Source organism: Camponotus vicinus, unplaced genomic scaffold, assembly GCF_025532165.1.
Source record: "Camponotus vicinus isolate PSW18456_S1 unplaced genomic scaffold, iyCamVici1.0 SCAF_8, whole genome shotgun sequence".
Classification (NCBI taxonomy): domain Eukaryota; kingdom Metazoa; phylum Arthropoda; class Insecta; order Hymenoptera; family Formicidae; genus Camponotus; species Camponotus vicinus.
Window position 1 is genome coordinate 6,422,822 of NW_028141980.1, and position 131,861 is coordinate 6,554,682.

At 34.8% G+C, this 131,861-nt stretch overlaps 2 protein-coding genes, 1 long non-coding RNA gene and 1 pseudogene across 4 annotated transcripts; 3 read left to right on the forward strand and 1 right to left on the reverse strand.

Annotated features, from left to right (window-relative positions):
• Positions 1-28,298: 28,298 nt before the first annotated feature.
• Positions 28,299-29,617, forward strand: LOC145976024 (uncharacterized; annotated as a pseudogene).
• A 17,627-nt stretch (positions 29,618-47,244) lies between these two features.
• LOC145975625 (SNAPIN protein homolog) lies at positions 47,245-48,633 on the forward strand. 2 transcript variants are annotated; one of them, XM_083106219.1, is made up of 3 exons: positions 47,245-47,652; positions 47,728-47,951; positions 48,324-48,633. In XM_083106219.1, exons 2-3 carry the CDS (start codon positions 47,800-47,802, stop codon positions 48,631-48,633), a joined length of 462 nt encoding a protein of 153 aa, XP_082962345.1. In that variant the 5' UTR covers positions 47,245-47,652; positions 47,728-47,799. The 2 variants fall into 2 exon arrangements, with proteins under 2 accessions (XP_082962345.1, XP_082962346.1); XM_083106220.1 differs by having other exon boundaries at positions 47,765-47,951.
• Positions 48,634-51,237: 2,604 nt separating this feature from the next.
• LOC145975627 (uncharacterized) lies at positions 51,238-51,740 on the reverse strand. The gene is made up of 2 exons (XR_014440026.1): positions 51,619-51,740; positions 51,238-51,349 (listed from the first exon to the last, which is right to left on the reverse strand). It is a non-coding gene; the product is annotated as an uncharacterized LOC145975627 (long non-coding RNA).
• An 8,901-nt stretch (positions 51,741-60,641) lies between these two features.
• On the forward strand, positions 60,642-66,138 carry LOC145975374 (uncharacterized). Its single transcript, XM_083105824.1, has one exon. It carries the CDS (start codon positions 60,694-60,696, stop codon positions 66,082-66,084), a length of 5,391 nt encoding a protein of 1,796 aa, XP_082961950.1. The 5' UTR covers positions 60,642-60,693; the 3' UTR covers positions 66,085-66,138.
• The last annotated feature ends 65,723 nt before the right edge of the window (positions 66,139-131,861 follow it).

A 131,861-nucleotide genomic window follows, 5' to 3' on the forward strand; every position in this document is an offset into this window, starting at 1 on the left:
TTCGTATCTTATATAATCTTCACTTGTAATTATATATAATCACTATAAATCCACTTTATATTATATGTAACCAATATATATAGATATTCACTCAATATTCATATTATTCAGTTATCACATATAATCAAAATATTAGCAAACTACCAGCACTAACCAGGCACGATGATATTTATATAAGGAACTGTTATTAATCAACTATATTCAAGATGGAAATAGATTTAAAATTTTATTTTCAAGGAAAAATCTTCAACAAATGACTCTGAATAACGCACTTGTGATAAAAGCAGTTTGCGATAAATTTAAGTATAAGTTATTATATGAATATCACAAAAATTTTACCTAACTAAGTATATTTAATCAATAACTAATCGGAATAATAAATATATATATATATCTCAAAATACTATAATAATGAAATTAAAATTTGTTAGAAATAGACTCATAACCTTATTAAAATTTTTTGAGATCAAGTAATTTACATCGTCAAAACCACGATACGCAACCAGGAGACACGTTATATAAGAATATATATATATTCCATACTATAAAGATCCATGAAATCCCCACAGCAACGAAACATGGAAACAGTCATGAACCAGCAGGTCATCCAATAAGACATCATTCTCCACCTGAAAATTATAAAGTAATAATAGAAACAATATTACTATAAAATTCTATGCTATTACATATATTCTATATATGATAACCCCCAATTAATTAATAAAATAAATATAAAGCATATAAGAAATAATACTATATTATACTAACAGTAATTGTACATTCAAAATAATTATATATTCTAAAGTAAAAGGTAATTATACCTGTTATATTAAAAATTACTATAGTTAACCCTTTCAGTTAAAGGAAAGACAAAATTAAATTCGTGTTAAACATTGGCAAATTTAAACAATTTACAACATCAAGGCAATAATATAACCAAGAAAGGATATCCCTATGCGTGTATATGCGCTTACTACAAAGGAAAAGGCATAAATCAAAATATTTTATCAAACGATACTCACCTAAATTCTATTAATAAATGATTTTGAGCCCATGCGTATAATAAATAGTATGTTCAGTTGTCATAAAAGAGATGCAGCGATTATAAATTTTGAAACCTGAAAATCATATAATTAATTAATATTTTGGGATAAATAACCTACAGTAAAAATGCTAACAAATGCTCCGAAAGTGAGCCACATAAAATATTAATACGAAAATTTATAAAGAATCATCAATAACAAAAGGAAAGTTATAAAGTTAACATTCTACGTACATATAAGAATATGAAACAATAAATAAATGTACCAAGTCAAACAAAAAATTAATGCCCATGAATAATAATTGTTACTAAAACAATACGCTTTAAAAATCAGTAATTATAATCCGTAATAAAATAATTAACAATATATATATATATTTTTTATATTCAAGAGAAACAAAATTAATAAATTTTCCTTGAATAAATATTTTTCTAAGCGTTATAATAAATCTTTATTAATACCATTGGCCAAATATGTCTGTATAAAACTCTAATTATTATTGAATAACATTTAACTTTGACTATTAAATTACAAAATGTAAATGGCCAATAATAACCAAATAATAATCTTTTATAAAGTAACGAGCTTCTTTCAGAAATTAATGGTTTAAACATTTCTTAATAAAATATAATTAATAAAATATATATATAAAATATAATTAATGAATAAAATATAATTAATCAAGCAAGAATTTCCTTTAAAAATCCTAGATTATTTTAATTTTTGGTCCTCGTTGAGTTCCCGTAAATATATATATGTTCACTATCAGGAAGTGATTTTCCTCAGAGTCTTGATACCTGAAAAATATAATAAATGTATGAGTAAATCTACTATAAAAATTATTAAACAAACCATATAAAATATAATACATACTTGCACACTTTTTATGATCCTATATATATAATATTTATCCTCTTCCTAATAACGTAAGACAGCTTGTTATAAATAAGTAGCAAGAATTCCAAGTCCCAGCAACTGAAAATAATAATCAAATAATATTTGGCCGTATGAAAAATTAACTTAACAAAAATATACTAAAAAATCAATCTATACAAAAATCTATTATCATTATAAAAGTTTGATTGATCAAAATTACTATATTAAAAAGGTTTAATATTTTATAAATGTATATAATTATATAGGAGTAAAAGAAATCAAATAGTAAAAGAAGTATAATAAATCAAATATTAATATATTAAATTTCAACAATAAATATATTAAATTAAATAATAACTACTAAACAATAACTAAATAATAAAGAAATGTCAAGAAATTATTATGAATAAAATTTTATACGTAACTCTTTGCTGCATACAGAATAATAAGTCACCCTATAAACATAGCCTCCACTTGGTTGTCCACCGGGTGTCCCAATATTTTCATCACCTAACGAAAACGCTATACGGAAAAATAAAAATATATTTATTAATAAAATTCCTTAGAAATATATTTCGATAACAAATCACAAATATGCCTCCTCAAATATATAATTAACCGACTACATCTATCGAAATTTATACACGAGACCTCAATAGGTAGTAGTACGTGAAAGTGAGAGAGACCGCACTATCGGGTGACTCGCGCGAGTGACAGAGACAGCGCTATACGTAATACCATATATAAAAATTAATAAGAATTAAATCGCGAAACAAGCTCGAATAGATTTGTCACTCTTGTTATTAGTATAAATACATATATAGTTATTAATAAAAACTTAAAAGACAATACATTGAAATAATAAAAATACATAAATATGTATATTACATATACATATATATATATATATATATATATATATATATATATATATATATGTTACAATTAAATAAAAATTTTAATTAATAAACTCACCAAATAAACTTCCGAAATAATTCACACAGATTCCTCAAAATCCTTTCAATACTGCATATTCTTATATGGTTTAAGCCTGTCTGTTGTCCGTGAATAATCCATTGGTCCATATCCCTTCCAACATATATATATATATATTATATATGTAAATGCAACCTAGACAAATAAGAAAAATTCAAATAATAACACGTTTAAACTCTAAACATAAGAACATAATAATTAATATGTTATAAAAATCTCTTTTCATATACGTATGTAGTTATTCAAATAAAACTTCACTACATAATAATAAATTATATAAAATCTAATTTCTTATCCAGCTATTATTGTCAAATAATACATATATTTTTTCATATTGATTACTTAATTGCAAAATTTTATATACAATTAAAATATAATAAGTAAGCAATGACAACCAAATAATAAACCATTTTCATTATGTGAAAAGCTCAACATTAATTAATGTATGTATATATTTAATAAATGACCGGAAGTTGTCAAGTCAAGCACATTCAAAATAATATTAAAATATTTCAAAATATCCAAAACTTATCCGCAATTAGAGGTGCATAGAGTTAATAAGTCATGGCCAGATGATCATATGTGAGTATTTTGATCCGCTCCGACAATAGTCTAATAAACGTTCTATATTGTCGATCAAAATACAGCCAAGCTATAAATGATATGCACCCTCGAATATCTTCTGTATAGAATGTCGTTTTACAAAATATCTGAAAAATATAATAACTATATAAGACAAATATATTAAATTATTTAAATTATTAATAATTATAAATAATAAAGATTCTGATTTAATAAAACCAATAATGCAAAATAAAGCTCATAACTCTTTACTGTGTGCAGAATTATAAATCTATATAGCTACTAAATAAATTTTGTTATAACGAAACTTTACACATATTTAACACACATGAAATATAAAGTTTAAATAATAATAATACAAGGTAATAAATATACATATTAATAATAATAATGAATATATGGTCTTATAAAATTCATTATGCATGATTTTATTATTGAGACGAATAAGTCTCCTTATAAGAGCACAAGGCTAAGTCCAGCGTACCGCGTTATCTCCCCTATTACTTTGTTATCTCCCCTAATGTTTTCGACGTCCGTGCCGAGTCTTAATGCGAAAGGGACTCGCGAATATATAATGTATGAATATTATAAGGAGCGCCTTCTTATTGCAAGAGTAATAAGTTATTACGAAATTATAAATTATAAAAGAATATATATATATTATATGTTAAATTAATCCATATCATTAACTAACAAAGATCCAACAGTAATGCAATTTCTTTAGCAAACTTTCAAGCCTTCAAAAGAGAAATAACAATATGTATAATACATATTTAATTAATAAATAATCACAAAATAAATTCAATAATGAAGTTAAAATTTTTAACAACTACATTTATTAACTTTTACAAACAATATATATAAGTATATATATATATATATATATTCTATACAATTAACAAGTAAGGAATATATGAATAAATTATAACGAATGAAATTATTAAATCGATTTATAAAGCGTTATAAATTCACTCACCAAAAGATAAGCGACCTTCCGAGCTTCATCCGGTGCAGCTGCACATGAGCTCACTCAGCGATAAGATAAGGCCTGGCGCGACTGCCTGGCGCGACTGCCTGGCACGGCGAACACCTGCATCCGGTGATAAAACAGCTCGCCACATCCTTTGTTCCAAGAGCTGAATAATAAAAAGAATATTTAATACACTTTTATATTATAATGTAACAATTATTATTAACAACTATCTAGACCATGCACCCATATGCACATACATATATACATATATCGTATAATTATTATATAGCAAATTGTAATTATAATGGTTTATAACACCAGAATTTGTTTATAACATTGTTAACTAAAACTATATAATTAATATAAAGAAAGTTAAAAATCAATTCTAAACGGAACATGCTAGAACGATCATTCACACTTCTATTGAAAGAGGTTGAGATTCTACATTAAAAAATATATGCATGCAAATTATTAAAATTCTGGTGACTAAAAACCTATTGTAAAAGCCTTACCTTTTGTAAAATGAATTAACGAGCTCGATGCATGGACAATACTGACAGCTCCGTCGTCCCCACTATCCCCACGCAAGAGCGCGGCCACCACGTCATAGCGCGCTCGAAGAAGAAGGACAGCTATAGCGGCAAGCGGCGGTCGAGCCGCCTACGCCCGGGAGCGCCGCATTCTCCTACCACTGCGGATAGCCGGCACGGAGTAGGGACCAGAGGGTACCTCAGGGAGCGCAGCTCAGTCTTCCGCGCATTTGACCAGGAGCTCTCTGAAGAACAAGAACAGTAGCAGTCACGAACCATTTAAAATCGAAATAAAGACTTAGTCTCAAAACATTATTCGACTTAAAAACTTAGTCGCGAGAGCTGTAAGACAGTAGTATACTTGAACAATAAAAGTGTTTTATTTGAACATCATCGCGGTCTTCTGCCATTTATTTACTACCGGCTCCTTCGACTCTCCTGCCAAGGCATCACTGAGGTCGACAGTCCACAGCGGAGGTTCGACGAGCACTTCCAACCGCAGTACTTTTGGGTAAGTATTCGTTTTAATTATTCAATATTTTCCTTTTTCATCTCTCGTGATCTGCAACCATCAACCGAATATTATTATTATTTTTGCATGACATATTGAAGAATTTTATTACACATAATAGTCAACAACTTACCTTCATACAATTCCAACGTCTCTTCCTTCTGATAACACGAGTACGTTGATTGCCTTTGAACGTTAAACGCTCAGTCTGTCTTTGGTTTTATCCACAAGAGTGAATCGTCGCCTTCGACTTGTCAATCGATGTGCATTGGGTAGCCTACCCTACCCCTCTGCCGTTTCCGCGAAGAATTTTCTTTAGAGGAATTTTCTTTACGGACTCTGTGCCGCTGTGACGTGACGTCTTGCACATCGAAACTTGTCGTAGAGCACGGGACGCGCTCTTTAAGGACCGACTGACACATAGTATGATAACTCTGGTTTAGTATAATATATTAGAGGAATTATTTTATAATAATAAAACTAAACCAGCAGGCACGGTATCCATCTTATATTCAAATATCCCTGCACACCCTTCTTTACCACGTCACTGCATGAGAAGTAACTAATTAATAATTTTCTCTTATAATAAGTGAGGAGTCGCGATTTCAGAATCTGTCCTGTCTCTTTCTCTAAACCGGTTACAAAACTTTAGATTTACGCGGTACATTCTTTTTTGACAGGTGACCCCTCGAAATTTCCATCGTAAGTATTAGATGCCGCGAATAATTTCAAATTATCCTTTCGATAAAACAAATTTTAAAACTTAAATTATTTCAATAATAGATGGTAAACGCATTACGCATCGATCCAGTTCTCCGTCGCGAGATCCCCTTCCATCGGGCAGGTATAAGGCGTCGCGAGTATTTCCGACAGCGTCTCTTGAGAGACCGACGTACTGTTCCTTACCATTTATACATAGACCGAGATGAAATTCCGAGCGAGATAATTCGAGCAGTCAATGATCGTGAAAACACCCCACACCCACGACCTTTCATTTGCCCCTTTGCTCCCCGAACTAAACCCCGAGAACAGCAGACAACTCCAAGCGATACCGGCTGGAGAAGAAACGGAAGAAGAACAGGAATCGTCAGATAGTTGCTCTGTCAGTTCAACAGCTTCCACAATTGTCCTCGACCCGGATAACCTTACTGCTGGAATACCACGGGGATTACTCCGAGCTTGGGAGGCCAACGCCGAAATAAGGCGGGACAGGCAGGTCCTGTTACGTCCTATTCGATCGTTTATTCAACGATTCTGCAGGGCGCACCGTGCAGGGACGAACAATATTATATCTCTCTATTTTGTTTTTTCAGGGCAACCTGCCACGCCGGCTATACCCTGGGTCGCCGAGAGATTAGGATCTATAGGAAGCTTATTCTGAGGTGTTCAGGTTGACAAATAAATACGAGTTGAATCCTTGTTATTATATTCCTTTATAAAATTTCCCTGTTTATTATGGTTATGTTGAGGATACAAAATTGCAGTGTATATATATATATATATTAGATTTTTCCTTTAGAAATATATTTGGTTAGCTTTAGAAATATATTAGGTGAACAGTTTATCGTTGAATTAAGTATGGTACATGTCGTCGACTGTATCTAAGAATTCTTCGCTGTTCAGATAGTCCAGAAAATGATTAACTGCTTGGTCCTCCAAGCCTTCTTCTGCTGGGGAGATATCCACGGGGTCAAACCCGAATTCTCCGGGTCTAACCGGGGAATAATCTGGGGTTGAATAATCTGAAAATGAGGCCGGGCTATCGGGGCGACGGGGAGACGTTTGGACCTGCCTGTCCCGTCTTATTTCGGCGTTGGCCTCCCAAGCTCGGAGTAATCCCCGTGGTATTCCAGCAGTAAGGTTATCCGGGTCGAGGACAATCGTGGAAGCAGTTGATGAACTGACAGAGCAACTGTCTGACGATTCCTGTTCTTCTTCCGGTTCTTCTCCAGCCGGTATCGCTTGGTGTTGTCTGCTGTTCTCGGGGTTTAGTTCGGAGGGCAAAGGGGCAAATGAAAGGTCGTGTGGGGTGTTTTCACGATCATTGACCGCTCGAATTATCTCGCTCGGAATTTCATCTCGGTCTACGTATAAATGGTAAGGAACAGTACGTCGGTCTCTCAACAGACGCTGTCGGAAATACTCGCGACGCCTTATACCCGCCCGATGGAAGGGGATCTCGCGACGGAGAACTGGATCGATGCGTAATGCGTTTACCATCTATTATTGAAATAATTCAAGTTTTAAAATTTATTTTATCGAAAGGATAATTTGAAATTATTTCGCGGCATCTAATACTTACGATGGAAATTTCGAGAGGTCACCTGTCAAAAAAGAATGTACCGCGTAAATCTAAAGATTCGTAACCGGTTTAGAGAAAGAGACAGGACAGATTCTGAAATCGCGACTCCTCATTTATTATAAGAGAAAATTATTAGTTAGTTACCTCTCATGCAATGACGTGGTAAGGAGGGGGGTGTAGGAATGTTTGAATATAAGATGGATACCGTACCTGCTGGTTTAGTTTTATTATTATAAAATAATTCCTCTAATATATTATACTAAACCAGAGTTATCATACTATGTGTCAGTCGGTCCTTAAAGAGCGCGTCCCGTGCTCTACGACAAGTTTCGATGTGCAAGACGTCACGTCACAGCGGCACAGAGTCCGTAAAGAAATTTCCCTGGAGAAAATTCTTCGCGGAAACGGCAGAGGGGTAGAGTAGACTACCCAATGCACATCGATTGACAAGTCGAAGGCGACGATTCACTCTTGTGGATAAAACCAAAGACAGACTGAGCGTTTAATGTTCAAAGGCAATCAACGTACTCGTGTTATCGGAAGGAGAAGACATTGGAATTGTATGAAGGTAAGTTGTTGACAAATATGTGTAATAAAATTCTTCAATATGTCATGCGAAAATAATTAATAATATTCGGTTGATGATTGCAGATCACGAGAGATGAAAAGGAAAATATTGAATAATTAAAACGAGTACTTACCCAAAAGTACTGCAGTTGGAAGTGCTCGTCGAACCTCCGCTGTGGACTGTCGACCTCAGTGATGCCCTGGCAGGAGAGTCGAAGGAGCCGGTAGTAAATAAATGGCAGAAGACCTCGATGATGTTCAAATAAAACACTTTTATTGTCCAAGTATACTACTATCTTACAGCTCTCGCGACTAAGTTTTAACTCAAATAATGTTTCGAGACTAAGTCTTTATTTCGATTTTAAATGGTTCGTGACTGCTACTGTTCTTGTTCTTCAGAGAGCTCCTGGTCAAATGCGCGGAAGACTGAGCTGCGCTGCCTGAGGTACCCTCTGGTCCCTACTCCGTGCCGGCTATCCGCAGTGGTAGGAGAATGCGGCGCTCCCGGGCGTAGGCGGCTCGACCGCCGCTCGCCGCTATAGCTGTCCTTTTTCTTCGAGCGCGCTATGACGTAGTGGCCGCGCTCTTGCGTGGGGATAGTGGGGACGACGGAGCTGTCAGTATTGTCCATGCATCGAGCTCGTTAATTCATTTTACAAAAGGTAAGGCTTTTACAATAGATTTTTAGTCACCAGAATTTTAATAATTTGCATGCATATATTTTTTAATGTAGAATTTCAACCTCTTTTAATAGAAGTGTGAATGATCGTTCTAGCATGTTCCGTTTAGAATTGATTTTTAACTTTCTTTATATTAATTATATAGTTCTAGTTAACAATGTTATAAACAAATTCTGGTGTTATAAACCATTATAATTACAATTTGCTATATAATAATTATATGATATATATATATATGTATGTGCATATAGGTGCATGGTCTAGATAGTTGTTAATAATAATTGTGTTACATTATAATATAAAAGTGTATTAATTATTCTTTCATTATTCAGCTCTTGGAACAAGGGATGTGGCGAGCTGTTTTATCACCGGATGCAGGTGTTCGCCGTGCCAGGCAGTCGCGCCAGGCAGTCGCGCCAGGCCTTATCTTATCGCTGAGTGAGCTCATGTGCAGCTGCACCGGATGAAGCTCGGAGGGTCGCTTATCTTTTGGTGAGTGAATTTATAACGCTTTATAAATCGATTTAATAATTTCATTCGTTATAATTTATTCATATATTCCTTACTTGTTAATTGTATAGAATATATATATATATATATACTTATATATATTGTTTGTAAAAGTTAATAAATGTAGTTGTTAAAAATTTTAACTTCATTATTGAATTTATTTTGTGATTATTTATTAATTAAATATGTATTATACATATTGTTATTTCTCTTTTGAAGGCTTGAAAGTTTGCTAAAAAAATTGCATTACTGTTGGATCTTTGTTAGTTAATGATATGGATTAATTTAACATATAATATATATATATTCTTTTATAATTTATAATTTCGTAGTGACTTATTACTCTTGCAATAAGAAGGCGCTCTTTATAATATTCATACATTATATATTCGCGAGTCCCTTTCGCATTAAGACTCGGCGCGGACGTCGAAAACATTAGGGGAGATAACAAAGTAATAGGGGAGATAACGCGGTACGCTGGACTTAGCCTTGTGCTCTTATAAGGAGACTTATTATTCGTCTCAATAATAAAATCATGCATAATGAATTTTATAAGACCATACATTCATTATTATTATTAATATGTATATTTATTACCTTGTATTATTATTATTTAAACTTTATATTTCATGTGTGTTATATATGTGTAAAGTTTTGTTATAACAAAATTTATTTAGTAGTTATATAGATTTATAATTCTGCACACAGTAAAGAGTTATGAGCTTTATTTTGCATTATTGGTTTTATTAAATCAGAATCTTTATTATTTGTAATTATTAATAATTTAAATAATTTAATATATTTGTCTTATATAGTTATTATATTTTTCAGATATTTTGTAAAACGTCATTCTATACAGAAGATATTCGAGGGTGCATATCATTTATAGCTTGGCTGTATTTTGATCGACAATATAGAACGTTTATTAGACTATTGTCGGAGCGGATCAAAATACTCACATATGATCATCTGGCCATGACTTATTAACTCTATGCACCTCTAATTGCGGATAAGTTTTGGATATTTTGAAATATTTTAATGTTATTTTGAATGTGCTTGACTTGACAACTTCGTCATTTATTAACTATATATGTACATTAAATAATGTTGAGCTTTTACATAATGAAAATGGTTTATTATTTGGTTATCATTGCTTACTCATTATATTTTAATTGTATATAAAATTTTGCAATTAATAATCAAAATGAAAAATATATGTATTATTTGGCAATAATGGGTGGATAAGAAATTAGATTTTATATAATTTATTATTATGTAGTGAAGTTTTATTTGAATAACTATATAGAATATACGTATATGAAAAGAGATTTTTATAATGTATTAATTATTATGTTCTTACGCTTAGAGTTTAAACGTGTTATTATTTGAATTTTTTCTTATTTGTCTAGGTTGCATATATAATATATATATATGTTGGAAAGGATATGGACCAATGGATTATTCACGGACAACAGACAGGCTTAAACCATATAAAAATATGCAGCATTGAAAGGATTTTGAGGAATCTGTGCGAATTATTTCGGAAGTTTATTTGGTAAGTTTATTATTTTGATAAGTTAATTAATGAATTAAAGGTTTTATTTAATTATATCATATATTTATAAAATATATATTATATATATATATATATATATAATATATGTATTCATGTATAATATTATGTACCTTTAGTATTTTAATGCATTATCTTTTAAATTTTTATTAATAACTACATATGTATTTATACTAATAATGAGGGTGACAAGTCTGTCCGAGTTTGTTTCGCGGTTTAATTCTTATTAATTTTTACATATGGTATTACGTATAGCGCTGTCTCTCTCACTCGCGCGAGTCACCCGATAGTGCGGTCTCTCTCACTTTCACGTACTACTACCTATTGAGGTCTCGTGTATAAATTTCGATAGATGTAGTCGGTTAATTATATATTTGAGGAGGCATATTTGTGATTTGTTATTGAAATATATTTCTAAGGAATTTTATTAATAAATGTATTTTTATTTTTCCGTATAGCGTTTTCGTTAGGTGATGAAAATATTGGGACACTCGGTGGACAACCAAGTGGAGGCTATGTTTATAGGGTGACTTATTATTCTGTATGCAGCTAAGAGTTAAGTATAAAATTTTATTCATAATAATTTCTTGACATTTCTTTATTATTTAGTTATTGTTCAGTAGTTATTATTTAATTTAATATATTTATTGTTGAAATTTAATATATTAATATTTGATTTATTATACTTCTTTTACTATTTGATTTCTTTTACTCCTATATAATTATATACATTTATAAAATATTAAACCTTTTTAATATAGTAATTTTGATCAATCAAACTTTTATAATGATAATAGATTTTTGTATAGATTGATTTTTTTAGTATATTTTTGTTAAGTTAATTTTTCATACGGCCAAATATTATTTGATTATTATTTTCAGTTGCTGGGACTTGGAATTCTTGCTACTTATTTATAACAAGCTGTCTTACATTATTAGGAGGAGGATAAATATTATATATATAGGATCATAAAAAGTGTGTAAGTATGTATTATATTTTGAATGGTTTATTTAATAATTTCTATAGTAGATTTTCTTATACATTTATTATATTTTTCAGGTATCAAGACTCTGAGGAAAATTACTTCCTGATAGTGAACATATATATATATTTACGGGAACTCAATGAGGACCAAAAATTAAAATAATCTAGGATTTTTAAAGGAAATTCTTGCTTGATTAATTATATTTTATTAATTAATTATATTATATATATATTTTATTAATTATATTTTATTAAGAAATGTTTAGATCATTAATTTCTAAAAGAAGCTCGTTACTTTATAAAAGATTATTATTTAGTTACTGGCCATTTACATTTTGTAATTAAATAGTCAAAGTTAAATGTTATTCAGTAATAATTAGAATTTTATACAGACATATTTGGCCAATGGTATTAATGTACAGTAAAGATTTATTATAACATTTAGAAAAATATTTATTCAAGGAAAATTTATTAATTTTGTTTCTCATGAATATAAAAAATATATATATATTGTTAATTATTTTATTACTAATTATTATTACTGATTTTTAGAGCGTATTGTTTTAGTAACAATTATTATTCATGGGCATTAATTTTTTGTTTGACTTGGTACATTTATTTATTGTTTCATATTCTTATATGTACGTAGAATGTTAACTTTATAACTTTCCTTTTGTTATTGATGATTCTTTATAAATTTTCGTATTAATATTTTATGTGGCTCACTTTCGGAGCATTTGTTAGCATTTTTACTGTAGGTTATTTATCCCAAAATATTAATTAATTATATGATTTTCAGGTTTCAAAATTTATAATCGCTGCATCTCTTTTATGACAACTGAACATACTATTTATTATACGCATGGGCTCAAAATCATTTATTAATAGAATTTAGGTGAGTATCGTTTGATAAAATATTTTGATTTATGCCTTTTCCTTTGTAGTAAGCGCATATACACGCATAGGGATATCCTTTCTTGGTTATATTACTGCCTTGATGTTGTAAATTGTCTAAATTTGCCGATGTCTAACACGAATTTAATTTTGTCTTTCCTTTAACTGAAAGGGTTAACTATAGTAATTTTTAATATAACAGGTATAATTACCTTTTACTTTAGAATATATAATTATTTTGAATGTACAATTACTGTTAGTATAATATAGTATTATTTCTCATATGCTTTATATTTATTTTATTAATTAATTGGGGGTTATCATATATAGAATATATGTAATAGCATAGATTTTTATAGTAATATTGTTTCTATTATTACTTTATAATTTTCAGGTGGAGAATGATGTTTTATTGGATGACCTGCTGGTTCATGACTGTTTCCATGTTTCGTTGCTGTGGGGATTTCATGGATCTTTATAATATGGAATATATATATATTCGTATCTCCTGGTTGCGCATCGTGGCTTTGACGATGTAAATTTCTTGAGTTCAAGAAATTTTAATAAGGTTATGAGTCTATTTCTAACAAATTTTAATTTCATTATTATAGTATTTTGAGATATATATATATTTATTATTCCGATTAGTTATTGATTAAATATACTTAGTTAGGTAAAATTTTGTGATTTCATATAATAACTTATACTTAAATTTATCGCAAACTGCTTTTATCACAAGTGCGTTATTCAGAGTCATTTGTTGAAGATTTTTCCTTGGAAATAAAATTTTAAATCTATTTCCATCTTGAATATAGTTGATTAATAACAATTCCTTATATAAATATCATCGTGCCTGGTTAGTGTTGGTAGTTTGCTAATATTTTGATTATATGTGATAACTGAATAATATGAATATTGAGTGAATATCTATATATATTGGTTACATATAATATAAAGTGGATTTATAGTGATTATATATATAATTACAAGTAAAGATTATATAAGATACGAAATTCTTTATACTATTCTTCGAAACAAATTATATTTTATTCGTTAAGAATTATTTAACTCATTTTCCTTTTTAAAAGAAGCTTGTTATTTTACAAAGGATTATTATTTAGTCGTTGCTGGTCATCTTGTTTTTACATTTTAATTTTATAATTAAATAATCAAAGTAAATATATTTATTATTTGATAATAATTAAACTTTTATATATATATATATATGTGTTTTTCATTGTTTATTGATTTATGTGTTTATTTATCTAAATACTAATTAGTTATATTATTTTCAGGTTTCGGGATTTATGGCTATAGAAATTTTCCCATGCCAATTTTACCAGAAGAATGTAAAGGAACGCACAAGAGGCTATAAGACCAGTTACTGACGGATTTGTTCGTATACCAATTTATACGAAGTCTTGTTGCAAATGATTTGCTAAGAGTTTTTCTTGATAATAAAATTTCGAATAAATTTCTTTTCTTAGTAAGGTTAGTTATTAAGATTAATATCATTATATACGACCAGTTCCAGTACTGCTAATTCATTGTAATATCTTTCTGGCTATATACCACATCAATCAATGTATTGTATTAATATGAGATTATGGCGAATATATATATAAATATATATATATATATATATATACAGTATTTTGCTATTGATTTATGAAATTTCATAAGCGATTTTAAGGTGATTGTGTGGGGCTTTTGCAGCTTTATTAAAATTGCATAAATAATAATTATATATATATTGAAATTCTTTTACGATTATTATAAATGACTGTTTCAAAGAGCCTATTACTTTTTCTTGATTGATAGATGTGTATAAGTCCAGCTTTCGGTTAGTACTGGTGGTTACTAGTATTTTGACTATATGAGAACTGAATATTATTAAATTGACGTGTATATATTGATTATATATAATATTATGACGCAAATATATAGTGATTATATATGGTATCGCGCAAAGATTATATAGGGTGAGAGAATAAGTAGGGATTATACTTTTATAAGTAAGATTTAAATTTTTCGTTGCGGGACGTAACAATAAATATATTATTCGCGAATGGATTAAACGAGACGAGAGTGGACGCGTTATTGCACAGGTTCGTTAATGAAATAAATTTAATGACTAATATGTGAAAGCGTAAATATCATATTTTCTTTCATTGAAGGTCCCATATAAATATCCACAGCTTAGTAAGCTTGCTGTACCAACAAGATTCTCAAACAATGAAACAAACAATGAAACCTCAACTGAATCGTCTTTAATGATCCCTGTTATCAATTCTGTACATCATGATGGAGCTATGCCCGTTGAGTCTCCCGTTAACCAGTCAACCGAAAGGACTATGATTACAGACACCCCTCACATGCAAGGTATGTGTTGCAGTATGGTTAAAGCAAGAAATATAATGAGATATAGTCATAGAATTATGTATTTTCTTTTTTTTAGATGTTGTATGCTTTACGAAGTATTGCTCTCGTTTCGATGTGTTTGACTTAACTGTCGATGAAGTACTTACTACACATAAATTTTCTTTTCCTTGTACACAACATGCCTCCGAAATTCTCTCATATGCAATAGTTTATTATATTAGGTTACGCATGAGACAATACACTCATCAACAAAATCAAAACATGGAAAAACAATTTGTACGTAAAAAAAAATTATCGAAATTGACAAATCAATAAAGCATCTCTTATATCAAGTAGACAAAATAATTTTTCTTACCACTCTGGTGGAAAACATTCTACAAAAAAAAATAAAAATAAATACGCAAAACTAAAAAGAATAAAAAAAATGTAGATTTTAGTATAGTATAGTATAAATGTAGTATTTAGTATATTATTTTATAGTATTTTGTATGAAATACTATTTACAACAATTTTTGGGTTTTAGAATATTATAATTTTTACTATTTATTGCGTAGATATATTTCTACCAATAAATAACTATTTGTACGAATAAATAAAAACTTGTACAAATTATTTCCAATAGAATTTGTAATTTTTGCGTAGATTATTTTTTGTAGAATTTTTCCGCCGTCATAAAGGATTTTTCTTGCATTACACATGCATTACCCTACCGCAATGCCTCTCGTGGCGACAAAGCAAATGAAACTGCTTCAATAAGCGACGTACCCCCACCATCGGAGTTTCCAGACCTGTGTATACGACCGCGGTCTTGATGAAGGGTCCTTGATGGAATGCAACCATACCAATGGCTTATGGTCAGTTACAATAATGAAGGTTCTTCCGTATAAATATGGCCTAAAGTGATTTACGCAATAAATAATGGCTAAACATTCTTTCTCTATTGTTGAGTAATTTTGCTAGGCGGGATTTAGAATACGAGAGGTGTAGGCAACGGGTAAATCTTTCCCTATTATTCCTTGACTGAGCACTCCTCCAACCGCATATCCAGATGCGTCGGTAGTTAAAATGAATGGTCTAGTAAAATCGGGGTATTGTAAAATAGGCTCGGAACATAGTGAATTCCTTAGAATGTCGAAGGCTTCTGTTTGTCTCGTTGTCCATTCGAATTTCCTATCCTTTTTTAAGAGGTCAGTTAATGGTTTAGGGACTTTGGAAAAATTTGGAATAAATCTTCTATAATATCCGGCTAGTCCTAGGAATTGTTTGATGTTTTTCGGATTCTTCGGAGTAGGAAAATTCATTATAGCCTTTATCTTAGCGGGGTCAGGTTTGACTCCATCGGATCCAATTATATGTCCTAGATACATAACTTCACGTCGTAAAAATTCGTATTTATCTGGTTGTAATTTTAAATTTGCAGCTCTCAATCTCTGCATTAATTTTTCGAACTTGCTTTCGTGTTCTTGCAATGATCGTGCATATACGACAATATCATCCATGTAAACAAATAATTCATTTCCCTGAAGTCCGGATAGAACGTTATCCATCAATCTTTGAAATGTTGCAGGAGCATTTTTCAATCCAAATGGCATTCTTTTGAATTGGTAATGTCCGTAAGGCGTAGAGAAAGCAGTTTTATGAGCATCTTTTGACGCCATAGGTATTTGATGGAAACCGGAAGCTAGGTCCAGTACTGAAAAATATTTAGCAGATCCAAGTTGATCCAATATGTCCGTTATGTTCGGAAGAGGATAGGCATTGCCTATCGTTTTTTCATTAAGGTTTCGATAATCGATAACCATTCGCCATCTTTTATTTCCTAAGGAATCTGGCTTTTTCGGAACTATCCATAAAGGAGAGTTATAAGGGGAGGTAGAAGGTTCAATTAAATCTGAGGACAGTAATTCATTTACTTGTCTATTAATTTCTTCCTTATGTACAGGAGGAAATCTATATTGTTTCGTGTGGACAGGCATTTCGTTAATAGTAGGAATAGAATGCTGAGCGGCGTTTGTCGCTTGGAGATGTTCACCGGGTAGGTGAAATCTATCGGAATGTTTGAAAACTAGTAGTCGAACATTTTCTGATTCCTCGGAATTCAGATGTTCAAGACGTAGAAGATTTATGACATCAACAGTTCTATCTGTTGGTGTTGGTAATGCCTGGTTAAAATAAATAGGATTATCTATGGCTTTAACGAGTTCCCCTAGGGGTTCGTCTAATCCAGCGAGATTGTTGGAGTTAGAAGTTCTGATTAATCCTCTGGGAAGCCCTTGGGTTCCGGTGGGATCATTACTTGCCTCACAAGTATCGTATTCTTGTAATTCGACAGTCGGAATGTTAAAGATTAATTCTTCCTCGGAAGTATTAAATATGGGCATATAAGCTTTTCCATTATTGTTAACAACGATGGCCTCTCCGAAATATATGCCTTTGGCAGGCGTGTGGCGATGTACGTATCCGATTTGCCTTTCTGGATTAGAGATATAAAAAGAACAAGGAGTTACGGTCCTTCTCTTAAGACATATTGCATTTGAATTCGTAAAAGGAATTTTCGTATCCTCGTACTGTATAAAATTATCCTTGTAGTTTACTATGACGGCTTGTTCCCTCAGGAACTTATTGCCTAAAATTCCATCTTGTGAGAATCCTATTGAGTCAGATATGACGTAAAATTCGGACAGTTTTCCGAGAATAGATATGGAAACAGCTCCCAATGTAACGATAGTTTCAGAGGCGATTCCTTGTAGAGATAGAGGATTAGTTTTGTCGAGAGTAACGTGCGGATTTAAGCATTTTTGTTTAATGAGGTTTAATCCAGATCAACCATGAATTTACAATCAGTTACTAGGTCAGGGGAAAATAACGATACTGTGGGCAATTCCGCTGATTGTTGCTTGTCGTTTATTTGGCAGATTCGGAAGTTTGTGCGGGAGTTTCCTGCGGTGTTATCACATTGACTTTCTTTTGAATGTGGTAAGTCGGACGTCCTGGTTGCAGGTCGTTCCGGCGGACGTCGATTCTCAACGGAACGCCTTGCGCGTTTCCCGAAGTACCGGGTTGGGTTGCTTCCAAAGTTCTTCTGTAGGCAAGCTTTCGGTATTCTTCTATGAGATGTCCAGAAGTTTTACAATAGCGACAGATTTTAGTCTGATAATTTTGTTGAGGCTGTCCAGCAGTTGTTAATTTAACTGGCGGTGCGGTAAAGGGTGGTTGTGAGGTTATATGTCCGTTGTTGGGATAATAGCGGTTGTTGACATTGGTGCCCGTAGGATTTTGGCGAGATGTATTACCGGCGTGGTTAGGAAGGTCAGCACGTGGTTGAAAATTCGGGCGGAAGAGAGTTCGCTTCCTAATGTTTTCAGCTTCAATGGTTTTAGATAATTGTATGGCTGTGCTCTCCTCAAAGGTTCTCGGATGTTCGAGCTTTACGCGTACTAGCAAGTCAAATGGAAGCCCGTTGATGAAGCTATTCATGGTGGTTGCTTCAATGTCATCTTTACTTCGTTCTCCTATATTTCCGGACAAATCAGATTCTCCATCTATAATTGCAGTACGTATTTCCTGCACTCTGCTTATATAATCGAAAATATTCTCATTTTGTTTCATGTATATGTTGGCTAGTTCTCCTCGGTATTGATCAACTGACTTATTTGGTCCAAAGATGAGTTTTAATCGTTTCGTTAGTTCGAAAACGGTGTGACACTCTACTCCTTCTATGGCAGAATACGCATGTCCTTGCAGTTTATTAATAATAAGCTGCACTAAATGATATTCGTGATACGCGGGTATCAAATCAAGAGCGCGCTCACAAATTTTGCTAAAATAGAAAACTGACATTTTGTGGCCATCAAATTTAGGTATTGTGTCGATAGCATCTTTAAGGCGTATCGGTGAAGGTTGATCCAAAATGTGAAGGTTGATGTCAAAATGTTGGGATGTCGGTTGAGAAAATGTTCGTTCTTCACGTGGAATATGTCTTTCTTCTCTTTGCGAGGTCTCTAAATTCATGAGCCTTGAATTAATCCTTTCAATATAATTGGTAATTGTTTGCATAGAAGCCATTAGTTGTTCTATAGCTGGTTGTTCTTGGGCTCCGGCCATTTCTTTTCGACTTATTTCTTCCTGCATTTTTGTCAGGTGTTCGTTCTTGGCTTGCAAGGCTTCAGCTTGTTCCTTTAACTGTCTCTCTTTTTCATTTATCTTTTGCATGAGGATTTCTGTTTCTTCTGGTGTATATTGTTTTCTCGTAGCCCCTGTGGCTACAGAGCTCGTCGAACTTGATCGAGTCTGCATAATGGATTTAGATATGTTATAAAAATTTATTCGTCAAACACTTAATTTTCTCTCAGAAGCTTAGATCCTTTTATGGCAAATCCCACCGCTGCCACCAAAATTTTATTTTGTTACATCCTATTTTATCGTTTATTCAACGACTCTGCAGGGCTTACCGTGCATGGACGAACAAGGTTGTATCTCTCAATTTCTTTTTCAGGGCAACCTGCTTGGCCGGCTATACTCTGGGACGCCGAGAGATTCAGGATCTTGTAAACGCTTCTTTTCAGAGATATTTTAAGGTTGACAAATAAATAAATGGATATTTTATGTTATAAATTTCTATTTTTATTTATTTCATTCCCTTATCCATGTACATTAAATGCAAATTTATGTTAAATATAGAAGGATATAATAATAATTTTTGTTGATATTAATGTGTTATTTCTTTTATAGGTCTACAATCGTATCAAGGAATTCCTCGCTACTTAAATAGTCGAGGAGTTGATTTATTTCAAAATGTATAAAACTTTCCTCGCTCGGAGAGATATCAATGGAGTCGAAGTCTATTTCCCCTGGAGTGACAGGTGAGTAACTTGGGGTAGAGTACACCGGGAATGATTCGGGGGTTCTGGGAGGGCTCGGCGATTAAGTTTGGACTTGTTGATCCCTTGTCACAGGGATTTCTGCGTTGCGTTCCCAAGCGCGGAGCAGTCCTAGCGGGATCCCGTCCGTAGGATTGTTTAAGTCGACAATTATTGTCGATGCGTCGCTTGAGCTGTCCGAATAGGTTGTTTCTGTAATGTCTTCCTCCTCAGACTCCTCGCCAGCTGGTATCGCCGGGAGGTTGCGATTGGTGACGGTCTCAGGGTTGAACTCCGGGGGCAAGGGTGCGAAAGAGAGATCGAAGAGTGTGTCTTCGCGATCGGTTGCGGCCCTTGTTACTCCGGCGGGAATCTCGTCCCTATCTATAAATAATTGACGGGCGACGGAGGGACGGTCTCGCAGTAATCTTTGTCTATATAATGCTCGGCGAGCTACGCCTGCGTTTCGCAGAGGGTATTCGCGACGAGTTATTGGGTCTGGACGTCGGGTGTTGACCATCTATTAATGACAGAAAAAGTTCGAATTCCGATACGATTATAATATAATATTTTAGTTAATTTTCCCGAAAATTATTATTACTTACGATGTCACAAGAAAAAAAAAGGGAGTCACCTGTCAAAAATGAAAGTACCGCGTGAATAATACGTCACACACACGCATACGCACAGTGGAAGAGAAAGTAAATAATTAAATAAATTTATTTTATTTCTTTCTTTGATACTAAATTATGATTTGAAGTCATCGAATAATTTTTAGTTATTAATCATGCTTTTAAATTTCAAATCGGGTGTATGGACATCAAGTAAGAAGAAGATTACAGAATATGTCATTGGAATGACAATCTATCAATGCAGCTGGCTCAGTATTGTAAAATTTTCATTTAAGCCTAAGCCAGTGTATTGTTACGTCCCCAGTTCCTCAGGACTGGTCTGGAAGTCTTACTTTCCCAGTTGGACGCAATTAATCTCTCAATTTGTTTTAGGGCAACCTGCTTGGCCGGCTATACCCTGGGACGCCGAGAGATTGAAGGTCTATTGTGCTTGGCAGAGAGGATTCTAGGTGGAGAGTGAATAAACGTTCATACTAAATTTTATAAGTTTATTTTGTTCAAAATATATTTTTTCTTTTACAAATTTGAATATCCTTTTATTCCTCCCTCGGGTAACCGTACGATTCTGGTAGAAAGTAAGAATATTCGATGCTTATGTTTGAGACGGGTCTTTCTGGGGAAGCTAGGGAAATCTCTAAGGGCTCGAAGGGGTCTGGGTCTTCATATGCCACGGGGGAATAGCTAGGAGAACTATATAGGCCGTTTTCCTCGGGATAGTAGTTGTATAGGGGTACGGTGTCAAGATGTTGGAATGTCCCTGAGATGGAAGCAGTCTCTGGACCCTGACTCCAATCCACTGAAGGTCCGGGGATGGATGCCTGGTCGGAGTTTAACGAGATGGTTGAACAGTTGCTTCTATCTTCGGTAACTCCCTCTACTAGATTGGCGGGTGAATATTGATTATGTGGGACTGGGATAATTTCGTGGCTTTCTTCCTCAATAGTGATTATGGGGATAGGTGACTGAGGTTCTAAGTCGATGATCTCGGGAACTGGTGCAATGATTTCATTCTCAAGAGTGATGATAGGGAAGAAGGTACGTCGCGTTTGCCTATTTCGTCTCACACGGCGTAGAATATTTCGACGGGTATTGAAGTTACCTTGTCTCACTCGGACCATCTATCGTTTAATTAACCAATTATAAACCTGTCTATTTAGTATTTGAGTCTTTGGTGATTTTGAAGTCACTTACTTTTGCGTGAAGTTGAATTTAAGAATACCCGATTACTGTTAATAAAAAAAAAGAAAAAGGAATTCCATATAAATGTTCAACTTGTAAATGTTATCCCGAGTATAGTCAGATAGATGTCCCCAAAGTTGATAGAAGTATAGACCGGCAGAAATAGAAAGATTAGTATAAAAAATTTTATTGTTGGTAACGTTGACTCCCGAAAATTACCGACCGTCGGTAATGTAGATTTCTGTTTTACCGACCGATGGTAAGTTAGATTTCTGTTTTACCGACCGATGGTTAGCGTCACTTTCTGTTTTACCGACCGATGGTAAGTTATCGACTGATGGTAAGTTAGATTTCTGTTTTACCAACCGATGGTAAGTTATCGACTGATGGTAAGTTTTGATTGATGACTATTGGAAAAATTACCATCTGATGGTAAATTAGGATTATCGAGAATTTATTTGTTTGAAAGTTTAATGTGTTATCTTGATTTCAAATAAATTCTTATTTTATTTTGATTCTCTGAAAATCGAAAGGGGATTCGAGGAAAAATTAGGAGTTTGGATACGCTGACAAGATATCCACCTATCATACGGCTGGCTTAGTATTAACCTCGTAAGGTTAGGTTATAATTGCAAGTAGTGATAATGATTCGAATTGTTATAAACTAAGCCAGTGTATTGTCTCTAAGTCCTGGGATGTATCTCGTATTTTGAAGTTAAGGCTAAATTCAATCCAAGATCAAAAGGTCAACTTCTATCATTGGGATAAATCCCTCAAGATAATTGCTTATTAATCGAAAACTGTATTTTCGCCTACTCAAACGTTCGATTGACAGGAGGCCGCTTATTTTTTCTATTGCCTCACCAGCTCTAGGTTGAGAAACAACCTCTATCATGGGAATAAATTCCTCAAGATAATTATTTTTCCACCGAGCCAGACTTGGGTTCGACCTGCCGCTGCAGTTTCGCACTCGCTCACTGTCTATCGCGTCGTCTTATCAAAGAGATAAGTCCCAGATAAATTTTCCAATTGGAAATGAAATTTACTAAGTTGAATAATTGGATTAAGGGATACGGGTAATCAAAGGTAAGGTTCCCGAATTGTCGCGCACTGTTTCACTGAATTTAGTTGTTAGTAGAAATTAAAGGTTAGATTAATGACAAGTGGCCGGATATTTACCGGTGTCTGAAATGTCCTAGTGTGTGAAGGCTGCTTCCCTTCACTAGGCTGATGAGTGGATGCTGCTTCCTTCCGCTGGATACCGTCTACCTCAGTGACAGTTCGGGATGGAGGTTGCAGTCCAGGAGTTCGATTGAGAAACTCAATGTTCAATAGTCACTGAATTTATTAAATGAATACGCGTACAAAATCTCGGAGATATAAGTATTAACTTGAAGATCGGTGGGCAGAATGCCAGTTATTAACTGTTGAAAACGTTGGGCCAAATGCCGGAGGTAGTTGAATGTTGAAGATCGTTGGGCCAAATGCCAGTAGTTAGTTAAGTGTTGAAAACGTTGGGCCAAATGCGAGGAGGACCGCTCTGCACGGGTTTATATAGTCGTCAGTCCCAGTTTTGCACACGGTCCCAATAGTAGGAGATGCGCTTCTCCGTGGAGGGAGTCGAGCAGTGATTGGTTCCCTCCTCTGCTTCTTGCTGCGCGCGCCTCGAAAGACGCGTGCGCCTCGAGGGATGTGCCGCGTTGTCAACGGGTGATTGGTTTTCTCTGACGTGATTGTTGCGCAATGATTTGGGATTGGCTCCCGCTGACGTGACGGATGCGCGCGCCTCGGAAGATGCGCGCGCCTCGGCGTGGGCGGCGCGGTCGCTCATTGGTTCCCTTCTCCGGGCTGGTTGCGCGCGCCGCTGGCACAAGCGTGGGGAAGATGCGCGCGCTGCTGGGCGTTGCCGCAGGAATTGGGCGTAGTGTGGGCGTAGTTTAATTTGTAGATGGTGGGACTCTTCAGGATTGAAGTGGGGGTGGCGGAGCGGTCAGTATAGAATCGGCTATACTGGTTGCATTGTATTTTGACACATAAGTTTTATAATAATTATTAGACCATCAGAATTTCTTTGCAGTTTATATGCATATATTTTCTAATGTAGTTTTTTAAGCTCTAGCTGTAGAAATGTCAACGGAGTTTCTAGCATGCTCCGTTCGAAAGTTCATTTTTGTCTCTATGTATTATTATGGAAAATGCCTTTAAATATTGTTAATAAATTCTGACATCATAATTATTATAATTACAATTATTTTAACATAAGTATTTATGCGGTGGGATATAAGTATATAAAGACTATAAATTATTTCAATAAATGGTGCAACAATTTTTATTCTTTGCTTTTATTTTTAATATTTATATCTATTATGTTCTTGAATAAAAATTATTGCATGTACTTAATATTAATGTTTAACAATAAGTTAATTATTTCGTTATGTTGCGCAATGTTCTCTTGAACGGATTTTTTGTGGATTAATATATAAATGGAGGTTATTGCATACGCTTAATAACAATAAATTCATTTGTTACTTAATGATAATTAATTATTTCATCATGTTGCGTAATGTTGTGCAATAATATTCGAGCGGAATATTCCATAGTCTTAGTTTGGAATGTGATGATGACTCATAATATCGCATACGGAAAATTATATTTTAAAACTTCGTTTATAAAATTAGTAGTATTGGAGTTTTCATAATTATGTATACATGTGTCGGTTTTACTTTTTATGCTCCTTAAGGGAAAATTGTCATAAGATTTTTATTTATAGTATTTTTCGAGTTAATCTGGAATCAATGATTTTTGATATAATTTAGGCCCCGAAATAATTAGATATACGTGTAGTCGGTGCCGAGACGTGTTCAAAAATATATATATATGTATATAAATTCTTTTGGTTTTTGATTTGTAAAATTTCTTGTGTATCAGGATTACATATTAATAAAGGAGGTATTCTCTTATATGTCGGTAAAGTTAGTATCATCGCTACCCCAGAGATGGCGCTGCCCTCTGTCGGTAATGTGGGTACGGACAGTATTCACTGTCGGTAAGGTAGGAAATGACTTTATCCTCAGTCGGTAACGTCGGTAACTGTGTTATCATGCGTCGGTAATTTTTCTGTCGGTAACTTTTGCTCGGTTGGTAAAGTAGAAAACTTCCTTATCGACCGTCGGTAATTTTTCTGTCGGTAACTTTTACTCTGTCGGTAAAGTAGAAAACTCCCTTATCGACCGTCGGTAATTTTTCTGTCGGTAACTTTTACTCTGTCGGTAAAGTAGGAATTTATTTTATCGACTGTCGGTAACTTTTGTGTGGGTGATTTTGCCTATTGTCGGTAAAGTAGGTAATTTTTATGCGGATGATACTATATGTGGGCAAATACTTAAAATTATTTCTATCATTCCTAAGTGAGGACTTAAAATTATTTCTATCATTCCTAAGTGAGGTTATGTTATGTATAGCTAGCTTCTTAACAGAGAAAGATTATTTTCGGAGATATTGACAATATTATATCACGCGGCGGAATGATATTGATGTACTATAAGTATTGGTGATATTACATTGCGCGGTGAGATTTTATAATAAGAAATATTGGTGACAATAGATGGCGTGATGGAATTTTAATTAACAATATTAATTTATATTAACAATAATATGTTACTCGGTGAAATTAAGATTTATATGTTCGTCGGTGGAATTACAGTTTAAATATTATAGAGGCAATTTTTGCGTGTTTAAATAAAAATAAAAATTTTGTTGCGGGACGTAACACCCCGTTCGCCGGGAATCTCCGCAAGGCGATTCGCGAACAATTCCCCGTTCGCCGGGAATCTCCGCAAGGCGATTCGCGAACAATTCCCCGTTCGCCAGGAATCTCCGCAAGGCGATTCGCGAACAATTCCTCGTTCGCCGGGAATCTCCGCAAGGTGATTCGCGAACAATCCCTCGTTCGCCGGGAATCTCCGCAAGGCGATTCGCGAACAATTCCCCGTTCGCCGGGAATCTCCGCAAGGCGATTCGCGAACAATTCCCCGTTCGCCGGGAATCTCCGCAAGGCGATTCGCGAACAATTCCCCGTTCGCCGGGAATCTCCGCAAGGCGATTCGCGAACAAATCCTAATCCGAATTTCTCCTAAATTTCAAACCTTTATTTGGAACCATTTCCGAGTCACGTTAATTCATTTCATTTCCCTTCTATTTATTACTTCACTGTCTCTTTATTTGTATGACCAATTTAAACTTAAGAGTAAAATTTTTCGGAACGAATTATCATTTTGCCTAAGGCTTATCCATCTTTTCCCAATGACAACAGTGATATATTTTATAATAGCTAGTCTAACATCAAATCAGTAAGATATTCAGCGTCAAAATTATTATTAGTGCCTCCCACCAGTAAACGGCGGGCAGCGTTGCGGTGGCGGAATCGGCTGAACAGACGGATACAGGCTCAATCTTTACCTAAACCTATTAATGGCGATACCTTAGATAATATTGACGCGCCCGTTAGCAGTAATAAACTCGACACTAACACACACGCACCTAACCCCTCTTCCTCACCCCTTATTCCGAATTATTCTCCAATCTCGTCCCCAGGGCATTCCTCGACCTTCCCCGGTACACCTGTTCCAGGCCCCGCGCCGTCGTTTGGTTCACCCCCCAGATCTCCTACCCCGACCCCACCAGAATTTTCTCCTTCCCCAGCTACTTCATCAACCCTTGTATTCGAACCTTCTCCTTTGCCTTCTCCCGAACCCCCTCGTTCCCCCTCACCTCCTGTCCGGGAGCGTACCCCTCCCATACCTGTCATCACCCTCGACTCAGACCCTCCTTCCCCTTCCACCTCCTCGGAGTTTTCTGAATTCAGCGAGGCTCTGGGAAATTTCGCGAGAGATCTTCCTGACCTTGAACAAGATTCCCCCGATTTCGACTTCCCTCCCGATTCCCCGTCGGAACATCCTGACACCCCTGAAACTCCTGAACCTCTCCCTCCTCACCCTCTAAGTTATTTCCTATCACAGTTTCCCCTCATCGACTTCCCCATTCCCGAAGGAACTTTCCGTGTGGGCCCCGGTCCTGTTGACCACGAGGAGTTCCTTCACTACCTTACCACTGCCCCTCCCGATGCTATAATTGCTTGGCATCTCCCTGGCTCCCACCTTCCATTAGGAGTTTCTATACAAGCCCTGTGGAAGAAATTCCCTCCGTCCACTATCCAATTTCCTGAAAATCCTTGACCTTTTGTGCTCCCCCCCTTTTTTTCTTCCCCACCTATAATATACCTGTTTAGATAGCAAATTTTAAATTAAAAGAAACAAAATTGTAATAATCTCCAGCCAGGGTTAATACTTAAGATTAGATTTACCACTTTCATTCCTGGCTGACGTCCTCCGAACCAATGTAACACCCGCGGAAATTCCCTCACACATACAAAACAACACACATATAAAATTTTCAACTATATTTTGTATTTTTAGTAAGGATCTTTATGTAAACATATTTCATATCGCTCAAACGACTAATTATTGAATAAATGATAATTTATAATAAAATCTTCATTTAATTTTGCTACCGTTCCCTTACCCGTTCCCTTACCCGTTCTCATTCCTTGAAGTCCGAAGTCGCACAGGGTTCCGTCCCGAGTAAAAGAGATTCAATTCTCTTACCGAAAAGGGACCGACGAGCGTAACGGCCTAGGACACTCACAGAGTTAAAGGGACCATTCTGGTCACTGACCTGTGCCAGGCCCCTGACAGTGCGCTCGACCCGATCTATACACACGCCCGAAAAGTGTGTCACCGGGTAAGTAGGTTGCGTCCTTCCATACGGCCCGACCTTTTAAGGGTCTGGACGTAACATACTGATAAATTTTGGGGGCTCGTCCGGGATTGAAATGTGCGATCTTGGAAATCGGAATAAGTGACGGGACTCGAAGTAAAGTCAATAAAGACGAAATAGAAGATCTTTATAAAACTGCATTAGAGCGATATAGTAAACCAAAAAACACTCGAGCTATTTCTACTCCTTTACACACATCTACCCCTAAAGCGACATCTAAACAAGTCCAATTTATTGAGGAAAATTCTTCCAATTTAACTGAAAATACCCAAATTGCCGATTCGCCTGAGCCGTCTTCCAACGATTCCGAATCTACCGCCGCAAACGCTAGTATAAGTAAAATAGTTGATAGTAATAACTTTGAAAATTATCCTGAAAACCCTAAAATCATGGCGCAACAAAATCCTTTCGCCACACTGAAATATGCGGTTGACGCTGTCCCCTTCTTCGATGGCAGCAACATTCCGCTTAACTATTTTATTGAAGGCTGCGAAGAAGCAAAATCAATGCTTCCTAAGGAAGCCGAACCGCAGTTTACTAAAATTTTAAGAACTCGAATAGTAGGTGAAGCAGCAGAACGATTCAAGACCAAGATTTTGATAAAGTATCGCAACTAACTGCCTATTTAAAACGAATTTATGGGCCGGTAAAAACCGTCTATCAACTCCAAGGAGAACTAGGATGTATTTATCAGAAAAATGACGAGGATGTAGTTACTTACGCTAACCGCGTCAAGATCTTAGGAAAACAGATATTAGAGGCGTATAGAGGACCCGGAAATACATTGCCGGACCAAGCTACTAAGACATCGCTAGAAAAAGACATGAGTAAATGTTTTATAAGGGGGCTTAAGCCCGAAATCGAACAAAGAATAGCGAGGGATTTAGATGTACAAGAAACGGTCGCCGATGCCTTAAGGAGAGAAAGAGAACTGCGGGTAATGACAGATTTACGACAGGGACAGAGCAATGACTCAAACAGAACAAAAGTATTACCTACTAATCGATTGCGGGAAACGTGCCAAATCTGCCTCAAAGAGGGGCATGTAGCAAACAATTGTCGAAAACTTTCTCAATTTTCACTACAAAATCACCATAAATCTGATCTAGGCATGGAAATATTAATATGTCAGATTTGTAAAAAACGAGGGCATAGTGCTGACAAATGTCGGTTTCGCGATCCTCAAGCTCGACAAACGATAAACGTAATACAGGAAAAAGCTGTCACCTGTCAATTATGTTCAAAACCAGGACATAATGCAAAAACCTGTCGACAAAATACTAATAGTCAACCCAATAAAGTCTCTGTAATTTGCCAGTGGTGTGATAAGCCAGGGCATTCCGCCAATAATTGCTGGAAAAAACAAAATGAAGAGAGAAACCTCGAAAATAAACCGAGAATTACTTGCCAAACTTGCGACAAATTCGGAAACACCTCTAAAAAATGTCGTTCTAAAATTAATCAACAAGCGGCGCCTACGAACGATTTATTCTGTCGATATTGCAAAGACAGAGGTCATCTACTCGATAATTGTCAATTACGTATCGCGAGTAACAACCGTCGCAAGGAAAATAGTCAGGGAAACTACAAGGGCCCCTCGACGTCGGGTGTGCAGCAGGGGGCCGGGCAGACCTCACACCCTTCACAATCTCAAGTGGCCAAGTAGGAAGTAATAACATAAATGTACAGCCTGTGACAGTAAATCTCAACAAGCAAAGTCTAGTGCCTACTGTCCGGGTTAACGTTAAAGATATGCCGACTTCCATAACTCTTATGTTAGATACAGGATCTGGACCTAATGTTATCAAAGAAAATTTCGCACCTGAGGGACTTAATGTTAATTACAGAAATATATTAAAATTAAATGGTATAAACGATTATCCTGTTTACACCCTCGGTGAAATCGTATTAACTCTTTTTGAACTACCAGTCATCTTTCATATTGTATCTAACGATTTCCCAATTCCGCAATCTGGAATATTAGGCAATGAATTTTTTAAACAAACTTTTTCGAAAATAGATTATGCGGAGGAATGCCTGATTGCATCTGAAATTAATATACCTTTCTTTACGCTGGAGATGATCGTAGTGGTTCCACGATCTGAGTCATTATTTTATGTGAGGATAAAAAATCCAGAAATAAAGGTAGGATACATACCCAGATTAGAATTAACGCACGGGATTCTAGGGGACACCATTGTCGAAAATACATCCGGAAAAGCGTATTTAAACATCGTAAGCACCCTAGACGAAGAAAAGGAAGTGCAAGTTCCGATCTTGCGCTTGAAACCGTTAAATGAAGTGCTTGACGACCATGAATCTACATTGGAAGACCGAAACGACTTAGAAAAATCAGTCCGTATAGAGGAAGAAATTAAACATAAGGCATTTAACAAAATGACTGAGGAGCTCAACTATAAGGGCGAGATGGAAATTGAAGTCAAAAATAAAAATAAAAATGAAGTTAGCATCAAGGAATCTCAAAACAAAACTAATAAAGAAATACAAAATCAAGTAGAAAATAAAATAAAAAATAAGAATAAAAATAAAATAAAAATAAAAAAGAAGAAAGAAGAGGAAACTGCAAATTGCAAAAATGGAGCGGAATTTGAACATGAAAACCATCAACATAATCCTACTATTGATGGAATACTGAATGAAAATAAAGAAGAGATATTAAACCAAAAGGAAAACAAAAAAGAAATTAAATATAAAAATAACCATGAAGAAAAAATCAGGGAAATAAATTCAAAAATCCTAGAAGAGGCAAATTACCAGACCTCTCCAGGGGAAATTAACTCCAGGATTTCGGAGGGAAATTTCCAAACCTCGACAGAAAATCCTAGCTCCGTCAATTGTGAGGAGGGAAGTTACCAAACCTCGTTATACAATTCGACACCTTCTTATTTTAAAAAGGGGAGCAATTCTTTATCACCCTTTGATATCGAATTCCCGGAATTTGAATTGTTTTCAAAAAATAATGATAATGAATTAGAAATTTCTCTAAAAAATCTCCTCAATAAAGTTCAAACGACGACTCGTAAAAATAAAAAATTAAAAATTAAAGGTCTCAAAGGACACAGACCGTCTTCAAGAATTTCCACGTCTTTGTTAAACAAATCTCAAGAGATCATAGATAAATTTATGCGAAAACGTAAATCAAAACATGACGAAAATCAACAAATTAATACTGCAAGTTCCAAGTGTTTGGTGGTCACTGAAAGAAAAATGAAGGATCGACTCGTTGAAATAATAAAATCTCTACGATTAGAACATCTAAATGGAACAGAGAGAGACCACGTAATAAAGTTAATAACGAATAGCCAAGATAGATTTCACATTCCCGGAGAAAAATTGACTGCGACAAACGTATGTTACGTCCCGCAACAAAATTTTTATTTTTATTTAAACACGCAAAAATTGCCTCTATAATATTTAAACTGTAATTCCACCGACGAACATATAAATCTTAATTTCACCGAGTAACATATTATTGTTAATATAAATTAATATTGTTAATTAAAATTCCATCACGCCATCTATTGTCACCAATATTTCTTATTATAAAATCTCACCGCGCAATGTAATATCACCAATACTTATAGTACATCAATATCATTCCGCCGCGTGATATAATATTGTCAATATCTCCGAAAATAATCTTTCTCTGTTAAGAAGCTAGCTATACATAACATAACCTCACTTAGGAATGATAGAAATAATTTTAAGTCCTCACTTAGGAATGATAGAAATAATTTTAAGTATTTGCCCACATATAGTATCATCCGCATAAAAATTACCTACTTTACCGACAATAGGCAAAATCACCCACACAAAAGTTACCGACAGTCGATAAAATAAATTCCTACTTTACCGACAGAGTAAAAGTTACCGACAGAAAAATTACCGACGGTCGATAAGGGAGTTTTCTACTTTACCGACAGAGTAAAAGTTACCGACAGAAAAATTACCGACGGTCGATAAGGAAGTTTTCTACTTTACCAACCGAGCAAAAGTTACCGACAGAAAAATTACCGACGCATGATAACACAGTTACCGACGTTACCGACTGAGGATAAAGTCATTTCCTACCTTACCGACAGTGAATACTGTCCGTACCCACATTACCGACAGAGGGCAGCGCCATCTCTGGGGTAGCGATGATACTAACTTTACCGACATATAAGAGAATACCTCCTTTATTAATATGTAATCCTGATACACAAGAAATTTTACAAATCAAAAACCAAAAGAATTTATATACATATATATATATTTTTGAACACGTCTCGGCACCGACTACACGTATATCTAATTATTTCGGGGCCTAAATTATATCAAAAATCATTGATTCCAGATTAACTCGAAAAATACTATAAATAAAAATCTTATGACAATTTTCCCTTAAGGAGCATAAAAAGTAAAACCGACACATGTATACATAATTATGAAAACTCCAATACTACTAATTTTATAAACGAAGTTTTAAAATATAATTTTCCGTATGCGATATTATGAGTCATCATCACATTCCAAACTAAGACTATGGAATATTCCGCTCGAATATTATTGCACAACATTACGCAACATGATGAAATAATTAATTATCATTAAGTAACAAATGAATTTATTGTTATTAAGCGTATGCAATAACCTCCATTTATATATTAATCCACAAAAAATCCGTTCAAGAGAACATTGCGCAACATAACGAAATAATTAACTTATTGTTAAACATTAATATTAAGTACATGCAATAATTTTTATTCAAGAACATAATAGATATAAATATTAAAAATAAAAGCAAAGAATAAAAATTGTTGCACCATTTATTGAAATAATTTATAGTCTTTATATACTTATATCCCACCGCATAAATACTTATGTTAAAATAATTGTAATTATAATAATTATGATGTCAGAATTTATTAACAATATTTAAAGGCATTTTCCATAATACATAGAGACAAAAATGAACTTTCGAACGGAGCATGCTAGAAACTCCGTTGACATTTCTACAGCTAGAGCTTAAAAAACTACATTAGAAAATATATGCATGTAAACTGCAAAGAAATTCTGATGGTCTAATAATTATTATAAAACATATGTGTCAAAATACAATGTAACCAGTATAGCCGATTCTATACTGACCGCTCCGTCACCCCCACTTCAATTCTGAAGAGTCCCATCATCTACAAATTAATCTACGCCCACACTACGCCCAATTCCTGCGGCAACGCCCAGCAGCGCGCGCATCTTCCCCACGCTTGTGCCAGCGGCGCGCGCAACCAGCCCGGAGAAGGGAACCAATGAGCGACCGCGCCGCCCACACCGAGGCGCGCGCATCTTCCGAGGCGCGCGCATCCGTCACGTCAGCGGGAGCCAATCCCAAATCATTGCGCAACAATCACGTCAGAGAAAACCAATCACCCGTTGACAACGCGGCACATCCCTCGAGGCGCACGCATCTTTCGAGGCGCGCGCAGCCAGAAGCAGAGGAGGGAACCAATCACTGCTCGACTCCCTCCACGGAGAAGCGCATCTCCTACTATTGGGACCGTGTGCAAAACTGGGACTGACGACTATATAAACCCGTGCAGAGCGGTCCTCCTCGCATTTGGCCCAACAATATTCAACATTCAACTACAGTTAACAACTACTGGCACTCTGCCCAACGATCTTCAAGTTAATACTTATATCTCCGAGATTTTGTACGTGTATTCAGTTAATAAATTCAGTGACTATTGAACATTGAGTTTCTCAATCGAACTCCTGGACTGCAACCTCCATCCCGAACTGTCACCGAGGTAGACGGTATCCAGTGGAAGGAAGCAGCATCCACTCCTCATCAGCCTAGTGAAGGGAAGCAGCCTTCACACACTAGGACATTTCAGACACTGGTAAATATCCGGCCACTTGTCATTAATCTAACCTTTAATTTCTACTAACAACTAAATTCAGTGAAACAGTGCGCGACAATTCGGGAACCTTACCTTTGATTACCCGTATCCCTTAATCCAATTATTCAACTTAGTAAATATCATTTCCAATTGGAAAATTTATCTGGGACTTATCTCTTTGATAAGACGACGCGATAGACAGTGAGCGAGTGCGAAACTGCAGCGGCAGGTCGAACCCAAGTCTGGCTCGGTGGAAAAATAATTATCTTGAGGAATTTATTCCCATGATAGAGGTTGTTTCTCAACCTAGAGCTGGTGAGGCAATAGAAAAAATAAGCGGCCTCCTGTCAATCGACGTTTGAGTAGGCGAAAATACAGTTTTCGATTAATAGGCAATTATCTTGAGGGATTTATCCCAATGATAGAAGTTGACCTTTTGATCTTGGATTGAATTTAGCCTTAACTTCAAAATACGAGATACATCCCAGGACTTAGAGACAATACACTGGCTTAGTTTATAACAATTTGAATCATTATCACTACTTGCAATTATAACCTAACCTTACGAGGTTAATACTAAGCCAGCCGTATGATAGGTGGATACCTTGTCAGCGTATCCAAACTCCTGATTTTTCCTCGAATCCCCTTTCGATTTTCAGAGAATCAAAATAAAATATGAATTTATTTGAAACCAAGATAACAAATTAACATTTCAAACAAATAAATTCTCGATAATCCTAATTTACCATCAGTTGGTAATTTTTCCAATAGTCATCAATCATAACTTACCATCGGTCGATAACTTACCATCAGTCAATAACTTACCATCGGTCGATAACTTACCATCGGTCGGTAAAACAGAAAGTGCCGCTAACCATCGGTCGGTAAAACAGAAATCTACATTACCGACGGTCGGTAATTTTCGGGAGTCAACGTTACCAACAATAAAATTTTTTATACTAATCTTTCTATTTCTGCCGGTCTATACTTCTATCAACTTTGGGGACATCTATCTGACTATACTCGGGATAACAATTATAAATTGAACATTCATATGGAATTCCTTTTTTCTTTTTTTATTAACAGGTATCGGGTATTCTTAAATTCAACTTTACGCAAAAGTAAGTGACTTCAAAATCACCAAAGACTCAAATACTAAATAGACAGGTTTATAATTGGTTAATTAAACGACAGATGGTCCGAGTGAGACAAGGTAACTTCAATACCCGTCGAAATATTCTACGCCGTGTGAGACGAAATAGGCAAACGCGACGTACCTTCTTCCCTATCATCACTCTTGAGAATGAAATCATTGCACCAGTTCCCGAGATCATCGACTTAGAACCTCAGTCACCTATCCCCATAATCACTATTGAGGAAGAAAGCCACGAAATTATCCCAGTCCCACATAATCAATATTCTCCCTCCAATCTAGTAGAAAGAATTACCGAAGATAGAAGCAACTGTTCAACCATCTCGTTAAACTCCGACCAGGCATCCATCCCCGGACCTTCAGTGGATTGGAGTCAGAGTCCAGAGACTGCTTCCATCTCGGGGACATTCCAACATCTTGACACCGTACCCCTATACAACTACTATCCCGAGGAAAACAGCCTATATAGTCCTCCTAGCTATTCCCCCGTGGCATATGAAGACCCAGACCCCTTCGAGCCCTTAGAGATTTCCCTAGCTTCCCCAGAAAGACCCATCTCAACCATAAACATCGAATATTCTTACTTTCTACCAAAATTGTACGGTTACCCTAGGGAGGAATAAAAGGATATTCAAATTTGTAAAATAAAAAATATATATACTTTGAACAAAATAGAATAAACTTATAAAATTTAATGTGAACATTTATTCACTCTCCACCTAGAATCCTCTCTGCCAAGCACAATAGACCTTCAATCTCTCGGCGTCCCAGGGTATAGCCGGCCAAGCAGGTTGCCCTAAAACAAATTGAGAGATTAATTGCGTCCAACTGGGAAAGTAAGACTTCCAGACCAGTCCTGAGGAACTGGGGACGTAACACCAGTGTATCGTTACTAATCTCTGGGATGGATCTCGTATCTTGAAATCAAGGCTAGATTCAACCTGACGTGGTTTACATCAGACAGCTCCAAAATTAAAGGACAACTTCCATCATTAGTGACGCAGCTTCAAGATAATTGTCAATTAACCGGGCTTAAGTTGTATCTTTGCCTAATCAAACGTCGATATGACAGGAGGCCGCTAATCTTTTATTTGCCTCACCAGCTCCAAGTCAAAAGGAAACCTCTATCATTGGAATATGTTCCTCAAGATAATTGCCTTTTCACCGTGCCTAAATTAGATTTGTCCTGCTGAAGCAGGTTCTTACTAATTACTGTCAATCGAGTCGTCTTATCAAAGAGATAGATCCCATGAAAGACTTCCAATTCGAAGTATGATTTAAATAAATTGTGTGTGTGGATATGGGAATATGAATAGTTGAAGGTAGGAATTAAAATATAGAAAATGACAGTCAAGTAGCATGCGACTGTGTATGTTATTAATTATTAATAAGTATTAGGAAGCAAAGAAAATTTAATTGGTTTAAGATGTACTTACCAGATGATGGAGTTCTTGATGTCGTTACGTCCCGCAACAAAAATTTTAAATATTACTTTGTAGTATAACATCAAGAAATTTTCATCTTATATAATTTTTAAATGTTACATATATTCACTATAAATTCATATATATATATTATATGTAATTTGCCGATATTCATATTACCTAGTTATCCTATATAACTAAAATACTAGTAAACTACCAGTGCTAACTGAATAGCTGGATTTACAGAAATATGCTAATCGAATAAAATTAATATATTTCTGCACTGATTATTAATCAACTTTATTCAGGAAAGAAATAGATTTGAAATCGTGTTATTAAAAATAATTTTGCATAATGCAAACTGTGTTAAAGGTGTTCGCGACAAAATTCATATAAATCATTATATGAACGTTAGCAGAAAATTATCATTTCAAATATCTATTAATATATATATATATGTAACCGAAAAATTAGAAAATATACTATATTACACCTGCAGTAATTGTGCATGCAAAATAATTATACACTTCAAATTAATTACAGAAAAGTGAACATAACTGTGTTATAAAACACTATTATAATTAATTCCTTTAGTCAAAAAGAAGACAATTTAAAATTCTATTTTTAAATTCTAGTAATTTATATTGTTAGAGCAAAAATATCATAACGGAAAATACGTACATATAAGTACCTATACTTACTACAATGTAAAATCCCATAAAATCCCCTTTACAATAATATACGGAAATATTTATGGACCAATCAAGCACCTCATAAAACATAACCCTTCTCCTGGAAATTATAAAATAATATTAGAAACAATTTATTTAAAGACTAAGTAAAAGCACCTTTAATTATAAAACAATACGTACCTAAAATCTTTTAACCATTGATCTTACTGCCCTATACGGATCCCTTCGATGGACGATGTAACTGGACTGACGTAAGTGGAATGCAGCTATTACAAATTTTGAAACCTGAAAAAAAAATATAATTAAATTAATATTTGGATGAATTGAGACATAACCTATGGCAAAAATGCCAACAAATATCCTGAAAGCAAGTCTACACAGAAGGAATATTAATATAAAAGATTAATAAAAAAATTATCAATAATAAAAGAAAATTTATAAAATTAATTTTGTGCTATATTTGTGCTCCAAAATAGTGTAAAAACATTTGTAAAAATTACATTATTTAATTAGAACCAACATATCATAAGTATCGGCGAACGATGAAATTCATTTGTACAAGAGGAAAGTAACTCAAAGAATTTGTTGCTCGCATCTTTTTGGTATTAAAATAATCAGTAAGCATTATACTATCGAAATATATAAGAGATTGAATTTGTTGCTCGTTTTAAACTATTAGAAATCGACACTTTGTCGGCACGAAGCTTAAAATACTAGATATATATATATTCACTATTATAAAGTAATTTTTCCCAGAGTCTTGATACCTGAAAATTATAATAAATGTATCAGAAGAGTTACTATAAGAATTATTGAGTAACCCATTTAAAATATAATTCATACTCACACACTTTTTATAACCCTGTATATATATATATATATATATATATATATCCTCTTCCTAACAATATAAGACAGCTCGTCATAAATAAGTAGCAAGAATTCCAAGTCCCAGCAGCTGAAAATAACAATCCAATAATATTTGGCCGTATGAAAAATTAACTCAACATAAAATACATAAAAACATCAATCTATACAAAAATCTATTATCATTATAAAAATTTTTAGTTAATCAAAACTAATGTATTAATGTAATTAAAAAGGTATAATATTTTACAAATGTGTATAACCATATAGTAATGAAGAAAATCAAATAGTAAAATAAGTATGGTAAATCAAATATTAATAGACTAAATTTTAACAACAAATATATTAAATTAAATAATAACTACAAAAGGAAAAATTCAGTACTGTTACGTCCCCAGTTCCTCAGGACCGGTCTGGAAGTCTTACTTTCCCAGTTGGACGCAATTAATCTCTCAATTTGTTTTAGGGCAACCTGCTAGGCCGGCTATACCCTGGGACGCCGAGAGATTGAAGGTCTATTGTGCTTAGAGAGGATTCTAGGTGGAGAGTGAATAAACATTCATACTAAATTTTATAAGTTTATTTTGTTTTGTTCAAAGTATATATATATATTTTTATTTTACAAATTTGAATATCCTTTTATTCCTCCCTCGGGTAACCGTACAATTCTGGTAGAAAGTAAGAATATTCGATGTTTATGGTTGAGATGGGTCTTTCTGGGGAAGCTAAGGAAATCTCTAAGGGCTCAAAGGGGTCTGGGTCTTCATATGCCACGGGGGAATAGCTAGGAGGACTATATAGGCTGTTTTCCTCGGGATAGTAGTTGTATAGGGGTACGGTGTCAAGATGTTGGAATGTCCCCGAGATGGAAGCAGTCTCTGGACTCTGACTCCAATCCACTGAAGGTCCAGGGATGGATGCCTGGTCGGAGTTTAACGAGATGGTTGAACAGTTGCTTCTATCTTCGGTAATTCTTTCTACTAGATTGGAGGGAGAATATTGATTATGTGGGACTGGGATAATTTCGTGGCTTTCTTCCTCAATAGTGATTATGGGGATAGGTGACTGAGGTTCTAAGTCGATGATCTCGGGAACTGGTGCAATGATTTCATTCTCAAGAGTGATGATAGGGAAGAAGGTACGTCGCGTTTGCCTATTTCGTCTCACACGGCGTAGAATATTTCGACGGGTATTGAAGTTACCTTGTCTCACTCGGACCATCTGTCGTTTAATTAACCAATTATAAACCTGTCTATTTAGTATTTAAGACTTTGGTGATTTTGAAGTCACTTACTTTTGCGTAAAGTTGAATTTAAGAATACCCGATACCTGTTAATAAAAAAAAGAAAAAGGGAATTCCATATGAATGTTCAATTTATAATTGTTATCCCGAGTATAGTCAGATAGATGTCCCCAAAGTTGATAGAAGTATAGACCGGCAGAAATAGAAAGATTAGTATAAAAAATTTTATTGTTGGTAACGTTGACTCCCGAAAATTACCGACCGTCGGTAATGTAGATTTCTGTTTTACCGACCGATGGTAAGTTAGGTTTCTGTTTTACCGACCGATGGTAAGTTAGATTTCTGTTTTACCGACCGATGGTTAGCGTCACTTTCTGTTTTACCGACCGATGGTAAGTTATCGACTGATGGTAAGTTATCGACCGATGGTAAGTTATCGACTGATGGTAAGTTATCGACCGATGGTAAGTTTTGATTGACGACTATTGGAAAAATTACCAACTGATGGTAAATTAGGATTATCGAGAATTTATTTGTTTGAAATGTTAATGTGTTATCTTGGTTTCAAAAAGATTCTTATTTTATTTTGATTCTCTGAAAATCGAAAGAGGATTCGAGGAAAAATCAGGAGTTTGGATACGCTGACAAGGTATCCACCTATCATACGGCTGGCTTAGTATTAACCTCGTAAGGTTAGGTTATAATTGCAAGTAGTGATAATGATTCAAAACTAAGCCAGTGTATTGTCTCTAAATCCTGGGATGTATCTCGTATTTTGAAGTTAAGGCTAAATTCAATCCAAGATCAAAAGGTCAACTTCTATCATTGGGATAAATCCCTCAAGATAATTGCCTATTAATCGAAAACTGTATTTTCGCCTACTCAAACGTCGATTGACAGGAGGCCGCTTATTTTTTCTATTGCCTCACCAGCTCTAGGTTGAGAAACAACCTCTATCATGGGAATAAATTCCTCAAGATAATTATTTTTCCACCGAGCCAGACTTGGGTTCGACCTGCCGCTGCAGTTTCGCACTCGCTCACTGTCTATCGCGTCGTCTTATCAAAGAGATAAGTCCCAGATAAATTTTCCAATTGGAAATGATATTTACTAAGTTGAATAACTGGATTAAGGAATACGGGTAATCAAAGGTAAGGTTCCCGAATTGTCGCGCACTGTTTCACTGAATTTAGTTGTTAGTAGAAATTAAAGGTTAGATTAATGACAAGTGGCCGGATATTTACCAGTGTCTGAAATGTCCTAGTGTGTGAAGGCTGCTTCCCTTCACTAGGCTGATGAGTGGATGCTGCTTCCTTCCGCTGGATACCGTCTACCTCAGTGACAGTTCGGGATGGAGGTTGCAGTCCAGGAGTTTGATTGAGAAACTCAATGTTCAATAGTCACTGAATTTATTAACTGAATACACGTACAAAATCTCGGAGATATAAGTATTAACACTGTGAATATCGTTGGGCAAAATGCCAGTAGTTAAGTGTTGAAAACGTTGGGCCAAATGCCAAGTTATCATTGTAAATATCGTTGGGCCAAATGCGAGGAGGACCGCTCTGCACGGGTTTATATAGTCGTCAGTCCCAGTTTTGCACACGGTCCCAATAGTAGGAGATGCGCTTCTCCGTGGAGGGAGTCGAGCAGTGATTGGTTCCCTCCTCTGCTTCTGGCTGCGCGCGCCTCGAAAGATGCGTCCGCCTCGAGGGATGTGCCGCGTTGTCAACGGGTGATTGGTTTTCTCTGACGTGATTGTTGCGCAATGATTTGGGATTGGCTCCCGCTGACGTGACGGATGCGCGCGCCTCGGAAGATGCGCGCGCCTCGGCGTGGGCGGCGCGGTCGCTCATTGGTTCCCTTCTCCGGGCTGGTTGCGCGCGCCGCTGGCACGAGCGTGGGGAAGATGCGCGCGCTGCTGGGCGTTGCCGCAGGAATTGGGCGTAGTTTGGGCGTAGTTTAATTTGTAGATGGTGGGACTCTTCAGAATTGTAGTGGGGGTGACGGAGCGGTCAGTATAGAATCGGCTATACTGGTTGCATTGTATTTTGACACAAGTTTTATAATAATTATTAGACCATCAGAATTTCTTTGCAGTTTATATGCATATATTTTCTAATGTAGTTTTTTAAGCTCTAGCTGTAGAAATGTCAACGGAGTTTCTAGCATGCTCCGTTCGAAAGTTCATTTTTGTCTCTATGTATTATTATGGAAAATGCCTTTAAATATTGTTAATAAATTCTGACATCATAATTATTATAATTACAATTATTTTAACATAAGTATTTATGATTATGCGGTGGGATATAAGTATATAAAGACTATAAATTATTTCAGTAAATGGTGCAACAATTTTTATTCTTTGCTTTTATTTTTAATATTTATATCTATTAGGTTCTTGAATAAAAATTATATTTATATCTATTAGGTTCTTGAATAAAAATTATTGCATGTACTTAATATTAATGTTTAACAATAAGTTAATTATTTCGTTATGTTGCGCAATGTTCTCTTGAACGGATTTTTTGTGGATTAATATATAAATGGAGGTTATTGCATACGCTTAATAACAATAAATTCATTTGTTACTTAATGATAATTAATTATTTCATCATGTTACGTAATGTTGTGCAATAATATTCGAGCGGAATATTCCATAGTCTTAGTTTGGAATGTGATGATGACTCATAATATCGCATACGGAAAATTATATTTTAAAACTTCGTTTATAAAATTAGTAGTATTGGAGTTTTCATAATTATGTATACATGTGTCTGTCTGACTTTTTATGCTCCTTAAGGGAAAATTGTCATAAGATTTTTATTTATAGTATTTTTCGAGTTAATCTGGAATCAATGATTTTTGATATAATTTAGGCCCCGAAATAATTAGATATACATGTAGTCGGTGCCGAGCCATGTTCAAAAATATATATATATGTATATAAAGTCTTTTGGTTTTTGATTTGTAAAATTTCTTGTGTATCAGGATTACATATTAATGAAAGAGGTATTCTCTTATATGTCGGTGAAGTTAGTATCATCGCTACACCAGAGATGGCGCTGCCCTCTGTCGGTAATGTGGGTATGGACAGTCTTCACTGTCGGTAAGGTAGGAAATGACTTTATCCTCAGTCGGTAACGTCGGTAACTGTGTTATCATGGGTCGGTAATTTTTCTGTCGGTAACTTTTGCTCGGTCGGTAAGGTAGAAAACTTCCTTATCAACCGTCGGTAATTTTTCTGTCGGTAACTTTTACTCTGTCGGTAAGGTAGAAAACTTCCTTATCGACCGTCGGTAATTTTTCTGTCGGTAACTTTTACTCTGTCGGTAAAGTAGGAATTTACTTTACCTTCCGTCGGTAACTTTTATGTCGGTAACTTTTACTCTGTCGGTAAAGTAGGAATTTACTTTATCGACTGTCGGTAACTTTTGTGTGGGTGATTTTGCCTATTGTCGGTAAAGTAGGTAATTTTTATGCGGATGATACTATATGTGGGCAAACACTTAAAATTATTTCTATCAGTCCTAAGTGAGGTTATGTTATGTATAGCTAGCTTAACAAAGAAAGATTATTTTCGGAGATATTGACAATAGTATATCGTGCGGCGGAATGATATTGATGTACTATAAGTATTGGTGATATTACATTGCGCGGTGAGATTTTATAATAAAAAAATATTGGTGACAATAGATGGCGTGATGGAATTTTAATTAACAATATTAATTTATATTAACAATAATATGTTACTCGGTGGGATTAAGATTTATATGTTCGTTGGTAGAATTACAGTTTAAATATTATAGAGGCAATTTTTGCGTGTTTAAATAAAAATAAAAATTTTGTTGCGGGACGTAACACCTCCCCCCTAATGAAGACAAAATCCGATAGTTTTCAGAGGATTTTGTTTGAGGGAGTTAGATATTCTCATCTATTGTGTTCAAGCGATTCTTTAGGTTAGTGTAAGGATTTTGAATATTCACCTCTTCGGCGTTTTCTGCGTTGCCAGCTTTTGATGTCCTCGGCGGTTTAACTGGTCGAGGTTGCTGTGTGATTATTTCTGGAGGTGCGTTTGCTTCCGCGGTTGGATTGATTGTGACATTAGTTCCGTCGTTGTCCGATTGGTGTCCGTTAGTTTCCTTTGATCTCCGGGAAGGGGGTTCCTTCGCCAGATGGAGCAGCAGATTTGCGAGGGAGCTCCATACGGCTCCTAATAGATGTAGGCTGCAACCATACACTGTATGCAAGGCATAACCATGGATTATAGTATCGATTAATAATTTGATTATACGAATGATCATGAATATTCCAACGAGCCCAGCGGTCGCAGATCCGAAGTTAACGAATCCTCTCCAGATTCGAGAGGCGGTGCTCTCGACTATTTTGTTTAAAGAATCTTCATTAAGTAAATTATACACTGATATTCCGTCAGTATTGACGCTGTGGCCCGTTAGTCCTCGAGCCACAGTGTTCAATAATGCTAGGGCCTGGTTTCTCGGCAGGAAACATAATGTGGTCTCTTAACTTTTTTAGATCGACTTCGGAGTAGATTCCACTCACGGCTAGTGGTCCGGGAGTGAGATACTTCCATGTTAAAGAGGCCATAGGCTTAAATTGTTCAGGCGATACTTGTCGGACTTGAATCGTAGGTGTAAGCTGTATCCAGGTATCCTCTATGCGGTATAAGGTGGGTAGTTCCATGCTGCACTCTCGTTCATTTCCGAGCTCCGTGATAATTCTAGATTTAGGTGTTAAGAAGAAAGTATTATTTCTTATAGTAACAGGGAGTTCGGTATAGCATTTTTCAGTTCTTCTTGCCATTGCTTCCACAGGAATACATTTAACTATGTGGACGGCTTCTCCTGCAGTGACGGCCATGTATCCAGGGCCTTTCATCAGCCGGTAGGCGAATTCATCTGGTTGGAGAGCGGCGAAAGATAAAGCATTTGTTATTACTTGTCTTTCTAGTTCGCATTTTTGAGAAATGACGTTATTATATAGGGATGTCATTTGCTGTTTGACGTGTTTTTCGATGTATACGAATTTGGAATTCATATATGTAAAGATGTCTAAATTATTAACGGCGATGGTTCCTTGTTTCGCGAACGTATTTCCTGGCTTTACTTCTAGGATGAATAGTTTCGAATGTTCCGTGCATAGCAGTGTGTATCCACACAGGGGAAGTTCCTTAGTCTTCATAAGAGCAAAGGTAATTTCTTGAGTTACTAGGCTGTATATTACTGGAGAATCGGAGTGAGAGCTGTCTTCGAAGATCTTGTTTGCTGGTCCTTCATAAAGGACATCGTATCGTTGAAAATTACATGTATCTGTAGGCACGGGTTTCCAGTAAGTATATCCATCGTCGGCGTCTAGACAAGAACCGGCAGCAAGATTGCATACCGTTCCTGATCTTAATTTAATTTTTCCAGTATTTATTTGCACTGGTACGTAGGCTGATTTCAAAGTAATTTTTACAGCGGCTTGGACAACTACATTGTCCCAGGTTCCATATGGATCGGAATATTGTGCTCCTTTACAATATCCGTCGACTTGCAATCGTCCCCTAAGGGTGACACTTCGGTACGTCGTTTGATTAACCTTGATTCCAAGGATTAAAACGTATTCGGCGAGTGTTATACTCCCGTCTTGAAACATACGCAAGCACTGGGAATGTCCGGTTTCATGGACATAGTCGGCTTTTCCGTTTTGAACGGCTGAGATGTGTGAGTGCATTCCGCAATGGAAAATAGTTCTTGAAATTTCAATCTTGCACTGGATAACTTCAGTATGACTGTAGTCAGATAGTTGTAACAATTGGATATGGACACTAGATGTATTTGGCTTTCGAATTTTTAAGTCACATTCGCCAACGTCAAGAAGAGAGACTGTAGTGACGTTGAGGTTTTGTCCTCCGCAATCGAATCCAATTAAAGCGGATGCTTCACTTAGTAAGATTATTAGGATAAGGGACGTCATTATGTCTGAAATAATGATCCCTAACGTAAGATATATATATATATATATTTTTGTATTATATGATTACATGAGTAATAACTAGTACTTATGATTACTGCTAGAGTATATGGAATATATATGTGTATTCATTTGCGGTGAGATTATTGTTTTAACATAATACACCGCTGCCACTAAAATTTTATTATTTTTCCTTAAGCGTTAGATTTCCCACTAAAGTTATTTAGTTTTATATGTATATATGTATTTGCGGTGGGATATATATATATATTATTATTTTTTTTTTTATCGTGGTGGGATTATTTCTTTAAATTAGCTGCCACCAAAATATTTTATTTGTATTAATATATATATATATATATATATATATTAATTTTTTATTTCTATTATTTTTCCCGAGTCATACACGTATATACTCTAAATGGTTAATTATATTATTTTAAATATGTACGCTGCCACCAAAGTAATTAATATGTATTTGTTAAACAATTATATACGACTGATGCGTTTTTTCCTCTAAATATGGTATATATGAGTGTATATAATAAAGGCTTCTTCAAATGGAGGTAAGCATTATGCATGCTTTAATATTAATGTTAAGATTCTTATAGTGATTCTATACGATTTATTAGATCGTCTCTAGTTTCTAAGTCAAGATTTGTTTCAGGAACGCTATATTCGATTCTCAGAGTTTGTGAATTTACGATTAGAGCTACTAATCGTTTACAATTTTCTTCCTCTCCAGATACGTGTTGGAGGAATTGGTAATATGCGCGTGTACAAGTTGAGCATTCTATAAGTGGTTTATTCTGATAGCATTTCCCTCCGCATATCCGACAGGCGATTTTTGGCACATTTCCAAAATGGAATGCATGTAGATATTGCGTTAAGACCTTATTATAAATTCGTGGCTTATAACATTGAGCGCAGATTATGTAAGGGTCTTCGGAACCCATGACATCGTGTGTTAAAGTTATGGTACATCTTATGTTTAAACTATTGAACAAAGTATTGTCGAGCAGTGGGTGGACTGGTGTCTTGGCCTTAATTGGTAGACACATCTTTGAATTCAGGAAATTTGACCCTGATTATGTGTTCTGCAATAGGCGAAGGCATTTATGTCATTTATGTTCCTCCCACGTTTTCTTTCAATTATGGCTCTTTCGAGATAAGTATAGACGCATTCGGAACAGTTAAAGATAGAGCGAGTAGTTTCAAGAGTAGTATTGCAGAATTCGCATGCAGCGAAGTTAAGATTGCCAGAGGTAATCCAATGGCAGACTGTTAAGGAGGCTTGGCCTCTGAGTCGGCTGAGTCTATGACAAGAACAGCACATGCGTATTACACGAGATTCTACAAGTCTTTTATAAAATATGATCTTTTTACATTTTGCCTCATGGATTTTAGGAAAATGAATTAAGAGGCCATGAATTAAATGATTACAAGTAGTGCTGCTTGGAGTTTCCATCGTGATGACAGAATTTTGGTTCTTGGATTTTAATTTTGTTCTCTATTTTCTTTGTCACTGTTTTCGCGTTCGCGTTCCTCCTGTATATAATTTAGAAAACACTGCTCAGTGCAGGTGGTAATAGGAGTTATACGGCATACTTTCGTCGTGCATATGCAACATTCGAATTCGCGAAAATCGTTCAAAGGGCAGAATTTAGATATACTGTGGTATTTGATTTGAACAAGACGATGGGTACAGATGTCGCGATCTTTGCACGTACGGCAAAAATATAAATTTTCTTTCTGGCAAAGATATCTGTTCCATTCCTCATGTACTACATGAGCCAACGTATCTGTGTTAATTTCGGATTGCATGTTCTTACGATTCGTGGGTTCTTTCTTCACTTATGGAAACGGTTGGAGGTTGTGTATCCCGAAATATTCTAGCTATATTTCTTATGCAAGTGGGGCAAGTGGCTAAAGGCCTTATGATAGATATAGGTCTGTAGCAATGAGCACAGAGTGTCTGTATTGCATGGGGTGCAATGGATATTATGTGGGAATTTATGGGTAGGTAGAATCGTTGGGTAATAGGAGTATCAAGAGACACGGTAGTGTCTTTGCTAAGTCCCAGCGTAAGCAAAAAATGCACTCCGTGTATTATTACGCGAGTCGGATTGAGAGTATAACTCGATATTTTTATTTCTCATATAACCGCTCAACGGATCGAGTTCTTAGTAGAATTAATCGATAGCTTGGGTTTAAATTAAATAATAAAAGTGTTTTTATTTTTGCGCTACGTGCTCTGTAAACGGAGATATCATGATGCAAAGTCTGAAATGTGAAAATTTCGATTAAGAAACGTCGTCATGGTCGTCATCAACTCCTCTTAACGTAACAAAGAAAATACAGAAATACGTTTCCAACGTCTGCCACAAGAATGCGCTAGCAGTGATTCACGCGACGCAGCATTAGTAGCGCTCTGTGGCGTTAACGGTGCTTATAAATATGTTGTAAAAGGTTAAGTGTGTCACTTCAGGTAATTATATAAAATAATAATATACATATAACATTTATATATTTAGATTAGATTGTATCTATATTATTATTTCAGATTATATATATATATATATATATATATATATATCAAGAGACACGGTAGTGTCTACTTCACTACAGCTATAACATGGACGTGGACACAGCGAGTGACAATACATCTATCGACGACAAGATAGATGACTTTTGCGAAAATCCGACGCGGGATGCATTAACGGAAGGTCTTATGAGTCTCTTGAAACCTACGGTGGATCAACTGGACGAGAGAATTCGCGCCACAAGGTGACGTCAAGTTTTCTGTTTTCAGCGCGCATGCAATAATAGTAACATTTATTTTTCGCGTTTCTTCTTGCAAATTTACGTATATTTATTATTCTTATATTTCTTTCACAGTATGTACTATTTATTGCAAAATATATGTTTATTCATCGAATTGTAACGATAAAAAATTGCGATTTACTTACACAAGCGACATATATATCTTATTGTTACCTATTTTACAAGAATTCTTGAGCATTTTGAAAATCATTTTCAATTTTCATATATAATTATTGGAATGTTATAAAAAATTGTGCTTCTATCATGTACTACAAGTTGCGTACAAAAGTTGCGAAGAGTATTATTTTTTATGCATAACTATTCTCTTTGTTATAGGATATGTCAAATAGAGCTGAAGCAGCGGATTGAATCCTTAACAGAGGAACTTCAGAGAATTAACGACGCACTACAATATCCGCTAGAGACAGATTCTTATGTAAAGAAACTTATTAATGTTAAGCACAAAATTACTATTGTTAGCAACATCTTACAAACCACTCAAGAGCGATTAAACAAAATTCATCAAGCTATCGAAAAGAGCACTGCTAAGAGAAAAACACTCTTAGATAATAGTTCTGTGTATAGTAGTACTACTGTTGAGTCGGATAAGGACGAGCCAGCCAAAGTGGAAGCTGAGAAACAATAATAATTTTAAATGTAACTAATTAATTTACGAATATTTATTATTCTTATATTTCTTTCACAGTATGTACTATTTATTGCAAAATATATGTTTATTCATCGAATTGTAACGATAAAAAATTGCGATTTACTTACACAAGCAACATATATATCTTATTGTTACCTATTTTACAAGAATTCTTGAACATTTTGAAAATCATTTTCAATTTTCATATATAATTATTGGAATGTTATAAAAAATTGTGCTTCTATCATGTACTACAAGTTGCATACAAAAGTTGCGAAGAGTATTATTTTTTATGCATAACTATTCTCTTTGTTATAGGATATGTCAAATAGAGCTGAAGCAGCGGATTGTTATTACTTAACATTGATTACTTTGCAAGTTTTATAAAAGAAATTTCTTACAATTTTCACCGTAAATTTTATGGAAACTCCAGTAGTTAATTTATCAGATGAAGAACTTAAGACAGTTTATGATCCTTCTGAGGATTCGTATCTTTTAATAGATGCTTTGGAAGAAGATTTAGACATTCTGCATGCGATGAAACCTGTGATTTGTTTAGAAATAGGTAGTGGTTCTGGTATAGTCATCACAGCTCTAGCAATGGCATTGAAAAAATATAATGCTCATTTTATTGCAATTGATATAATCATTATAACATAGAATATTGAAATTCAAAATTTCAAAATTAAAAATAATTTATGCTTTGCGAAAGAAAATTAAAAATGAAAAATAGTTTATGCAAAAGCATAGAAAGAAAAAATCATTATAACATAGAATATTGAAATTCAAAATTTCAAAATTAAAAATAATTTATGCTTTGCGAAAGAAAATTAAAAATGAAAAGTAGTTTATGCAAAAGCATAGAAAGAAAAAATCATCATAACATAGAATATTGAAATTCAAAATTTCAAAATTAAAAATAATTTATGCTTTGCGAAAGAAAATTAAAAATGAAAAGTAGTTTATGCAAAAGCATAGAAAGAAAAAATAAATACTCTATGCTATGATGATATTACATACACACACGCACACGCATGTACACATATACAAACATATTTTTATATCATCATAACGTAGAATATTTAAATTTTCAAAATTAAAAATAGCTTATGCTTTGCAAAAGGAAATGAAAAATAAAAAGTAGTTTATGCAAAGCATAGAAAGAAAAAACAAAAAGACACATTTATAAAAAATATTCTATGTTATGATGATACACACACACACACACACACACGCACAGACGCACACGCACAAACTAATCATGGAAGAAGTAATGGAGTCAGTAATTGAATTATCGTCATCGTTACATGTTGAGGCTGAAGCGATTTTAAAAGAAATCATCATAACATAGAATTTTTAAATTTCAAAATTAAAAGTAGCTTATGCTTTGCAAAAGAAAATTAAAAATAAAAAGTAGTTTATGCAAAGCATAGAAAGAAAAAACGAAAAAACACATTTATAAAAAAAAATATTCTATGTATGATGATGTACACACACACACACATATACACACGCACACACACACACAAACATATTTTTATATCATCATAACATAGAGTATTGAAATTCAAAATTTCAAAATTAAAAATAACTTATGCTTTGCGAAAGAAAATTAAAAATGAAAAGTAGTTTATGCAAAAGCATAGAAAGAAAAAATAAATACTCTATGCTATGATGATATTACATACACACACGCACACACATGTACACATATACAAACATATTTTTATATCATCATAACGTAGAATATTTAAATTTTTAAAATTAAAAATAGCTTATGCTTTGCAAAAGGAAATGAAAAATAAAAAGTAGTTTGTGCAAAGCATAGAAAGAAAAAACAAAAAGACACATTTATAAAAAATATTCTATGTTATGATGATACACACACACACGCACACGCATACACATTTAAATATTAATAAAAATTAAAAATATTATTTCTATAACGGGCTGAGGTTCTTGGATTGGAACTTCGGCCTCGGGCTCGTCCTCTCTACCGTCCCGCTCTAGCCCATCGTGCACGCGGTTGTTCTACAATAAAAGAAATATTTTAATGTTATTTTATTTGAATATAATATTTAAAGAAGAACTGCACGGATTAACTATATTGAAAGTTAATAAATCTAATTTTAATATATGTACATTCAGATTCATGAATTTAACATTACGCAAAATACTTTTAGCCTTTTAAAATATAAAAATAATTATTTGTGAATTAAAAATTTCTTTTGTAAAATATAATTTATACGACACAAAAACTCATGAAAATAAAAATTTTAATTCTATAGAAGGCTAAAAATACTTTGGGCAATGTTAAATTCATAAATCTGAAAATGTAATAGATTTATTAACTTTTAACATAGCTGATTCATTTAGCTGATTCCTTTATAATTAACGTGCCAATTATATAATTCAAAATTATTTACCTCTTACTTGCCCCGCTGTCGTTATCGGTGACGACGGCGGCGGTGGCAGCGGTGACGACGCTGACGGCGATGGCAGCGGTGACGACGTTGACGGCGGCAGTGGCGGTGGTAGTGATGCCATCGTTGGTGGCGGCGATTCTTTTTGTGTTTCCATTAATTTTTGTGTTTCCATTAATTTTTGTATTTTTTTTTTAAGTATTATATTTTCTTTTAAAGCCGCTTCAGCCTCAACACGTAAAAAGGACGACAATTCAATTTCTGGCTCCATTTCTTCCATATTGTAGGTTCTGAAAGAATGGAAACATATAAAATATATATTATAAAATATGTTTAGAAATGATAGTAGAAATGATAGATAATAAATGATTAATCTTCATTTTAATCTTTTATTGTAATGCATATATGTATTGTGTGTGCAACACAAATATGAATTACAATAAAAAATAAGTAATTACAATAAGTGAATTACAATAAAAATAGTAAAATAAATTTTTATTCCCTTGTTATCTATCATTTCTTACGCATATGTATTAATAATATAATGTGTTACACTTACTTTTTAGGATTTTCTTCATTTTCCTTTTCGTTAGATCTGAAAATAGAAATGTATAAAATATATTGTACAATATAAAATATTTTTGTATTACAATAAAAGATTAAAATAAAAATTAATTCTTTGTCATCTATTTTTATTATATATTTCTATATTTTTATTATATATATGTATTACAATATGTATTACAATAAAGTGTTAAAATAAAAGTTAACCAAGTATTGTGTGTGCAATACATATGCATTATAATAAAAGATTAAGATAATAAAATATTAAAATAGATTATAAAACATTTTTATAATGAAATAATAGATTGTTATCTATCATTTCTATAAAAAATTTTATAATATTTTATTATTTTATATATTTTATTATTTTAATCCTTATTGTAATGCATATGAGTTGCACACACAATACTTGGTTAACCTTTATTTTAATCTTTTATTGTAATACATATATATGTGTTATACGCAGAAGTACATATAGTTACGTATCGCAACAACTAATGGTTAGTTTTAATTTTAATGGTCTATTTTAATCTTTTATTATAATGTATTTGTATTGCGCATGCAACATATAGTAATATATATGTATTATAACAATCATTAGTTATTGCGATGAGTAATTATATGTATTTGTATGTATAATACATATATGAATTATAAGACATTTAAATAAAAGTTAAACAGTATCATGCGTGAAACATATATAATAGAAGATTATAATAAAAGATTGAAATAAAATATATAAAATAATAAATTATATTATAAAATATCTTTATAGATATTATTAATAATCATTGCTTACCTTTTGTGAGTTTCATTATCATTAATTGCTGGTTCTTTTTCGTTTCTGGAACTGTAAATGTATAATATAAGTTATAAAATATTTGTATAAAAATGATAGAAAACGTATTGGTTTATCTTTATTTTATTCTTTTATTGTAATACATATGTATTGCATGCACAACATATACATATTACAATAACGAATTAAAATAAAGATAAACTATTTCATTTCTATAAAGATCTTTTATAATATTTTATTATTTTATATATTTTTAATCTTTTATTGTGCATATTTGTTGCGTGCACAATATTTAGTTAACTTTTATTGTAATGCATTTATATTGCTATATGTTGCGTGCACAATACAAATGTATTATAATAAAGGATTAAAATAATCATTAATTATTGCGATGAATAACTATATGTATTTCTGCGTATAACATATATTTTATGTATTATAATAAAGGGTTAAAATAAAGATTAGCCAAGTATTGTGCATGCAATACATATGCATTATAATAAAAGATTAAGATAATAGAATAATAAAATAATAAATTATAAAATATCTTTATAGAAATGATAGATAAGTGATTAATTTTTGTTTTTATCTTTTATTGGAAGTGAAAATATATAATATAAATTATAAAATATTTTTATAAAAATGATAGATAACGTTTTGGTTTATCTTTATTTTAATATTTTCTTATAATATGTATCACGCGTGCAACATATAATGTGTGTATTACGATAAAAGATTAAAATAAAGGTTAACCAATATTATCTATTATTTGTATATTAATAAAATTTATATATATATATATATATATATATATATATATATATATATATAATGTATTTATATTCATGCTTACCTTATGCGATTAGCCATTGTAAAAAGTGGATGACTCTCGATAAAATACTTATAAAGGAGGTTAGCCAAAAGAGAAAGGGGATTACCCGATTAGACACAGTACGATTAGACACAGCCAATCATATCGACCGATGCCTAGGGTAGCACGATCAAGCACGATTAGCCAATGAAAGCCAGTTGTGTCCAATTGTACTGTGTCTAATCGGAGGTGTCTCAAAGAGAAAGCACAATGGTTGCCATTTATTCCGTAAACATAAAACTAATTAGAAATGAATCTCTATAAGGCCATTTGTTCAATCGGCAATCACTTGTGTAAACACAACAAAATTGCACGTATAAAATTAAATGTTATTAGATTTGGTGATCGCGCCCCCCATCACTTTGTTTTTAAGCGCCAAATCTGACAATACTGATGCATTGTCTGCTCACGTTATCATAGAGGGCGTGATAATTATATTATTGTAATCTCTATATTGTTGGTAATATGTTTATATATTATTGCCAATGTTCAGAAAGTGAATATATTAGCGCTAATAAATAGTAATAAGAACGTGATATTTTTCTCTTGGATAACATTTCTAATATTTTAATTAGGTAATTATTTTACATTACATCCATACTATTTATTATAAATAAATCATTAATGCATATGATCTTATACATAATAATATAAAATAACTTGTGATATATATGCAGTGTTACAAAATATTTTGATCTATTTGAAACTAGAAAGAATTATATATAAGATATATTTATGATATGTATTGTTTATTTATTATTTAGTTTTATTAAACGTATGTATAGATATAGGGTTCAAAATTATTAATCTACTTTATATATTGCAGGAAGTTTGGTTATAAACAAATATCACACTGGTGTCACAATTACACACTGGTTATATATAATATTTCTGGATAATTTATCAGGTAATTACCTCTCACATTACTTTTTATACATACAAGTAGTATTGATTTATTAGAAATAAATATAAAAGATAACTTATATATATGTTTTACATAATGCTTTACATAATAACTTTATCCGTTAAAAAGTTGCAAAAACTGTATATATTGTTCGTTTAGTTTTAATAAACGTATGTAGATAAAATTTAAAATTATTAATCTAATTAAAATATTACAGGAAGTTTGATTACAAACAAGTGTCGTTATACACTTTATTGTGGACTCAGTCAGGTAATTACTTTATTTTATTTTTTACACATTGTATCCATAGTATTTATTTGTTATAAATTGGTATATATTTTCACATATACAACATAACTTGTATAATACATACTTTACAAAATAATTGAGTTTGTTGAAAAGCAATAGGAATAATATGTTTCTATATATTATAAACATTTTTATTTAATAAAGGTATGTAGGGTTCAAAATTATTTATCTAATTTAAATATTGCAGGATTTGCTTATATAAAGAAGTGTGGCTATATTCTTCTGGTAATTCGTCAAGTAATCATTTCACATTACTTTTTATACATTTGAACCCTATCTACATACCTTTATTAAATAATATATTCCATAAATATTCTATGATTTTTATTGTTTAAAATTATTTCGTAAAGCATGTATTATACAAGTTATTTTGCATATGTAAAAGTATATACATTAATAATTTATGTCTAACAAATATAATACATACTTAACAAAATAATTGAGTTTGTTGAAAAGCAATAAGAATAATGTTTCTATATATTATAAACATTTTTATTTAATAAAGGTATGTAGATAGGGTTCAAAATTATTTATCTAATTTAAATATTGCAGGATTTGCTTATACAGGGTGAGCCATTTTAATTAACGCACTCAATTATTTCGGAAACAAAGTATTTTAGAGAAAAATGTTTCAGACAAAAGTTTTATGGTTTCGAGGGAGCCATAAGATGGTATCATTGGTTTGACACTGAAGAATCATTTGAAGGTCACGTGAAGGTCACTTCAATTTTTTTAAACGGAACACCCTATATATTTTTGCACACTCTTGTAGCTTATCTCGAGAGCTTTCCAAAACACTATAATTAAGAATCTTTTCGTTAAGTACTTTTTGAGTTATGAGGCTTGAAATAATTTCTTAATTTTACATAAACCGTAAAATATCTTGTAAAATATTCATTTTTCGATTATCTTACCTTAATACTTTTACGTACAAAATAATGAGAGGAATCAATTGGTCTAAAGAAAACACATAGTTGTTTTGAAGAAAAAATATGTAATTTGCAATTAACAATTCCATATTTTTTCTTAAAAACAACTATGTGTTTTCTTTACACCAATTGATTCCTCTCATTATTTTGTACGTAAAAGTATTAAGGTAAGATAATCGAAAAATGAATATTTTACAAGATATTTTACGGTTTATGTAAAATTAAGAAATTATTTCAAGCCTCATAACTCAAAAAGTACTTAACGAAAAGGTACTTAATTATAGTGTTTTGGAAAGCTCTCGAGATAAGCTACAAGAGTGTGTAAAAATATATAGGGTGTTCCATTTAAAAAAATTGAAGTGACCTTCACGTGACCTGCAAATGAACTCTTCAGTGTCAAACCAATGATACCATCTTATGGCCCCCTCGAAACCATAAAACTTTTGTCTGAAACATTTTTCTCTAAAATGCTTTGTTTCCGAAATAATTGCGTGCGTTAATTAAAATGGCTCACCCTGTATAAAGAAGTGTGGCTATATTCTTCTGGTAATTCGTCAAGTAATCATTTCACATTACTTTTTATACATTTGAACCCTATCTACATACCTTTATTAAATAATATATTCCATAAATATTCTATGATTTTTATTGTTTAAAATTATTTCGTAAAGCATGTATTATACAAGTTATTTTGTATATGTAAAAGTATATACATTAATAATTTATGTCTAACAAATATAATACATACTTTACAAAATAATTGAGTTTGTTGAAAAGCAATAAGAATAATGTTTCTATATATTATAAACATTTTTATTTAATAAAGGTATGTAGATAGGGTTCAAAATTATTTATCTAATTTAAATATTGCAGGATTTGCTTATACAGGGTGAGCCATTTTAATTAACGCACGCAATTATTTCGGAAACAAAGCATTTTAGAGAAAAATGTTTCAGACAAAAGTTTTATGGTTTCGAGGAGGCCATAAGATGGTATCATTGGTTTGACACTGAAGAGTCATTTGAAGGTCACGTGAAGGTCACTTCAATTTTTTTAAATGGAATACCCTATATATTTTTGCACAATCTTGTAGCTTATCTCGAGAGCTTTCCAAAACACTATAATTAAGTATCTTTTCGTTAAGTACTTTTTGAGTTGGTCTAAAGAAAACACATAGTTGTTTTGAAGAAAAAATATGTAATTTGCAATTAACAATTCCATATTTTTTCTTAAAAACAACTATGTGTTTTCTTTACACCAATTGATTCCTCTCATTATTTTGTACGTAAAAGTATTAAGGTAAGATAATCGAAAAATGAATATTTTACAAGATATTTTACGGTTTATGTAAAATTAAGAAATTATTTCAAGCCTCATAACTCAAAAAGTACTTAACGAAAAGGTACTTAATTATAGTGTTTTGGAAAGCTCTCGAGATAAGCTACAAGAGTGTGCAAAAATATATAGGGTGTTCCGTTTAAAAAAATTGAAGTGACCTTCACGTGACCTGCAAATGAACTCTTCAGTGTCAAACCAATGATACCATCTTATGGCTCCCTCGAAACCATAAAACTTTTGTCTGAAACATTTTTCTCTAAAATGCTTTGTTTCCGAAATAATTGCGTGCGTTAATTAAAATGGCTCACCCTGTATAAAGAAGTGTGGCTATATTCTTCTGGTAATTCGTCAAGTAATCATTTCACATTACTTTTTATACATTTGAACCCTATCTACATACCTTTATTAAATAATATATTCCATAAATATTCTATGATTTTTATTGTTTAAAATTATTTCGTAAAGCATGTATTATACAAGTTATTTTGCATATGTAAAAGTATATACATTAATAATTTATGTCTAACAAATAAATACTATATACAGATGCAATGTGTTTGTAAATTTAATTTTGCAAATATATTTTACTAAGATAATTTGTCATATTGTTATAGTTTTATCGAAATACTATTTAGAAATTAAATGTGCAAATAGTTATAAACATTTTTTAAAAGATCAATATTTTTATATCTATTTTTATAAATATATCTCTATAATTGCAAATCTTAAATTTCATACAATTTCAATATATTTAAATATACAAAAAAAAAGTAATAGCTTCATTATCTTAAAAACAACTTCCTGTAATATTTAAATTCATAAATTATAATGAATTTTAAATCTTACGTATTTTAGAATTAAATAATGTTAAAATAATTATTAAAATAATTATTAAAATAATTTTAAATTGCACATACATTTGCTTGTTGCAAAATTTATTGCAAAATTAAATTTCTATATATTGGATATATTTTAAGTGATATAACTTATGAATTGGATATTTAAAGTATTGATTAAACCTTCAGCCGTTGCGCACGATCTTTAACAAAATACAATACTTAATTGTTTAATCTTTTCGATATCTTTCTGGCAAAAACTCAGTTTTTTGCGAAACGAGAATGTACCGTTTAATTCATTAGGAGCTCTTAAAATTCCACGTGATTCGTGAAAAATCGCACAATTGAAGGATTAAAAAGAGATATGTATTTTATTTTTATTAAGGAAGATGTTGAAAATGTGATATACTGTACAATACTGATATTTATATAGGGTGTTACGCAGGTTTTTTCACTTTTCTTCGTTGAGAATAGAGGTAAGTATAAAATTTTATTTTTTAACTTATTTTATATAAGGCTGCTGTGCGCCTATAAAGAACGGCTGCTGTGCGGTATTATAGAGCTGCTGTGCGCCGTTATAGAGCTGCTGTGCGCTCATAAAAGTGGCTGCTGTGCGCCAATAAAAGGCTGCTGTGCGCCTATAAACAACGGCTGCTGTGCGCCGTTATAGAGCTGCTGTGCGCTTATAAAAAGTGGCTGCTGTGCGCCAATAAAAGGCTGCTGTGCGCCGTTATAGAGTTGCTGTGTGCTCATAAAAAGGTATTATACATAAATAAAACTAATATATATAAAGTTTTTATAAAGTCTATATAAAGTTGTTGTTTGTATAAAAAACGTTTACTTTATATATACAAAATGTCTGTAAAGATAAACAAACAAATAGTCTTAATGCCTAGAGAAAAAGATATAATTATTCGAGGCAATTGGTTAACTGACATTCATATGGAACATTTTGGTCATCTTTTACAAAATTGTTCAGATTATACACCTGTCGAAACCTGGCGAGTGCAGTGTCTTGATACTATTCAATCTATGCCAAAAGATAAAAATCATATTCAAATATTGCATAGTTCATCAGTTCCGTTTGACGGACATTGGGTATGTAGTTACTATAACACAAAATATATATTTATTTATGATTCGTTAAATTCTAAAAGACTGCATAAGCATCATGAACAATTTTTAAAAAGATTATTTCCAACATATGACTTTGAGAAATGTCTTGTTAGATTTCCTACTGTGCAACAACAACCAAATGGTAACGATTGTGGTGTTTTTGCAATAGCATTTGCGATTTCATTATTATTTAATATTAAACCTGAAAGAGTAAAATATAATCATAGTTTAATGCGTTCACATTTGATAAAAATTTTTGAATCAAATATAATTGAACATTTTCCTCAAGATCCACGATATGTTCCTCAAAAAGTGCTTCCATTAGCAATAGTAAAATTCAGAGAAATAGAAGCTGCTCGTGCTCGTAGTATACGGCAATATGAGACTGAATCACAAAAAGAAAATCGGTTAAAAAAACTTGCTGATATTCGTCGATCTAAGAAAGAATTAACCAATAATTGCATGAAAACACAATCCCTCTCAATCAAATGTACAAATTTGGAGAATAGCTGCGCTAAACAGCAACATCAATATACAAAGGATGAAACTAAGCAACAAAAAGAAAATCAGTTAAAAAAACTTGCTGATATTAATCAATCTAAGGAAGAAATAACCAATAGTTGCATGAAAATACAATTGCCTTCAATCCAATATACAAATTTAGAAAATAGTAGCGTTAAACAGCAACATCAATATATACAAGATTTAGAAAATAATCGTGCATTAAAGCGGCGTCAAAATCAACAGAATTTAGAAAATAATCGCCTTAAGAAACGATGTCGATATCAACAAGATTTAGAAAATAATCGTACTAAACAGCGACAGCGATATCAACAAAATTTAGAAAATAATCGCCTTAAGAAACGATGTCGATATCAACAAAATTTAGAAAATAATCGCCTTAAGAAACGATGTCGATATCAACAAGATTTAGAAAATAATCGTACTAAACAACAACAGCGATATCAACAAGATGTAGAAAATAATCGCCGTAAGAAACGATGTCGATATCAACAGGATTCTGTAAGACAATGTGAACAAAAACGCATACGTTATTCTATAAACTTTCAGCGTGAACAGGACAGACAAAAAGCATTAGATTCTAATCGCAAATGGCTTTATAACAAACGATATTATCAGAAAAATAAAAAATCTGCAATAAAAAATAACGATGTTGGAAAAAAAATTATAAAAAAATATGAAAAGTTTTGGTCGAAAAACACCATAAAACTTCAGCATTCTTTAGAAACATTTACTAAAAATATTGTTGAGAAACTCGGTATTAAAAATCATATCGAAAAACGATTAAAAGCCGAAAAAATCGTACGTTGGTGTATGCATGTTAGAAGAAGTTATCTTCGTAATATTTACAAAATGTTATCTTTGATTAAAAAAAAAACAGAAGTAAGTTTGACTCAAGCCGTAAAATGTTCCACAGTTGAAGAGAAATTAGATGTTTTATGTGGCGAATCGAGCCATACAGCCTCATCTGAAAACTATTTTATTGATTCTACATATCGTCATGTAACTTCAAAGGAAACTTTGGTAATGAATGCAGAAGAGAAAGTAGCAAATCTACCGTTAATAAAAACTGCATTGGAACCTTTGGCAATGAATGCAGAAGGACAAGTAGTAAATATATTACCGTTGATAGAAATAGAAGCGAAAAAATCGTGGTCGTGCAATACTTCATGTAAAACTGACGATCCATTTTTAATTAATCGTTATCAGAAATTTCTTGAAACTATAAATACATGTACTTTAAAGAATGTACCCAAATTGATAGAAAATATTCATAAATGTACTATGAAAATTTCAAATGAAAAATTGGGCCATACGCGTAGCTGCCATATTGATTTAACACTTTGCGAAGGAATGTTTCTTCCAATTCAACTATTATCGCCTCATTTTCCACGAGTAAGATATATTAAACGTTTAATTTATCAGCTTACAGATTTTTATCGAAAGATGGATAATCTGGATGAAGCATTAACTCATGCTGATTTAAACACATTAAATGAAATTGTAACTTCTGCACAAGAAAAAGCAGATATGTACAAACATCAACAGGCAGATACAATTCTGAGCGATGATGATATTATTTTTAAATATCATCAAGCGTTTAAGGCCTTGGTTAAGCGGTCAACAGACACACCACGGCATGCTTGCGTATCATGCGAAAAATTGTGTTATAAGAGAAATGTTTCTGAAGTCAATATTCTTCGAGAACAAATAAATATTCAAAGTTGGAGAGGTTTAATGGCACATATACAACAACAAGAAAATAATGCGCAATATATATGTACTTATTGTGCAGGTAAATTTCGTAAAGGCTTAATGCCTGCGTATTGCATCTTGAATAATCTCCTTACAAATGATGTACCCAAAGTAATATCATCTCTTAATACATTTGAAAAAATGATTATACAGAGAGCTAAAGCGTTTCAAACTGTCGTCAAAATGGGAACTGTTATTAATAAAAAGTTGCCTCAAAGGCAAATGGTACAAAAAGTTAAAGGTAGAACATTTCATTTACCACTTCCGTTACAGGAGACGTTGAATAAATTATGTTTGAATACTGACCCAATAAATATTAATAACGAATTATATATTTTAGTTAGAGGTATTCCGACCAAATCAAAGATTATTTGGGAAGAGATGGTTGATGTTAAAAAAATATTTGACGCTTTAACGTGGTTAAAGCGCAACAATGCTTTATACTCCCAAATTATACTGCCAAATGATCATAATGAATTAAACATTTTAGAACAATTAAAAAGTTCAGAGTTTCAAATGGAAGAGACAGAAGCGACATTAGGTGACGAATCTGACAATGAGTCATTAAATAATCTGGTAGAAGAAACGAAAAATGATGTAGAAGTTACATTAGACGATCAGCAGAAGGCAATGTTAACTCAAGTTACTGATGAAAATGACGGCTATTATGAACAATATACTATTTATCCCTTATATGAAAAGAAAGCAAATAAAACTTCGGCAGACTTGTATCAAATGATAAAAATTCAGAATGCGCCTTTGGATAATCGTGAAAAAGATTTAGATTTAATGTGTTTTCCAGATTTATACCCTTTTGGTATTAATGGACAACATGAGATTAGGGAAGTTAAACTTCATGATCATGAATTTATTAAATGTCGTTTGACATCTAAACATCCACAGTACAGATTAAATCAACAATACTTATTTTATTTGTTGAATAATGCGAATATGCGTCAGTTAAGCCGTGGAATTTATCATAAATTGAATGTAACTAATCCTCAAGTTCGTTATACGGCTGCAGAGTATTTAGAAGCAATGTCAAAAGAACAGTTGGAATCTGATCTAACAACAATATTTTCCACACTTCGAAATACGGAACAATATTGGCGTAAACCGAGAAGTAATTTAAGGTGTATGACGCAGCATTACGGACCTGCGACATGGTTTTTAACACTAAGTCCGAGTGAATGGTTATGGGAAGATTTGGGTGAATATATTCGTGAAGTAAATGGATGGCATGATGCTTCCTTATCCGTTAGCGTACTTGTTGTTAAAGATTCTGTATCAACGTCCAGGTTTCTCGATAATAAATTTCGGGCAATGCTTGACTTCATTAGCTCCAAAGATCATCCAATTGGAGAAGTAACGCACTATTTTTGGCGACGAGAATACCAAGGTAGAGGTATACAACATTTCCACTTATTAATTTGGATTAAAAATGCACCGATTTTTGGTGAATCTACAATTGAAGAAGTCTCCAAATTTATTTTACAATATATAAGCTGCAAAATGCCAGATGAAAATATTTCACCATTATTGTATAAACGTGTTGATACGCATCAGCGACATAAACATAACGATTATTGTCTTCGCTCTAAAAAAGTAGGACGTAAAGTTATTCGTCGGTGTCGTTTTGGATTTCCTCGTCCCGTTACTGAAACTTTCAATATGAGAGATGTGGCAACTTCGATAGCAGGTAGAAAACAATTGAAACATAAAAGTAGGCTTTATGATCTTCCTCGAATGGATAATGAAGTTAATATTAATGATTATAATCCTGTTCTTCTTACTGCATGGGAAGGTAATATGGATATACAATTTATTGGTGAAAAATCATCGCTTCTTACTTGGTACATTACTAAATATATAAATAAAGCGGGAAAATGTGAGTTGTCTGATTCTGTTCTTAATATTGAAAATAATAAGAACAAATCATTAGCAAGTCGTCTTTGGAATATGGGTTTGCGATTTATGAATAATAGAGAATGTGGAGCTCTAGAAGCTGCTGATACATTGTTAAGTATTCCTTTGTATGGAACTGATCGAAATACAACTATCAAATGGTTAGATGTTAACCAAATACGACGTAAAAGAATAAAAAACTGCAAGGAAATTGAAGCTCTTGATCCTGAATCTATAGATATATTTTATCCATCTTTAGTAGATGATCTTTATCCACATAGACCAAATGAACTAGAAAATATATCTCTTTATGAATTTGCGCAGTGGTATGATATCTCGAAGATCAAACCTAAAAATAAGTATGTTGAGTATTATAAAATAGATAATGGTAAATATCTTAAGCGACGACAGCGTGGATATCTTATTGATCATTATAAAGTTAATGTTAATACACAACCAGAAAATTATTTCTTTTCGTTATTACTTATGTTTAAACCATGGCGAAAATTAGAAGATCTTAGAAACGGAGACGATACTTATGCCGAATCGTTTCACAAAGAAAAACTGCATCTTATAGAAGCGTTGCGATATCATGAAAAATTAGAAGAATTGCAAAAAGCATTTGAAACCGCAAAACAGTTAGTTCAGCAATGCCTAGACGACGATTTACAAAAACAACAGTCTCAGGATGATCCTGAAAATCCGATAGGTGTTCAAAATATAGAGGCTGGTGAAGCAATGCAAGATTTTAAAGATCTTGGTGATAAAGCAGTTCGCGAAATTGATGTATCTGAAATGATAGCAAAATTAAATGCGGATCAAAAACGTGTATTCGATAAAGTTATCAATACTGTAGAGTCAGATGAATCAGTATTACGATTATATGTTAGCGGAGAAGGTGGTACTGGAAAAAGTTTCTTAATCAAGACTATTAAATGCTGGATAAAACAAAATCTCAACAAAGATACTGCTGTAGCAGCACCTACTGGTATAGCAGCATTTAATATAGATGGTTTGACAGTTCATAGATTGCTTCAATTACCCGTTGAACATGGTCATACTCCTAAATATAAACAACTATCTGATCATGTATTGAAAGTTTTACGAGCAGATCTTAAAGATGTTATTCTTTTTATAATTGATGAAGTGTCAATGATATCTAATTTGACTTTAATGTATATACATCTTCGATTATCTGAAATATTTGACACTAGTGATTGCGATGATGGTTGGTTTGGTCGAAAGCATATTCTTTTATTTGGAGACTTGCTTCAACTACCTCCTGTACGAGATGATCCTATTTTTAAACATTTATCAAATGAAAAAATTGCTAAATATCTTAGTTCCTTAAATGCGGTTAATTTATGGACTACATTATTTGACTATGATGAATTGACAATTAATATGCGCCAGCAAGGAGATGACTCTTACCGCGAGTTATTGTCGAGAATTCGTATCGGTTTACTAACAAAATCTGATTGTAAGATTCTGGAAAATAAAAAAATTTCTTTTAAAGCTGATTCCTTCGAATCTAGATTAAATGAGTTATGTACTTTCATTAACAATCTGTCATCAGACACCGTTTGTTTACTACCCACTTGTCATATGTGTGATGTTCTCAATGATGCAATGTTAAGCCGCATTGTTTCTAAAGAAATAATATTAATTGCTGAAGACACGATTGACTGTATTTCATATGTAAAAAAGAAAGTATTAAAAGTATTATCAAATAATGATGATGATAATTCTAGAACAGCTGGGCTTTCGAAAAAAATTATAATTAAAATTGGAGCGAAAGTTATGATACGGCGTAATATTGATGCTAGTTTGGGTCTTGTAAACGGTACAATTGCTAAAGTGATTTCAGTTGTACAAGATAATGATTACGTAGAAAAGATCAAACTTCTTTTACCATCAGGTTTAGAATATTTAATTGAAAGAGTAAGTGTTAAATTTGAGGTAGTGGATAGAGCGTACGTTGTCAGAAAACAATTTCCATTATCTTTGAGTTACGGCATCACTATTCATAAAAGCCAAGGATTAAGTTTGCAAAGTGCTATTATGGACATTGGTAACTCTGTATTTAATTGTGGCCAAACTTACGTTGCATTATCGCGAGTAACATCTTTAGAAGGATTATATTTAATTAACTTCGATCCTTCATCGGTAATAGCTAGCGAAGACGCAATTATTGAATATAATCGTCTAAAACAGATACACAAACCAAAAGCAGAAATTATTGCCATGTCAAAGGAACAGTATTACAAAGTGAAAGATGTTTTATGGGCGTTACCAAAAGTAGTTGCTTCTGTTCAAAAATCAAGTTTAGATCAAAATGTTCGACAAAGTACTGCTTGGGTCATGCATGGTTTCCAAAATACAGATAAGGTTTCATGCTATGCAAATGCAGTATTACAGTGTTTATTGAATTTAAATGCCATTAGGCAGCAATTGTCCAATTGTGATAAATCAGATGTTTTACGTGTGTTAATGCATCGATATGAAAATGGAATATGTAATCTAAATACATACGCAATACGACAATGTTTAGGAGAATATTTTTCAAGTCCCGTAAAACGAAATGCATCTGATTTTTTTATGGCTCTTTGCGAAAAATATGATTGTATAAAAAGTTTGGTGAGGCATCAAATAACTTCTATTAGACGGTGTAAAATTTGTGATAATACAAAAACTATTGTTGATAATAATATTATTATTTCTGTTCCTATTAATAACTTGAAAAAGAAAAGTTATAATCTTAATGATTTGTTAAATATTACGTTTTCACATTGGTGTCAGTCGCATAATGAATCGTGTGAATATTGTACTGAAAGTAATATAATATTAAAAAATGAAATAATATTGACAAAAGAGATAGTTGTGATTCGTTTAATATTTTTATCACAGGATAATAAATTAATGAAAGCAACACACAACTTTAATTTGAGTGCTATTCCAACAACTAAAGTATTAATAGATGGACAGTTGTATAAAGTGATGAATGCTATATTTGATCATGGCTCAAGTATCGATGAAGGTTATTATATAAGTATGTGCAGAGAAGGAACATCTAATATTTGGATCGAAGCTAATGATGCTCAAGTTAAAAAAAGACAGTGGCCTAGAGGTGCTAAAAATGTTTACTTACTTTTTTTACAGAAGATGGCTAGTAAATAATATATATCGAAAGTTATAAAATAAAGAAGCAGTTAAAAAATTCTTTATTAAAAATATATTTATGTAATATCTAACTTGTGATTAATATTTAATTATTTAATAATTGTATTTCGATCAGTCCCATATAAAAGAATGTTGTAATGTATCAACAATAATTTCGTGAAGACTGCTTCATATTCTGCATTATTTATGAACTGTGAAAAAATATTTAGGTAAGTTGCCAACACTACCGTGTCTCTTGATAATTTGTCTTTATTTTCCTTACTATTAAAAATAGAATTAAATAACTCACTTTTTCTCCGTTCCATTTATATATTCAATGATAAATTAGATAAGCAAAGCAACGATTATTCATTAATGGATTTATAAGTATTAATTGTGAATAATAAATGTAGATTTCTAATGACGTATTGATTTGTAATTATCCGTTATTTTTGCAATAAGAATAGCAAAGAAGTTTGAAGGATCTGAATATCTATATAGTAAGCAAAGAGGACCGTCGAATTTTAATGAAATATGACGGGGGTGGTGGCGGGTTCTTTGCTCATTTATTTAAAGATGTTTAACATATAGTACAAAAAAGAGTGATATCCCTAAAAAAATTACCCTTTTAAAAAAAAGGTAAAAAAAGGTGCTAAGTCCGCGTAAAAAACAGTATATGTATTTGCAAAATAGTGTATTATTAACTGTAAAAAACTATTATAAAAAACCTGTCTCCAAAATAGTGTTATTTTAAAACTGTAAAAAACTACTGTAAAAAACCTATCTTCAAAATAGGATTATTTTAATCTACAAAATAGTTATTTTAATCTGCACAAAATAGTGTTATTTTAAACCGTAAAAAATTGTTCTACAAATTATTTTAATTTTGTGTAAAATTGTATATCCTACAAAAATAATGATATCAAAAAAATTGCGCTAAGTGAAAATAAAAACTTATAAAAATATTTTAACCAAAAGAAGTTATACAAAATGTTGTTTTAATTTTCTACATTATATCCTAGAAAAATGATGATATCCAAAAATTACGCTAATTGAAAATAAAAACTTAAAATATTTTAACTAAAAAAAATTGTACAAAATAATTGTTTTAATTTCCTACAAATAATATTAAAAAGTTGCGCCAACTGAATAAAAATTTTCACTATAAAATATACATTTCTTTTTTATTTCCAATAGTAAAAGAAAAATGATATTAAATGAATTGTAATATATCTATTATAAAAAATCGTTGAAAATATGAACAATCATATACATTGCAATAATCATATGCATATATCCTGAAAAGTTTAATTGAAAAAAAAAAAAGGACATGATAATACAAAATTAAAAATTAGAAATTAATAAAAAAAAAATAAAAATTTATATAAAAATTAAAAATTAATACATATAAAAAAATTTTAGTTAAAAAACTTAGCGCTGCTACGTTGAATAATGTGCTAATGAAATTAGCAGCGCTAAGTTTTTTAACTAAAATTTTTTTATATGTATTAATTTTTAATTTTTATATAAATTTTTATTTTTTTTTTATTAATTTCTAATTTTTAATTTTTTTAATAATTTTTAATTTTGTATTTTGTATTATCATTTCCTTTTTTTTTTTTCAATTAAACTTTTCAGGATATATGCATATGATTATTGCAATGTATATGATTGTTCATATTTTCAACGATTTTTTATAATAGATATATTACAATTCATTTAATATCATTTTTCTTTTAATATTGGAAATAAAAAAGAAATGTATATTTTATAGTGAAAATTTTTATTCAGTTGGCGCAACTTTTTAATATTATTTGTAGGAAATTAAAACAATTATTTTGTACAATTTTTTTTAGTTAAAATATTTTAAGTTTTTATTTTCAATTAGCGTAATTTTTGGATATCATCATTTTTCTAGGATATAATGTAGAAAATTAAAACAACATTTTGTATAACTTCTTTTGGTTAAAATATTTTTATAAGTTTTTATTTTCACTTAGCGCAATTTTTTTGATATCATTATTTTTGTAGGATATACAATTTTACACAAAATTAAAATAATTTGTAGAACAATTTTTTACGGTTTAAAATAACACTATTTTGTGCAGATTAAAATAACTATTTTGTAGATTAAAATAATCCTATTTTGAAGATAGGTTTTTTACAGTAGTTTTTTACAGTTTTAAAATAACACTATTTTGGAGACAGGTTTTTTATAATAGTTTTTTACAGTTAATAATACACTATTTTGCAAATACATATACTGTTTTTTACGCGGACTTAGCACCTTTTTTTACCTTTTTTTTAAAAGGGTAATTTTTTTAGGGATAGAGTAAACAGTAGCAAGGACAACAATAATGGTTATGGTTATGGATGTGGAGATACCCGTGTAATTTTATACACGCGGCATTAGGTATTTGTCGAGACATCACAAATAGTGGAAAGGAAGTATATAGATAGTATTTCAGTAAGATCTCTGATGCAAATAGAACATTGATGTATGGGGCTCAGAGTGGTTAGGTTTCGTAAGCAGTTGGCGCAACGGTATTCCACGTGGAATGGTCCAATGAAGAAATAGTGAACAAAGAATTGAGGAAGCTGAGTAATTAGTAGAGATAATTGTATCTCGATATAGCAGGGCTCACAGAAGTATGTATTGAAGTATGGATCTCGGTATCCTTGAGTTATCGCACAACAAAAGACACCGGACATTCTTTCGATATGTCCTATAGCGCAGGGGTTCTGTCGTAGACATTTACGACTATGGGGTATGTATAATCGGTATGAGTCGAAGTCTCTTCTAGTGTTTGTAGTAATTTAGTAGCTGTTGCGACACAGGGAATGCAATTAATTATATCTTGAGTTTCTATTACCACTATACCGCAAGTTATGCAGTATTCTTCTTTAACTAGATGACTATTTACAAAAAAATGTCTATGAATTTTCTGGTAATTTGCCCGGATTATCGCGGTGTGAGTTTGATCGTAACACCGGTCACAAAAATTAGTGTCATCCTCGAGGCAGATTGCCCCGTGGACATGAGTGCAGTGAGCGAATAGGAATGAATCCCTGATTCGATGTACCTGCTGGATATTTGGCTGCGGCCGAATCGGCTGTCGGTGCCAAAGCATCTGAAATAAAAAGAGAATTAACATTAATGTTTCATCCGGGTTTAGAATGTGCGAGCTTTACTTTGTCGACGTGGACAATTCGAGTTTGATTTCCGATTTTGAGTTTGACGTTGCTGGGAGGTAATAATTCAAGTACCTCATGGGGACCCGTATACTGGTCGGCGAATTTTCCTTTACGCGGTTCTTTTAATAAATAAACTAACGTTCCTTGTTCAAGAGCTCGAGGATTTATATTTCGATCATAATATCTCTTGCTTCTCTCTTTAGCTTGTACTAGATTTGAATGAGCTTGAGCTTGCAGATCTCTTATTTTATTAAAGAGGTTCGTGATATATTCATGGTAAGTAGGTTCAGTGTTTTCTTCGATGATAGGATGTGCAGAGGGTAGTCGAGCTATTCGCCCGAAAACCAATTCGTAGGGTGAATATCTAGTTCCTTCGTGTACGCTAGTGTTGTATGAAAACATTGCGAGTTTAATATATTCGTCCCAATTTACTTCTCTATTTATTTGTGTCTTTAGGTACTCCGTTACTACATGATGTGAGCGTTCTAGTGATCCATTTGACTGAGGGTGATAAGCTGTGGTCTTAAAATGTTGTATGCCAAACTTCTTCGTTAATTGTCTCATTAGAGCTGATAAAAAGTTAGTTCCCTGATCCGTTAATATGGCACGAGGGGCTCCGTATATGCAAATAAATTCCTTGGTAAAAGCGTCAGCTATTGTTAAAGATGTGGCTTCTTGTAGAGGTGATGCCACGGAATATTTCGTTAGTAAATCTTGCATGGTTAATATGTATTGATGATTGTTATCCGTGATGGGCAGAGGTCCCATAATATCTAATGAAACCTTGTCGAAAGCCATTCCAGGCGTATCAGTAATAACCATTGGTTGCTTTGTTTTAACTCTAGTTAATTTCTTTAGCTGACATTCACGGCAAGTCCTTATAAAATCTTGAATATCTTTCTTCATTGTCTTCCAACAATATCGAGAACGGAGGCGGTTATATGTTTTTGTCACTCCTTTATGTCCGCCATGCGCAGAGGCATGGTTTTCTAAAATGAGAGAGAGTCGTTGTTCCATTTCGGGGGTTTGTATAAGATTTAGGCATATAGTAATTTTGATAGGTAGTTCTTGGAGATGTTTTTTAAACTGGTTAATTATATAGGACCATGGCAAATCGTCGAAACGGTCGGTTTTGCTAAGACTGAAAGATGATAGATCGAGTTCAGTAATGACGTCTACTAAAGATTTCAAACAGTTTTTAAGATTTTGAGCTTCTATTAAAATACGATTGTTTAATTTTATAGGGAGAGCGATAAGCGTGTTGGATTCTACTGTACGAATTCTGGCTCTTTCGAATGTTAATTCTTCGTAATTAGGAAGCAAGTTAGCTTCTTGATATAGTTTGGCTCCATTATCGTAAGGAGTACCATCTTGGTAAAGAAATATTACATGGTTATCCTTTTGTTTTAACAGGCTTTCTCGTACTTCTCGTATTTGAGCTTGGCTCCATGGCGGTGGCTCTGGAGGTTTCGGTTGATGAGGTATAATATTCGAATCTATTATTTCAGTATAATCGGACTCAGTACTTTCGTCGGAGTCTGTTACTTCTTCGATGATAACTTGACTGTCATCGTGATCTTCAGAGTCGATATTGGAGTTTTCCAATTCTTGCTGCTGTATGGGGGTAGAGTTTCTTGTAGCTTGAACGATTCTTTTATTCTTTTGATTTAATTTTTGTTTTCTAGAGATGCCTGGAGGTTGAGGCGAGAAAATAGATTCATCGGAAGAATATTCGTCAACAATGAATAATGGTACGGCTATGTTGACAGCAGGATTTCTAGATAAAGCGTCGGCGTTATTATTTAAAGTTCCTTTTTTATATTTTATTTCGTATTGGTATTCGGATAATTTCATCCGCCATTTCCATAATCGCGAAGAAGGGTCCTTAATGGAATGTAGCCACACTAAAGGCTTGTGATCCGTGATAATTGTAAAAGTTCTGCCATATAAATATGGTCGAAAGTGGTTTACACAGTAAATAATTGCAAGGCATTCTTTTTCAATCGTAGAATAATTTTGTTCTGCTGTATTCAAAACGCGTGAAGTATAAGCTATGGGTAAATCTTTTCCAATTTCTCCTTGACTAAGTACGCCTCCGACGGCATATCCAGAAGCGTCGGTGGTTAATATAAAAGGTTGATTAAAATCCGGATATTGCAATATAGGTTTGGAACATAATGAATGCTGTAATTTATTAAATGCTTCTGCTTGATTTTCTTTCCATTCAAATTTCTTATTCTTTTTCAAAAGATCTGTTAATGGCTTGGCGGTTTTGGAGAAATTCGGTATGAATCTTCGATAATATCCAGCTAATCCTAAGAACTGCTTAATGTTTTTGGGATTTCTTGGCGTAGGAAATTTCATAATGGCGTTTACTTTTGCAGGATCGGGTCTGACTCCGTCAGCTCCGATTATATGTCCTAAATACATGACTTCTTGTCGTAGGAATTCGCATTTATCAGGTTGCAGCTTTAAGTTTGCTGTTCTCAATCTTTCCATTAATCTTTCGAATTTGACTTCGTGTTCCTTTAGAGATCTTGCATATATAACGATGTCATCCATGTAAACGAATAATTCGTTTCCTTGTAAGCCAGAGAGCACGTTATCCATCAGTCTTTGAAATGTTGCGGGTGCGTTTTTTAATCCAAACGGCATTCTTTTAAACTGGTAGTGTCCATAAGGTGTGGAAAAAGCAGTCTTATGAGCATCTTTTGATGACATAGGAATCTGATGAAATCCTGACGCTAAGTCTAATACAGAGAAATATTTAGCGGACCCGAGTTGATCGAGTATATCTGTTATATTTGGTAAAGGATAAGCGTCTCCTATGGTTTTTTCATTAAGATTACGGTAGTCGATGACCATTCGCCATCGTTTGTTTCCTAGGGAGTCTGGTTTTTTAGGAACAATCCAGAGTGGTGAGTTATAAGGTGAGGTTGATGCTTCAATTAAGTCTGAGGATAATAATTCGGTTACTTGTTTATCGATCTCTTCTTTATGTACAGGGGGAAACCTGTATTGTTTTGTGTGGACTGGTACTTCATTAATAGTAGGAACATAGTGTTGCGCGGCATTGGTAGCTTGAAGATGTTCACCAGTAATATGAAATCTATTGGCGTGCTTGTATACTAGAGACTGTATATTTGCTGACTCCTCGGAGTTCAGATGTTCTAGTCGAAGAAGGTTTATAACGTCAGTAGCTCTTTCAGTAGATTGGGGCAATGCTTGATTAAAATAAATAGGATTGTCGATGGCATTAGAGAATTTCCCTCGGGTTTCTTCTAATCCAACGGAGTTAGTAGCTGATACGTCTGGCTCACAGACGTCAAAATCTTGTAGTTGAATAACGGGGATATTGAAAATGAATTCTTCCTCGGAAGTGTTAAAGATAGGCATGTATGCCTTCCCGTTATTATTAGTAACGATTGCTTGCCCATAATAGATGCCTTCGGCTAGAGTATGACGTGGCACATAACCGACTGGTTGATGACTTGAGATTGGAAAAGAGCAAGGGGTAACGCTCCTTCCTTTAAGAAGTATAGAATTTGAGTTTAGAAAAGGAATTCTTTCATCCTCGTGTTGAATAAAATTATTTTTGTAATCTATAGTAACGGCTCGTTACCTCAGGAACTTGTTGCCTAAGATCCCATCCTGTGGGAATGCGATTGAGTCAGAGATTACATAGAATTCGGACGTTCTGCCGAGTATCGTCATAAAAATGACGCCTAAAGTAACGACGGTTTCAGAGGCAATCCCTTGCAAGCAGAGGGGATTGGTTGTATCAAGATTAACGTATGGTTTCAGGCATCCTTCCTTAATAAGGTTTAAACCGGATCCTGAATCAATCATAAATCTGCATTCCTTTGCCAAATCTGGAGAGGCTAATGTAATCGTAGGTAAATCCGTAGGATGCTGATTGCTGTTCAATTGGCAGATCCGGAGGCTTGCACTGTTGCTTCCGGGGGGACTGTGGCGCTTGGTTTTCCTTGTACGATATAAGTCGGGCGCCCTTGTTGCTGATCGTTCCGACGGACGCCGGGATTTATCGGAACGCCTTGAGCGTTTCCCGAATTTACTGGTTGCTGTATTCTTTCTTGAGCTCGTCTCCAGGCTAGTTTTCGGCATTCTTGTATCAGGTGGCCTGGAGTTTTACAATAACGGCAAATCTTTGTTTAATAATTCTGCGGAGATTGTCCAGTGGGTATTGCTGGTCTTGAGAATGTCGGAAGAGCTGGTGGTAATATAGTTGTATTCCCATTACCCGGTTTAGATTGATTATTAGTGTTGTTAGCTACAGGAAATTGGCGAGAAGTGTTATTGTAATTATTAGGTCGATCTGCACGTGGTTGGAAATTCGGACGGAACACGGTTCGTTTCCGTATGTTCTCTGCTTCTATAGTTTTTGATAATTGGATGGCAGTGCTTATTCCATCTTTGAGAGTATGCGGATGTTCCAACTTGACTCTTACTAGCAGATCAGATGGAAGTCCGTTAATGAAACTGTGTAATGTAGTCATCTCGATTGCATCTTTTAATCTTTCATCTATATGTCCAGTATAGTCTGTTTCTCCATCGACGATTGCAGCACGTAATTCTTGTACTCTTCCAATATAATCGAAAATATCTTCGTTGTGCTTCATGTATACATTTGCCAATTCTCCTCTATATTGGTCTACCGATTTATTCGGTCCAAATATAAGCTTCAATCTTTGTGTTAATTCAAAAACAGTATGGTATTCAGATCCTTCTACTGCGGAGTAAGCGTGTCCTTGTAATTTATTCATTATTAATTGGACTAAGAAATATTCATGATACTGCGGTATTAATTCAAGAGCGCGTTCGCATATTTTACTGAAATGGAAAACGGACATTTTATGTCCATCGAATTTAGGAATCGTGTCGATAGCATCTTTAAGTCGTATGGGGGATGGTTGATCCATCACATCAAATTTATGTGGAGAGAGTTGCGGAGTCGTTTGTGTTTCAGGCCTATCATGCCTTGTGTCTTGAGTGGAATTTTCCAAGTTCGTAATCCTTGAATTAATTCTTTCAATTTGATCAGCTATCTTATGCATCGATGATATTAATTGTTCCATGCCTGTGGAGTCTTCGGTAAATTCTCTTTGTTCTAATTCTTCTTGAGCTCTTCTAAGACGCTCTTGTTTAACTTGTAGATCCTCTGACTGTTCTTTTAATAATTGTTCCTTCTCGTGCATCTTCTTCATTATGATTTCAATTTCTTCTGGGCTATATTGTTTTTTCGTAGCTCCTGTGGTTACGGAGCTTGCAGAGCTTGAGCGAGTTTGCATGATTACGTTGAAAATTGTTTATTCTTATCCACTGAATCTCTCAAAAGCACAGATCCTTCGGCAGATCCCACCGCTGCCACCAAAAATAAAGTTTTCTGTTACGTCCCCAGTTCCTCAGGACCGGTCTGGAAGTCTTACTTTCCCAGTTGGACGCAATTAATCTCTCAATTTGTTTTAGGGCAACCTGCTAGGCCGGCTATACCCTGGGACGCCGAGAGATTGAAGGTCTATTGTGCTTAGAGAGGATTCTAGGTGGAGAGTGAATAAACATTCATACTAAATTTTATAAGTTTATTTTGTTTTGTTCAAAGTATATATATATATTTTTATTTTACAAATTTGAATATCCTTTTATTCCTCCCTCGGGTAACCGTACAATTCTGGTAGAAAGTAAGAATATTCGATGTTTATGGTTGAGATGGGTCTTTCTGGGGAAGCTAAGGAAATCTCTAAGGGCTCAAAGGGGTCTGGGTCTTCATATGCCACGGGGGAATAGCTAGGAGGACTATATAGGCTGTTTTCCTCGGGATAGTAGTTGTATAGGGGTACGGTGTCAAGATGTTGGAATGTCCCCGAGATGGAAGCAGTCTCTGGACTCTGACTCCAATCCACTGAAGGTCCAGGGATGGATGCCTGGTCGGAGTTTAACGAGATGGTTGAACAGTTGCTTCTATCTTCGGTAATTCTTTCTACTAGATTGGAGGGAGAATATTGATTATGTGGGACTGGGATAATTTCGTGGCTTTCTTCCTCAATAGTGATTATGGGGATAGGTGACTGAGGTTCTAAGTCGATGATCTCGGGAACTGGTGCAATGATTTCATTCTCAAGAGTGATGATAGGGAAGAAGGTACGTCGCGTTTGCCTATTTCGTCTCACACGGCGTAGAATATTTCGACGGGTATTGAAGTTACCTTGTCTCACTCGGACCATCTGTCGTTTAATTAACCAATTATAAACCTGTCTATTTAATATTTAAGACTTTGGTGATTTTGAAGTCACTTACTTTTGCGTAAAGTTGAATTTAAGAATACCCGATACCTGTTAATAAAAAAAAGAAAAAGGGAATTCCATATGAATGCTCAATTTATAATTGTTATCCCGAGTATAGTCAGATAGATGTCCCCAAAGTTGATAGAAGTATAGACCGGCAGAAATAGAAAGATTAGTATAAAAAATTTTATTGTTGGTAACGTTGACTCCCGAAAATTACCGACCGTCGGTAATGTAGATTTCTGTTTTACCGACCGATGGTAAGTTAGGTTTCTGTTTTACCGACCGATGGTTAGCGGCACTTTCTGTTTTACCGACCGATGGTAAGTTAGATTTCTGTTTTACCGACCGATGGTTAGCGTCACTTTCTGTTTTACCGACCGATGGTAAGTTATCGACTGATGGTAAGTTATCGACCGATGGTAAGTTATCGACTGATGGTAAGTTATCGACCGATGGTAAGTTTTGATTGACGACTATTGGAAAAATTACCAACTGATGGTAAATTAGGATTATCGAGAATTTATTTGTTTGAAATGTTAATGTGTTATCTTGGTTTCAAAAAGATTCTTATTTTATTTTGATTCTCTGAAAATCGAGAGAGGATTCGAGGAAAAATCAGGAGTTTGGATACGCTGACAAGGTATCCACCTATCATACGGCTGGCTTAGTATTAACCTCGTAAGGTTAGGTTATAATTGCAAGTAGTGATAATGATTCAAAACTAAGCCAGTGTATTGTCTCTAAATCCTGGGATGTATCTCGTATTTTGAAGTTAAGGCTAAATTCAATCCAAGATCAAAAGGTCAACTTCTATCATTGGGATAAATCCCTCAAGATAATTGCCTATTAATCGAAAACTGTATTTTCGCCTACTCGGACGTCGATTGACAGGAGGCCGCTTATTTTTTCTATTGCCTCACCAGCTCTAGGTTGAGAAACAACCTCTATCATGGGAATAAATTCCTCAAGATAATTATTTTTCCACCGAGCCAGACTTGGGTTCGACCTGCCGCTGCAGTTTCGCACTCGCTCACTGTCTATCGCGTCGTCTTATCAAAGAGATAAGTCCCAGATAAATTTTCCAATTGGAAATGATATTTACTAAGTTGAATAATTGGATTAAGGGATACGGGTAATCAAAGGTAAGGTTCCCGAATTGTCGCGCACTGTTTCACTGAATTTAGTTGTTAGTAGAAATTAAAGGTTAGATTAATGACAAGTGGCCGGATATTTACCAGTGTCTGAAATGTCCTAGTGTGTGAAGGCTGCTTCCCTTCACTAGGCTGATGAGTGGATGCTGCTTCCTTCCACTGGATACCTTCCGCTACCTCAGTGACAGTTCGGGATGGAGGTTGCAGTCCAGAAGTTCGATTGAGAAACTCAATGTTCAATAGTCACTGAATTTATTAACTGAATACACGTACAAAATCTCGGAGATATAAGTATTAACACTGTGAATATCGTTGGGCAAAATGCCAGTAGTTAAGTGTTGAAAACGTTGGGCCAAATGCCAAGTTATCACTGTAAATATCGTTGGGCCAAATGCCGGAGGTAGTTGAATGTTGAAGATCGTTGGGCCAAATGCCAGAGGTAGTTGAATGTTGAAAACGTTGGGCCAAATGCCAAGTTATCACTGTAAATATCGTTGGGCCAAATGCGAGGAGGACCGCTCTGCACGGGTTTATATAGTCGTCAGTCCCAGTTTTGCACACGGTCCCAATAGTAGGAGATGCGCTTCTCCGTGGAGGGAGTCGAGCAGTGATTGGTTCCCTCCTCTGCTTCTGGCTGCGCGCGCCTCGAAAGATGCGTCCGCCTCGAGGGATGTGCCGCGTTGTCAACGGGTGATTGGTTTTCTCTGACGTGATTGTTGCGCAATGATTTGGGATTGGCTCCCGCTGACGTGACGGATGCGCGCGCCTCGGAAGATGCGCGCGCCTCGGCGTGGGCGGCGCGGTCGCTCATTGGTTCCCTTCTCCGGGCTGGTTGCGCGCGCCGCTGGCACGAGCGTGGGGAAGATGCGCGCGCTGCTGGGCGTTGCCGCAGGAATTGGGCGTAGTTTGGGCGTAGTTTAATTTGTAGATGGTGGGACTCTTCAGAATTGTAGTGGGGGTGACGGAGCGGTCAGTATAGAATCGGCTATACTGGTTGCATTGTATTTTGACACATAAGTTTTATAATAATTATTAGACCATCAGAATTTCTTTGCAGTTTATATGCATATATTTTCTAATGTAGTTTTTTAAGCTCTAGCTGTAGAAATGTCAACGGAGTTTCTAGCATGCTCCGTTCGAAAGTTCATTTTTGTCTCTATGTATTATTATGGAAAATGCCTTTAAATATTGTTAATAAATTCTGACATCATAATTATTATAATTACAATTATTTTAACATAAGTATTTATGATTATGCGGTGGGATATAAGTATATAAAGACTATAAATTATTTCAGTAAATGGTGCAACAATTTTTATTCTTTGCTTTTATTTTTTAATATTTATATCTATATTTTATTTTAATATTTATATCTCTATTTATATCTATATTTTATTTTAATATTTATATCTATATTTATATCTATATTTTTAATATTTATATCTATATTTATATTTATATCTATTAGGTTCTTGAATAAAAATTATATTTATATCTATTAGGTTCTTGAATAAAAATTATTGCATGTACTTAATATTAATGTTTAACAATAAGTTAATTATTTCGTTATGTTGCGCAATGTTCTCTTGAACGGATTTTTTGTGGATTAATATATAAATGGAGGTTATTGCATACGCTTAATAACAATAAATTCATTTGTTACTTAATGATAATTAATTATTTCATCATGTTGCGTAATGTTGTGCAATAATATTCGAGCGGAATATTCCATAGTCTTAGTTTGGAATGTGATGATGACTCATAATATCGCATACGGAAAATTATATTTTAAAACTTCGTTTATAAAATTAGTAGTATTGGAGTTTTCATAATTATGTATACATGTGTCTGTCTGACTTTTTATGCTCCTTAAGGGAAAATTGTCATAAGATTTTTATTTATAGTATTTTTCGAGTTAATCTGGAATCAATGATTTTTGATATAATTTAGGCCCCGAAATAATTAGATATACATGTAGTCGGTGCCGAGACATGTTCAAAAATATATATATATGTATATAAAGTCTTTTGGTTTTTGATTTGTAAAATTTCTTGTGTATCAGGATTACATATTAATGAAAGAGGTATTCTCTTATATGTCGGTGAAGTTAGTATCATCGCTACACCAGAGATGGCGCTGCCCTCTGTCGGTAATGTGGGTATGGACAGTCTTCACTGTCGGTAAGGTAGGAAATGACTTTATCCTCAGTCGGTAACGTCGGTAACTGTGTTATCATGGGTCGGTAATTTTTCTGTCGGTAACTTTTGCTCGGTCGGTAAGGTAGAAAACTTCCTTATCAACCGTCGGTAATTTTTCTGTCGGTAACTTTTACTCTGTCGGTAAGGTAGAAAACTTCCTTATCGACCGTCGGTAATTTTTCTGTCGGTAACTTTTACTCTGTCGGTAAAGTAGGAATTTACTTTACCTTCCGTCGGTAACTTTTATGTCGGTAACTTTTACTCTGTCGGTAAAGTAGGAATTTACTTTACCTTCCGTCGGTCACTTTTATGTCGGTAACTTTTACTCTGTCGGTAAAGTAGGAATTTATTTTATCGACTGTCGGTAACTTTTGTGTGGGTGATTTTGCCTATTGTCGGTAAAGTAGGTAATTTTTATGCGGATGATACTATATGTGGGCAAACACTTAAAATTATTTCTATCAGTCCTAAGTGAGGTTATGTTATGTATAGCTAGCTTCTTAACAAAGAAAGATTATTTTCGGAGATATTGACAATAGTATATCGTGCGGCGGAATGATATTGATGTACTATAAGTATTGGTGATATTACATTGCGCGGTGAGATTTTATAATAAAAAAATATTGGTGACAATAGATGGCGTGATGGAATTTTAATTAACAATATTAATTTATATTAACAATAATATGTTACTCGGTGGGATTAAGATTTATATGTTCGTTGGTAGAATTACAGTTTAAATATTATAGAGGCAATTTTTGCGTGTTTAAATAAAAATAAAAATTTTGTTGCGGGACGTAACAAAAGAGAGAATGATTGCGCACCGTGACAGGAAGTTCAGCATAACATTCCTCCGTTTTTCTGACCATTACTTCAACAGGGATACATTTGACTACTTGTACAGCTTCTCCTGTGGTAACAGCCATATATCCTGGTCCTTTCATTAATCGATAGGCAAATTCATCTGGTTGGAGTGTGGCGAAAGACAGGGCATTGGTAATCACTTGTCATTGCAGATATTTGGGAAGTATGGTAACAGGTTATGGATGTCGTGATTGCAAGACGAATTATTTACGTTGCTCATTATGGTTTAATCAACAGTTTCTGTTTAATCGAAATTCTTGAGCTTGTTCTCCTTGTAAATGATATAGAAAACATCTCCTGCAGTCCGACAGGGGAGTAATGAGAGATAGTAATAAATTACACATATGACATCTAAAGTCATACAAAGAAGCTGGGGGAAAATATGTAACAATGTGGTATATTATGGGTTGAAGTTCTCTAGTTTCGAACATTTCACATGAACGACAGTAATATCGATCATTATGGGAGCAGATATATCCTTCTAATTCGACATGTAACAAGTGGGACAATGCGTCTAGGTCTTCTTCGGGTATTACATTTGGCAGGAAATCCATTTAATCAGATATTCTGCGAGATTCTCGTATACGTTCTCCTTCCAAATAGTATAAGAACCATCTCCTACAATCTATTATAGGAGTTACACTAGACACATTGCGAGCACATATGCAACATTTAGACACCGTGATGTCGGGGAAGGATTCAGATATACTATGGTAATTTATATAGTAAAGTTCATGGTCTGCTTGTGATTTGCATGAGACGCAGTAATATAGATTATGTCTTGAAGAAATATATCCGTTAAATTCTTCGTGTATTACATGGGATAAGGTATCAGTGTACTCAATAGGTTGCATTTTAATTTAAAAGGTTTTAATTTGTACTTTCATTCTCACTAATAGCAAGATTGGAAGAATTAGTGGCTCTAAATATTTCGGCAATGTTTCGTGTGCAGACAGAACAATTAGCTAAAGGCCTTATTATGGTTATGGGTCGCTGACAATATGAGCAGATAGTTCTGTAGGGATGTGGGGCAACAGATATAATGTGAGAATCCACTGGGAGGAAAAATCGAGAGTTACAAGTAGTATGCAGCATACAATAGCAGGCGCAACAATAGTGGCTATGGTTGTGCAAGTGAAGATACCCATGTAATTTAATACACACAGCATTGGGGGGTGTTTGAGACATTATTAAGCATTATTACACAGAGGTAGTATAAACAAGAGTTCAATGATGTTCCTAATACAGATAGAGCACTCATGCAAGGGTCTCAGAGTAGTAAGAGTTCGAAGACAGTTGATACAGTGGGGTTCAACGTGGTGTGGTCCCAGAGAAAAGAAATGAGAAGATAATAGAGGAAGTTGAGATCTCAGAGAAGAAGATTGTACACCTTGATAACAAAGTTCACAGAAGTGGATATTCAGAATGGGATCACGGTATCCTCTAATTTTAATACAGCATACCGTGTTAATAAAAGACATGCCTTATGACATAGGGGTTCTATCATATACACTAAGAACTAAAGGATATTTAAAATCGTCGACATAAGTCAAAGTGCTATCGAGGAGACGTAACAACTCACTCGCAGTTAGGATACACGAGATGCAATTGTCTATGGATCTAGTCTTTATTACTGTAGCACCACTCTGGTAGAGCAGCATTCGTCTCTAGCGACGTGGCTGTTTATGAAGAAATGTCTCCTAAGACGTCGATACTGGCTTTGGATGATTTGTGTACGAATCCGAGAGTAACAGTTGCTGCACAAATTAGTGTCGTCATTCAAACAGATGGCTCCTACTACGTGTGCACAATGAGCGAATAGGAACGACTGTTTTACTTGATACAGGAGCGATGAATCCGGTCTGGGCTGGACTGGCTGCCTATGCCAAAGCATCTGTAACAGAATTATTTAAATTATTATTTCATCCTGGCTGACAATGGGACATTTTTATTTTATCTACGTGAACGATACGATTTTGGTTTCCAACTCTAAGTTTAATATTACTAGGGGGTAATAATTCGAGTACTTCATGTGGTCCTGTGTATTGGTCGGCGAACTTTCCCTTTCGCGGTTCTTTTAATAAAAACACGTGCATTCCTATTTGGAGGTGTTGCGGATTTAGATGGCGATCATAGTATGTCTTGCTCTTTTCCTTGGCACGTATAAGATTTAGCTGAGCTTGGATTTGTAGATCTCTTATTTTATTAAATAGATTCGTAATATATTCGTGATAAGTAGGTTCAATATTTTCTTCGATAATAGGATGCGCGGAAGGTAATCGAGCTATTCGCCCAAAAACCAGTTCATAAGGTGAATATTTGGTGCCTTCATGCACGCTGGTGTTGTATGAGAACATTGCTAGTTTGATATATTTATCCCAGTTATCTTCTCTATCTATTTGTGTCTTTAAATATTCCGTTAACTTATGATGTGAACGTTCTAGTGATCCATTTGATTGAGGATGATAAGCTGTAGTTTTAAAATGTTGTATATTAAATCTTTTCGTTAATTGTCGCATTAATGCTGACAAAAAGTTAGTTCCTTGGTCCGTTAATATGGCGCGCGGTGCTCCATATATACAAATGAAGTCTTTTGTGAAAGTATCAGCTATTGTTAAAGAAGTGGCTTCTTGTAAAGGTGAGGCAACAGAATATTTCGTTAATAAATCTTGCATGGTTAGTATGTATTGATGATTGTTCTCCGTGATGGGCAGAGGTCCCATAATGTCCAAAGAGACTTTATCAAAGGCCATCCCAGGCGTATCGGTAATGACCATGGGTTGCTTGGTTTTTACTCTTGTTAATTTCTTTAATTGACATTCTCGGCAGGTTCTGATAAAATCTTGAATGTCTTTTTTCATTGTTTTCCAGCAATAGCGTGTTCTGATCCGATTATAGGTCTTAGTTACGCCTTTATGTCCGCCGTGGGCTGAGGCGTGATTTTCTAGAATTAAAGATTGACGTTTTTCGATTTCGGGTGTCTGGATTAAATTTAAGCATATGGTTATATTAACCGGTAGTTCTTGCAGGTATCTTTTAATTTGGTTGAATATGTATGACCATGGTAAATCGTCGAAACGTTCGGTCTTGCTGAAACTTATCGAAGAAAGGTCGAGTTCGTGAATTACATCTACGAGAGAACGCAGGCAATTTTTTAGAGTTTGCGCTTCAATGAGAGTACGATTGTTTTGTTTAATAGGAAGAGCGATTAGCGTGTTGGTTTTCACGGTACATACTCTGGCTCTTTTGTAGGTTAGTCCCTCGTATTTGGGAAGTAATTCAGCTTCATGATATAGCTTTGCCCCGTTATCATAAGGTGTTCCGTTTAGATAAATGAATATTACATGGTTGTCCTTTTGTTTCAGCAGATTATGAGATTATCTCTGACTTCCCGTATTTGAGCACGACTCCATGGTGGAGGTTCAGGGGGTTGTTGTTGGTGAGGTACGACATCAGAGTCTAATATCTCCGTATAATCAGAGTCTTCTTCGGAGTCTGAGACTTCCTCAATGGTAACTCCATTGTCATCATCTTCTCGTTCGGTGGAATGATTTTGATAATTCTCTGTTGGTTGGCGTTCTGGGGGAGCCGAGATCTCAGCGGATTTTTGATGGATTCCCAGGTCTTCCTGATTAGATCTTGCATTCTGACCTTCAGGTGTGTTGGATTTTCCCTGTGGTCTTTGAGGTCTATATGAAAATATTGATTCATCAGATGAATATTCCCCTTCATCGATGAGAAATAGTGGAATAGCTGTGTTAACGGGTGGATTCCTAGATAAGGCATCAGCGTTATGATTCAAGGTTCCATTTTTGTAGCGTATTTCATATTGATATTCTGATATTTTAGTTCTCCATTTCCATAGTCTTGATGAGGGATCTTTGATGGAATGCAACCATACTAGTGGTTTATGATCCGTTACAATAATGAAAGTTCTTCCGTATAAATATGGCCTAAAATGATTTACGCAATAAATGATGACCTAAACATTCTTTCTCTATGGTTGAATAATTTTGCTCGGCGGGATTTAAAATACGAGAGGTGTAGGCAACGGGTAAATCTTTCCCTATTATTCCCTGACTGAGCACTCCTCCAACCGCATATCCAGATGCGTCGGTAGTTAAGACGAATGGTCTAGTAAAGTCGGGGTATTGTAAAATAGGCTCGGAACATAGTGAATTTCTTATAATATCGAAGGCTTCTGTTTGCTTTGCTGTCCATTCAAATTTCTTATCCTTTTTTAAGAGGTCGGTTAATGGTTTAGCGACTTTGGAAAAATTGGGAATAAATCTTCTATAATATCCGGCTAGTCCTAGGAATTGTTTGATGTTCTTCGGATTCTTCGGAGTAGGGAAATTCATTATAGCTTTTACCTTAGCGGGGTCAGGTTTGACTCCATCGGATCCAATTATATGTCCTAGATACATAACTTCACGTCGTAAAAATTCGCATTTATCTGGTTGTAATTTTAAATTTGCAGCTCTTAATCTCTGCATTAATTTTTCGAACTTGCTTTCGTGTTCTTGCAATGATCGTGCATAGACGACAATATCATCCATATAAACAAATAGTTCATTTCCCTGAAGTCCGGATAGAACGTTATCCATCAACCTTTGAAAAGTTGCAGGAGCATTTTTTAATCCGAATGGCATTCTTTTGAATTGGTAATGTCCGTAAGGCGTAGAGAAAGCAGTTTTATGAGCATCTTTTGATGCCATAGGTATTTGATGGAAACCGGAAGCTAGATCCAGTACCGAAAAATATTTAGCAGATCCGAGTTGATCCAATATGTCCGTTATGTTCGGAAGAGGATAGGCATCGCCTATCGTTTTTTCATTAAGGTTTCGATAGTCGATAACCATTCGCCACCTTTTATTCCCTAAGGAATCTGGCTTTTTCGGAACTATCCATAAGGGAGAGTTGTAAGGAGAGGTAGAAGGTTCAATTAAATCTGAGGACAGCAATTCATTTACTTGTCTATTAATTTCTTCCTTATGTATAGGAGGAAATCTATATTGTTTCGTGTGGACAGGCATTTCGTTAATAGTAGGAATAGAATGCTGAGCGGCGTTTGTCGCTTGGAGATGTTCACCGGGTAAGTGAAATCTATCGGAATGTTTGAAAACTAATAGTCGAACAACTTCTGACTCCTCGGAATTCAGGTGTTCAAGACGTAGAAGATTTATGACATCAACAGTTCTATCTGTTGGTGTTGGTAATGCCTGGTTAAAATAAATGGGATTATCTATGGCTTTGACGAGCTCCACTCGGGGTTCGTCTAGTCCAGCAAGATTGTTGGAGTTAGAAGTTCTGATTAATCCCCTGAGAAGCCCTTGGGTTCCGGTGGGGTCACTACTTGTCTCACAAGTATCGTATTCTTGTAATTCGACAGTTGGAATGTTAAAGATTAATTCTTCCTCGGAAGTATTAAATATGGGCATATAGGCTTTTCCATTATTGTTAACAACGATGGCCTCTCCGAAATATATGCCTTTGGCAGGCGTGTGGCGATGTACGTATCCGATTTGCCTTTCTGGATTAGAGATTGTTACGTCCCGCAACAAAATTTTTATTTTTATTTAAACACGCAAAAATTGCCTCTATAATATTTAAACTGTAATTCTACCAACGAACATATAAATCTTAATCCCACCGAGTAACATATTATTGTTAATATAAATTCCATCACGCCATCTATTGTCACCAATATTTTTTTTATTATAAAATCTCACCGCGCAATGTAATATCACCAATACTTATAGTACATCAATATCATTCCGCCGCACGATATACTATTGTCAATATCTCCGAAAATAATCTTTCTTTGTTAAGAAGCTAGCTATACATAACATAACCTCACTTAGGACTGATAGAAATAATTTTAAGTGTTTGCCCACATATAGTATCATCCGCATAAAAATTACCTACTTTACCGACAATAGGCAAAATCACCCACACAAAAGTTACCGACAGTCGATAAAATAAATTCCTACTTTACCGACAGAGTAAAAGTTACCGACATAAAAGTTACCGACGGAAGGTAAAGTAAATTCCTACTTTACCGACAGAGTAAAAGTTACCGACATAAAAGTTACCGACGGAAGGTAAAGTAAATTCCTACTTTACCGACAGAGTAAAAGTTACCGACAGAAAAATTACCGACGGTTGATAAGGAAGTTTTCTACCTTACCGACCGAGCAAAAGTTACCGACAGAAAAATTACCGACCCATGATAACACAGTTACCGACGTTACCGACTGAGGATAAAGTCATTTCCTACCTTACCGACAGTGAAGACTGTCCATACCCACATTACCGACAGAGGGCAGCGCCATCTCTGGTGTAGCGATGATACTAACTTCACCGACATATAAGAGAATACCTCTTTCATTAATATGTAATCCTGATACACAAGAAATTTTACAAATCAAAAACCAAAAGACTTTATATACATATATATATATTTTTGAACATGTCTCGGCACCGACTACATGTATATCTAATTATTTCGGGGCCTAAATTATATCAAAAATCATTGATTCCAGATTAACTCGAAAAATACTATAAATAAAAATCTTATGACAATTTTCCCTTAAGGAGCATAAAAAGTCAGACAGACACATGTATACATAATTATGAAAACTCCAATACTACTAATTTTATAAACGAAGTTTTAAAATATAATTTTCCGTATGCGATATTATGAGTCATCATCACATTCCAAACTAAGACTATGGAATATTCCGCTCGAATATTATTGCACAACATTACGCAACATGATGAAATAATTAATTATCATTAAGTAACAAATGAATTTATTGTTATTAAGCGTATGCAATAACCTCCATTTATATATTAATCCACAAAAAATCCGTTCAAGAGAACATTGCGCAACATAACGAAATAATTAACTTATTGTTAAACATTAATATTAAGTACATGCAATAATTTTTATTCAAGAACCTAATAGATATAAATATAATTTTTATTCAAGAACCTAATAGATATAAATATTAAAAAATAAAAGCAAAGAATAAAAATTGTTGCACCATTTACTGAAATAATTTATAGTCTTTATATACTTATATCCCACCGCATAATCATAAATACTTATGTTAAAATAATTGTAATTATAATAATTATGATGTCAGAATTTATTAACAATATTTAAAGGCATTTTCCATAATAATACATAGAGACAAAAATGAACTTTCGAACGGAGCATGCTAGAAACTCCGTTGACATTTCTACAGCTAGAGCTTAAAAAACTACATTAGAAAATATATGCATATAAACTGCAAAGAAATTCTGATGGTCTAATAATTATTATAAAACTTATGTGTCAAAATACAATGCAACCAGTATAGCCGATTCTATACTGACCGCTCCGTCACCCCCACTACAATTCTGAAGAGTCCCACCATCTACAAATTAAACTACGCCCAAACTACGCCCAATTCCTGCGGCAACGCCCAGCAGCGCGCGCATCTTCCCCACGCTCGTGCCAGCGGCGCGCGCAACCAGCCCGGAGAAGGGAACCAATGAGCGACCGCGCCGCCCACGCCGAGGCGCGCGCATCTTCCGAGGCGCGCGCATCCGTCACGTCAGCGGGAGCCAATCCCAAATCATTGCGCAACAATCACGTCAGAGAAAACCAATCACCCGTTGACAACGCGGCACATCCCTCGAGGCGGACGCATCTTTCGAGGCGCGCGCAGCCAGAAGCAGAGGAGGGAACCAATCACTGCTCGACTCCCTCCACGGAGAAGCGCATCTCCTACTATTGGGACCGTGTGCAAAACTGGGACTGACGACTATATAAACCCGTGCATAGCGGTCCTCCTCGCATTTGGCCCAACGATATTTACAGTGATAACTTGGCATTTGGCCCAACGTTTTCAACACTTAACTACTGGCATTTTGCCCAACGATATTCACAGTGTTAATACTTATATCTCTGAGATTTTGTACGTGTATTCAATTAATAAATTCAGTGACTATTGAACATTGAGTTTCTCAATCAAACTCCTGGACTGCAACCTCCATCCCGAACTGTCACTGAGGTAGACGGTATCCAGCGGAAGGAAGCAGCATCCACTCATCAGCCTAGTGAAGGGAAGCAGCCTTCACACACTAGGACATTTCAGACACTGGTAAATATCCGGCCACTTGTCATTAATCTAACCTTTAATTTCTACTAACAACTAAATTCAGTGAAACAGTGCGCGACAATTCGGGAACCTTACCTTTGATTACCCGTATTCCTTAATCCAGTTATTCAACTTAGTAAATATCATTTCCAATTGGAAAATTTATCTGGGACTTATCTCTTTGATAAGACGACGCGATAGACAGTGAGCGAGTGCGAAACTGCAGCGGCAGGTCGAACCCAAGTCTGGCTCGGTGGAAAAATAATTATCTTGAGGAATTTATTCCCATGATAGAGGTTGTTTCTCAACCTAGAGCTGGTGAGGCAATAGAAAAAATAAGCGGCCTCCTGTCAATCGACGTTTGAGTAGGCGAAAATACAGTTTTCGATTAATAGGCAATTATCTTGAGGGATTTATCCCAATGATAGAAGTTGACCTTTTGATCTTGGATTGAATTTAGCCTTAACTTCAAAATACGAGATACATCCCAGGATTTAGAGACAATACACTGGCTTAGTTTATAACAATTTGAATCATTATCACTACTTGCAATTATAACCTAACCTTACGAGGTTAATACTAAGCCAGCCGTATGATAGGTGGATACCTTGTCAGCGTATCCAAACTCCTGATTTTTCCTCGAATCCTCTTTCGATTTTCAGAGAATCAAAATAAAATAAGAATCTTTTTGAAACCAAGATAACACATTAACATTTCAAACAAATAAATTCTCGATAATCCTAATTTACCATCAGTTGGTAATTTTTCCAATAGTCGTCAATCAAAACTTACCATCGGTCGATAACTTACCATCAGTCGATAACTTACCATCGGTCGATAACTTACCATCAGTCGATAACTTACCATCGGTCGGTAAAACAGAAAGTGACGCTAACCATCGGTCGGTAAAACAGAAATCTAACTTACCATCGGTCGGTAAAACAGAAAGTGCCGCTAACCATCGGTCGGTAAAACAGAAACCTAACTTACCATCGGTCGGTAAAACAGAAATCTACATTACCGACGGTCGGTAATTTTCGGGAGTCAACGTTACCAACAATAAAATTTTTTATACTAATCTTTCTATTTCTGCCGGTCTATACTTCTATCAACTTTGGGGACATCTATCTGACTATACTCGGGATAACAATTATAAATTGAACATTCATATGGAATTCCCTTTTTCTTTTTTTTATTAGCAGGTATCGGGTATTCTTAAATTCAACTTTACGCAAAAGTAAGTGACTTCAAAATCACCAAAGTCTTAAATATTAAATAGACAGGTTTATAATTGGTTAATTAAACGACAGATGGTCCGAGTGAGACAAGGTAACTTCAATACCCGTCGAAATATTCTACGCCGTGTGAGACGAAATAGGCAAACGCGACGTACCTTCTTCCCTATCATCACTCTTGAGAATGAAATCATTGCACCAGTTCCCGAGATCATCGACTTAGAACCTCAGTCACCTATCCCCATAATCACTATTGAGGAAGAAAGCCACGAAATTATCCCAGTCCCACATAATCAATATTCTCCCTCCAATCTAGTAGAAAGAATTACCGAAGATAGAAGCAACTGTTCAACCATCTCGTTAAACTCCGACCAGGCATCCATCCCTGGACCTTCAGTGGATTGGAGTCAGAGTCCAGAGACTGCTTCCATCTCGGGGACATTCCAACATCTTGACACCGTACCCCTATACAACTACTATCCCGAGGAAAACAGCCTATATAGTCCTCCTAGCTATTCCCCCGTGGCATATGAAGACCCAGACCCCTTTGAGCCCTTAGAGATTTCCTTAGCTTCCCCAGAAAGACCCATCTCAACCATAAACATCGAATATTCTTACTTTCTACCAGAATTGTACGGTTACCCGAGGGAGGAATAAAAGGATATTCAAATTTGTAAAATAAAAATATATATATATACTTTGAAAAAAACAAAATAAACTTATAAAGTTTAGTATGAATGTTTATTCACTCTCCACCTAGAATCCTCTCTAAACACAATAGACCTTCAATCTCTCGGCATCCCAGGGTATAGCCGGCCTAGCAGGTTGCCCTAAAACAAATTGAGAGATTAATTGCGTCCAACTGGGAAAGTAAGACTTCCAGACCGGTCCTGAGGAACTGGGGACGTAACACCCTCGTTGGCTCTCTCACCTGTTCCGGGGCCTCAAATTCCTTCTCTTGTGTGAGGAAGACGATGAGAATTCAGAAAGGGTTGGCCAGACCTCACTTCCTCGATTTTCGTACTTCTCCGATTTCCTTTTTTATTTCCCGATCGGGCAGGTCAATAGGATAGTCGATTCCTCGATATTGACTGTGCGAGCGCCCCAGAACGAAAGAGGACGAGCAGAGACGAGGCTCTCACACCTCGATCATTATAGATCGATAGGCATGCGCGTCGTATCCGTCGAATATTCGCGTCAAAGTGAGGGAAACCTTGCCTTTAAAGGCGGCCGTTCAAATATTATAATTACTTGTTACAATATATATTATATGTTAAATTAATCCATATCATTAACTAACAAGATCCAACAGTAATGCATTTTTTAGCAAACTTTCAAGCCTTCAAAAGGGAAATAACAATATGTATAATACATATTTAATTAATAAATAATCACAAAATAAATTCAATAATGAAGTTAAAATTTTTAACAACTACATTTATTAGCTTTTACAAACAATATGTATAAGTATATATATATTCTACACAATTAACAAGTAAGGAATATATGAATAAGTAATAACAAACGAAATTATTAAATCGATTTATAAAGCGTTATAAATTCACCAAAAGATAAAGCGACCTTCCGAGCTTCATCCGGTGCAGCTGCACATGAGCTCACTCAGCGATAAGATAAGGCCTGGCGCGACTGTCTGGCGCGACTGCCTGGCGCGGCGAACACCTGCGTCCGGTGATAAGACAGCTCGCCACATCCTTTGTTCCAAGAGCTGAATAATAAAAAGAATAATTAATACACTTTTATATTATAATGTAACACAATTATTATTAACAACTATCTAGACCATGCACCTATATGCACATACATATATATATATATCGTATAATTATTATATAGCAAATTGTAATTATAATGGTTTATAACACCAGAATTAGTTTATAACATTATTAACTAAAACTATATAATTAATATAAAGAAAGTTAAAAATTAATTCTAAACGGAACATGCTAGAACGATCATTCACACTTCTATTGAAAGAGGTTGAAATTCTACATTAAAAAATATATGCATGCAAATTATTAAAATTCTGGTGACTAAAAACCTATTGTAAAAACCTTACCTTTTGTAAAATGAATGAACAAGCTCGATACACGGACAATACTGACAGCTCCGTCGTCCCCACTATCCCCACGCAAGAGCACGGCCACCACGTCATAGCGCGCTCGAAGAAGAAGGACAGCTATAGCGGCAAGTGGCGGTCGAGCCGCCTACGCCCGGGAGCGCCGCATTCTCCTACCACTGCAAATAGCCGGCACGGAGTAGGGACCAGAGGGTACCTCAGGGAGCGCAGCTCAGTCTTCCGTGCATTTGACCTGGAGCTCTCGAGAAGAAAACAACTAAAGCGATCACGAGCGTATTACAGAACATTTTCGAGCCGAAAAAGAACTTAGTCGCAGAATATTTTTCCGGACTAAGAACTTAGTCTAGAGAGCTGTCAAATATTATAGTATACTTTAAAAAATAAAGTGTCTTTGAACCATCACTTAGGTCTTCTGCCAATCATTTGTCACCGGCTCCTCCGACTCTCCTACAGGGACATCGCCGAGGCAGACCGTCCTCTACGGAGATTCATCGCATATCCTGACAGCAGTACTTTTGGGTAAGTACTCGCTTTAATTATTCAATATTTTCCTTTTCATCTCTCGTGATCTGCAACCATCAACCGAATATTATTATTATTTTTGCATGACATATTGAAGAATTTTATTACACATAATAGTCAACAACTTACCTTCATACAATTCCAACGTCTTCTCCTTCTGATAACACGAGTACGTTGATTGCATTTGAACATTAACGCTCAGTCTGTCCTTGGTTTTATCCACAAGAGTGAATCGTCGCCTTCGACTTGTCAATCGATGTGCATTGGGTAGCCTACCCTACCCCTCTGCCGTTTCCGCGAAGAATTTTCTTTAGAGGAATGTTCTTTACGGATTCTGTGCCGCTGTGACGTGACGTCTTGCACATCGACACTTGTCGTAGAGCACGGAACGCGCTCTTTAAGGACCGATTGACACATAGTATGATAACTCTGGTTTAGTATAATATATTAGAAGAATTATTTTATAATAATAAAACTAAACCAGCAGGCACGGTATCCATCTTATATTCAAACATCCCTACACACTCTTCTTTACCACGTCACTGCATGAGAAGTAGCTAACTAATAATTCTCTCTTATAATAATTGAGTCGAGTCGCTATTTCAGAATCTATCCTGTTTTTTTTTCTAAGTATATTACGAGTCACTATACTTACGCGCCGCATTCGTTTGACAGGTGTCCTACTTTCAAAATACCCAATCGTAAGTAAAATTACCCTTGAGTTTGTTTTCCTTTCAAAATAATAAAGGTAAATTTTAAAGTAAACAACGAATATTTTTCGGTAGATGGTAAACGCATTACGCATCGATCCAGTTCTCCGTCGCGAGATCCCCTTCCATCGGGCGGGTATAAGTCGTCGTATTTCCGGCGAGTATTTCCGGCAGCGTCTGTTGAGAAACCGACGTACTGTTCCTTACCATTTATACGTAGAGCGAGGTGAAATTCCGAGCGAGATAATTCGAGCAGTCAATGATCGTGAAAACACCCCCCACGACCTTTCATTTGCCCCTTTGCCCCCCGAACTAAACCCCGAGAACAGCAGACAACCCCAAGCGATACCGGCTGGAGAAGAACCAGAAGAAGAACAGGAATCGTCAGATAGTTGCTCTGTCAGCTCAACAGCTTCCACGATTGTCCTCGACCCGGATGACCTTACTGCTGGAATACCACGGGGATTACTCCGAGCTTGGGAGGCCAACGCCGAAATAAGACGGGACAGGCAGGTTCAAACGTCTCCCCGTCGCCCCGATAGCCCGGCTTCATTCTCAGATTATTCAACCCCAGATTATTCCCCGGTCAGACCCGGAGAATTCGAGTTTGACCCCGTGGATATCTCCCCAGCAGAAGAAGGCTTGGCGGACCAAGCGGTTAATCATTTTTTGGACTATCTGAACAGTGAAGAATTCTTAGATACTGTCGACGACATGTACCATACCTAATTCAACGATAAATTGTTCACCAAATATATTTCTAAAGGAAAAATCTAATAAAACTAGAAAATATATATATATACACTGCGGTTTTGTATCCTCAATATAACCATAATAAATAGGGAAATTTTATAAAGGAATATAATAACAAGGATTCAACTCATATTTATTTGTCAACCTGAACACCTCAGAATAAGCTTCCTATAGATCCTAATCTCTCGGCGTCCCAGGGTATAGCCGGCGTGGCAGGTTGCCCTGAAAAACAAAATAGAGAGATATAATATTGTTCGTCCCTGCACGGTGCGCCCTGCAGAATCGTTGAATAAACGATCGAATAGGACGTAACAAACATAAATTTTGATGGCAGCGGTGGGATTTGCCAAAAAGGATCTAAGCTTCTGAGAGGAAATTAAGTGTTTGACGAATAAATTTTTATAAAGTATCTAAATCCATTATGCAGACTCGATCAAGTTCGACGAGCTCTGTAGCCACAGGGGCTACAAGAAAACAATATACAGCAGAAGAAACCGAAATCCTCATGCAAAAGATAAATGAAAAGGAGACACAATTAAAGGAACAAGCCGAAGCCTTGCAAGCCAAAAATGAACATCTAACAAAAATGCATGAAGAAATGAATCGAAAGGAAATGGCCGGAGCCCAAGAACAACCAGCTGTAGAACAATTAATGGCTTCTATGCAAACGATTACCAATTATATTGAGAGGATTAATTCAAGGCTCATGAATCTAGAGACCTCGCAAAGAGAAGAAAGATATGTTCCACATGAAGAACGAACATTTTCTCAACCGACATCCCAACATTTTGATATCGCGGACCAACCTTCTCCGATACGCCTTAAAGATGCTATCGACACAATACCTAAATTTGATGGCCACAAGATGTCAGTTTTCCACTTCAGCAAAATTTGTGAACGCGCTCTCGATTTAATACCTGCGTATCACGAATATCATTTAGTGCAGCTTATTATTAATAAACTGCAGGGACATGCATATTCTGCCATAGAAGGAGTAGAATGTCACACCGTCTTCGAGCTAACGAAACGACTAAAGCTCATCTTTGGACCAAATAAGTCAGTTGATCAATACCGAGGAGAACTAGCTAACATATACATGAAACAAAATGAAAATATTTTTGATTATATAAGCAGAGTGCAAGAACTACGTACTGCAATAATAGATGGAGAATCTGATTTATCCGGAAACATAGGAGAACGAAGAAAGGACACCATCGAAGCAACCACCATGAAGAGCTTTATCAACGGACTTCCATCTGACCTATTAGTACGCGTAAAACTCGAACATCCGAGGACCTTCGAGGAAAGCATTAGCACAGCCATACAATTATCCAAAACTATTGAAGCCGAGAACATTCGGAAGAGAACTCTCTTTCGCCCGAACTTTCAACCCCGTGCTGACCTCCCCAATAACGCTAGCAATGCAGCTCGCCAAAACCCTATGAACAACAACACTAACAACCGTTACCATCCCAACAACGGACATGCAACCTCACAACCACCCTTCCCCGCATCTCCAGTTAAATTAATTGCTGGACAGCCTCAACAAGGTTATCAGACCAAAATCTGTCGCTATTGTAAAACTCCTGGACATCTTATAGAAGAATGTCGGAAGTTAGCTTACAGAAGAGCTCAAGAAGGGAACCAACAACCCGGTACTTCGGGAAACGCGCAAGGCGTTCCATTGAGAACCGACGTCCGCTGGAACGACCCGCAACCAGGACGTCCGACTTACCACATTCAAAAGAAAGTCAATATAATAACACCACAGGAAACTCCCGCACAAATTTCCGAATCTGCCAAATAAACGACAGACAACAATCTACAGAATTGCCCACAGTAACGTTATCTTCTCCAGATCTAATAGCAGATTGCAAATTTATGATTGATTCTGGATCTGGACTAAACCTTATTAAACAAAAATGTTTAAATCCACACGTTACTCTCGACAAAATTAATCCTTTATGTCTGCAAGGAATAGCTTCTGAAACTATCGTTACGCTAGGAGCTGTTTCCCTATCTGTACTTGGAAAACTATCTGAATTTTATGTCATATCTGATTCAATAGGATTCTTACAAGATGGAATATTAGGCAACAAGTTCCTGAAAGAACGAGCTGTTATAGTCAACTATAGAGACAACTTTATACAGTATGAAGATATGAGAATTCCATTCTCAAACTCAAGCACAATATGTCTTAAGGAAAGAACTGTCACCCCCTGTTCTTTTCATATTACCAATCCAGAAAAACAAATCGGATATGTACCTCGTCATACCCTTGCCGAGGGCATATATTTCGGGGAAGCCATTGTAACTAATAATAATGGAAAAGTCCATATGCCTATATTCAATACTTCCGAGGAAGAATTGACCCTTAATATTCCATTCATAGAATTGCAAGATTATGATACTCACAAAATAACAGAGAATCCCACTGGAACCCAAGGGCTTCCCAGAGGATTGTTACGTCCCCAGTTCCTCAGGACTGGCCTGGAAGTCTTACTTTCCCAGTTGGACGTAATTAATCTCTCAATTTGTTTTAGGGCAAACTGCTTGGCCGGCTATACCCTGGGACGCCGAGAGATTGAAGATCTATTGTGCTTGGCAGAGAGGATTCTAGGTGGAGAGTGAATAAACGTTCATACTAAATTTTATAAGTTTATTCTATTTTGTTCAAAATATATTTTTCTTTTACAAATTTGAATACCTTTTTATTCCTCCCTCGGGTAACCGTACGATTCTGGTAGAAAGTAAGAATATTCGATGCTTATGGTTGAGACGGGTCTTTCTGGGGAAGCTAGGGAAATTTCTAAGGGCTCGAAGGGGTCTGGGTCTTCATATGCCACGGGGGAATAGCTAGGAGGACTATATAGGCCGTTTTCCTCGGGATAGTAGTTGTATAGGGGTACGGTGTCAAGATGTTGGAATGTCCCTGAGATGGAAGCAGTTTCTAGACTCTGACTCCAATCCACTGAAGGTCCGGGGATGGATGCCTGGTCGGAGTTTAACGAGATGGTTGAACAGTTGCTCCTATCTTCGGTAATTCCCTCTACTAGATTGGCGGGAGAATATTGATTATGTGGGACTGGGATAATTTCGTGGCTTTCTTTCTCAATAGTGATTATGGGGATAGGTGACTGAGGTTCTAAGTCGATGATCGGGAACTGGTGCAATGATTTCATTCTCAAGAGTGATGATAGGGAAGAAGGTACGTCGCGTTTGCCTATTTCGTCTCACACGGCGTAGAATATTTCGACGGGTATCGAAGTTACCTTGTCTCACTCGGACCATCTATCGTTTAATTAACCAATTATAAACCTGTCTTTTTAGTATTTGAGTCTTTGGTGATTTTGAAGTCACTTACTTTTGTGTAAAGTTGAATTTAAGAATACCCGACACCTGTTAATAAAAAAAAAAGAAAAAAGGAATTCCATATAAATGTTCAATTTGTAATTGTTATCCCAAGTATAGTCAGATAGATGTCCCCAAATTTGATAGAAGTATAGACCAGCAGAAATAGAAAGATGAGTATAAAAAAAATTTTATTGTTGGTAACGTTGACTCCCGAAAATTACCGACCGTCGGTAATGTAGATTTCTGTTTTACCGACCGATGGTAAGTTAGATTTCTGTTTTACCGACCGATGGTTAGAGTCACTTTCTGTTTTACCGACCGATGGTTAGTCACTTTCTGTTTTACCGACCGATGGTCAGAGTCACTTTCTGTTTTACCGACCGATGGTAAGTTACCTGCCGTTGGTATGTTACCGACCGATGGTAAGTTTTAATTGAAGACTATTGGAAAAATTACCAACTGATGGTAAATTAGGATTATCGAGAATTTATTTGTTTGAAATGTTAATGTGTTATCTTGATTTCAAATAAATTCTTATTTTATTTTGATTCTCTGAAAATCGAAAGGGGATTCGAGGAAAAATTAGGAGTTTGGATACGCTGACTAGGTATCCACCTATCATACGGCTGGCTTAGTATTAACCTCGTAAGGTTAGGTTATAATTGCAAGTAGTGATAATGATTCAAATTGTTATAAACTAAGCCAGTGTATTGTCTCTAAGTCCTGGGATGTATCTCGTATTTTGAAGTTAAGGCTAAATTCAATCCAAGATCAAAAGGTCAACTTCTATTATTGGGATAAATCCCTCAAGATAATCGCCTATTAATCGAAAACTGTATTTTCGCCTACTCAAACGTCGATTGACAGCAGGCCGCTTATTTTTTCTATTGCCTCACCAGGTCTAGGTTGAGAAACAACCTCTATCATGGGAATAAATTCCTCAAGATAATTATTTTTCCACCGAGCCAGACTTGGGTTCGACCTGCCACTGCAGTTTCGCACTCGCTCACTGTCTATCGCGTCGTCTTATCAAAGAGATAAGACCCAGATAAATTTTCCAATTGGAAATGATATTTACTAAGTTGAATAACTGGATTAAGGAATACGGGTAATCAAAGGTAAGGTTTCCGAATTGTCGCGCACTGTTTCACTGAATTTAGTTGTTTAGAGAAATTAAAGGTTAGATTAATGACAAGTGGCCGGATATTTACCAGTGTCTGAAATATCCTAGTGTGTGAAGGCCACTTCCCTTCACTAGGCTGATGAGTGGACGCTGCTTCCTTCCGCTGAATACCGTCTACCTCAGTGACAGTTCGGGATGGAGGTTACAGTCCAGGAGTTCGATTGAGAAACTCAATGTTCAATAGTCACTGAATTTATTAACTGAATACACGTACAAAATCTCGGAGATATAAGTATTAACTTGAAGATCGGTGGGCCAAATGCCAGTAGTTGTTAAGTGTTGAAAACGTTGGGCCAAATGCCAGTAGTTGGTAACTGTAGTAGATCGTTGGGCAAAGTGCCGGAGGTAGTTGAATGTTGAAAACGTTGGGCCAAATGCGATGAGGACCGCTCTGCACGGGTTTATATAGTCATCAGTCCCAGTTTTGCACACGGTCTCAATAGTAGGAGATGCGCTTCTCCGTGGAGGGAGTCGAGCAGTGATTGGTTCCCTCCTCTGCTTCTGGCTGCGCGCGCCTCGAAAGATGCGTGCGCCTTGAGGGATGTGCCGCGTTGTCAACGGGTGATTGGTTTTCTCTGACGTGATTGTTGCGCAATGATTTGGGATTGGCTCCCGCTGACGTGACGGATGCGCGCGCCTCGGCGTGGGCGGCGCGGTTGCTTATTGGCTCCCTTCTTCGGGCTGGTTGCGCGCGCTGCTGGCACAAGTATGGGGAGGATGCGCGCGCAGTTGGACGTTGCCGCGGAAATTGGGCGTAATCTAACTTGCAGATGGTGGGACTCTCCGAAATTGTAGTGGGGGTGACGGAGCGGTCAGTATAGAATCGGCTATACTGATTATATCGCATTTTGACATATGATTTTTATAATAATTATTAGACCATCAAGATTTCTTTGCAAATGGTATGCGTATATTTTCTTATGTAGATTTTTAAGCTCTGGCTATAGAAATGTCAACGGAGTTTCTAGCATGCTCCGTTCAAAAGTTTTATTTTATATGTAAAAATATTGTTAATGAATCCTGGTATTATAATTATTATAATTACAATTATATAAGTATTTATAATTTTGCGGTGGGATATAGGTATATAAAGACTATAAATTATTTCAGTAAATGGTGCAACAATTTTTATTCTTTGCTTTTATTTTATATCTATTAGGTTCTTGAATAAAAATTATTGCATGTACTTAATATTAATATTTAACAATAAGTTAATTATTTCGTTATGTTGCGCAATGTTCTCTTGAACGGATTTTTTTGTGGATTAATATATAAATGGAAGTTATTGCATACGCTTAATAACAATAAATTCATTTGTTACTTAATGATAATTAATTATTTCATCATGTTGCGTAATGTTGTGCAATAGTATTCGAGCGGAATATTCCATAGTCTTAATTTGGGATGTGATGATGACTCATAATATCGCATACGGAAAATTATATTTTAAAACTTCGTTTATAAAATTAGTAGTATTGGAGTTTTCATAATTATGTATACATGTGTCGGTCTGACTTTTTATGCTCCTTAAGGGAAAATTGTCATAAGATTTTTATTTATAGTATTTTTCGAGTTAATCTGGAATCAATGATTTTTGATATAATTTAGGCCCCGAAATAATTAGATATACGTGTAGTCGGTGCTGGGACGTGTTCAAAAAAATATATATATGTATATAAAGTCTTTTGGTTTTTGATTTGTAAAATTTCTTTTGTATCAGGATTACATATTAATAAAGGAGGTATTCTCTTATATGTCGGTAAAGTTAGTATCATCGTTACCCCAGAGATGGCGTTGCCGTCTGTCGGTAATGTGGGTACGGACAGTCTTCACTGTCGGTAAGGTAGGAAATGACTTTATCCTCAGTCGGTAACGTCGGTGACTGTGTTATCATGGGTCGGTAATTTTGCTGGCGGTAATTTTTGCTCGGTCGGTAAGGTAGAAAACTTCCTTATCGACCGTCGGTAATTTTTACTCTGTCGGTAAAGTAGGAATTTATTTTATCGACTGTCGGTAACTTTCGTGTGCGTGATTTTGCCTATTGTCGGTAAAGTAGGTAATTTTTATGCGGATGATACTATATGTGGGCAAATACTTAAAATTATTTCTATCATTCCTAAGTGAGGTTATGTTATGTATAGCTAGCTTCTTAACAAAGAAAGATTATTTTCGGAGATATTGACAATAGTATATCGCGCGGCGGAATGATATTGATGTACTATAAGTATTGGTGATATTACATTGCGCGGTGAGATTTTATAATAAGAAATATTGGTGATAATAGATGGCGTGATGGAATTTTAATTAACAACATTAATTATATTAACAATAATATGTTACGCGGTGGGATTAAGATTTATATGTCCGTCGATGGAATTACAGTTTAAATATTATAGAGGCAAATTTTGCGTGTTTAAATAAAAATAAAAATTTTGTTGCGGGACGTAACACCTCCCCCCTAATGAAGACAAAATCCGATAGTTTTCAGAGGATTTTGTTTGAGGGAGTTAGATATTCTCATCTATTGTGTTCAAGCGATTCTTTAGGTTAGTGTATGGATTTTGAATATTCACCTCTTCGGTGTTTTCTGCGTCGCTAGCTTTTGATGTCCTCGGCGGTTTAACTGGTCGAGGTTGCTGTGTGATTATTTCTGGAGGTGCGTTTGCTTCCGCGGTCGGATTGATTGTGACATTAGTTCCGTCGTTGTCCGATTGGTGTCCGTTAGTTTCCTTTGATCTCCGGGAAGGGGGTTCCTTCGCCAGATGGAGCAGCAGATTTGCGAGGGAGCTCCATACGGCTCCTAATAGATGTAGGCTACAACCATACACTGTATGCAAGTCATAACCATGGATTATAGTATCGATTAATAATTTAATTATACGAATGATCATGAATATTCCAACGAGTCCAGCGGTCGCAGATCCGAAGTTAACGAATCCTCTCCAGATTCGAGAGGCGGTGTGTGCTCTCGACTATTTTGTTTAAAGAATCTTCATTAAGTAAATTATACACTGATATTCCGTCAGTATTGACGCTGTGGCCCGTTAGTCCTCGAGCTACAGTGTTCAATAATGCTGGTTTTTCGGCAGGAAACATAATGTGGTCTCTTAACTTTTTTAGATCGACTTCGGAGTAGATTCCACTCACGGCTAGTGGTCCGGGAGTGAGATACTTCCATGTTAAAGAGGCCATAGGCTTAAATTGTTCAGGCGATACTTGTCGGACTTGAATCGTAGGTGTAAGCTGTATCCAGGTATCCTCTATACGGTATAAGGTGGGTAGTTCCATGCTGCACTCTCGTTCATTTCCGAGCTCCGTGACAATTCTGGATTTAGGTGTTAAAAAGAAAGTATGATTTCTTATAGTAACAGGGAGTTCGGTATAGCATTTTTCAGTTCTTCTGGCCATTGCTTCCACAGGAATACATTTAACTATGTGGACGGCTTCTCCTGCAGTGACGGCCATGTATCCAGGGCCTTTCATCAGCCGGTAGGCGAATTCATCTGGTTGGAGAGCGGCGAAAGATAAAGCATTTGTTATTACTTGTCTTTCTAGTTCGCATTTTTGAGAAATGACGTTATTATATAGGGATGTCATTTGCTGTTTGACGTGTTTTTCGATGTATACGAATTTGGAATTCATATATGTAAAGATGTCTAAATTATTAACGGCGATGGTTCCTTGTTTCGCGAACGTATTTCCTGGCTTTACTTCTAGGATGAATAATTTCGGATGTTCCGTGCATAGCAGTGTGTATCCACACAGGGGAAGTTCCTTAGTCGTCATAAGAGCAAAGGTAATTTCTTGAGTTACTAGGCTGTATATTACTGGAGAATCGGAGTGAGAGCTGTCTTCGAAGATCTTGTTTGCTGGTCCTTCATAAAGGACATCGTATCGTTGAAAATTACATGTATCCGTAGGCACGGGTTTCCAGTAAGTATATCCGTCGTCGGCGTCTAGACAAGAACCGGCAGCAAGATTGCATACCGTTCCTGATCGTAATTTAATTTTTCCAGTATTTATTTGCACTGGTACGTAGGCTGATTTCAAAGTAATTTTTACAGCGGCTTGGACAACTACATTGTCCCAGGTTCCATATGGGTCGGAATATTGTGCTCCTTTACAATATCCGTCGACTTGCAATCGTCCCCTAAGGGTGACACTTCGGTACGTCGTTTGATTAACCTTGATCCCAAGGATTAAAACGTATTCGGCGAGTGTTATACTTCCGTCTTGAAACATACGCAAGCACTGGGAATGTCCGGTTTCGTGGACATAGTCTGCTTTTCCGTTGTGAACGGCTGAGATATGTGAGTGCATTCCGCAATGGAAAATAGTTCTTGAAATTTCGATCTTGCACTGAATAACTTCAGTATGACTGTAGTCAGATAGTTGTAACAATTGGATATGGACACTAGATGTATTTGGCTTTCGAGTTTTTAAATCACATTCGCCAACGTCAAGAAGAGAGACAGTAGTGACGTTGAGGTTTTGTCCTCCGCAGTCGAATCCAATTAAAGCGGATGCTTCACTTAGCAAGATTATTAGGATAAGGGACGTCATTACGTCTGAAATAATGATCCCTGGCATAAGATATATGTATATATGTATTCTTAAAATTATATGATTACATGAGTAACAGTGAGTACTTATGTCTATCTTTAGACTATATGGAATATATATGTGTATGCATTTGCGGTAGGATTGTTATTTTAACATAATACACCGCTGCCACTAAAATTTTATCGTTATATCTCTTTAAGCGTTATATTTCCCACTAAAGTTAAAGTTGCGGTGGAATTATTATCACCATAGCGGTGTGATTGTTTTATATATATTTTTTTTTCATCGCGGTGGGATTATTTCTTTAAATTAGCTGCCACCAAAATATTTTATTTGTATTAATATATATATATATATATATATATATATATATATTAATTTTTCATTACTATTATTCTATTATTTTTCCCGAGTCATACACGTATATACTCTAAATGGTTAATTATATTATTTTAAATATGTACGCTGCCACCAAAGTAATTAATATGTATTCGTTGAACAATTATATACGACTGATGCGTTTTTTCCTCTAAATATGGTATATATGAGTGTATATAATAAAGGCTTCTTCAAATGGAGGTAAGCATTATGCATGCGTTAATATTAATGTTAAGACTCTTATAGTGATTCTATGCGATTTACTAGATCGTCTCTAGTTTCTAAGTCAAGATTTGCTTCAGGAACGCTATATTCGATTCTCAGAGTTTGTGAATTTACGATTAGAGCTACTAATCGTTTACAATTTTCTTCCTCTCCGGATATGTGTTGGAGGAATTGGTAATATGCGCGTGTACATGTTGAGCATTCTATGAGTGGTTTATTCTGATAGCATTTCCCTCCGCATATTCGACAGGCGATTTTTGGCACATTTCCGAAATGGAATGCATGTAGATATTGCGTTAAGACCTTATTATAAATTCGTGGCTTATAACATTTGGCGCAAATTATGTAAGGGTCTTCGGAACCCATGACATCGTGTGTCAGAGTTATAGTACATTTTATGTTTAAGCTATTGAACAAAGTATTATCGAGCAGAGGGTGGACTGATGTCTTGGCCTTAATTGGTAGACACATCTTTGAATTCAGGAAATTTGACCCTGATTATGTGTTCTGCAATAGGCGAAGGCATTTATGTCATTTATGTTCCTCCCACGTTTTCTTTCAATTATGGCTCTTTCGAGATAAGTATAGACGCACTCAGAACAGTTAAAGATAGAGCGAGTTGTCTCAAGAGTAGTATTGCAGAATTCGCATGCAGCGAAGTTAAGATTGCCAGAGGTAATCCAATGGCAAACTGTTAAGGAGGCTTGGCCTCTGAGTCGGCTGAGCCTATGACAAGAACAGCACATGCGTATTACACGAGATTCTACAAGTCTTTTATAAAATATGATCTTTTTACATTTTGCCTCATGGATTTTAGGAAAATGAACTAGGAGGCCATGAATCAAATGATTACAAGTGGTGCTGCTTGGAGTTTCCATCGTGATGACAGAATTTTGGTTCTTGGATTTTAATTTTGTTCTCTATTTTCTTTGTCACTGTTTTCGCGTTCGCGTTCCTCCTGTATATAATTTAGAAAACACTGCTCAGTGCAGGTGGTAATAGGAGTTATACGGCATACTTTCGTTGTGCATATGCAACATTCGAATTCGCGAAAATCGTTTAAAGGGCAGAATTGAGATATACTGTGGTATTTGATTTGAACAAGACGATGGGTACAGATGTCGCGATCTTTGCACGTACGGCAAAAATATAAATTTTCTTTCTGGCAAAGATATCCGTTCCATTCCTCATGTACTACATGAGCCAACGTATCTGTGTTAATTTCGGATTTACGATTCGGGGGTTCTTTCTTCATTTATGGAAACGGTTGGAGGTTGTGTATCTCGAAATATTCTGGCTATATTTCTTATGCACGTGGGGCAAGTGGCTAAAGGCCTTATGATAGATATAGGTCGATAACAATGAGCACAGAGTGTCTGCACTGCATGGGGTGCAATGGATATTATGTGGGAATTTATGGGTAGGTAGAATCGTTGGGTAATAGGAGTATAGAGTAAACAGTAGCAAGGACAACAATAATGGTTATGGTTATGGATGTGGAGATACCCGTGTAATTTTATACATGCGGCATTAGGTATTTGTCGAGACATCACAAATAGTGGAAAGGAAGTATATAGATAGTATTTCAGTAAGATCTCTGATGCAAATAGAACATTGATGTATAGGGCTCAGAGTGGTTAGGTTTCGTAAGCAGTTGGCGCAACGGTATTCCACGTGGAATGGTCCAATGAAGAAATAGTGAACAAAGAATTGAGGAAGCTGAGTAATTAGTAGAGATAATTGTATCTCGATATAGCAGGGCTCACAGAAGTATGTATTGAAGTATGGATCTCGGTATCCTTGAGTTATCGCACAACAAAAGACACCGGACATTCTTTCGATATGTCCTATAGCGCAGGGGTTCTGTCGTAGACATTTACGACTATGGGGTATGTATAATCGGTATGGGTCGAAGTCTCTTCTAGTGTTTGTAGTAATTTAGTAGCTGTTGCGATACAGGGAATGCAATTAATTATATTTTGAGTTTCTATCACCACTATACCGCAAGTTATGCAGTATTCTTCTTTAACTAGATGACTATTTACGAAAAAATGTCTATGAATTTTCTGGTAATTTGCCCGGATTATCGCGGTGTGAGTTTGATCGTAACACCGGTCACAAAAATTAGTGTCATCCTCGAGGCAGATTGCCCCGTGGACATGAGTGCAGTGATCGAATAGGAACGAATCTCTGATTCGTTGTACCTGCTGAATATTTGGCTGCGGCCGAATCGGCTGTCGGTGCCAAAGCATCTGAAATAAAAAGAGAAATTAACATTAATGTTTCATCCGGGTTTAGAATGTGCGAGCTTCACTTTGTCAACGTGAACAATTCGAGTTTGATTTCCGATTTTGAGTTTGACGTTGCTGGGAGGTAATAATTCAAGTACCTCATGGGGACCCGTATACTGGTCGGCGAATTTTCCTTTACGCGGTTCTTTTAATAAATAAACTAATGTTCCTTATTCAAGAGCTCGAGGGTTTATATTTCGATCATAATATCTCTTGCTTCTCTCTTTAGCTTGTACTAGATTTGAATGAGCTTGAGCTTGCAGATCTCTTATTTTATTAAAGAGGTTCGTGATATATTCATGGTAAGTAGGTTCAGTGTTTTCTTCGATGATAGGATGTGCAGAGGGTAGTCGAGCTATTCGCCCGAAAACCAATTCGTAGGATGAATATCTAGTTCCTTCGCGTACGCTAGTGTTGTATGAAAACATTGCGAGTTTAATATATTTGTCCCAATTTACTTCTCTATTTATTTGTGTCTTTAGGTATTCTGTTAGTACATGATGTGAGCGTTCTAGTGATCCATTTGACTGAGGGTGATAAGCTGTGGTCTTAAAATGTTGTATGCCAAACTTCTTCGTTAATTGTCTCATTAGAGCTGATAAAAAGTTAGTTCCCTGGTCCGTTAATATGGCACGAGGGGCTCCGTATATGCAAATTAATTCCTTGGTAAAAGCGTCAGCTATTGTTAAAGATGTGGCTTCTTGTAGAGGTGATGCCACGGAATATTTTGTTAGTAAATCTTGCATGGTTAATATGTATTGATGATTGTTATCCGTGATGGGCAGAGGTCCCATAATATCTAATGAAACTTTGTCGAAAGCCATTCCAGGCGTATCGGTAATGACCATTGGTTGCTTTGTTTTAACTCTAGTTAATTTCTTTAATTGACATTCACGGCAAGTCCTTATGAAATCTTGAATATCTTTCTTCATTGTCTTCCAACAATATCGAGAACGGAGGCGGTTATATGTTTTTGTCACTCCTTTATGTCCGCCATGCGCAGAGGCATGGTTTTCTAAAATTAGGGAGGGTCGTTGCTCTATTTCAGGAGTCTGTATAAGATTTAGGCATATGGTAATTTTGACAGGTAATTCTTGGAGATGTTTTTTAAACTGGTTAACTATATAAGACCATGGCAAATCGTCGAAACGGTCGGTTTTGTTAAGACTGAAAGATGATAGATCGAGTTCAGTAATGACGTCTACTAAAGATTTCAAACAGTTTTTAAGATTTTGAGCTTCTATTAAAATACGATTATTTAATTTTATAGGAAGAGCGATAAGCGTGTTGGATTCTACTGTACGAATTCTGGCTCTTTCGAATGTTAATTCTTCATAATTAGGAAGCAAGTTCTTGATATTGTTTAGCTCCATTATCGTAAGGAGTACCATCTTGGTAAAGAAATATTACATGATTATCTTTTTGCTTTAATAGGCCTTCTCGTACTTCTCGGACTTGAGCTCGGCTCCATGGCGGTGGCTCTGGAGGTTTCGGTTGATGAGGTATAATATTCGAATCTATTATTTCAGTATAATCGGACTCAGTACTTTCGTCGGAGTCTGTTACTTCTTCGATGATAACTTGACTGTCGTCGTGATCTTCAGAGTCGATATTGGAGTTTTCCAATTCTTGCTGCTGTATGGGGGTGGAGGTTCTTGTAGCTTGAACGATTCTTTTATTCTTTTGATTTAATTTCTGTTTTCTAGAGATGTCTGGAGGTTGAGGCGAGAAAATAGATTCATCGGAAGAATATTCGTCAATAATGAATAAAGGTACGGCTATGTTGACAGCAGGATTTCTAGATAAAGCGTCGGCGTTATTATTTAAAGTTCCTTTTTTATATTTTATTTCGTATTGGTATTCGGATAATTTCATCCGCCATTTCCATAATCGCGAAGAAGGGTCCTTAATGGAATGTAGCCACACTAAAGGCTTGTGATCCGTGATAATTGTAAAAGTTCTGCCATATAAATTTGGTCGAAAGTGGTTTACACAGTAAATAATTGCAAGGCATTCTTTTTCAATCGTAGAATAATTTTGTTCTGCTGTATTCAAAACGCGTGAAGTATAAGCTATGGGTAAATCTTTTCCAATTTCTCCTTGACTAAGTACGCTCCCGACGGCATATCCAGAAGCGTCGGTGGTTAATATAAAAGGTTGATTAAAATCCGGATATTGCAATATAGGTTTGGAACATAATGAATGCTGTAATTTATTAAATGCTTCTGCTTGATTTTCTTACCATTCAAATTTCTTATTCTTTTTCAAAAGATCTGTTAATGGCTTGGCGGTTTTGGAGAAATTCGGTATGAATCTTCGATAATATCCAGCTAATCCTAAGAACTGCTTAATGTTTTTGGGATTTCTTGGCGTAGGAAATTTCATAATGGCGTTTACTTTTGCAGGATCGGGTCTGACTCCGTCAGCTCCGATTATATGTCCTAAATACATGACTTCTTGTCGTAGGAATTCGCATTTATCAGGTTGCAGCTTTAAGTTTGCTGTTCTCAATCTTTCCATTAATCTTTCGAATTTGACTTCGTGTTCCTTTAGAGATCTTGCATATATAACGATGTCGTCCATGTAAACGAATAACTCGTTTCCTTGTAAGCCAGAGAGCACGTTATCCATCAGTCTTTGAAATGTTGCGGGTGCGTTTTTTAATCCAAACGGCATTCTTTTAAACTGGTAGTGTCCATAAGGTGTGGAAAAAGCAGTCTTATGAGCATCTTTTGATGACATAGGAATCTGATGAAATCCTGACGCTAAGTCTAATACAGAGAAGTATTTAGGGGACCCGAGTTGATCGAGTATATCTGTTATGTTCGGCAAAGGGTAAGCATCTCCTATGGTTTTTTCATTAAGATTACGGTAGTCGATGACCATTCGCCATCGTTTGTTTCCTAGAGAGTCTGGTTTTTTAGGAACAATCCAAAGTGGAGAGTTATAAGGTGAAGTTGATGCTTCGATTAAGTCTGAAGATAATAATTCGGTTACTTGTTTATCGATCTCTTCTTTATGTACAGGGGGATACCTGTATTGTTTTGTGTGGACTGGTACTTCATTAATAGTAGGGACATAGTGTTGCGCGGCATTGGTAGCTTGAAGTTGTTCACCAGTAATATGGAATCTATCGGCGTGCTTGTATACTAGAGACTGTATGTTTGCTGACTCCTCGGAGTTCAGATGTTCTAGTCGAAGAAGGTTTATAACGTCAGTTGCTCTTTCAGTAGATCGGGGCAATGCTTGATTAAAATAAATAGGATTGTCGATGGCATTAGAGAATTTCCCTCGGGTTTCTTCTAATCCAACGGAGTTAGTAGCTGATACGTCTGGCTCACAGACGTCGAAATCTTGTAGTTGAATAACGGGGATATTGAAAGTGAATTCTTCCTCGGAAGTGTTAAAGATAGGCATGTATGCCTTCCCGTTATTATTAGTAACGATTGCTTGCCCATAATAGATGCCTTCGGCTAGAGTATGACGTGGCACATAACCGACTTGTTGGTGACTTGAGATTGGAAAAGAGCAAGGGGTAACGCTCCTTCCTTTAAGAAGTATAGAATTTGAGTTTAGAAAAGGAATTCTTTCATCCTCGTGTTGAATAAAATTATTTTTGTAATCTATAGTAATGGCTCGTTCCCTCAGGAACTTGTTGCCTATGATCCCATCCTGTGGGAATGCGATTGAGTCAGAGATTACATAGAATTCGGACGTTCTGCCGAGTATCGTCATAAAAATAACGCCTAAAGTGACGACGGTTTCAGAGGCAATCCCTTGCAAGCAGAGGGGATTGGTTGTATCAAGATTAACGTATGGTTTCAGGCATCCTTCCTTAATAAGGTTTAAACCGGATCCTGAGTCGATCATAAATCTGCATTCTTTTGCCAAATCTGGAGAGGCTAATGTAATCGTAGGTAAGTCCGTAGGATGCTGATTGCTATTCAATTGGCAGATCCGGAGGCTTGCACTGTTGCTTCCGGAGGGACTGTGGCGCTTGGTTTTCCTTGTACGATATAAGTCGGGCGCCCTTGTTGCTGATCGTTCCGACGGACGCCGGGATTTATCGGAACGCCCTGAGCGTTTCCCGAATTTACTGGTTGCTGTATTCTTTCTTGAGCTCGTCTCCAGGCTAGTTTTCGGCATTCTTGTATCAGGTGGCCTGGAGTTTTACAATAACTGCAAATCTTTGTTTGATAATTCTGCGGAGATTGTCCAGCGGGTATTGCTGGTCTTGAGAATGTCGGAAGAGCTGGTGGTAATGTAGTTATATTCCCATTACCCGGTTTAGATTGATTATTAGTGTTGTTAGCTACAGGAAATTGGCGAGAAGTGTTGTTATAATTATTAGGTCGATCTGCACTTGGTTGGAAATTCGGACGAAACACGGTTCGTTTCCGTATGTTCTCTGCTTCTATAGTTTTTGATAATTGGATGGCAGTGCTTATTCCATCTTTGAGAGTACGCGGATGTTCCAACTTGACTCTTACTAGCAGATCAGATGGAAGTCCGTTAATGAAACTGTGTAATGTAGTCATCTCGATTGCATCTTTTAATCTTTCATTTATATGTCCAATGTAATCTGTTTCTCCATCGACGATTGCAGCACGTAGTTCTTGTACTCTTCCAATATAATCGAAAATATCTTCATTGTGCTTCATGTATACATTTGCGAATTCTCCTCTATATTGGTCTACCGATTTATTCGGTCCAAATATAAGCTTCAATCTTTGTGTTAATTCGAAAACAGTATGATATTCAGATCCTTCTACTGCGGAGTAAGCGTGTCCTTGTAATTTATTCATTATTAATTGGACTAAGAAATATTCATGATACTGCGGTATTAATTCAAGAGCGCATTCACAGATTTTACTGAAATGGAAAACGGACATTTTATGTCCATCGAATTTAGGAATCGTGTCGATAGCATCTTTTAATCGTATGGGGGATGGTTGATCCATCACATCAAATTTATGTGGAGAGAGTTGCGGAGTCGTTTGTGTTTCGGGCCTATCATGCCTTGTGTCTTGAGAGGAATTTTCCAGGTTTGTGATCCTTGAATTAATTCTTTCAATTTGATCAGCTATCTTATACATCGATGATATTAATTGTTCCATGCCTGTGGAGTCTTCGGTAAATTCTCTTTGTTCTAATTCTTCTTGAGCTCTTCTAAGACGCTCTTGTTTAACTTGTAGATCCTCTGACTGTTCTTTTAATAATTGTTCCTTCTCGTGCATCTTCTTCATTATGATTTCAATTTCTTCTGGGCTATATTGTTTTTTCCTAGCTCCTGTGGTTACGGAGCTTGCAGAGCTTGAGCGGGTTTGCATGATTAAGTTGAAAATTGTTTATTCTTATCCACTGAATCTCTCTAGAGCACAGATCCTTCGGCAGATCCCACCGCTGCCACCAAAATTTTTGAATGCTTCTCTGTTACGTCCCCAGTTCCTCAGGACTGGTCTGGAAGTCTTACTTTCCCAGTTGGACGCAATTAATCTCTCAATTTGTTTTAGGGCAACCTGCTTGGCCGGCTATACCCTGGGACGCCGAGAGATTGAAGGTCTATTGTGCTTGGCAGAGAGGATTCTAAGTGGAGAGTGAATAAACGTTCATACTAAATTTTATAAGTTTATTTTGTTCAAAATATATTTTTTCTTTTACAAATTTGAATATCCTTTTATTCCTCCCTCGGGTAACCGTACGATTCTGGTAGAAAGTAAGAATATTCGATGCTTGGTTGAGACGGGTCTTTCTGGGGAAGCTAGGGAAATCTCTAAGGGCTCGAAGGGTTCTGGGTCTTCATATGCCACGGGGGAATAGCTAGGAGAACTATATAGGCCGTTTTCCTCGGGATAGTAGTTGTATAGGGGTACGGTGTCAAGTTGTTGGAATGTCCCTGAGATGGAAGCAGTCTCTGGACCCTGACTCCAATCCACTGAAGGTCCAGGGATGGATGCCTGGTCGGAGTTTAACGAGATGGTTGAACAGTTGCTCCTATCTTCGGTAATTCCCTCTACTAGATTGGCGGGAGAATATTGATTATGTGGGGCTAGGATAATTTCGTGGCTTTCTTCCTCAATAGTGATTATGGGGATAGGTGACTGAGGTTCTAAGTCGATGATCTCGGGAACTAGTGTAATGATTTCATTCTCAAGAGTGATGATAGGGAAGAAGGTACGTCGCGTTTGCCTATTTCGTCTCACACGGCGTAGAATATTTCGACGGGTATCGAAGTTACCTTGTCTCACTCGGACCATCTATCGTTTAATTAACCAATTATAAACCTGTCTATTTAGTATTTGAGTCTTTGGTGATTTTGAAGTCACTTACTTTTGCGTAAAGTTGAATTTAAGAATACCCGATACCTGTTAATAAAAAAAGAAAAAAGGAATTCCATATGAATGTTCAATTTGTAATTGTTATCCCGAGTATAGTCAGATAGATGTCCCCAAAGTTGATAGAAGTATAGACCGGCAGAAATAGAAAGATTAGTATAAAAAAATTTTATTGTTGGTAACGTTGACTCCCGAAAATTACCGACCGTCGGTAATGTAGATTTCTGTTTTACCGACCGATGGTAAGTTAGGTTTCTGTTTTACCAACCGATGGTTGACGGCACTTTCTGTTTTACCGACCGATGGTAAGTTAGATTTCTGTTTTACCGACCGATGGTTAGCGTCACTTTCTGTTTTACCGGCCGATGGTAAGTTATCGACTGATGGTAAGTTAGATTTCTGTTTTACCAACCGATGGTAAGTTATCGACTGATGGTAAGTTTTGATTGATGACTATTGGAAAAATTACCAATTGATGGTAAAATAGGATTATCGAGAATTTATTTGTTTGAAATGTTAATGTGTTATCTTGATTTCAAATAAATTCTTATTTTATTTTGATTCTCTGAAAATCGAAAGGGGATTCGAGGAAAAATTAGGAGTTTGGATACGCTGACTAGGTATCCACCTATCATACGGCTGGCTTAGTATTAACCTCGTAAGGTTAGGTTATAATTGCAAGTAGTGATAATGATTCAAATTGTTATAAACTAAGCCAGTGTATTGTCTCTAAGTCCTGGGATGTATCTCGTATTTTGAAGTTAAGGCTAAATTCAATCCAAGATCAAAAGGTCAACTTCTATCATTGGGATAAATCCCTCAAGATAATTGCCTATTAATCGAAAACTGTATTTTCGCCTACTCAAACGTCGATTGACAGGAGGCCGCTTATTTTTTCTATTGCCTCACCGGCTCTAGGTTGAGAAACAACCTCTATCATGGGAATAAATTCCTCAAGATAATTATTTTTCCACCGAGCCAGACTTGGGTTCGACCTGCCGCTGCAGTTTCGCACTCGCTCACTGTCTATCGCGTCGTCTTATCAAAGAGATAAGTCCCAGATAAATTTTCCAATTGGAAATGATATTTACTAAGTTGAATAACTGGATTAAGGAATACGGTGTTACGTCCCGCAACAAAATTTTTATTTTTATTTAAACACGCAAAATTTGCCTCTATAATCTTTAAACTGTAGTTCCACCGACGAACATATAAATCTTAATCCCACCGCGTAACATATTATTGTTAATATAATTAATATTGTTAATTAAAATTCCATCACGCCATCTATTATCACCAATATTTCTTATTATAAAATCTCACCGCGCAATGTAATATCACCAATACTTATAGTACATCAATATCATTCCGCCGCGCGATATACTATTGTCAATATCTCCGAAAATAATCTTTCTTTGTTAAGAAGCTAGCTATACATAACATAACCTCACTTAGGAATGATAGAAATAATTTTAAGTGTTTGCCCACATATAGTATCATCCGCATAAAAATTATCTACTTTACCGACAATAGGCAAAATCACCCACGCAAAAGTTACCGACAGTCGATAAAATAAATTCCTTTTACCGACAGAGTAAAAATTACCGACAGAAAAGTTACCGACGAATGGTAAAGTAATTTCCTACTTTACCAACAGTAGGTAATGTCACCCGCACGAAAATTACCGACGATCGATAAGGAAGTTTTCTACCTTACCGACCGAGCAAAAGTTACCGACAGAAAAATTACCGACGGTCGATAAGGAAGTTCTCTACCTTACCGACCGAGCAAAAGTTACCGACAGAAAAATTACCGACCTATGATAACACAATTACCGACGTTACCGACTGAAGATAAAGTCATTTCCTACCTTACCGACAGTGAAGACTGTCCGTACCCACATTACCGACAGAGGGCAGCGCCATCTCTGGGGTAGCGATGATACTAACTTTACCGACATATAAGAGAATACCTCCTTCATTAATATGTAATCCTGATACACAAGAAATTTTACAAATCAAAAACCAAAAGACTTTATATACATATATATATATTTTTGAACACGTCTCAGCACCAACTACACGTATATCTAATTATTTTGGGGCCTAAATTATATCAAAAATCATTGATTCCAGATTAACTCGTAAAATACTATAAATAAAAATCTTATAACAATTTTCCCTTAAGGAGCATAAAAAGTCAGACCGACACATGTATACATAATTATGAAAACTCCAATACTACTAATTTTATAAACGAAGTTTTAAATATAATTTTCCGTATGCGATATTATGAGCCATCATCACATTCCAAACTAAGACTATGGAATATTCCACTCGAACACTATTGCTCAACATTACGCAACATGATGAAATAATTAATTATCATTAAGTAACAAATGAATTTATTGTTATTAAGCGTATGCAATAAACTTCCATTTATATATTAATTCACAAAAAAATCCGTTCAAGAGAACATTGCGCAACATAACGAAATAATTAACTTATTGTTAAACATTAATATTAAGTACATGCAATAATTTTTATTCAAGAACCTAATAGATATAAATATTAAAAATAAAAGCAAGGAATAAAAATTGTTGCACCATTTACTGAAATAATTTATAGTCTTTATATACTTATATCCCACCGCAAAATTATAAATACTTATATAATTGTAATTATAATAATTATAATACCAAGATTCATTAACAATATTTTTACATATAAAATAAAACTTTTGAACGGAGCATGCTAGAAACTCCGTTGACATTTCTATAGCCAGAGCTTAAAAATCTACATAAGAAAATATGTGCATACCATTTGCAAAGAAATCCTGATGATCTAATAATTATTAAAAATCATATGTCAAAATGCGATATAACCAGTATAGCCGATTCTATACTGACCGCTCCGTCACCCCCACTACAATTTCGGAGAATCCCACCATCTGCAAGTTAGATTACGCCCAATTTCCGCGGCAACGCCCAATTGCGCGCGCATCCTCCCCACACTTGTGCCAGCGGCGAGCGCAACCAGCCCGAAAAAGGGAGCCAATAAGCCACCGCGCCGCCCACGCCGAGGCGCGCGCATCTTCCGAGGCGCGCGCATCCGTCACGTCAGCGGGAGCCAATCCCAAATCATTGCGCAACAATCACGTCAGAGAAAACCAATCACCCGTTGACAACGCGACACATCCCTCGAGGCGCACGCATCTCTCAAGGCGCGCGCAGCCAGAAGCAGAGGAGGGAACCAATCACTGCTCGACTCCCTCCACGGAGAAGCGCATCTCCTACTATTGGGACCGTGTGCAAAACTGGGACTGACGACTATATAAACCCGTGCAAAGCGGTCCTCCTCGCATTTGGCCCAACGATCTTCACAGTGTTAACTTGGCATTTGGCCCAACAATCTTCAACATTCAACTACCTCCGGCATTTGGCCCAACGATCTTCATAGTGTTAACTTGGCATTTGGCCCAACAATCTTCAACATTCAACTACCTCCGGCACTTTGCCCAACGATCTTCACAGTGTTAACTTGGCACTTTGCCCAACGATCTACTACAGTTAACAACTACTGGCATTTGGCCCACCGATCTTCAAGTTAATACTTATATCTCCGAGATTTTGTACGCGTATTCAGTTAATAAATTCAGTGACTATTGAACATTGAGTTTCTCAATCGAACTCCTGGACTGCAACCTCCATCCCGAACTGTCACTGAGGTAGACGGTATCCAGCGGAAGGAAGCAGCGTCCACTCATCAACCTAGTGAAGGTAAGCCGCCTTCACACATCAGGATACAGCAGATACTGGTAAATACACGGCCAATTTGTCATTCCTCTAACCTTTCAATTCAACTTCATTTCAACTAATGCTAATTAAATTAAAACCGCATAATAGTTTTAATTCGGGAAACTATACCTTCGACTATTCATTTTCCCTCATCCATGTACTTAAGTTAATTAAATATTATTTCCAATTGGAAGATTTGTTTGGGACTTATCTCCTTGATAAGACGACACGATAGACAGTGAGCGAGTGCGAAACTGCAGCGGCAGGTCGAACCCAAGTCTGGCTCGGTGAAAAAACAATTATCTTGAGGAATTTATTCCAATGATAGAGGTTGTTTCTTAACTTAGAGCTAGTGAGGCAAACAAAAAATTAGCGGCCTCCTGTCAATCGACGTTTGAGTAGGCGAAAATACAATTTCGGCCCGGTTAATAGGCAATTATCTTGAGGAATTTATTCCAATGATAGAAGTTGACCTTTTGATCTTGGAGCTGGTTGACGTTAACGTCAGGTTGAATCAAGCCTCGATTTCAAGATACGAGATATATTCCAGAATTTAGAAACGATACACTGGCTTAGTTTATAACAACTTGAATTATTATTAGTATATACAATTAATTAATTATAACCTAACATTACAAGGTTAATGCCAAGCTAGACGTACGATAGGTGGATACTTCGTCAACGTATCCGATCTCCTTATTCCTCCTCGAACCCCTTTTCGATTTTCAGAGAACCAAATAAATAAAACTAAACTCAAAATTGAAACCTAACAATTTAACAAATCCTGCAATCTCTAACTTACCATAGATTGCTAACTTACCATCAGTCGATAACTCACCGAGCACTTTCAGTCAAAACTTACCATCGGTCGATAACTTACCATCAGTCGATAACTTACCATCAGTCGATAGCTTACCATCGGTCGGTAAAACAGAAAGTGACGCTAACCATCGGTCGGTAAAACAGAAAGTGACGCTAACCATCGGTCGGTAAAACAGAAATCTGACTCACCATCGGTCGGTAAAACAGAAATCTACATTACCGACGGTCGGTAATTTCGGGAGTCGAAGTTTACCATAGATCGATAATTTATAGTACTAACACTATTCACTTTTCTCAGCCGACAATTTTATTAAACTTTGGGAATGTCTATCTGACTATCTCTTACTACTCTTGGGATAATACTTACTCATCAAATATTCACGCGGAACCCCTTTTTTCTTTCTACTTAACAGGTGTTGGGTTTTTATTCGGATTCGTCAACGTGAGTAACATCAAATCACCAGGATCTTAATAATAAACTAAATAAATTCTCACCTAATTATTTAACCAATAGATGGTCCGAGCGCGACGCACTAATTCAAATACCCGTCGAGCCCCTCTTCATCAAGTACGACGGAATAGACGATCACGACGCATCCTCTATCCAATCATCACCATAGACAACGATATCATTTCACCAACCCCCGAAATAATTGATCTAGAATCCCAATCACCAGAACCCCAGATTCCCCTTATCATTCTTGAACAGGAAATCATAGACCTCCAGGAAGATACCGAGAACATCACCCTTTTTACTCCACCTTCCACCAGTAACCATTATACAACTTCCGAACTTGTAGAAGGACTCATAGACGATTGGAGTAACTGCTCCACTATTTCATTGACTTCTAACAACTCACCAATCCCAGGGTCTTCAACAAATTGGGAACAAACCTCGGGAACAACACAAAATCTAGATACGATCGCCCAATATATTTATTACCCAGAGGAAGACGACGTCTACCCTCCACTCAATTATTCGCCCGTAGTATACGGACTCAAATCCCTTCGAACCCTTGAATATACCCCAAGTTCCTATAGAGACACCCTCCACTACAATAGACATAGAGTACTCTTATTTCCTCCCTGCTATGTATGACTATCCCCGAGAAGAGTGAATGACGATTTATAATCATTTCTGTATTCTATTATAAAGAAAGGAATATATATGTATATATCTGGATAAAATAAATAAAACTCGTACAAAAATATATATATATGAATGTTTATTCTCTTCCGCCCTGAATCCTCTCTGCAAGGCACAATAGACCTTCAATCTCTCGGCGTCCCAGGGTATAGCCGGCCTAGCAGGTTGCCCTAAAACAAATTGAGAGATTAATTGCGTCCAACTGGGAAAGTAAGACTTCCAGACCAGTCCTGAGGAACTGGGGACGTAACACGGGGAAGAATTCGGGGTAAAAGGGCCTGAGAATGAGTCAGGAGTTCGTGGAGGGCTTGGCGGCGGTGAAGTCTGGACTTGTTGGTCCCTTGTCGCCGGGATTTCTCCGTTGCGCTCCCAGGCGCGGAGCAGTCCTAGCGGGATCCCGTCCGTAGGATTGTTTAAGTCGACAATTATCGTCGATGCATCGCTTGAGCTGTCTGAATGGGTTGTTTCAGCAATGCCTTCCTCCTCAGACTCCTCGCCAGCTGGTATCGCTGGGCTGTTGTCGTTGTCGTTGATTTCTGGATTAAATTCAGGGGGCAAGGGGGCGAAGGACAAATCGAAAAGAGTATCTTCGCGATCGTTGGCGGCGTGTACAATATTAGGAGGGATATTATCCCTGTCTACAAATAATTGTCGTGCAACGGAGGAACGATCTCGGAGAAATCGTTGTCTATATATTTCTCGACGAGCTACGCCTGCGTTTTGCAAAGGGAATTCGCGACAGGTTATGGGGTCTGGACGTCGGGTGTTGACCATCTATTAATGAGAGAAAAGGTTCGAATTCCGATACGAATATAATATAATATTTTAGTTAATTTTCCCGAAAATTATTATTACTTACGATGTCGCAAGAAAAAAAAAGGGTCATCTGTTAAAAATGAAAGTACCGTGTGAATAATACGTCACACACACGCATATGCACAGTGGAAGAGAAAGTAGATAATTAAATAAATTTATTTTATTTCTTTCTCTGATACTAAATTATGATTTGAAATCATCAAATAATTTTTAGTTATTAATCATGCTTTTAAATTTCAAATAGGGTGTATGGACATCAAGTAAGAAGAGGATTACTGGATATGTCATTGAAATGACAGTTTATCAATGCAGCTGGCTCAGTATATTGTAAAATTTTCATATAAGCCTCAGCCAGTGTATCGTTACTAATCTCTGGGATGGATCTCGTATCTTGAAATCAAGGCTAGATTCAACCTGACGTGGTTTACATCAGACAGCTCCAAAATTAAAAGACAACTTCCATCATCAGTGACGCAGCTTCAGGATAATTGTCAATTAACCGGGCCTAAGTTGTATCTTTGCCTAATCAAACGTCGATATGACAGGAGGCCGCTAATTTTTTATTTGCCTCACCAGCTCCAAGTCAAAAGGAAACCTCTATCATTGGAATATGTTCCTCAAGATAATTGCCTTTTCACTGTGCCTAAATTAGATTTGTCCTGCCGAAGCAGGTTCTTACTAATTACTGTCAATCGAGTCGTCTTATCAAAGAGATAGATCCCATGAAAGACTTTCAATTCGAAGTATGATTCAAATAAATTGCGTGTATGGATGTGGGAATATGAATAGTTGAAGGTAAGAATTAAAAATATAGAAAATGACAGTCAAGTAGCATGCGACTGTATAGATTATTAATTATTAATAAGTATCAGGAAGCAAAGAAAATTTAATTGGTTTAAGATGTACTTACCAGATGATGAAGTTCTCGATGTGTAAGGATGACTGCTCTCCGTCGGAGGCTGACTGCCTCGGCGAGGTCCCTGAAGAGAGGTCAGGAGCCGTTGAAGAATAATTGGCATAAGACCGAAGTTAAATTTGAATTCACTTTTATTTTAAAGTATACTCGAGTACAATATTTGACGGCTCTAAGATGCTTCCTTCCTTCTAGAGAGCTGGTGGTCAGATGCTAGGTGATGTCCACTCGAGAGCGCTGGGTCAAATGCACGGAAGACTGAGCTGCGCTCCCTGAGGTACCCTCTGATCCCTACTTTGTTCCAGGAGTCAGTGGTAGGGGAACGGGAGCTCTAAGCGTAGGTTGCTTGGCTGCTATTTGTTGCTCTAGCTGCCCTTCCTTTTGGCGCATGTTGTGACGTAGGAGTTGCGCTTTTGCGTGGGGGGATGGGCTATTCGTGCGTTGGTTTGTTAATTTATAAAATTTTATAATAGTTTTTAGCTACCAGAATTCCCGTTATTTGCATACATTTTCTAATGTAGAATCTTAAATCTCCTTAAAGAAATGCGAAAGAAATGCGAACGGTTCTTCTAGCATGCTCCGTTCAAAAGCTGCCTTAAAATTCCGCTTATAATAAAATTTTTTTTATAATTAGTAAATTCTGGTGTCATAAACTATTATAATTACAATCATTTTATAATATATATATATATATATGTATATGTGGATATATATATATATATATATATATATATATATATATATATAGTTGCTTAACATAGAAAAATAATTGTTAATAACAATTGGGTGGTATAAAAGCGTTCTAATTATCACAGTTCGATATATCGAATTAATTTTATTGTAGCAGATGGCCGTAATACCAGGTGGTCGTGCCGGGTCTCTTATCTTATCGCTAAATGAGCCCATGTACAACTGTACTGAGTGAAGCTCGGAGGATCGCTTATCTCTTGGTGAATAATTTTATTCTTATATTATTTTATAAGACGATTTAATAATTTCGCTTGCAACAATTCGTGTAGCTCTGCTACTTATTATGTAGGATATATACACATATATATATATATATATTGGTTGTAAGATTTTATAGTTGTAAATTTTTATTGTCTTGTCAAATTTATTTTATAATGATTTAGTGTGTATTAATATTTTCATGCCGAAAAATAAGAGTTTATTTGAACCTTATTACTTCTTAATTTTATATTAAACATCCAGGCTCATTTGGCGTATGAATATATATATATATATATATATATATATATATATATATATAAAATGTATATATATATATATATATATATATATATATATAAAATATATATATATATATATATATATAAAATATATATATATATATATAAATTATAATAAATTATATATATATAAATTATATATAAATTATAATAAATTATATATATATATATATAAATTATAAAATTGTTAAAAGAATATATATATATATATATATATATTCTTTTAACAATTTTATAATTTTATGAATATTACGCTCGCAATAGAAAGTGCTTCTTATAATATTCGATTATTCTCGAGTCCTCTTTGTCTTTAGACTCGGGCGCGTATGTTGAGACATAGTGGAAGATAAGATTATTGGCACGCGCCAACCGATAACGCACTGTGTTCGGCTTAGCCTTAACCTTTGGCACATATAAGAAGATTTATAATTTAGCTTGATTATTCGTACGTATAAAATCATGTTTTACTAAATTTTATAAGATTGTACATTTGTTGGATTTCAATTTCATGTTCTAATCCCTTTAATATATTTTAACATGTCTTATTTCCTTCATTAAATTTATGTTTTATTGTCAGTTATATTGTTCTTATAATTCGCCTTTAAATTTCGTATGTATATGTGTTACATATTCTCTTACGATTTACAACTTAATAATTTAGTAAAACATATTGCAATACATATATTTATTAATAACCATGCGTGTTAATGGTTAAAGCAAAAGGTCGGTCCGAAATTTATTTCACGCCTTGACTTTAAAAGAATATTATTTCCAATTCTCTTTGGTCTGAAGTCTAATGCATGAACGTCGTAAGTATCAAGGGAGATAAGATACGTCGACGCGTGTCAATAGATAACGCACCGCACATCTTTAGCCTTGACCGCTTGACTGACTTATTAATTCACGCATATAAAATCATATTTTATTCGCATTTACCTATAGTTTTTAGATTTGTTACTAATAAAGAAAAAATTTATTGTATTTAGGTTGCTAGAGTACATATGTTTGTATGAATAATTAGAGCACTTAAGCTAACGGATATTCCTTGGATAATATATATATATATATATATATATATATATATATATATATATACTTAAAGTATATAAGAATATATTGCATGTTTTTTATGATTACAAATTTTGTATGCCCAACTCACTTTGTTATTTTTATTAATAATTATATATATATACATTAATAACAAGGGTGACAAGTCGGTCCGAGCTTGTTTAGAGGTTTAATTCTCATTAATTCTTGCATACGGTATTACGTATAGCACTGTCTCTCTCGCTCGCGCGGGCCGACCGATAGTGCGGTCTCTCTCACTTTCACGTACTACCTATTGAGGTCTCGCGTATAAATCCCGATCGGTTTAACCGTTCGATTGTGCTTTATTATATGTTGAGGAGGCTTAATAAGTATTGTTGGCATTATTATTTACTATTAATTAATTTATTAAAATGTGGTTTTCTTTTATGTAGGTTTTTATATATGTATATGTATATACATATATCTGGAAAGGCACAAGCCTATGGATTTTTCGTGGATAATGTGTGTACGAAATGAGCCTCTTTTATATATTTAACAAGGCTGCCACGCAAAACATCTATACGGCAAGTATATTCGTTTATATATACATATAAATTTTTATATTTTTAATTGAGTAATGTATTTTTGAATATGGATTCACGTGTAGGTTATTGTTGAAATGTATTTCTAAGGAAATTTTACTAATAAATATATTTTATTTTTCTATATAGGGTGTTCGTTAGATGATGAAAATATTGAGACACCCGGTGGACAACCGAGTGAGGCTATGTTTATAGGGTGACTTATTATTCTGCATGCAGAAAGAGTTATGTATAAAAATTTTATTCATACTGAAATTTTCCTTTTTGTGGTTATTATTTAATTTAATATATTTATTGTCAAAATTTAGTGTATTAATATTTGATTTATCATACTTATCTTACTATTTGATTTTCTTCATTCCTATATGGTTATATACATTTGTAAAATATTATACCCTTTTAATTACATTAATACATTAGTTTTGATTAATTAAAATTTTGTAATGATAATAGATTTTTGTATAGATTGATGTTTTTATGTATTTTATGTTAAGTTAATTTTTTCATATGGCCAAATACTATTTGATTGTTATTTTCAGCTGCTGGGACTTGGAATTTTTGCTACTTATTTATGACGAGCTGTCTTATATTGTTAGGAAGAGGATATATATATACATATATATATATATATACATATATATATATATATATATATATATATATATAGGGTTATAAAAGGTGTGTAAGTATGAATTATATTTTGAATGGTTTACTTAATAATTTTTATAATAAATCTTCTTATACATTTATTATAATTTTCAGGTATCAAGACTCTGAGAAAAATTACTTTCTAATAGTGAATATATATATATCTGGGATTTTAAGTTTTGTGCCGACAAAGTGTCGATTTTTAATAGTTTGAAACGAGCAACAAATTCAATCTCTTATATATTTCGATAGTATAATGTTTACGGGTTATTTTAATACCAAAAAGATCCGAGCAACAAATTCTTTGAGTTAGTTTTCTCTTGTACAAATGAATTTCATCGTTCGCCGATACTTATGATATGTTGGTTTTAATTAAATAATGCAATTTTTACAAAATGTTTTTACACTATTTTGGAGCACAAAAATAGCACATAATTCTGGTGTAATTGATTTTTTTAATTGGAGCATTTTTTATGATTTTCTCATTATGGGGGGGGCTAGCTTAATGTCAAGCTGGCCCCACCCACTTCAAACGTAATTTCCTGCTAAACGGTTTGAGCAACAAAATCCGGACTACGGCAACAAATTAGCACATAATTAGCACAAAATTAATTTTATAAATTTTCTTTTATTATTGATAATTTTTTAATCTTTTATATTAATATTCCTTCTGTGTAGACTTACTTTCAGAATATTTGTTAGCATTTTTGCCACAGGTTATGTCTCAATTCGTCCAAATATTAATTTAATTATATTTTTTTTCAGGTTTCAAAATTTGTAATAGCTGCATCTCACTTATGGCAGTCCAGTTACATCATCCATCGAAGTGATCCGTATAGGGCAATAAGATCAATCGTTAAAAGATTTTAGGTTAGTGTTGTTTTATAATTAAAAGTGTTTTTACTTAGTCTTTAAATAAATTGTTTCTAATATTATTTTATAATTTCCAGGAGAAGGGTTATGTTTTATGAGGTCGGTTGGTCCATAAATATTTCCGTATATTATTGTAAAGGGAATTTTATGGAACTTTACAGTATAGTAAGTATAGGTACTTATATGAACGTATTTTCCCTTACGATATTTTTTGCTCTAACAATATAAATTACTTGAATTTAAAAATAGAAATTTAAATTTGTCTTCTTTTTGACTAAAGGAATTAATTATAATAGTGTTTTATATAACAGTTATGTTCACTTTTCTGTAATTAATTTAAAGTGTATAATTATTTTGCATGCACGATTACTGCAGGTGTAATATAGTATATTTTCCTAGATTTTTGATTACATATATATATTAATAGATATTTGAAATAATAAATTTTCTGCTAATATTCATATAATGATTTATATGAATTTTGTCGCGAACATCTTTAACACAGTTTGCATTATTCAAAATAATTCTGTTGAAGATTTTTCTTTAATAACACAATTTCGAATCTATTTCTTTCCTGAATAAAGTTGATTAATAATAATTGGAGAAATATATTAATCTTATTCGATTAACATATTTCTGTAAAACCAGCTATTCAGTTAGCACTGGTAGTTTGCTAGTATTTTATATAGGATAACTAAATAATGTGAATATCGGTTGATTACATATAATATATATAGTGATATGAATTTATAGTGAATATATATAATTACATTTAAAAATTATATGAGATGAAAAATTCTTGATATTATACTACAAAGTAATATTTAAAATTTTTGTTGCGAGACGTAACACTTCGTTAAGTAAAAGTGACACATTGTAATCTTTTAAATTTTATAAAAATTCGTAATATATATGTTCATCGGAAAGATTCTTTTAACGACATACATGTTCAACATTATTCCTCATGGCAATGTAAGTTATTTTTTCCACTATATTTTTTATATTCCTTACAATTCATTATTTATGTATTTTCATTTATTGAATATTATTTATTATTCTGAATAACTATGATTAAAGTAAAAAACGCTTACATTGATTAATAATTTCTATAATCCTTATTTTTATTTTTATTTCTAATTGTTTTTTATATACGTGTTACAGTCTCCTTAAAGAACCATACTCAACTTTGGACCAATTAACCCAAACGAGAAAGGTTTCACTTCACATGTGAAAATCGGGAGCCGTTTACAATTAACGATGAACAACCGTAGCATTTGGAGATGTTCTCCTTTAAATTAGTATTTTTTATATTTCCCTGCGTTATGTATTTTTATTGTATTTTCTCTGCGAACTTTTGATGAAATTCTCTTTTTCCTGATACAAACTTTGCGCTGAAGATGACTTAAAAATAAGTCGAAACGTCCGCACATATTTTAAATATCTTTGTATTATATCTGTTTTTTATAATTGTGATTATGAACTTTTAATATATTTTTCATCAATTAACCTATATTATTGATATTGGTCTTTAGCTCCCTACGCCTATTTAATCACTTTAATTTTGTCTTTATTTTAATCTTTTATCGTAATACACACATTATATGTTGCACGCGTGATACATATTATAAGAAAATATTAAAATAAAGATAAACCAAAACGTTATCTATCATTTTTATAAAAATATTTTATAATTTATATTATATATTTCCACTTCCACAAACGAAAAAGACCCACCAACTGAGGAAACTCACAAAAGGTAAGCAATGATTAAAGAAATGATTCATAAAGAAATTATAACATTGATTAACTTTTATTTTAATCTTTTATTGTAACTTGTGTATATATATATATATATATATATATATATATATATATATACAGGGTGGGCCATTTTAATCTATGCACCCAAATTTCTTTGTACCTAAGACAGATACGGAAAAATGATTCAGACAAAAGTTGTTTGGTTTCGAGGGGGCCATAAGATGGTATCATTGGTTTGACCTTGAAGAGTTATTTGAAGGTCACATGAAGGTCACCTTCAATTTCTTAAATGGAACCTACTATTTGTCATTGCATATTCTTGTAGCTTATCTCGAGAGCTTTCCAAAACACTATAATTAAGTACTTTTTTGTTAAGTACTTTTTGAGTTATGAGGCTTGAAATAATTTCTTAATTTTACATAAACCGTAAAATATCTTGTAAAATATTCATTTTTCGATTATCTTACCTTAATACTTTTATGTACAAAATAATGAGAGGAATCAATTGGTGTAAAGAAAACACATAGTTGTTTTTAAGAAAAAATATGGAATTGTTAATTGCAAATTACATATTTTTTCTTCAGCTTTCTTCAGCTTTCTTCAGCTTTTCTTCAGCTTTCTTTTGGAAAGCTCTCGAGATAAGCTACAAGAATATGCAATGACAAATAGTAGGTTCCATTTAAGAAATTGAAGGTGACCTTCATGTGACCTTCAAATAACTCTTCAAGGTCAAACCAATGATACCATCTTATGGCCCCCTCGAAACCAAACAACTTTTGTCTGAATCATTTTTCCGTATCTGTCTTAGGTACAAAGAAATTTGGGTGCATAGATTAAAATGGCCCACCCTGTATATATGCACAATACATATGCATTACTGTAAAAGATAAAAACAAAAATTAATCACTTATCTATCATTTCTATAAAGATATTTTATAATTTATTATTTTATTATTTGATACCTTTTTATTTTATTATTTTATTATCTTAATCTTTTATTATAATGCATATGTATTGCATGCACAATACTTAGCTAATCTTTATTTTAACCCTTTATTGTAATACATAAAATATATGTTATACGCAGAAATACATATAGTTATTCATCGCAATAACTAATGATTATTTTAATCCTTTATTATCCCAGATAGCCAAGTCTGATCGAACAGATTTTGCCAAGAGCTTGCTACACATGCTTGTCAGCAAAGAGACCACAATTTGCGTACAAGAGTTGCTATTGCAGATTTTGATAGCAGATTGACGGCAAAAACCGAGCAAATCTTGCTGACAAAACCTGACAGCAAATTGGCAGCAAAAAGCGAACAAAGCTTGTTGCATAACTTTACATCAAATTGGCGGCAAAAACCGAATAAGATCTGCGCGCGTGAAATCTGACGCCAAATTGGCGACAAAATCCGAGCAAGACCTGCGCAGGGAAGTCTGACAACAAATTGCCAACAAAAACTGAACAAACATTGCCATTCCGAAGCTATTTAAATTTGATACACTGCCGATATTTAATTTTATTAATTTAGATTTTTTTTTAATAACTTGAAAGATTATTAAAAACAATCTAATTTTAATTTATTAAAATATTTCCATATGTATGATACAAACACACATACACACAAGTTAAAACACATTAATACTTGCATAATTTACATAATAACAATTTTACAAATATAAATTTAGCGTTTACAACTTAAACGGACGAAATACATATAAAAAATAAAATACGATATGAAACAAATTTGTAATAAAACAAAATATATAATAAATACATTTTATATAAAAAATATATTATACATTTTGCTACACATAATTCAAAAAATTTGCAATATTAAATTTTATTAAATACAATATATTTTATATAATATAATAACATTTATCAATCTTATACAAAGTAAATATTATATCTATATTAAAATTTACAATATACTAATATAAATTTCGCGATTACAATTTAAATATATATAAATATAGTAAAAAAAATAAAATTGTGATAAAATAAATTATATAATAAATAAAAAAATGCATAAAAAAATATAATACAAGTTTTGTTACACATTTCGCGCATCGCAGTATTTATAAATATAGTAAAACACAAATTATGCTTATATAATTATAGCAATACACAATAAAGTAGAAATATTTTAACATACAATATAATATAATTTAACATACAAAATCTTTAAATTAAATGCATGTATATTTCGTGGTTGTGTTAGATCAATATTTTAGTACGACAAAAAACCCATTTTTTTTTTTTTTTACACGGATGAGAGGAGAAAATGCATTATGCATATCCTTGGCCCGGCCTCAAGGATTATGTAGGACTCTCACCTACTAAAAACTCCTCTCTGGTGGCAACTACCTTATGGCCTGTCTACCGGGGATCTGGGAAGTCTTGCTGTCACAGAACTTCTCGGGACCCGGTAGCCTATGCGCGTAGTGCCCATTCAATAACCCCCTCCCCCCTTTTCCCCAATTCATTCTATCTCTAACCATCCGATTTTTTCTTTCTTCTTTCCGTTGCGGCCCTTGCATCCTTCGCATGCAGATTTCCTGGAAATTAAAACGTTTTTATACATTAATTGCAGCATTTTAATTGGAAGGTGTAATTATATTTAAAGGAAGTGTTCCGTTAGCATGCATCTCGAAAGGATATCAGCACTCATATCGACCGGTGCTTAGAAATTTTCATTGTCATTAACAAATCAGGGAGGTTGTGTTCAATCGGGACATAAACAGAACAAAATAGAATAAATGCACATACACAAAACCATGCATTTCAGTATCTATTAACTAACCTGTAAAAATGTTCACGTATATCCTCGTTAATCTCCGTTCGTATTTTCTCTGGTTTCCTCTGGCCGCTCATCGCTCCATAAGTCACGGTCGATTCTTCTTCCTTCGCGATTCATTGTCCGGGTGTGTGAATTACGCATCCTGTGTCTCAACCTCTCTTTTGCCGTCCGGAGAGCTTCCCGAAACTGTACTTGGAATTCCGACCGAGTGGGTTTTTGAAAATGCTGGTTGGAACATACAGCTTCTAAAAAAAAAAAACCGCAAGCAAAACATTATTAGTACCAAGACACGCAATAATAATTACAACAGTTATGTGTAAGAAAATGAAAAAGATTTTACCATAAATACCCATAGTAAGGCGAGCGTTATATAAAGGTCGTTGTCCTTCTTCCCGACCCAACCAAGTAAACGACGGTGTTAAGGCATCTTCAATAGCTTCCTTGAAGCAAAGATTTATTGCTTCCTTTAAATTGAAGCCACCGATATATATTAAATAATTGACCTAAAACAAAATAAGTCGAAATTATAAATAAAATATCATATAAATATTATGAAGAGCGTTTTTCGTTTCACTTACAGCGTCAGAATAATCTTTCTCGTCGATCCTTCAAATCTATCCATCTCTGTTAATGTTGATATTGGAAAAATATCTGGCTTCTGTGATGGGTAACGGCGATTCTGCACGCATTTCAAAATTCTTTCCAGTAAAGTATTCATTCTTCTACAAATAAAAGATAAATCAATTATCAGTATTGTCGGAAATGTTATAACAGAGATGTCACATGTATTAATAAGTACGATACACATCTGACACTTACTTCAGTTCTGCCTCCACACGTTCACAATTGTGCGTCCTTCTGCAAAGACATGTACTGAGGTAAGTATTACTGTATTTTTATTATTACGTAAAATCTCTCTCTCTCTCTCTCTCTCTCTCTGTCAACAATTCTTAAATGTATTTATGCTCTTATTAAAAATGTATAATTATTTATTTTATGCAAACTTATATAAATTTACCCATTGTCTATTGTGTCTGCGTGTATATGTTGACCACGAGCTGATCTTCGATGATTTTGTAGGATGTCATCCTGGCGAGACAATGTTCTCGTATTGTCCTGAAACTCAGATAATATATCATTACTATATATTGTTTTTCCAGTTTTTATATGTGATATATAATATTGTGTGTAGGATTTATATTGGACGTCTGCGAAATTTTTGGGACAGAAATGTTATGGCGTGGACATGTTTTAATTGCGATTGGTGTAAAATTTGTGTGTGTTAGATTGTTTGTGTCGTATGATTGAACGTTTGTGTGTGAATGTAGTTGAATGTCTGTGTTTGTTTGACTATACATGTCGTGTTCAATATCTGTGTGCGATTGAATAGCTGTATATGCTGGACTATTTATTTCACTGTATACTTTAAAATTTTTTTGTGGTTGAAGATTTGTGTATGTTTTATCATTCATGTTCATATCGTATGCTTCCATGTGTGTGTACGATTCAGTATCTGTATGTGTTTGATTCCTAATTTCGCTGTATAATTGATTATTGTTTGGTGGTTGAATGACTGTGTGTAGTTCAACGTTTGTGAATTGGTCATTTGTATGTTTTGGAATGTGTGTGTGTGTATAAGATGTTTGATTTTGTTTGAGTGTATGTGATTGAGAAGAAAAATAATTTGTTTCATTATCCATATTCTGCGCAGCCCTCCTCAAATCGTTGATGTCCTTATCGATGTCTTCGGCAGTTGCTGATGCGGTCCTCCTTCGTTTCGGACTTTCGTCGGAAGAAGTCGTCTGGTAGCGCAATGGTTTCGAAATGATGCGCTTCGGTCGCTTTTCCATCTCCAAGTTTCTATAAATTAAACTTATTAGTAAGTCATAAATTTTTTATAATACATAACGGATGTATCTTGTACTAACTCTAGTCAAATATATGAAAAAGAAGTTTCTCAATGAATTCATTAAAATGTAATTTTCGTAATAAAGTTAAATATTTGTTAATTATTTCCTATGAGGTTTAAAAGACAAGTAATATTATACAGTATTCATTATTCTTATTTCCTTTTCTCAAAAGGTAGCTTATAAATGCATTTTCTTTTATTTCACTATACATTGCAATATTGGCAAAAAAAGTATAAATATATTAAAATAGAAATTTTATGCAATAATTCTTACCGTTCCACAAAAATATTTTATGCATTAACTCCATCGTTCACTTTTTTTTTGCAAATGTTTCTGTATTTTTATTACTTCAACCTGTAATCAACTTGCAATCTATCAGAAAAGTACTTCTCAATATCAAGAGCAATTTTACAAAGTATGTGTAAGAGATTACAAGATTTAAAGAAAAGAAAAAATATAATCGAATATCAAAGTGAATTATTAAGCAGATTATGTAAAATATACAATATAGGTAAATATAATATAACGAGATATAGATAAATTTGTATTATCTATGTGAATACAACATAAAGGAAAAGTAATAGAAAAAAAGCATGTAAGAACGACGTAATTAAAAAGCAAATGAGAGAAAAATATAAAAGGAAGATGTAAGAAAAAGAGAACACACGTTCTGTGATACTGTAAAAATAAGAATTAAGTTTATAGCATAGACCAATTACATCTTCTCGCTATGTATAATAACAGCGACAATATATTGCGATGTTTCTGAATTATTTTCTCTATCACTGTCGCTATCGTCCATCGATGTGCTGTTGAAAAAAGGCATTCTGTAACATTTTGCATGGACTTCATCTGGATGAACATAAAAAATTTCGCTGTCTAGCGTAGCACATTTATATATTTGAAAAATAGAAGATACCAAGCCAATATCATAAAAATCATGAATGTCTAAAAATTTTTTCACACCCAAACGAAAGGAATTATTATCCACAACAATGTTGAAGACGATGCAGATCGAGCCATCACGTAAGACACAACAATTGTCACGCACATCTATACCTAATAATATATTTTTAAATTGAATTTTACGGTATTGAAGACAATTGCTATCATTATTATACGGCATAGATACACGAATCGACGAATCAACATCGTGATTATTGCTTATTCCATGAACTTCTATCTCTGCTATTCTATTGAAAAACTGTTGGAGAGGTAGACCTGGTTTCCTAAAATATTTTCTGAAAATTGACATGTTATTTTCATAAGGAAATGCGGAAAACGAATCTAAACAACCAAAACGTTTTACATCGTTGGTAAGATGAAGAAGACCATGAACATTGTAAGTATTGAATGTTGGACGATATAGATTTTCAGTTCTATAAACAAATTTTTGTAGCGCAAGTTCTGCAAAGTTTATGTGTTGTCTTGACGATGAATTGGAGATCAAAACTCTTATTGCTGCGTGTAAGAATAAAAAATGTTTGTATAATCGATCATCTAGTACACCGAACATTACAACTGGGCCTGTATAAAGTAAAAATTGGCGAAATTCCGTTGCTTTATACTTGGAACATATATCAAGAGATCTGGGACGTCTTGCAAAATCCGAAGGACAATATTCTCTAAGATTATTTAGTCTTGCACAAATAATATGGATGGATCTTCCTAACAATTTTGAGAGACGTGAATATTTATCATATATCCATGCAGACAAGAGTTTCTTCATAACGCCCAAGCATACAAGGTGCATGTACTCAAAAGGCACTTGCGAAACCATACCTATAGGAAGCATTGATAGAGGACTTCTACCTTCTTTATGATGATCCTCATCCAAACATCTGATATATTCTTCATCTGTACGAAGAGAATGATTAATGCCATTGTAAACATAACGATTTTCATGACGTA

What these genes read in the sequence shown, in the direction of transcription:
- LOC145975625 (XM_083106219.1), top strand. Translation starts at nt 47,800, where the DNA reads ATGGACGTGGACACAGCGAGTGACAATACATCTATCGACGACAAGATA. An exon ending in GAGAGAATTCGCGCCACAAG is followed by an intron (nt 47,952 to 48,323) that starts GTGACGTCAAGT and finishes TCTTTGTTATAG; the next exon opens with GATATGTCAAATAGAGCTGA.
- LOC145975374 (XM_083105824.1), top strand. Translation starts at nt 60,694, where the DNA reads ATGGATAATCTGGATGAAGCATTAACTCATGCTGATTTAAACACATTA.